This window comes from Xenopus laevis, chromosome 9_10S (assembly GCF_017654675.1).
Source record: "Xenopus laevis strain J_2021 chromosome 9_10S, Xenopus_laevis_v10.1, whole genome shotgun sequence".
Lineage (NCBI taxonomy): Eukaryota > Metazoa > Chordata > Amphibia > Anura > Pipidae > Xenopus > Xenopus laevis.
In genome coordinates, this window is record NC_054388.1 from 82,403,107 (window position 1) to 82,517,107 (window position 114,001).

Genomic DNA, 114,001 nt, shown 5'->3' on the forward strand with positions numbered 1-114,001 from the left:
CTAACTGACAGGTTAAAGGAAAACTATACCCCTCAAACATTGAAAGATTTTGCATAAAACAGCTCATATGTAAAATCCTGCTTCATGCAAATAAACCATTTTCATAGTGATATACTTTTTTAGCAGTATGTGCCATTGGGTAATCATAAATAGAAAATTGCCATTTTCAATAATATGGGCTGCCTCCTAGGATCGTATGATTCATTGTGCACATAAACATACCAACAAACTATACTTGTTAGGTCACATGAGCCAATTAACAGACAGAGTTGTGTCATTTGCTTCCACACTTCTTCCTGTTACAGTTAGAGCTGCAGTATTTCTGGTCAGGTGATCTCTGAGGCAGCACACAGACCATCACGAAATGGTGGCTCAAGGCAATAGATGTAAAAGGGCAAGATTTACTTAAATATATATTCCAGTTTGATAAGATTCATGAACATGCCACTTAATTTGATATAAACTGTTGCTCAAGTATTCATTTTGGGGGTATAGTTTTCCTTTAAGTAGGGACAGTCAGGTTGGCAAAACAGTCAGGTTTAGGAACTTCAGATGACAATTACTTACAAAAGCAGAGCTATCAGTGAAAAATGATCAACATGACCTATAGGTAACTTTTAATGTAGATTCATATTTTCAAAAGAAAATTTTTAAATGATACAAGGCTAGGGGCTTCCTCCCAGTCCTCGTCATCTAAGAATTAGCTTCTAATTTAGTTTATTTTCCAAAAAAACCTATGATTGCGTGTTTGGAGAAGAGATAGGGACCTTAAATTGTAAGCTCTACTGGAGATACTAATATTCGTTATGGAGAAAGATGTGTTTTGCTGTTACAGGAGTAATGTTTGATGCAAGGATCATGTTATTCTCTAGCAAATCATTATTTGGTGTATTGTTAACACTAATCCAGTTGCAATTCTGTGAATATTAGAATAGTTTATAGGTAGAAATGTTTGCACTTATTTACGTAAGAACAAAGGGTTAGATCTTCTGCTACATGTTTTTTTTGTGGGGGGGACGGCATAAGAAATACTACATATTGCTCTATTCTTCTGTATACTCAAAGCCAGTGGGTGTTTTTGAGGGTATTAGCATTAATAATGCACAAAACAAATGACTGATAATGCTGTTGTGGTCAGATTCATTGTGTACTTTATAATGTGCTGGGATCAGCAAGAATGATTTCACATCAACATGTGTCTCGTGCTGGAGCAAGTTGCTTAATGAAGAGCTAGTAGATAATATTTCATTGTTGCTCTGTGCACTCAAAATCATTCCTGTTCTGAATAAACCTTTTATTCACCATTTTACAATGTAATGAAATGTGAAATGGTTTCCATGGAGATCCAAAGTAAGAAGGATTGAATGATTAGTGGAGTTACTGGGCCCTACAGCAGAAACATTTTAGGGCACCTTAACATTTTGGTAAAAATGATCCCAAATAAAATGATATTATATATGTTTTCATTCCCGTGTTGTTATTCCTCTCTGATCAGTTCTAATACCCTTTCTTTGACTGTTTACGCATAAGTACAGGTCAGGAATTGCATGTTTATTGCTATAAAATTCTAAGACACCATCATAGTCTTGCCCGATCCCTTTTAGTTGTCTTTGATTTGTGTTATAGTTTTAGCCTTCCACAGAGCTTTGGCTTTATAAAAGGTAGAAGTTTTCAGAGGCTAACTATATTGTTCTTTGTATAAAAAGTGATGTCAACCTACACACCTTAGAAATCGGGCCGTGGGTGTGGCCTAATAAAGTGGTGATTGCCTAGTAACATCACTAATGATGTCACTGTACATGTGCATATCTTGAAATCTACCCTTTCCCTTATGTAATTGGTTCACTTCTAATTATGGATGCACCGAATCCACTACTTTGGATATGGCCGAACCCTTGCGAAAGATTCGGCTGAATACTGAATCCGGATGGGAAGGGGAAAATATTTTTTACTTCCTTGTTTTGTGACAAAAAGTCAGACGATTTGCATATGCAAATTCGGATTCAGTTCAGCTGAATCCTGCTGAAAAAGGCCGAATCCCGAACTGAATCCTGGATTCGGTGCATCCCTAATGTGCATTGCAGACATAGCGAGGAAATTGTAGAATACTGGGGGACTGGCCTGTAATGATGGTAGCATGGGAGGGCTCTAATAGCAGTGTTTTTTGAGGCAGAAGCCCACTTCTGGGAGCAATTGGTCAACCTGAACCTGCCTGGAAGTATCACAGGTGTTGGGCTAAACCCACGCACCACAATTTAAATTTTCCTGGCCAGCCTTCCATTACCTGGGTTAGTCTTATAAAGGAAAGGATCCTCAGTAGTACAGGCACATGGCATAAGATGTTTTCTGGATTATAAAATTTCAAATTGTGCTCTTTAATTCTGGACAAATTATTCTGGAAATACATTTACTATGAATTTTGTACTTTGCAACTATAATACATAATATATATGATTTCTTCTTGCAGGTCAAATTGATATGAGAGGAGGCCACAATTTCTGTGTTAAAAACAAAGTTTACTTAAAGAGTGACCGTCAAGGAGCAACCTGTGATAGGTGCAGTAAAAATTATCTCATATTATTATGGGATGCATCAAATCCAAGCAAAATTGCACTGGGCACAAAACTATTCAGTTGAAGAGAAACCAGGAGCCGGATGAGATGCACAATAAAGAGAAGGTTGGTTTGGTCCAAGCTAACCAGGAAGACAGTAAACTCTGTTCTTGTTCTGCTAGTCCGCTGCTATTGGAGTATGCACACCGGCTATCCGAGGATATTGTAGACAAGGCTGTGAGACAGTGGGCAGAAGTGGACAGCAAGTACAGTGATATCCCTTATATAGAGACTGATGCAATATGAAAGGTCCCATAAATGAAACACTAACTTTTTTCTTTCCTGTGAAGCCATCAATAGTTTAATTTGCTTAGTAGGAGAATTCAAATGGATTTTATAATATACTACCCAAAATGCTTTAAATGTAAAAAAAAAAAAACCCAATCCTGCAATGAGGCATGAAGATCTGTCTACCAGAGTTAACTAAATAAGTCCTCTTGCTGTCCTCCTGAACTATGCAAAACAGTTCATAGCAGGTTGTCTCAATTAACCACAAGCAAGAATACAATATTAAATTGTAAGCAAATGGGAATTATATTTGGGTATATTACACTGAAGCATCTAGCTGAATCATTTACTTTTATACAACCATGAAGTTATAATGCAAGGAGATTGTGCGTTCTCCCTGGGTTTCCTCTAAGTACACAAAAACCTGCTAGAAAGTTAATTTTTTGTGATACAACTGATCCTTGTCTGTTGTGTAAATGGAATAGGACCTTAAAGGACCAGTAACATAAAAAAAATTCTTTGTACTTAACGAAAAAAAACTCCAGGACACTTTAAACTTTAAATTCACAAAGTCTTTATTAAGAAATAACTTACAGATTCTCTTCAGAAACGGCGACAGGGCGACGTTCCATTGTTTGGCGCCCGATTTCTCCTCCTCTCCTTGAGCGGCGCACAATGGATCGTCGCCCTGTCGCCGTTTCTGAAAAGTAGCGCAAGCGGAGAATCGGTAAGTTATTTCTTAATAAAGACTTTGTGAATTTAAAGTTAAATGTGTCTTGGTGGTTTTTTTTTGTTATGTAGAAACAGTATTTTTAAAACTTTTTTTTATGTTACTGATCTTTTAAACTGTAAGCTGGTGTGAATGATGAACAATCTATGTAAAGCGCTGTGTAAGAGGAAAATAAATGAAAGTGCACTTATCTGAAATAAATTCATGTGGCTACTAAAGTAGTCCATTGTGAGTACTTTTCCCCCAAGATATAAAGATACATTACTGCCATAAGCTGGCCATAGACGCAAAGATCAGATCGTACGAATCCTCGGTTCGTAAGATTTTCGGACCATGTGTGGAGACTCCCAACATTTTTGTCCCCACGGAGATCGGTCGTTCAGTCGATCGGACAAGTTAAAAGATTTCTGTCGGCTGCCGATAATATCTCTGCGTGTATTGCCAATCGTACGATTTTCAGTGGGAGACTGTCATTAGCTTTGTTGGACATAAATTCTACGATTGCTGTCAGGGGCAGAACATCCGCTGATCTGTTCTTTTACTACTTTATTTAAACTGAAGGTTAGTGGCAGGTCTGGAGATGGGGAAGTCCGATCGTTCAAGGATTCGAACAATCTGATCTTTGCATCAATGGCCAACTATATAATCTGGCATTAAAAAAGATAGAATTCACATTTCTTATGCTAATGGAAGAAAGGTTATTTGGCAGCCAGTGGATTAACTAGATCTTTAAATTTGACTTAATATTTCTTGAAAGTATCCATTTCTCTGCAGAGAAAGCGTTGAGATATATTCTGTCTCTTCCCGATTATATTTAAATATAGATCTAAAATCCGGAAAACAGGATATTGTCAGAAACATATATAGAACAGCAACTTTGAAGGACACAATTGTAATCCCCCTTCCTTAGCAGATGGCGTCTACATAATCATGTCTGTTGCACGGTACAAACAAAAAGAAGCGAAACAGATGGATACAGATTAAGTATGTTTTAGGGGCACATAAACAGCATTTCTTATAGAGGCGTTTTTTTTTTTTTTTTAAATATTCTCCCCTATAATCTTATGAAATGCTCCTGACTGCTCTGGTGGCTGCAATTGTTTTTTTTTAACTCTTTCACTGACAAGCAATTTTTATTCATTTTGTACTCATTACAGTTGTTGAGATATTTGCACAGTAGACAAATTATATATGAACGGGGCTACATAACATATTCAGTTTTGTAATTTGAGCTTTAACCCAAATATGCAATATGAGAGATTAAAAAAAATAATATATATATATATATATACATATATATATATATATCTTCCCCCCCTCCCTCAACAGAAAAATGTTCTCCTTAATACATTGATACCAATATGTGTTTTTCTTTTTCCAAAAATAAAACAGTTTTTTTATGCTGAAACAATATGGATAAAGCACATTTCTTGATACATGTGGAAAACGAACTGCGTTGTTCTAAAATGAAATTCCCCCACTAGTTACTGGTATTTTTTTAGAAACAACGTACCTCCAGGTTTTAGAGGTGAAATAGTTCTTGCGGAAATGTAGCTGCTGTCATACATCCGTGGTCATCAAATTCAACATTTTTTGAATGTTACGCTTGAATTTAAATATACTTGAATAGAATTTAATCTAAGACAAATATGAAATAGCAAATTGTTTTTCATTGTGTGTATGTACTAAGGCAACACGTTTTTTTTACATTTTCCTGTAACAAATAAAAAAAGCTGCACCACAAAAATGAAGGTATTTGCCACCAAATATTTATATGGTAAAAAAAGTAATAAAATAAATAAATGTAGCACAGATATACAGCTAGTCTGTGTAAATACACTCAAGGGTGCCAACAATAAAGCTTGTGGCATCAACAAGAGATATTAAATCATCTCATGGATTCACCACAAAAGACTGATCATGTGCCTTTTAGTGACCAGCACAAGACTAAGGGCTCTTACACACGGCCTGTTTTACCTGCGCTCCCCTGCGTTGCGCTTTCTTCCATTCAGCCGCAGGGGAGCGCAGGATTTGACACACTCAATTATTATTACGGGGGCTGTACTCACACAGACGCATTAAGTGACAAATGCAGGTTGGAATACAGAATGTTGCATTTCACCTGCGGCACATACATACATGCATCTGTGTGAGTACAGCCCCCTTGATAACAATTGAGTGGGTCTACTCCTGCGCTCCCCTGCGGCTGAACTGAAGAAAGCGCAATGCAGGGAAGTGCAGGTAAAACTGCCTGTGTGTAAGAGCCCTTATGGGCTTATTTATTAAAATACCAAATGTATGAGGTTTGTGAAGTTTTATCTACTTAGAATAAACTCACAATTTAAAAAAACTTGAATGTTTGCTTACTTGTGAAAAAATGTGCATGTAAAAAAACTCAAAAAAATACAATCTTGAAAAAAAGTTGAATACCTCAAATCTTTCACGTTTATAGGCTTAGGGGCAGATTAATCAATGGTCGAGGTGAATTTTCGAATGGAAAAAAAATTCTAATTTCGGGCTATTTTTTGTGTACTTCGATTAGGGAATAGTCCAAATTCGATTCGAATTTGAAAAAAATTCCAATATTGAAATGTATCGAATGCGATATCCCTTTAATTCGTATGAATCTAATTTGGCCGAATACGAACCTATTCGATCAAAAACTGACCTATTCTACCAAAAAAAAAACCTTCAACTTAAATTTCGATTGGTCTTTTTGAATTCGAATTTCGACGTTTTTTCGATTTGAAATTCAACCCTTGATAAATATGCCCCTTAAACTTAAATTTGTGAGTTTACAAAGTCAACAACTCGAATTATAACTCATAAATAAAAAAATAGCTTGCATTTTGCCTGGGACAACTCCCATTGACTTCTACATAAACTCTCCAGCTTCTAGATGCTGATTTTATTACATTTGATTTTTTTCTTCTTACTTAATAAAGACATTCGAGTTTGAGAAAATATAATTCAAATTTCTGAGCTTTTATTTGAATTATGGCAAAAACTCAAATTCCAACCTTGATATAAGTGCAATCAATAATCATGGAAATATTCCATCTGGCCTAAACTTACCTAAACTGCCCTGATCTGCTAGAAAGTCCTGAAAGGGCCATAGGAATCATGTATATTCCATCTTTTTTGTAGCAGCATTTATTTTCCATATTCCTTCTGTACTCCTTGATATAAAGCGATGTGTTTTTAGAAAGCCTACCTGCAGTGTTCTGCAGTGACTTATCGTGATTATTATCAGCATAAATACATCTGTATCAAGAATTTATGACCAGGAGTGAGTGCCATATATGTCTTCAAGATTATTTTTTTTGTTAAACAGATCCCAGGGCAAGACTTTTCACATACAAGTTATAGTGGCACAGGCTGGATTAGGAAAGCATATAGGGGCAAATTCACTAACGGGCGAAAATTCGCCATCGATAGCTTTGCGCACATTGCAACACTTCGCCAGGCGTAAATTCACCTGGACAACGCTAATTCACAAAGATCCGAAGTTACTCACAGGGTACCGAACGAAATTACGCTCAGCAGTTCGAAGTTACGCTAGCGTTGGCTAATTAGCATACGGCGTGCAGTTAAAGTACAATGGCCGTATATACTGTAGCAAATACATTACACTACACAAGGCCAGGGAACCTTAATAAAATTATATAAAATTGTTATAATGCCCTACACATGTGTCCACAGTATAGTTTAGGTGCCATATATTAGCAAATGTAGGTGGGAAGGAGGGTACCCCAAAAAAAAATGTATGACCTTTTTCAGTCTATCACCCTTAAAATAGGAAAAAAAGCCAGCGTTTTTTGGGACTTAGAAAAATGTTCAACTATTTTTTTGAGGAACTCCTATCTACTCTATTGCACTTCGCCTGGTCTGAGGTGGCGAAGGCAAGTCTGGCAATAGAGGTAACGGTCAGTAAAATCAAAAACGTTGTGAATTTGTGTAGTGACGCTCTTTCGCCAGACCAAAAATGTGCCTGGCGTTAGAGTGCGAAGTTGCCCCAGTCTATCTCCTTGGCGAAATTACACCAGCTACCGTTAGTAAATCGGCAAAATGACAAAATTACGTCACTTCACCACTTCGCCCTTTAGTAAATTTCCCCCATAGAATTCTAAACAGGGGGATACTTGAGTAAAAGAAATCCACATATATGTGGTAACCTCAGCCATTAAGTAATGAGTGAAGAGAGATGAGCTCCTATTCAATCATTTATATTTGTGGAATGCCATGTCTGAGATCAAGCAGTTGTAGGCAGGTGATGTTGGACAGAAATTTGCTTTACATACAGATTAATATAGTGGACTATATCCTGTAAAATGGCCTCAGTTATAAATAAGTCAAAACAATGGGTTTAACATTTCTGGTGTCTACCTTAACACTAATGACTGCAATAATTGGCTGCTCTTATGGAAAAAATACAAGGAGACTTAAGATAGTAACTTGCAGATCAGATCTGTGAGATCCATCCATTACCCAATTGCTGAGTTTTATCCGTTGTTAGGTTGTGTGTTTAAATACTTGAAATTCAAAGTAATTTTTTTGGATCCTTCGACCATCAAATAGGCTACTACGACTTCGACTTTGAATTCGATTAGAAGTAAAACAGTTTGAATATTCGACCATTCGATAATCGAAGTACTGTCTCTTTAAAAAAAACTTCGACTTCAATACTTCGCCAAATTAAGCTTGCCGAAGTGCTATGTTAGCCTATGGGGACCTTCTAGAGCAGTTTTTTGAAGTCGAAGATAAATCGTTCAATCGATCGCTGAAATCCTTTGAATCGTTCCATTCGAAGGATTTAATCGTTCGATCTACGATTTTACTTCGACTGCAAATGGCCAAATTTGATGAAAAAAAAGCCGGCTTTTTTCAACTTCGAAATTCGACCCTTGATAAATCTGCCCCTTAGTATGATTTAGAGAGAGATATTCTGAGACAGTTTGCAATTGGTTTTTGAGTTAATTCACTTTTTCTTTCAGCAATCTGTTTGCTAGGGTGCAAATTACTCTAGCAACCATGCACTGATTTGAATAAGAGACTGAAATATGAATAGGAGAGGGATTGAATAGATGGGTGAGTAATAAAAAGTAGTAATAACAATAACTGTGTAGTCTTACAGAGCATTTGTTTTTAGATGGGGTCAGCGACCCCCATTTGAAAGGTGGAAAGAGTCAGAAGAAGAAGGCAAATAATTCAAAAACTATTAAAAATAAAATAATAAAGGTCAATTGAAAAGTGGCTAAGAAACAGCCATTCTATAACATTCGAAAAATTAATTTGAACCACCCCTTTAAGTGCTGTATACATGAAATATGTAAGGCTTTGGAATGTTCTACATTTATTTAAAACAAAATTGACTTTTATTTTACCACAGCAGTCTGTGGGATCTGTCAGTACCTGCACTTTGTTGGTTGGATTACTGAAGATATATGTCTGGCCCCCAATAATTCATTTAAAAGTGTTTGTACGCATGTTGTGATTAAACCTGGAGGCCTATCACTTTCCCTGCTTTGCAAGGGCCCAGCTGAGAGAGTCTCATGCACAGGCATGGGATCAATTATCTGGAATGCTTGGAACTGGAATACATTTTTTAACCTCAGTTTCTTAAAGCAACTAGAAAAGATTTAAACATTAAACAAGCCCAAATATGTACCAGTGTTCTGCCTGGAGGACAATAGGAGGAGTCATTGTTTGCTTTCTGCCATACTGACATAAAGGGGCCTATTTATTAAACCTCAAATATTTCTGACTCATAAACAGAAAACTCCTCAAATTGAGTCAACTGAATCAAATTTTTCAAGATTTACTATACTCCGAATAGTAAATGCTAAAAATTAGAATCCGAAGATACTCCAGCTAAAACTTGTCGATATCAAGTAGAAGCCAACGGCACAGGGTCTCTTTAACAATTGGAACATGTTTTCTACCTTCAGGATTCTCAATAGTTTCAAGCTGTTTGTGCTGGATTTCGTTCGATAATGCAATAATTTAGAGTCGTCGAAAGCAACAATGCAAAAAAGTGTACTTACACTATACATGAATCCCTTAGGGGCAGATTTATCAAGGGTCGAATTTCGAAGTCGAAAATACCTTGAAATTCGACCATCGACTTTAAATACTTAGGGGCAAATTCACTAAGCGCCGAACGCTAGCGTTAATTCGCTAGCGTTTGGCATTTCCGTTACTGCGCAAATTCACTAACGAACGCTGGCGTAGTTTCGCTAGTGTTACTTCGCATCCTTACGCCAGGCGAATTTTCGCTAGCGACGTAACTACGCAAATTCACTAACTTGCGCAGTGTACTGAATGCTACATTTTATGCTAGACTTCCTTCGCCACCTCAGACCTGGCGAAGCGCAATAGAGTAGATAGGGATTGTTTCAAAAAAAGTCAAAATTTTTTATAAGTCCCAAAAAACACTGGCGTGTTTTCTACATTATGGGTGATAGGCTGAAAAAGATCGAAAAAATTTTTGGGGCTCCCCTCCTTCCCCCCTACATTTCCTGACTCATGGCAACTTACCTAGACAGTGGGCACATGTGTAGGGCAAAATAAAATTTTTATTTGATGATTTGAAGGTTTTCTTGGCATTTGTAGTGCAGATACGTATTCCTCCATTGAATTTGGCGCCGTATGAAAATTAGCCTTCGCTAGCGTAACTTCGCTTTACATAGCGAATCAACGCTAGCGCAACTTCGCAACCTTACGCTACCCCTGAGCGCAACTTCGGATTTTAGTGAATTTGCGGAGCGCTGGTGAAACTACGCCTGGCGAAGTGCGGCGAAGTTGCGCCTGGCGCAACTTCGAATCTTAGTGAATTTGCCCCTTAGAATTTGACGTTTTTTCAACAAATTTGGCAATCGATACTTTGACCATCAAATAGGATACTACGACTTTGAATTTACTTCGAATTCGATTCGAAGTTAAATAGTTTGAATATTCGATAATCGAAGTACTGTCTCTTTAAAAAAACTTCGACTTCAATACTTCGCCAAATTAAACCTGCCGAAGTGCTATGTTAGCAAATGGGGACCTTCCACAAACTTTTTCCAAGTCTTTACACATCGAATTAAAATCCTTCGATCGATCGCTGAAATTGAAAATTCGACCATCGACTTTAAATACTTCTAATTTGACATTTTTTCAACAAATTTGGCAATCGATCGATCGAAATAAAATACTTCGATTCAAGGATTTAATCGTTCGATCGAACGTTTTTAATTCGATCGATTGCCAAATTTGTTGAAAAAACTTTGAATTCGAAGTATTTAAATTCGATGGTCAAATTTTCGATTTCAGCGATCGATCGAAGGATTTTAATTCGATGTGTAAAGACTTGGAAAAAGTTCGTAGAAGGTCCCCATTTGCTAACATAGCACTTCGGCAGGTTTAATTTGGCAAAAGTATTGAAGTCGAAGTTTTTTTTAAAGAGACAGTACTTCGATTATCGAATATTCAAACTATTTTACTTCGAATCGAATTCGAAGTAAATTCGAAGTCGTAGTATCCTATTCGATGGTCAAAGTATACAAAAAATTACTTCGAATTTCAACATTTTTTAATTTGAAAATTCCCTCTAATTCACTTCGACCCTTGATAAATCTGCCCCTTGGTGTGTACACTTTGCAGGGATGAATTTGATAATGATATAACCAAAGCAGTATTCAAAGATAGTATCATTTTAAAAAAGGTTCTAAATATACAAAATACTTTTGTATGTAACATGCAGGAGTGTTATTGTAAATTCTCATTTCATAATCCAATCTTAAGTTTTATAGCAGTGTCGTAAACTATTCGATATTGATTAACTTGTTGCTGGCTATAAATATATCTGATAAATTCCAGTGTGCCAGTCACAAGTAATAGAGTAGTTTGCTATATTTCAGTGTTATCACTAAAAGGAGAAATGCAAAATAATAAGGGAACAAACGTTATATATTAACTAGAATAAAGTAAACACTAAAACCACATGAAACCCTTTGCTCTGTTCTGTTAGCATTTACTCTCCAGGGTATGGGGAAACTGCATTTATTAAAGAGTACATAGTAAAAGCTGTTGTTACCATTGTGTTGACATTAGAAGTATGCATTTAATATCGTTTTTTTAACAATTAGATAGAATAAAAATATGTTATTTTACTGGAAAGTGATTTTTTTCTCAGCCTACAGGATTGAAACAATTGTTACATTGACTGATGATAGGAAAGAGGTTTATAGAGAACACAATTCAAGGTAAATAACATCTACAAATCATTTAAATATCTAAATTGCATGCTATTAAATAATAAATGGGTTTTCCTCAATTTTCTGTTAATGCTCAATGTCACTAGCACAGTCATTGCAGGAAATGGAGAAAGAGATGCATGAAATATAATTGTTTCCAAGCACGGTAAGTCTAATCAGTTTTTAAAGATTGCCCCTGTAGGCACATTGTCTGGTGTTTCTTTTTATAGTGATTACATGGTCTCAGAGTTATAAAAAGAAATATAATGGAGAAATTGTATAGACAAGCAAATGATGGGTTCCAGAGGATTTACATTAAACTGGTGTGTTTTATTGATAGAAAAGCCTGGACAGTTGTGACCCTGTGCAAATGTAAATGGTAAGATTCTCTTTATAATCCCATGGGTGTTAACTGTGGGATGTTAGGGCAGGAGCTTTCTCCGAATTTTTCCCCACTCCCTCCATTCATAGACACAAAGGGCTGGCATTGAGGGTTTCTTGGTAGTATTTGTTTATCACTTCTAGTATTTGCAGATCAACAATAAATCAATCTCACATCTGGCCTAAGCCTTCCTGCTCCCGTGGCCAACCCATGCCCGACCTGACCTGGTGGGTCACCTCTGTTTATCGACCTATTCTTGACCAGCCCATCTCTGATGTCATGAAGGGGGTAGAACAGCTGCATGGCTATAAATATAGACTGCCAGGACGCTAGAGTTCAGCATATGGTGGAGTTTGGAGTGGCTGGGCCAATGACAAATTAGAGAAAGGTGTGTAGCCCTCTTAAAAGTTGACTTTAGAAAACTGAGCGGCAAAATGCTGAACGGGAAGACTTCCTGGCTACTTAACAGATTTCCTGTGCCACATGCAACATTAAGAAGGAAGCAGATGCTTAAGCTGGCCATTGATGTAAAGATTTTAAAAAGATCCGATCGTCATCATGAGACCGTGATTATCTCAAAACGATCGTACGAATTGTCCATCAACTAAAAAGACCACTTCAGGCAATATTGCCAGGAAAACAAAGTGTAGCTGCCTGCTTGTCCCTGCAAACATAGATAGATTGCACTGGGACCGATAAAGATTTTTTATTCTGGGCGTTCAATTTTCTGACAGATGTCGGACGAAAAAATCGTAAGATGTACAATCGTTCGAATCGCACTAACTGCGCAATAATTTCGAAGGATTGGTCGGACTTCACTAAAATCGGTCGCTCGGCAAGAGAATTCTTTGCGTCTATGGGGACCTTTAGGAAGATTGGTGTAGGGAGACAGTATTTGTTTGTTTTTTAACACTGGCCTGATTTTTCTATTGGCTACAGGCTTTTTGCCAGGGATGGACTGCACCTTAAATGGGGTAGAGGATGACTCTTTTGAATGTAATAAATCCTGGGCATCAGTGGGTCTTTAGGATAACTATAGCCTTGGATATTATGCTTGTATAATAAGTCATCCAAGCCACTCTCACAGTCTATGTTTCATTGAATGAAGGTTCATCTCCTCATGTCTAAGGGGGGGACCTCTCATGCTTTGATCTTTTCTTAGGTAGAAAACATCCCCTGCTATCTGTCTATAGTGTCAATGTCCTCTAATGTACTTGTACAGAGTAACCATGTCCCCATGCATGTGCCTTTTCTTCAGAGAAAACAACCCGAAACTTGATAATGTTTCCTCAAATTATAATTTTTCTTTATCTTTTACTAGTCCAGTTGAACTTCTCTGCTCTCTCTCCAGTTCATAAATATCTCTCTTAAGGACTGGAGCCCAAAACTGCACTGCATACTCAATGTGAAGCCTTACCAGGGACCTATAAAGAGGCAAGAAATATGTTTCATCCCTTAAAGGAGAATTCAACCCCTTTGGCACTAAAATCCCCCCCCCTTTATTTCTGGTGAACAATCTGAAACCAACTGAACTGAAAAAAGTTTTTGAAGGTGAAGAACCCCTTTACTTAATACCAAACATTCAAGTTTTTAAAAATATAATTTGAATTTGTTTTTGTGCAAAAAAATTTTGAATTGTGGCAAAAATGTATATTTAAGTGCAGAACCTTGCACTTAACAACATTATACTTCTTTTGCTGCCCATTTCTCCAATTTAGTCAAAGCGCTCTACAAAGTGGCAGCATCCTGCATGGAACTTGTAGATTTGCACAAAGTATCATCAGAAAAAAATAGAGACAGTGCTTACAATGTCAAATCATTATTAATAGATTAAAAAGCAAAGGACCAAGACAGACCCTTGCTGTATCCCACTAACAACTCTAGTCAAATTAGAAAATTATCAGTTTACCACCACTCTTTGTAATCTATTCTTCAGACAGTTCTCTGTGCACAAATCCAGGTTGATGTTCCTTAATTTAGTCAGCAACCTTCAGTGTACAGTATAGCACATCCAGTGCCATCCCGGACAACATGTTTCTGCTCTCCTCTTCATCATAAGACAATTAGCGTAGTCTGGCATGATAAATTATACATATAACCATGCTGGTATAAATAGTACAGGTATGAGATTGGTTATCCAGAATGCTCGGGACCTGGGGCTTTCTTGTTAACAGATTTTCAACAATTTGGATCTTCATAGCAATAGGCTGATTTTGCTTCCAATAAGTATTCATTATATCTTTTGGATCAAGTACAAGATACTGTACAAGATACTGTCTTGACAAAGCCGCAGGTAGCGGCGAAACAGCTGTCGAGGCACAGCGCTGCAAGGGGATTTGCGGTTTCCTGTTTCCCTTTCTTGAGGATGATGCGTATCAGAGGCTCAAGTGATTGCGGGAGTCGGATGTGAGTATGGAGCGATGAGCAGCCGGTGTGAGAGGTGATCCATCACGGTCAGTATTTTCTCTATTCCGAACAGCGGTCTGCTGCGGAGCGGTGGGATAAACACTATCATATAGCGATTGCCATACCACCATAGTACTGGGATCTGAATGTCCATTGGATGTGCATAGAGGATATCTCCTCTTCTAGTGCCTACGTCTACACCATTTAAGACTGAATCATTCTGGGCACTAAAGAATTAACCCCACACCGGCTCCGCCCTCACATGCCGTTTTACATTCTGATATCTCATTCATAATTGAATTCGACTAAGTACTTTCTCTACCATCAAATTGAGCACCCTATTGGTGATTTATACTACAGCCGCGAGGATTTATCGCTCTCCTCATTTTATGAACACTAAATTACGGATCTACCCAGTTGGTTGCAATCTACATATATTGGAGGCCTTGATCTATAGCGTGCACGCAGTCTCTTATATTGTATTGTATTGTATAACATATACAAAATAGGATAAATGGGATCCCCACCCCCTAAGCAGCGCTGCTTATTTTAAATGGTTTTAGTTATTTGGCATGGTGACAATAAATATTGCTTTTTAATATAATCTGCATGGTCCTGGATATTTAATATCGTCTATTCGCATTTAGAGGTTAAGTCCCATATGGTTGTGGGGAAATTTGTCAATATAAAGTAAATGTGGACACCTCTTTTAATGCGGGCCACAATTGGCTGCTATTAATTGTATGCACCTTGCTTGGGTTATATGGATATTTGATACTGTTTTATTATTACAAAGGAAAAGAAAATAATTTTTAAAAATTTATATTATTTTGATAAAATTGAGTCTATGGGAGACAGTCTTTCTGTAATTTTGAGCTTTCTTGATAATGGGTTTCCGGATAATGGATCCCATACCTGTACTGTGATTTGCAATGTTTTTATGTATATTATTCATAGTATCCCGTCCAAAAGTTTTCCTGCTTCTGATGTTAAACAAACAGGTCTTCAGGCTTTCAGGATCCCCTTAGCAATTGCTACGTTTGACATTACCCTGAGATCAGAAGCAACCATTAGACAAACACAGAGCTAAACTCATTTATTACTCTGGGATGAATACCATCCAGGACCTTTGTTCACCGTCACATGTTTTAGTCACCTTTCAGTTTCCTCCCGAGTCACCCAAACATCAATAGTTATCTCTACTTTGATAGCAATAATAACTAATTTTTTTATAGGAGAAAAGAAGAAAAGTATCCCCGTCTTCTTAATCAGAAAAAATATACAAAAAGTTATATATTAATCACTGTGTGATTTGTTTTCAGTTAAACCATTAGGTCTCGTGATCCAGTATCTATAAGTTCCCCCCTTAATAATTTATCCCACAAAGTGCTAGTGCTTAACCTCAATAAATTAGCATTAAATAGGGTAAAACTAAGACACAATTAATTTTCCTTTTAAATATTGTGTATATTTGGTAATTTCTAACTCATGAACAATTCATTTAACATCAATTAATGAATTACTAACAACCAGCTAAAACACCAATAAGGATGGTAAAGTGCCACCAATTGTGATCAATTCACATATAATTTAATTAAAGTGCAATTATAAATATCTCTGATTCCAAGAAAAGGTAGGAAAAGGAAATTGGTAGAAGGGTGGAGAAGTCCCGTATTGTCTAGCTGATTGTTTTACTAACTGCGGGACCCCACAAAGGAGGAGAAGTCAGTGCTTCTGGAACTGTGGTCTCAATTCTATTTTAACTAGCTAGATTGAGGAGCTATCTTTTCTAAAAAACACACAAATTCCAGAGCACTTATAGTGAAAACAGTAAACCAAGGATGTAGATGAGGAATCTCCTATAATCTGGGCAGAGAGAAGCGCCCAGATCACTATAAAAAAGTTTTTTGTAAAAAGAACCCCCCAAGGTTTTATCTAAAAATGGTATAAACCAGTGAAAATGGCAAGCCAGCAATAATAACTATTAAGCACAACATTACTGATGTAAGCCCAGCAATTAGTAAAATATATTGTTTTAAAAACCCAGTCCACTTCCTCATATGGAGAAGGATACTACGTCCTGTAGGGGGCAAGTACTAATGGTTTCAGCCTCTCTTATATCACACCCACTCCTGCAAAAAAACAAAGCCTCCTCTTTCTGAAAATCTCCTCTCCCACACTGCTCAGGTTTTGGGGTTTTTTTTTCTGGTGGTGCTTTTAACTCATTCCCTCTTACTAGGTTATATATACATGTCCCTTTCCTACCTGCTTGATTTTCCTGCACTAAAGATCTGCTTTGGAGGTTAATCTTGCAAGCAGTCCATTTTGCTGCACTAAGCGTGGCCTTTGTGGCCTTGTCACAAATCCAGGGCCTGATTTTCCAACCAGCTGAGAAAATGTTGTTCATGACATTAACGGGTAGATTTATTAAGAGTCGAATTGAAAATTCTAAATTTTTTATGGTTAAAACTCTCAAATTCAACTAGTGAATAATCAAAACTTGATTCGAATTTTAATTGAAATTTTGAGATATTTCAAACCATGGCCCTTTAAAAATGCAAATTTGACTATTCACCACCTAAATCCCGCCAAGTTCTTGTATAAGTCAATGGGTGAGGTCCAGTGACCATTTTTAAGTTGTTAGTAGCCTTCCTGACATTCGAGTTGGAGTTTAGTCTAACTTGATTTGAATTCAATTCGAGTTTTCGGGTAGGTAATATTCGTTTGAGTTTTAGATATTTGATTTTTTTTTATTAAATAACCCTCCAATCGAATTTTGAATTTGAAATTCAACCTTTAATAAATGTGCCTCTAAAAGTCAGGGCGCGTAGGATGATGATTCGGAGCCTAGATACTACCCTGCAACACGAAGATGAACCCAGGTGTATGGGGAGTTAGGGAAAATGAATATACTCCAGTATGGTCAAATTATGAGCCAGATTGTTCTGCCGACACAGATCTGCCGGAGCTGTGAAAATTATATTGCTTCTCATCACCATTCACATGAGATTAAGTGTAAAAAAAGGATGTATAAATAATGGAAGCCAAGACTGAGATGACACAGAGAAATAGCCTAAATATACATAGTTACAATGAAATACAAGGCATTATGCAGTTGACAAACAGCAATTATTCAGAGACAGACACTTAATTGAAAAAGGTTTGTAAAAGGTTTTATATTTAGTGTATATCTCCTTCCACATGATGTCTTTGTACAAAATAATCAGATTTTTTTTTTTATTTATGAAAATTTGAGGTCTCTACTTCCAAGGGATGTGAAACAGCCATCTATATACTCATCTGTCACTTCTTCTAATAACTCAGGCTTCCACTTGGCTTTCAGGTCTTTGTCAATCAAAACTGCATTAAAAAAAAAAAAACATTTGAATATTACTGCACATTTTTATCATTGACAAAACAAAAATCTTTAAGCAATGCTCATTTGCCCTGTATTTTGTTAGAGAATAAGAACACAGTACAGGTATGGAATCCGTTATCCGGAAACCCATTATCCAAGTAATGAAAAGTCCTTCTCCCATAGATTCCATTTTATCCAAATAATCAAATTTTTTTTGAAAAAATGATTACCCTTTTTCATGTTATAATAAACAGTAGCTTGTATGATCAAAGTAAGGTATAAATAATCCTTATTGGAAGCAAAAACAGCCTATTGGGGTTATTTAATGTTTAAATGATTCTTTAGTAGACTTAAGGTATGGCGATCCAAATTACAGAGAAATCCCCCAGCTACCGAGAATTCTGGATAATAAGTCCCATACTTGTATATAATATAATATATCTTAGACCACACATCCCCCAACTTGACTACATGAAACATTTCTATTCTGGTGTTACTCTGACTCAGAATGTGATTACACATACAGTACAAAGTTCTCCTCGCTTTTAAAGGTCATTTACTTGTTGCCATGGATACTTTATCCTATCATCAGACCATCATCTCCTGTTCACTTTAATTCGTCACAAACTTTGCTTCATCTTAACACAGACATTTTTTGATTATTTCTTTCTCATATACAGTTATGTTCAGAATAATAGCAGTCCCACATCACTAACCTGATCAGTCACTGATTTTGGTAGAAATTATATTTCTACATGGCAAGTAATTTACTAGTAGGTGTAATAGAGTTATAGAAACCCAACAGACCCAACAGTCATTACATGCTGATGATTCTGTCTAATTGAATCATTGAGGCTTGTTCCAAATAATAACAGTATGGAGTTCAATTAGTGAGATCAATCATTCTGTGAAAAAAACAGGAGTCAATTACAGCCCTTGTATAAGGAAGGAAGGCAGCAAATGTTGTGCATGCTGGTTATAATGCATTTCTCTCTGAAAATCTGAGTAAAATGGCTTGTTCCAGACATTGTTCAGAAGAACAGCGTACTTTGATTAATTGATTGGAGAGGGGAAAACATATAAGGAAGTGCAGAACATGATAAGACTGCTCAGCTAAAATGATCTCAAATGCTTTAAAATGGCAACCAAAATCTGAAAGACCTGGAAGAAAACGGAAAAACTACCATTCGATTGGATATAAGAATAGCCAAAATGGCAAAGACTGAGCCAATGATCAAGTCCAGGATGATCAAAGAAGGTCTAAAGTTACGTGCGATATTGTTACAACTATTTGAAGCCAAGCTATTGACAAGAAGCCCCCGCTGTTTAAAAAAAGACGTGCTGAAGAGGTTACATGAGGAAATGGCCTTGAAATGGCAACGACCCCAAACACACCAGTAAATGAGCAACATCTTGGTTCCAGACCAACAAGATTGACATTATGGAGTGACCAGCCCAATCCCCAGACCTTAAACTTGTGGGGTGACATCAAAAATGCTGTTTTTGAGGCAAAACCAAGAAATGCAGAAGAATTGTGGAATGTAACAGGTGCCAGAAGTTGGTCGACTCCGTGCAACACAGATGTGCAGCAGTTCTCAGAAACACTGATTATACAACTAATTATTAGTTCAGTGATTCAAAGGAAAGCAACATCTTGAAACATGTTTCAGTTTATACAGTAAGGTCGAATATCGAGGGTTAATTAACCCTCGATATTCGACTGGGAACTAAAATCGTTCGACTTCGAATATCGAAGTCGAACGATTTTGCGCAAATCCTGCGATCGATCGAAGGATTTTTCGTTCGATCGAACGATTAAATCCTTCGAATCGAACGATTCGAAGGATTTTAATCCAACGATAGAAGGAAAATCCTTCGATCAAAAAATCACAGGCAAGCCTATGGGGACCTTCCCCATAGGCTAACATTGACTTCGGTAGGTTTTATCTACCGAAGTAGGTGGTCGAAGTATTTTTTAAAGAGACAGTACTTCGATTATCGAATGGTCGAATAGTCGAACGATTTTTACTTCGAATCGTTCGAATTCGATCGAATTCGATCGAATTTAACCAATTCGATGGTCGAAGTACCCAAAAAATACTTCGAAATTCGAAGTTTTTTACATTCGAATTCTTCACTCGAATTTTGTAAATCTGCCCCTAAATGTTTGAGTTATACAACTAAATATTAGTTCAGTAATTCAAAGGAAAGCAAAATCTTGAAACATGTTTCAGTTTATACAGTAAATGTTTGAGTTATACAACTAAATATTAGTTCAGTAATTCAAAGGAAAGCAAAATCTTGAAACATGTTTCAGTTTATACAGTGAATGTTTGAGTTTGTAAAGAAGAATGCAGACACTGCTATTTTTTGGAACAAACAAATTTGATAAATATTTCTTCATGTTTTGATTAGGAATAGAATGTGCAGTGTTCCTAATGCATTTGCGTGTATGGGAATAAAAGCTATTTTTAAACACATTGTTATTATTCTGAACAAAACTATATACTCACATTATTGGAATAATTTTATATTTCAGAGTTTTAGTTCCTTGTTATTGTATCCCATTTTCATCTCTGCATTTGGTGACATTTTCATTGCTCTTACATTGGATTTCTTTGGTTTTTGTGGGGTTATGTAGCTAAGAAGTGCTATGAAGAGCACATTTATAGACGTGTGGTTACACGAGACAATGAAAAAAATTGTCACAAAAATGATTCAGGGAAACAAAGACAGTTTACTGATATACTCATTGGAAGCATTACTGCTTAACTGGCTATATAATATGATAAGTAGGAAACTAGTGGCCCACAGTAAGGACTACCACACAATTAGGAGCAATTTAATAATTATCTTTAATGTCCCACCCTAGAGATGTTCCATAATCTCTGGGTTACACAGTAAAATATAAATTTGGGGGAAAACTGTATGGGGGCGGCACTGCAAATAAACAGCAAATAATATGGGAAAACATAAATTTGGTGTACCTAACATTCATCTGCATTCCATTACTTCACATCTTTTCTACATCTTCTAACATATTTTAGAACTATGGTGCTACTTAAGGGGGTAGTTCACTGTTGTATATTCTAGATGGGACCTTACCAGCGCTTTGTAAAAGAAAATAATTTTTACTCCTCTCGCAAATCTTTACGTCATTTAATACAGCTCAAGTGCTTGTTTGCCCTTGCAGCTGCTGATTGGCATTGCTTGTTACTGCCAGGTTTATTTAAAAGTACCGTATATACTCGAGTATAAGCCGACCCGAGTATAAGCCGAGGTACCTTATTTTACCTACGAAAACTGGGAAAACTTATTGACTCTAGTATAAGCCTAGACACAACTACAGCCCTGTCTCCCAGCAGCGCACACTCTGCCAAAGCGACCCCCCCAGCGATCAACCGGACTTCTTTGCAAAGCTGATGGTGACAGAGAATTGCCAAACAGATTACTGTGTGCATTGTCCCACTGTCCCACTACCATGTGCAGAGGGTGCTGTGTGATATTGCCATCACTGTTAATCTTTCATATAACCAACAGAGGGCGCTGTGTGATATTGCAGTCACTGTTATACTTTCATATAACCAACAGAGGGCGCTGTGTGATATTGCAGTCACTGTTATTCTTTCATATAACCAACAGATGGCGCTGTGTGATATTGCAGTCACTGTTATTCTTTCATATAACCAACAGATGGTGCTGTGTGATATTGCAGTCACTGTTATTCTTTCATATAACCAACAGAGGGTGCACTGTTATTCTTTCATACAACCAACAGATGGCGCTGTGTGATATTGCAGTCACTGTTATTCTTTCATATAACCAACAGATGGCGCTGTGTGATATTGCAGTCACTGTTATTCTTTCATATAACCAACAGAGGGCGCACTGTTATTCTTTCATATAACCAACAGAGGGCATTGTGGGATATTGCAGTCTCTCCCCAAGTGTACTGTTGGTATAGGAATGATTAAAAGTGACTGCAATCTTAGCTTCTCGGGTCGGTACCGCTGACCCGAATATAAGCCAAGGTAGACTTTTTCAGCACATTTTGGATGCTGAAAAACTCGGCTTATACTCGGGTATATACGGTACCTTGATTGATTGATATAAGTTTCAAAGGCAACAAAATCCTGTTCAATTTTACACAAGATACCTCAATCAGCAGTACAAATGCTTTCTGAAAAGAAATATTCTCTGGATTTACTTACCAGCCCTTACACCTTTATAAAAATCATGTCCTCTCTGTAAACACAAACATTAAATATGCTGTCAGTATTAATCACTAATTCCTTGCATAGTGCAGCATAAATAAGTGTTTCACTTACCAAGCTACTGTATACGTGCTAATTCTGTCTCTCATAGAAATATGCTTCCTTTGATCAGCAGAAATGTAGTGAATAGTGATGGGCAAATTTCTCCCATTTCACTGGAAAATTTGCAAATTTCCTGCGATATTTGCGAAACGTCAAAAAATTTGCAAAACCGCATATTGATACCTGCGTCAATTTTGATGCAGGCATTAAAGTCAATGGGCGTCTGAATAGTGTTGATGTGCAGCAGTTTTGACGCAAGTGACTTTTCGGACGCGCGTCCAAAATTTTTTGATGCCAGCCAATTTTTCGCAGGAGTTTCGTGAATTTATTCGCCAGCGGCAAAACATGGAAATTCATTGTGAATTTGTGCCAGGCAAATTTATTCGCCCATCACTAGCAGTGAATATGGATAAATGATATTTATTTCTCCAATCACATGGGGGGAGTACTTAAATGTGGAGTAAGAAATATTCTGTTAAATTGGGATTAAAATAAAGTCATGAATATGGCGGTTAAGTAGGCTTGCCATAAACTTATGCCAATTTATTGAATTTGGACCAGCAAATGACTCTGGGCAACCCATGAAAATCTAAAACAAACATACCGTGTCCTGGACTAGCGCCGAATGTGATGAGAATATCGAGTGTCTTACATTGATTACCGGCGGGAAGTGGCTGGCGTCTCACACAGGCTGCGGCCAGGAGGATACAGCAAGACGGGGTGAGCTCCGATGCTAATCGCATCATTTTTTGTACTGTTACTAACAATATTCTAAGCCAATTTACCATTAGTCAATTCTTTTCATTGTTTGGCATTTCTCAGAATTGGAATTTTAACTGCTATCTGGTTGTGGGGTTAAAGCTGTTAAAGTGGTAATTCACCTTAAAATTTAGATTTTTTTTCTGCAACTCCCAGGCTTAAAATATTAGTGGCTATGTTGTTGCTAAGGGTAAATTACCCTAGCATCCAGGAAGTTGTGTCAATAGGAACCAACTAGAGCCTATATGTAGGGTAACACCTGTAAAATGAAGGCAACAGATACAAAGGTACAAACTAGCAGAATTATTACCAAGGCTGAGCTTCCGGTGGTTCTGCACTAAATATCTATAGAGTTTTAGACAAAAGATAAAGTATGAAATATTAACAAACAATATGACCTGAACTACACAATTACAATTTTAGAGGATACAACATTTTAATATAACGGACTATACTAAAAATTATATATATTATTTATTTATGTAGAAACCTGACATTTTTATCACCATCTGTGTCCTTTCTCAAGGGAAAAAAAAGCAAATATTGTGTGAAATGGTCTGTACAAGCATTTTCACACAATGCCCTGACAACAACAGGGGCCTTTCGAGATCATTTTGTCGTCAGTAAGGTTTCATGTTATCTGGCACGAAAAATGCAGCAGCCAAAACCCATGAAAAGATGTATTTTTGTGTTGTACATCTTGAAAGCTATTTTACCTGGAGCTGTTTCAATGCAAAAGAAGAGCCGTCACATTTCAGATTTTCAATTATTTCTTCTACACTGTTGCCAGAGAATAAGCTAAAAAAGAAATCTTAATTAATTATATAAAAGAGTATAGCTGTCTAAGGTAGGGTGCAATGTTATTGTTCTTTCTATTCAGTCCCTTTTCTACCCTCTCAAACGTTTGCACTGCCTGGTTGCTAGGTTGAATTAGACCCAAGCAACCAGAGACTGTAGCTGATGAAACAAAAAGCTAAATATAAAAAAAACACAAACTATAAACAATAAAGGCCAATTGCAAATTGTCTCATATCATCACCTACACACATAGGGGCACATTTACTAAGGGTCGAATATCGAGGGTTAATTAACCCTTGGTATTAAACTGTCGAAGTTAAATCCTTTGACTTCGAATATCGAAGTCGAAGGATTTACCGCAATTTGTTCGATCGAACGATTAAATCCTTCGAATCGAACGATTCGAAGGATTTTAATCCATCAATCGAACGGAATTCCTTTGATCAAAAAAAGCTTAGAAAGAATATGGGGACCTTCCCCATAGGCTAACATTGAGGTTCGATAGGTTTTACTTGGCGAAGTAGGGGGTCGAAGTTTTTTTTAAAGAGACAGTACTTTGACTATCGAATGGTCGAATAGTCTAACGATTTTTAGTTCGTGTCGAAGTCGTAGTCCAGTGCTGTCCAAGTTCTGTGGTACCGAGGTACAAAAATTTTACTGGCCTATGTAGTGGAGGGCCGATAATGCAAATCAGTGTTGGCCACGCCCCTTTTTAAACCAAACCCACTGTAAACCACACCCATATTACCACAAGAACTTTTAAGATCATATCCACATTAACAGTGGTAACACACCAAAAAACCAAATGGTTGGTGCTCACTGAAGGGAAATCCCTCATCACTCATATGTGAAAAATTTCAGTCATGTTAAAAACATACCCTTAAATCCATATGCCTCATCCTCCCCTGTGGATAATACAACAACCCCCCAACACATGATTAAACACCTTAGGGGCCCTTAACAACAATTTCCAAATGCTAATAACTCCAAGAACAAACCCCTAACAGGCTTACATCCCAAAGGTAGCGTAGGGCAAGCAGAGAATGGCACACACAGGGAGGCCGGACCAAGGTATTTTTGCACCCTAGGCAAAGGCTTCAATCAGTGCCTCCCCCCACTCAGTCCTGCATTACCATTTCCCACCTTACCAGTCATATAGCCCCCAGTACCTGTGCCAGCACCCATCATATTGCCTCCATTTGTACCTATACCAATGGCAGTCAATCCCTCAGATCTGTACCTGTGCCAGCATAAGCCAAAACATCCATCATATTTTTACCCCCAATCTGTACCTATGCCAGTGGCAACCAAAAGAAACCATCATATTGCCCCAATTTGCATCTGTTCCAGCAGTAGCCAAAAATCCATCATATTGCCCCTAATTTGTATCTGTTCCTGCAGTAGCCAAAAATCCATCATATTGCCCTCAAACATCTGTGTACCTGTGCCAGCAGCCACCATATTGCCCCATGTACCTGAGCCAGCAGCAGACAATCCCTTATATTGCCCCAATCTGTACCTGTGCCAGCATCAGCCAAAAAATACACACTATTGCCTCCATATATGTACTTGTGCCAGCAGCAGCCAAATATCCATCATATCATCTGTTTACCTGTGCACGTAACAGCCAAAATATTGCCCACAAATATGTACCTGTGCCAGCAGCTGCCAAAAGGGAGCCGAGAGTGATTCTGTCTGGAACAGGGGGTTTATAAAATTGAAAAACTATTAAAGGCCAAGCAAATCAGGGTTTAAAAAAGAAAGGAAATTCCCCTTAAAAGTGTGCCCCGCCCATGATTGCGCCCTAGGTGGGTGCCTACTCTGCCTACCCCTAGTTCCAGCCCTGCAGGAAGGGAAGGCAGAACAGAGCAGAAGACAAGTAAAGCTCTCAGTCTAATATGTACTACATACAGTGACACAGTGCTGGTGCCCATTAGCATTTTGTATAAGGTGTGAACAGGTGAACAATGTGGCAGTTTCAGTCTGGGTCTCAGGTAGAACAGTACAGGGCTTTAGGATATAAACAATAGAGGTGTCACAAATGTGAACAATACAGGGGGATCACAGGTGTGATACAAGGGATCAGAGTCTGAATGTGAGGTTTAAACAATGCAGGGTGCAGTTTATCTATACATTGATACCTTTTAAATCTTACATATGGTAAACAGACACAGCATCTGGGGGGCCAAATGAGGGGTGGGCATGTCTGAATGGTCTCTGCCAGAAGCACAGTAGGAGGGGGACAGCCAATCACAGCCCTGCAGTCACACAAGCACAGACAGGCTTCAGTTCCCTATTAGGTCCTGCTAGCTGCTGATGTGAGCAGTGAGCTGAGAGCCGCCGGCTCCCCCGCACAGCCTGGGAATTCAGGGAGCAGGAAGTGGAAGAGAAGGGAGGGATAAGTTGGGTTTTTGCAGAAATATTCAATAAATCAGCCTGAAACTACCTTTTTTAAGCACAATTCTATAGCTAAATGAGTATAATGCACTGGTACATTCTTATTTTTTTCACAATATGTCTACTTTAAGGTTTAAAGTTTACAAGTAGATTTTATTGCAACACCAAACTCTTCATTTTGAGGTTTTTATTATTTGTCACCCCATTTCAAACACACAGCAACTGTAAATTACAGGTAGCAACACCCAAGGTTACTTCAAACAGGTATACTAGGTTTAATTCATAAATGTGTTCCCACCACACAATACATTTTAATTGTACATACAGTAATAGCAACAGACTAATCAAAATTCATTTCTCTGAGACCAACAGCCAATGGGAGCATAGCTCCTGTGGCTGCTGCACCAAGTGCCAGTCTCAGCTTCTCTGTATTTATTCTGTTAGGAGAAAGTAGTTGTTATTGTTCATATATCATTTCCCATAAAGTCTATGACGTTTTGGCTCAGTCTCTCCATTGACTGGCAGCTTGGGTACTGTTTGTCAATTTTGCTTTAAAAGTATCCCAACAAGTCTCTCCATAGAAATCATCATCAACCATCGAATGTATATATAAAATAGGGTCTGGCTTGCCCTCTGTATACACCAATATAGTGGACTTCATATTAGTTCAAATTAGGATAACCACATAAGACATTTCTTATGAAATATAAGAGATTTATATGAGATGCTGTAATGTACCTACTTAATTATGTGATATTTTAAAAAGCACACTCTTCTCGAGTGTTAGTATAACAGTAGCCTAAGGAATGTGAGACCTTAGCTCACAGAAAACATTTTTTGGACCAATTTATTCAATTTGATTTGGGGGTCCTCTGGCTGTGTAAAAAGTACACATATATCAAATAAGGTTGTCATCAGCAGGGTTGGATTTCACAATGCTTGTACCCCTGGGCCCTCCACCACAACCGCTCACATCCCAACTCGTACCTGACTTCCCTGCGCTCACACCCTCCCCAACCTCCCTCTCTGCCACTGAAACCTCCTCCTGCTGCACTTCTCTCACTCTAACATGCTTTCCCCAATGGAACTACTACTTTGCAAAATGTTTACCCGCTCGCACACCCCTCCTACCTGACTATACCCTCTCACAACCCTCTCCCACCAGACTCCTTACTCTCACCCCTGAACTTGGGCCCCAATGAATAACAAGACTATAGCATAAGGATGGACCATTTCTGCCCAAATAACATCACACACACACATATATACCAATATTGGGGAAAATGGCCCAGGTGCATTCAAAAGAAATGAATATCCACTTGAAAAACTGGAGCACTCACTGGACTTATGAATGAGTAAAAAAAAGTTTATTTTTGTCAACGTTTCGGTCCTGCCAAGAGGACCTTTCTCAATGTCTTAAGAAAGGTCCTCTTAGTAGGACCGAAACGTTGACAAAATATCAAAAGTTACATTCCTACTGCCATTTTTGTAAATTGCAGATGGTCAAACATATTCATCACTTAGGCGTTGCATAGTGGCCTTCTAGGCACTGCATATATTTTACCAGACTGGAGAAGATTAAGTACAAGCAACAACATGACCTGTCTGTTGGGTCCCTAGCTAAGGTTTGACATCCAAATCCTTTATTAAAATGCACCTATACCAATAGCAGGGAACCCCATTACAAAAACTTTGTAAAAATAAATAATGCAGTTTACCTTAAATGTAAATTTTACTATAATGAATGGGGTCTATTAGCCCATATTTGCAGGTAAGACAAAGTTTTTCTGGTACGGGCGTATTAATTCCAAAATTCTTCCAGCTGTAGATTCCAGGAGTTTGTGTCACACTCCCAAAGTAATCAAGGAAAATATAAAGATGGAATAAACAGCTTCAAAGGCAGTAATGTCAAACTGCAAGTGCTTCCTTTATTTAGCAGTGTAAACACTACGGGGCAAATTCACTAAGATTTGTAGTTGCGGCAGGCGCAACTTCGCCGCACTTCGCCACACTTCGCCAGGCGTAGTTTCGCCAGCACTCCGCAAATTCACTAAAATCCGAAGTTGTGCACAGGGGTAGAGTAAGGTTGCGAAGTTGCGCTAGCATTGATTCGCTAAGTGAAGCGAAGTTACGCTAGCGAAGGTTAATTTGCATACGGCGCCAAATTCAAATTTCAATGGAGGAATACGTAGAATCACTACAAATGCCTGGGAAACCTTCAAAACATCAAATAAAATTTTTATTTTGCCCTACACATGTGCCCACTGTATAGTTAAGTTGCCATGAGTTAGGAAATGTAGGGGGGAAGGAGGGGAGCACCAAAGATTTTTTCGATCTTTTTCAGCCTATCACCCATAATATAGAAAACACGCCAGCGTTTTTTGGGACTTAGAAAAAATTTGAACTTTTTTGGAAGCAATCCCTATCTACTCTATTGCGCTTCGCCTGGTCTGAGGTGGCGAAGGAAGTCCAGCGTAAAAGGTAGCGTTCAGTACACTGCGCGCGTTAGTGAATTTGCGTAGTTACGTCCGTAGCGAAAATTCGCGTAAGGGTGCGAAGTAACACTAGCGAATCTACGCTAGCGTTCGAAACGAAACGAAAATGCCCAACGCTAGCCAATTGACGCTAGCGTTCGGTGCTTAGTGAATTTGCCCCTACATGTTTCGGGTCAGAGACTTTTTTAGCCCATATTTTAAGTGGACTTGAGCATGTTCAAGACTTTCATGTATATACATATTATACGGTACGGTATATGGTTGGTAGGATGGTTTGAATTGAAAACTTCAACATAAATAGGAAAGTGTCTAAATAGATACATCTATAATAAAAAAAAGGATTAAATACTGTATACAGCCTAAATCAGGCATGTCCAAAGTCAGGCCCGGGGCCAATTGCGGCCCTTTTTCAAATTTACACCGGCCCTCGGGCTCCATCATGAAATTAATAATAATGCGGCCCGCCAGCAGAGTGTGATCAGGAATCACGTAGCAATAATATTTGGGCACATTAGTGAAATGATCTGCCACTTGGTCTATACAGCTGCCTGTGTGCTGAAGGTGTTAGTAATAGACACGTTACTGCACGTTACTGCACCTTCAGCACACAGGCAGCAGTATAGACCAAGTGGCAGATCATTTCACTAATGTGCCCAAATATTACTGCTACAGCTATGTGATTCCTTGTTTAAATGAGTTAAATGATGTTAATGGTTCAAGGAATGCCAGGCTCGTTTGCCAGGAAAGAGGAATAGGCAGAGTTGGCCAAAGCTGGCAGTGCACCAGGCAAGTACCTGGTCTGTCACCTACGCCCCCTCTCTCCCTAACTATGTGTGGTACTTTACCGTCATTCTGTGCTTTCGCCCATGCGCGTACGCCAATTCACGCATGAGTGCAAGAGCACCAATTCGCGCATTCATGGCCAGCCAGGTTGCCTGCGGCTCTGGGTCGGGCCCCTACATATTTTCACCTCACCAAATCTGGCCCTCGTTGCAAAAAGTTTGGATACCTCTAGCCTAAATTATCTCATACTATAGCTCTTTTATTTCCCCATAAATAGACAGGGGACAGGGGACAATATGCAAAGAACATTCCTTGTTTGCAAGTTTGTTTATAAATGCATAGAAGCTCCTATGCTGCTCATTGCTGCTATGTTACGTATCTGCAGAACAAGCCTTGTCTCTAGATGATAATACCAATTGCCTCATTTGGCCTTTTTAAATTAGATGTAAACCCAAACAAATCCAAAATGTATATATTCCCAGTATACATTGATTAACATTTTTCACTGGTTTTTAAGTTATTCCTTAATGTTATTAAAATTTAAAATATTATTCTCCTGTCCCTTTCTGGAGACTTTTGAAACAGTGTATCTTAAATTCTATTGCAGAAAAGACATTTTGTTGCCCGTTTAATCTCCTTCAGAATAGGAGACAAAACTTCAGAGGTTACCTTAATACCAGGATAAATGTAAATTTCTAATGGTAAAAATATGCATTGCTTAGTAGTCCATAGTGTCTTGTAAGGCAGCTTTAGGCTAGTATACAATGCATACAAAATGCATATTGCCTGTGGTAAGAGATATAGTTTTAATCATAGCTTATAATTAGATGCCTGTTTTGGCACAAAACCTGTGTGATGCTTTTTCTTTAAACAATTTTTAATTGCACCCCCTATTTTTGGTCCGGTTTGTGTAATCCTTTGCAATTTTGGCATAATAGCCTTTTACACCAGTTTTGACTGGATCATAGTCTGTAAATATAAATGTTGCTGGCTTCTACCTGTTTATCTTGTCCAAGTTTTCTGTAAGTACAAATGGCTTGTCCCGAGCAGCATAACTCTGTAAAAGAAATGGTGTAAGATTAATACTGGTTATGATGAAATTGTGTATTTTTGTGAATAAGGGCACAGTTGCTTATTAGTGATGGGCAAATCTGACCCGTTTTGCTTTGCCAAACATTCGCGAAACAGTGAAAATTCATGGGATTACCAGAGTAAATGATCAATTTGAAAAGTATTCAAGTACAATGCAGAATGCAATAAAATAATGAAGATGCAATAAATACAAATCACAGCAATAAAATAAACTATAATTATTCACAATTTATATCCTAAGGACAGACATTTGAAAGCATTAAGGGACAGTGTGAGGCAGTTAATAGAAATGCAGAAAAGTTTATATCAAAAACGATATAAGTCCCAAGGCCTCTTCAAGTAGAAAATATTAATTTATTGTTATTCAAATTAAAACAGTAACTAGTACATACTACCCCACATACCCCACCTTACGCGTTTCGCACCCTCCGGCGCTTCGTCATAGGTGTATCGCCTATGACTAAGCGCCGGAGGGTGCGAAACGCGTAAGGTGGGGTAGTATGTACTAGTTACTGTTTTAATGTGAATAACAATAAATTAATATTTTCTACTTGAAGAGGCCTTGGGACTTATATCGTTTTTGATATAAACTTTTCTGCAGTTGATTGCCTTTTTGAACTGGGGCGAGTCCCTTGGGCCTGGCTGAATAACTATATGGACTCCCGATTTTGAATTGAAGTTAATAGAAATGATTATGTTTCCAAGACAACAGAGACACTAAATTTTAAAAGTGCAAACTTTGGCAGTATAAGGGCATCTCTGCACTATATTTACTGGGACTTTAAACAGCATTTAACACAGAAGGAAAATGGAATGTCTTTAAAATGCTGCTTAATAAATATACATGTCAGCATACCCTACTAAGTAAGGAAAGCTGTAGCTAAACCTTTTTGGCATGATAGAAGTGGTAGCCTTGAGGTTGGTAATAAAACGTGCCTTTGAGGAAGTCAGATTAGCCTGGAGACTTTTATGTACAAAGAGGCCAATAAAGCATGCAAAAAACAACCAGACAGGCTTAAATACAGAATAAAAATGGCATTGCAGCGAGGCACAAAATAAATATATAAACAGATGCTGTGGGACCCTTAGCATCAAAGGAAGATAAATTGGTTGATGAGAGTGGAGAAAAATTATTATAGCTTACTTGTTGGCTCATTTGTTTTTGTTGTTTTTTTTCTCTGTTTGCACATCTGGGGAGGCAGTTAAGGAAGGTTGCCTTTTCAATGATATCACTATTGATGCATGGGTGATTCAGGAGGAAATTCAAAAGGGACTTGAACATGTGAAAGTAAACAAAGGTCTAGGACTAGACGGTATTCACCCAAGGCTATTAAAAGAGCTTAGCTCTGTGATTGCCATACCTCTTTACTTAACTTTTTAGGATTCTTGGAGGTCTGGCATGGTGCCGACAGACCGGAGAATTGCTAATGCAGTGCCTTTATTCAAAAAGAGATTTTGTTTTCAACCTGAAAACCATAGGCATGTTAGTTTGAGATCAGTGGTGGAAAAGCTTTTGGAGGGGTTAATAAGAGATAAGATACTTAAATATAATGAAAATGACAATACTATGGGGCAGATTTATCAAAGTCTAAAACTTGAGTACACCACAGAAAAACGCAATCACTTTCTATTTATATCTATGAAGTGTATCTAACAGGCCAGGGTCAATACTGTGAGAGCAGCGCAGTACCAAATCAGAATCTGAAAATGGGCAAAGTTTATAACCAGAAAATTCCCGGCTGACCCAGAATCTAAAAAGGCCGAAACGTTAATGCTTCCTCTTTCTTAACTCAGAAGAATGGGGATTATAATCTTAGAATTAGATTGTTGGGGTGTACAATCTGCATTGCCCAAACAAGACTCCCTAGCCTTGTTTAGGCTTTGAAGTTTCCAGGATTTTTAGGGCAGATGATGCAGAAAATACCCTTAGTCCCACAATACAAACATAGGCCATTGGCGTGCATATGCACTTTTTCATCAAGGGATAATCGGGTGGGGTCTGTCTGCATTGGCTCCTCAGCTTGATTTTTTTTTTTGAAACTTGTATGTTTATTATGTAAGAAACGAGTACAAAACAAACACTTGACTCGATGGTACATAATGAAAGCACATATAAATATAAACAATATGCAAACTGTTTGGTACATGAAAGAAGAAAGAAAAGTAAAAAGAAAAGAAAGTAAAATAAAGCAATATAAAGGCATCATGGAATAAAAGAAAAATCTTAGGTAGTACATGGCATATTCGGCATATTAGGCAAGGTAGCAGGGTGTGTAACCTATTCCCCATAATCCAGCTGCCACCAAAAGTAGCAATGGCAGAGGGCATAACCTCACAAGAGTCATAGAGGGTGCCACGGATCCCAAATTTGGCTACATTTGAGTTTGGACTCCAATGAGCTTGGAATCATTCTCTCCATATGTTCCCTGGATTCCAATTGTTGGAGTAAGTTCCTCAGCTTGATTTTGAGCCATTATTTTAGACATGGAATCAGAACCCAGAGGAAGACTATGGGACATAGCAGGAGTGACTCTCTCCTGACTTCTCTCTGTCTCTCCTATTTATCTTAATAGCGAGATGCATTAATTAAGTCATCTACAGAGGTCAGAGAAGGATAATTAATTAGATACTCTTTGACAGCATCAGAGAGTCCCACTCTAAATTGACTGCCAAGGGCTTGATCATTCCAACTGGTCTCTACTGCCCAGCGGCGGAACCTTGACCTCCCTTCTACCCTGCTTAATGCTACAGGACCTGGACAACCAGGGACCACTAGACCACCAGGTACCTTTACACCATCCTTTTCCAACACAAAGACATGTGGATAACTATTATTGGAAGTTAATATCATTAAAAGTGTAGTGTGTGAGTACCCGCACAAACTGCATTTTCACTTCAAACTGTTACACCCTCAACTATTCTAGATTATCTTTAATCGTGTAGGGAGTTGTTCCATTGATTTGATGATGGTACAACATTTGCTTTAATATATATTTGGTGCATCATGTTTCACTGTACACTAGACTTTAAAGTTGACTTAATCCATTGTAAATTACAAAAATGCACTAAAAGTGCTTCCTTTGATTTTATACCACTATATGAGGGACATGGTGAAGAACCTACATGAGGAAGCAGCAATAATTGTTTAAGTATCCAGGTGCATGTCTTGTTTATGAAAAATTCATGCAATATAAAAGTGGCAAGCACACTGATATTTCTTAACAGTTTGGACTAATTATTCTTTTCTTTTTTATTCTTTTAGCATTAAAAAGTTCAACTATAAACAAATACCTTTTTATGATAAGAATCCAGCACATTGGCAACACTCTCCTTTGAAGGGCACTTCATAGCAACAAGATCTTGTTCTAGGGATGGAAGCTTTTGAAAATAAAAGAAAGGATTTCAAAGTACCGTATATAATTAATGTATGATTAAAAAACACCTAACATACTTTAAGGGCAGAGACACACATGGAGATTTAGGGAGATTTAGTCGCCCGGCGACAAATCGCCTCTTCTTCGGGCCACTAATCTCCCCGAACTCCCGGCAAATTTGGAAAATGAAGCGATCCAAGTGCCATCCCGCCGGCGATTTAGATTGAAGCCTGCGGGAAAGCTGTTTGGGGATATTAGTTGCCCGAAGAAGAGGTGATTTGTTGCCGGGCGACTAATCTCCCTGAATCTCCACGTGTGTCTCTGCCAAAGGCATATGTCTGAATATACTATACTGCTTTGTGAAAATCTTCAGTGGCCAACTGTGGATAGAAAGTGGTTTTGAAGGTGAACAACCCCTTTAAAAATGTTTTAATCAAAATATGCTGATACTGTATGTATTATGGTTTTGAAGTTTTCCATTTTATTGCTAACAATATGGAGCTTTTACTAATGTTATTACAGTAGTACTGTTCATCTCTTATTGTCAAGGACAATAATTGTGAAGCCCACAAGGTATCAACATTTATTTAAAATTGATAGAAACCATTTGACTAATCAGCCAGTAGAAAAAATTGTCTTTTTTAAAATTTCAACCATTGGAAAAGGAATCATGCAGCAAAAGACCATACAAACTTGCAGGTCTTGAAAAAAGTTCTATGTGCTGTTATCATGTAAGAATCTAATAAACAACGTTACTTTACAAATTGCAAATTTTTAGAAATAATTGTATTACTTATGACTTTTATGATAGTTCTCCCATAATATAGATAATGTAAAACCACAAACTATTTTTCAGTCTTGTAAAAATGTATGTTGTGGGCATGAAAGCTGAACCATTATACTTTTTCTGATTCAACAAAGTGGGTTGCGATTCCAGCCTTCTGTACATCGCTTCCCTTTAATCGGAATCCAGTAAGTGCAAGATACAAGCCGAGCCTCCCAGGAAGCCGAGGCAAAAAGTATCCTCCACCAACATCAGGAAACAGCCCTGTGAAACAAAATGAATTACTGTGATATCAGATAGCAAAGGTACATTATGAAATATATATGTATATAGAATAAAACCGTATATAGAGCCAATAGACAACATTATGTACAAATGTATACAATCTATGTGTACTAAACCCTCAGTTCTTCATTGTAAGGATGTAAGAAAATAATATGTGAACTAAATACAGCAGGGAAAATAAGTAAAATAAGGAAAACCCATCAACATATTTCTCAGTAATTACTGGGGCTGTTGAAATTAAACTTACACCAGATGTCGGTAACAACCCAAGTGATCTATAGAAAGAATTTAAGATCAGAGTTCATAGAAGAGGCCTCCGGAACCTTCAAGATTGGAAGACAGTTTGTGTGGAAGAATGGGCCAAAATCACACCTGAGCAATGCATGCGACTAGTTTCTCCATGAAGGATGTGTCTTAAAGCTGTCATTACCAACAAAGGCTTTTCTATTAAGTGTTAAATACATTTCAGTAATTATTCCCTGTGTCATTCCACTTTACTACAAATAATTTATAGATTTATTTGTTTTGAGTTCTTTTTATGTATGGATTACTTGGGTTGTTACAGACATCTGGTGTAAATTTCATGTCAATAACTCCATTAGGAATATATTTACTGAGCATAAAGTTGATGTGTCCTATACTTATTTTCCCTGCTGTATACAAGGGTGTAGCACTAGGGAGCAGGGGCCTCCTTCCTCTTGTCTCTTAGCACTTGACTCTTACCCCCATATGCAATAAAAGGTACTAAGTTGGTCCAGGTGCAGTAACCCATAGCAACCAATAAGATGTTTGCTTTTAGACATGTGACCAGTAAATGCTACCTGCTGCTTGGTTGCTATTGGTTACTGCTCCTGGGCAAACTTAGTGCCTTTTATTACATAATCCCCATGATCTTGAAATGCTTTAGGGAACATGTAATAAGACACATAGGTGCATATTTAATATGCTGTGTAAAGAAAAATTTGCTGAAAAAGAAAAACGGTGTAAAAAGCTGTGTAAAATAAATGGCAAGTTTATCAAGGTGTGTGTAATGTTACATCATGCAAACGCCAAATTTGCTGCCGTTGTTTACACGGCGAAGTGTGTGTATTATTCCAATGTTTTTTACACAGCATAATAAATATGCCCATAGCATTGCCCAGGAGCTGTAACCAATAGCAACTAATCAGCAGGTAGCATTTACTGTTCACTTGTTTAAAAGCAAATTGGTTGCTATGGGTTATTGCTCCTGGGCAAACATAGTGCCTTTTATTACTTATGGTGGGTTGAGTATTCATTTATATTTTATTACTGTATTTATACATACTGTATTTATATTTTCCATTATGTACAGCACTTTGCTGAAGGTGGAGGTAGCTCCATGGTTCCCACAGCAACACAAGTTGATTGATGCAGCGAACTTGTGCCTGAAGAATTGGACGTACTGGAAATTTTGATGCCTGGGTGTCTGATGTGATGCATTTTAGATGCAAAATTATGGGAAAACCTACTGCATTATGGATTAAAAAGTATGCCGATTGTATCTATAATTACACTTTGAATACAGCAGATCAGTGAGATGACCCCTTAAGCGTTTAGGCTGAAAATTTACCCATACGTTTCTCAGACAAGGAAAGTTTATTGTATCCTATGCATCAATACAACAGGAATCTAAACAAATTATTAACAAGTCCTGCCCGAGGTGGCTTTTACTAGGCATGTGGCATTTTTCCGGAGTAGATTTAAGTTAGAAGAGGGCTTTGTTTTCCTTCTGAACATATTCCCTTACTTTGTACAGTCTGAAGAATTGACCAGCAGGTGGTGCTGTCTTTATGAATTTTTTTTTATTATATTCACAGTATATAAAGTGCCAGAATAGGGGCATCGTCTAAGGGTCATCACCAATTTATTGGCCATATTATTTGCCAGGGTGACCATACCTTGTTAAATTTCTAGTATATGGCAAAAATATTGCTTACCTATCGCTGTCTCTGGCATTGCAAAGAGTGTCTTCTCAGATGCTACTCTGAAATGTCCACGGACTGACAGCCCCACCCCCTATAAATAGAAAAAGTTGCATATAATAGAAGTAATATAGAACTTAATAGAAGTAATATATAAATATCAATAATATTAATAAAAACTAAAGTGATTACACCTTTTTAAGAATGCCATATCTTCACCAAAAAGTGTTTATAGTAATATAACTCATATCGGTGACGATATGACATTCTTAAAAAGGTGGAATCACTCTAGTTTTTATTGTTAATATTATTGCTATTTATGCTAATATTTATGTTAATTTATAATGATATAAATATGTATTATTTATATATATATATATATATATATATATATATATATATATATATATATATATTTCATTATTCATATAATCTAATTTTTCATTTTCAGATAATATTTGAGTAAAGTGACTGAACATTTTGGTAAAGAGCTCTGCTTGAAATGGATAAAACTTTAATTTCTGAGTTTGATGTATCCAAAAAGGCAATCTGTTCTTCAATGATGGTAAAATTAACTAATATGAGCTCTTCATTTATATCATTATACAAAATGTTTCAGTCCCATAATGAAATAATGGCAAGAACAGCAATATTTTAGGCATTACATATTCTAATATATCAAAATTTCCTCAAAACTTTTCATAAATATGCATAATACAGTTTGTGTATATATTTGTGTGTGTGTGTCTTTGTAAATCTAAGGGACACATTTACTAAGTACTAAGTTCGATTCGAAGGATTTAATCCTTCGATCGAATGATTTTTCCTTCAATCGTTCGAATGAAGGAAATGCAGTAAATCCTTCGACTTCGATATTCGAAAGTCGAAGGATTTTACTTCGACGGTCGAATATCGAGGGTTAATATATTCGATATTCGACCAATAGTAAATGTGCCCCTAAGTATCCATCTTTTTCCAGTCTTTGAAGCATAAAACAGTGCTACCCAAAATAAGATATATAAGTCCAACACAAGGAGCCCTCTTGGGAATTTAATTGTATTTTGGTTCTACTAAGGAGACCAAAACTATACTTAAAATACCCTTTCAGGCACTGATTATAGTGAATGGATATGGGATAACTAAAATGTAGAAATAGCATTTTTCTATTAACATAGACTTTTGCTAATAAGCTATCATTAAAGGAGCAGTAACATCAAAAAAAAAGTCTACTGACAGCAGGAAGACGGTGCTGGAAAGCGGACAGCTGGATGAAGAGCTGAAGTGCCCGGTGTGTTCCCGGAACATCCTTGTGCAGAGCAGCGTGCCTCTGGGGAGATCTTGCAGGGACTCAGCCTCCTACTAACCCAGCCCTGCAGCAGCAGGCGATTCTTAGCGAGAGTGCCCCAGGCGGGTGGCAGGGCACACAGACATCGCAGATTGTCTCTTCATCCCCTCTGGGGCGCATCTATCAGCGCAGGAGAGTTACATCGCTTTTTTGGTGTAACTCTTGTAATAAGAAACAGTAGGATTTCGGTACCTGACAGCAGGACCGCCATCAGAAATCGCAGGGCCCCATACGACAAAATTTCCTGGGCCCCCTGGGCTGCGACTACTGCAAGCCCCACCTACAGGTCCGCCCACCAGACAGTAAAAAAACAAAAAAAATATTGGTGGCTAGGGTTCCCACATGTTAATAAAAAATAAAAAGATATTGGTGTTCAGGGCACCGGCCCCCCATAAAAAAATATTTGTGGCCAGGGCCCCCCCATTAAAAAATATTGGCGGCTAGGACCCCACATTGGTGCCCCCCCCATGGCTGCCCTGCCTGACAGCAATGTGGAGAAGCTCTGGGTAGCGTCTGGACCTCCACAGACGACTTCCTGCTCCAGGTGACAGATTTCCTGCCAATCAAACGTCAAACAAGACAGATAACCCCGCCCTCGGCAGCCCAGTGTCGCGGTGCTCTGGGTGTACGGAACCTGTGACTGCGCGACGCCAGTAGGAGAGCTGCTGCGAAATGACTCCACCCACAGACACCAGAGAATGGGCTGGGAAAGTACGAGAGACACGCTGACGTCAGACACGAGGGGCGGTTCTACCTGCAGCCCAGCCCAAGCCTGTGACGGAGGGGTGGAGGGCAGTGAGACTGGTCCAACCGGTAGTTCACCTTATCATGTGCAACTTTGTTGCTGTCTGTAGATGAGTGTATGGTGGCGGCGTACAACGGACTGACAACTGAAAATGAAGCAGCGGTGGCACGTTAACCTACGGCAATAACAACTTTATCATTTGCACTTGTACATGTGAGTAGTACCCTGACTGAGTCATCGTAACTTCATGGTCCCTATGTGTTGGCGTGTGTGTGTGTCCTGCAGGCAGCTGGAATGGTTTGCGGACTGGTGGATGAGAGCATGAAGTAGGGGTGTCCAGCGACAACTGGAGACTGCCCGTGTGCTGCAGATAGAATTTAGCAACAGGCGTTGGACACTTTTCCTACATATGCCTCAATGATAATAATAATATCGAGTCACAGTATTTCATTGCTCAAATCGATTTTGGGAACCTGCTTTACACGGCGCCTGTGCTGATCAGAAAGGATAGAAGTAATGGACGCGGCCAATGGTGCGGCACTACCTGTTGCGCATCACCGCTGCTGACGCTTCCGCAAACGTACATTGGGCCGATTCACTGACAGACCCGATTCATAGCGGCTATTTATCCTCGTACAAAGCTACGCTCTGAGCCCAACAACAAGGAACAGTGTGGGGGAAACCCGAGAACAGTGGCAGCCATAGAAGTGAGGGAGCAAAGACAGAGAAGCGCCTTGTGTTCTGAGTTCTGGAAAGAGTAGCGCAGTGTGACAGGACTGTACTGTCTATTCCATGAATAATATATTCCTAGTGATGAGGGAAAGCAGAGTTCATGTGCTGTGCTACTACATGCTACACTGTTACTCGCAGTCTGCTCAAAATAGAAGCACATTGTCGCTGTATGTACTGTAGTAAAGTGTCAGAAGAACTTGGGAATCAATGTTACTGAAACACAAGTGTATGGGACAGTGCTCTATTACATTAACTCACCTTTAACTTTTACTTTGTTAACTATATAGCCAATTCTACACAACATTTCCATTGGTCTTCCTTTTGTATTATTTGCTGCCTTCTTCTCACTCCGAATTTTGTAACCCCAGCAGCCAAAAAACTATTCCTTTATGAGGCCACAGTGTTATTCTTAGTTTTTATTGCTTATTTTTCCCAGTCTGGCCCTCTTCTGATCATAAACAAGTCTCTCATTCAAACCACTCCTTGGTTGCTAAGGTCATTTGAGCCCTTGCAACCAGATAATGGCTAAAAATCCATACCGGAGAAGGAAAGGTAATTTTTTATACCTATCTTTAATTGTTGCTTGGGTGCACTTCTCCTGAACCGCATTACTTTCGCAGCCCAATTCGGTCTCCCGCACTGACACTGTGCCGTTGAAGTTTTTGGCCTTTACCAATTTTGGTGCTGCCATGTTGGCCGAGTGCACGTCATGTCCTGTGTCTCCCTGTGTGAAGTGCGCATGCGCTAAATTTAGTCCTCCCCCATGAACCGCTCACATGGGGGAAGTAAAGGATATGGTACGCATGTGCAGGGCTTACAGAAATTCAACTGCGCATGTGTAAGCCCTATTAGAGCCGATTTGGATATCGAGAGGGATGGATTTTCTATTATATGCACCGTGCAAAAAAATTTACTACAATCTTGGATTACAGAAACAGGGAAAAACATATAGAGCAACGCTTTCTGTAAGTATCTCTCCATTTCGTGGGCAATGTATACAACTTTATTTGTAATTTACCTTTCCTTCTCCTTTAAGAAAACACAAAAAAAATTAAGACCAATTGCAAATTGGCTCAAAATATTTGCATTACAATAAGGGAGCTATTTATCAAAGTCCGAATTTATCTCAATATTTTCTGCTATAAACTCCGATCAAATCCGCTCTGTTTTTGTACGCTTATTTATTATTACATTTTCCTGAAAATTTGCTTTGCGGGAGGAAAAAAATCAGATTTTCACGATTTTTTTCATCCGGTTTTCAAGTTTTTTTCTGAATTTTCACACGAAAACTTTGGGGTATTGCACAAAACCCAGCACACATCAAAAAATCATTGGGTCTTATTCCATTGACTTATATGCAACCTCGACAGGTCTGAGATGCCGGATTTTCAGATTTGAACTTTTTCATCCTCAGGGGTTTAATCAATTCTGAAAAATTTGTGATTTTTTTTAAAAGTCTGATTTTATAAAAATGAAGACCAATTGCAAATTGGCTCAGAATATTTGCATTACAATAAGGGGGTTATTTATCAAATTCTGAATTTATCTCAATATTTTCTGCTACAAACTCTGATCAAATCCGCTCTGTTTTTTTACACTTATTTATTAGTACATTTTCTGAAATTTTGCTGAATTTTTACATTCAGAGTTTAGTAAATAACCCCCTAAAAGTTGACTCAAAGGTGAGCAACCCATTTAATTATACTGAAGTTTCTGTACATTTTAAGTAAATTCACATTACCAGCACATTCGCTGTATATAACATGTATCCATTGACGACCAGCATTTTTTTTATTAGTCAGCCAGCAGCTGAACATGATGAGACACTGATAACATTATGAAAAGTTTATCTTCACTATCCCTCTTTCAGCATCTGTTTCTCTTCATTCTGTTTTCATGCAGTAGTTGGATGTCAAATAGTCCTTATCAGTTGGATCAAATATATCTTATAGGAAGGGCTTCCTTTCCTAGCAGGTGTATTAGAGTTCACTCGAATAACTGATTCCAGTACAAACAAAATCTAACAAAATAACTGCCTTTTGCACAAATTCTGCATGTAGAGAGAGCTCTAATACATCTTCTAGGCATAAGGAGCCCCCCTGTAAGATATATTGTATAGTGAAGATAAACTTGATTATTTCAGAAACAGTACAGATTTTCAATTGATTGTATTTCTGTATGACGTAGCTCAGTGCTGTCCAACTTCTGTGGTACAGAGGGCCAAAATTTTACTGGCCTATGTAGTGGAGGGCCGATAATGGAAGTCAGTGTTAGCCACTCCCCCTTTTAAACCACACCCACTGTAAACCACACCAATATTACCACAAGAACTTTTAAGATTATATCCACATTAACGGTGGTAGCACACCAAAAAAACAAATGGTTGGTGCTCACTGAAGGGAAATCCCTCATCACTCATATGTGAAAGATTTAAATTATGCTAAAAACATACCCTTAAATCCATATGCCTTATCCTCCCCTGAGGTTAATTCAACAACCCCCCCAACACATGATTAAACACCTTAGGGGCCCTTAACAACAATTTCCAAATGCTAATAATCCCAAATGGGCAGTTTCAATCTGGGTCTCAGGTGTGAACAGTACCGTTTTTAGGATATAAACAATTGAGGTGTCACAAGTGTGAACAATACAGGGGGATCACAGATGTGAACAAGGGGTTTAGAGTCTGAGGTTTAAAGAGGTTTAAACAATGCAGGGGCCAGTTAATCTCTGTAGTGATACTTTACATATTAAAGGGATACTGTCATGGGGAAATTTTTTTTTTTCAAAATGAATCGGTTAATAGTGCTGATCCAGCAGAATTCTGCACTGAAATCCATTTCTCAAAAGAGCAAACAGATTTTTTCATATTCAATTTTGAAATCTGACATGGGGCTAGACATATTGTCAATTTCCCAGCTGCCCCAAGTCATGTGACTTGTGCTCTGATAAACTTCAATCACTCTTTACGGCTGTACTTCAAGTTGGAGTGATATCACCCCCCTCCCTTTTCCCCCCCAGCAGCCAAACAAAAGAACAATGGGAAGGTAACCAGATAGCTCCCTAACACAAGATAACAGCTGCCTGGGAGATCTAAGAACAACACTCAATAGTAAAAACCCATGTCTCACTGAGACACATTCAGTTACATTGAGAAGAACAGCAGCCTGCCAGAAAGCATTTCTCTCCTAAAGTGCAGGCACAAGTCACATGACCTGGGGCAGCTAGGAAATTGACAAAATGTCTAGCCCCATGTCAGATTTCAAAATTGAATATAAAAAAAGTCAGTTTGCTCTTTTGAGAAATGGATTTCAGTGCAGAATTCTGCTGGAGCAGCACTATTAACTGATGCGTTTTGAAAAAAACATGTTTTCCGATGACAGTATCCCTTTAAGCAGACACAGCATGTGGGGGGCCACAGAAGGGGGGGTCGCGGGCCGCCAGTTGGACAGCCCTGATGTAGCTTATATTAAATTTTCATGATAGTTCCCCTCTAACAAAGTTGTTATATTAGTTTTTCTTATGGCATTGTGGTGTTATGGCTCTACCCCTGCTATGTTATTTTAGTCAGAGGTCCCTGAACAGCTTATCTTGCTTTTGGGTTTATCTGATATAGCCCTTCACATTAATATATACAGTATATTTCCTGTATTGTACTTAGACCCTATGTACTCAACTCCTCATAGCAGTCTTGTTTGCAAAATCATGGGAAAGATCGATTACAGTGAAGACACCCAATATGTTAAGCTGCTGGTGCAGTTTTGTTGAATTGTTTAGGGTTTCTGGGAAGGTATTATTTACCAATTTGAATCCTATAGGTAGTGACATGTTGATGATGCAAATAGTAGGGATGCACCAAATCCACTATTTTGGATTCTACTGAATCCTTTGCGAAAGATTCAGCCGAATACTGAACCAAATCCGAATCCTAACTTGCAAATTAGGGGTGGGAAGAGGAAAAAATTTTTTTTACTTCCTTGTTTTGTGACAAAAAGTCACGCGATTTCCCTCCATGCCCCTAATTTGCATATGCAAATTAGGATTCGGTTCGGCTGAGCAGAAGGATTCAGCCAAATCCTGCCCAACTCCCGAACCAAATCCTGGATTCAGTGCATCCCTGGTAAATAGAGCTCCTTAAAACATTTAATCATAACATTACTGTTACTTTTTATTTTGGAAACGTAAAACAATAATAGTATTTTTCTCCAAGAAAAGCCCTTTATAAGTACTTTGGCCCCTGCACAGGACAGAAGCTCCCAGTGCAGTGGTCATGTTGGGTCACAGGCATGCACATAATAGTCAAGTGCCTTTTTATGAAATAATAAAGTTACCCTTCACCATCACCTTTGCAGCAATCTGTCCCTACATGGATCTTTTGTGTTGGAAACAGTTAGGTAAGATGCATTGGTATTTAGTGCCTTTTGCCAAGAGCTAACGACCTGACTTGCATGAGAGACAGATTTATGAATATGGAATACTGAACAGCAGGGGATTGTTAAGTAAACATTGGGCCCTGAGCTGGTCTTAAAACATTGGCCCTATGGTTACAGAGCAATTTAGTGTGTTACTTTTTCATGTTTTCTTCATGCAGATGTTCATCAGATTTGGTAATGCAGAAATTCCTTAAATTAAATAAAAATACAACACATTATCAGTATGGTAAAGCTAACACCAACACATTAGTACTGGCATTGTCACAATATAACCCAATGAACCCAAGGTATATTATATACACCTTAGATTAAGGGTCCCCAACCTTTTTTTACCCGTGAGCCACATTCAAATGTAAAAAAGAAGTTGTAGAGCAACATAACCATGCAAAAAGTTTCCAGGGGTGCCAAATATGGGCTGTGATTGGCTATTTCATAGTCACTATTTGGACTGTCAGCCTACACGAGAGACTGTTTAGCAGTACATCTGGTTTTTATTCAATTAAAACTTGCCTCCAAGCCCCAGAATTGAAAAATAATCACCTGCTTTGAGGCCACTGGGAGAAACATCCAAGGTATTGGAGAGCAACATGTTGCTCACAAACCACTGGTTGGGGGTCACTGCCTTAGATCATATAAAATGAGAGGCAACGGGTTCTCGCAAACCCAGACACCTCATCCAAAATTCAGCAGGAGAGGGTACTATATTATAAAAAAACAAGAGCCAATTCATACTTTTCATTTCCTTTAGCTGCTCTGTACATATCCCCTTGTACACACCAAGCAGATGTTTTAAATATGGAGTGCGATCTGGTTGGACAAATATATATATATATATATATATATATATATATATATATATAGAAAAATACAAGATTCCTCTGCACTCAACCCATTATCAATATATTTAAGACAGAGACATTTTGTGCATACTGCTACTGAGAAATTCCTTACCCTTTAAACAAAACAGGGATTGTTTGTCCATATATTGCAATATATTTAAGCTGGCCAACTACGTCAAAGTCATCCCATATCTGGCCAGTCCTATGCTCAATTTTCATCTGATTCATTAAGAATTCTATGGTTTAATTATACATTTTATAAAAGGGACGAATACGTTTTACCTGCAACTTACTAGCTGCTTTCAAAGTAAAACTCCCAAACTTGGCTGCCCTTTTATTAGACACCAGTGGGATCACCTGACTATAGTTGGAGAGGGTGGGAGCTACAACATGGAGCTGGTCACTGCTCCTGTAGAACTATAACAAACAAGGGAAAGTTGTGCTCACCACTAGTTTTTAAAATCATTAGGCGGGGGTGCAATGAGGGTGTGACCACAAAATACATATTTCTCAGTAGCAGTATGCACAAAATGTCTCTGTCTTAAATATATTGATAATGGGTTGAGTGCAGAGGAATCTTGTATTTTTCTATATGTATTTTGTGGTCACACCCTCATTGCACCCCCGCCTAATGATTTTAAAAACTAGTGGTGAGCACAACTTTCCCTTGTTTGTTATAGTTCTACAGGAGCAGTGACCAGCTCCATGTTGTAGCTCCCACCCTCTCCAACTATAGTCAGGTGATCCCACTGGTGTCTAATAAAAGGGCAGCCAAGTTTGGGAGTTTTACTTTGAAAGCAGCTAGTAAGTTGCAGGTAAAACGTATTCGTCCCTTTTATAAAATGTATAATTAAACCATAGAATTCTTAATGAATCAGATTAAAATTGAGTGTAGGACTGGCCAGATATGGGATGACTTTGACGTAGTTGGCCAGCTTAAATATATTGCAATATATGGACAAACAATCCCTGTTTTGTTTAAAGGGTAAGGCATTTCTCAGTAGCAGTATGCACAAAATGTCTCTGTCTTAAATATATTGATAATGGGTTGAGTGCAGAGGAATCTTGTATTTTGTGGTCACACCCTCATTGCACCCCCGCCTAATGATTTTAAAAACTAGTGGTGAGCACAACTTTCCCTTGTTTGTTATATATATATATATATATATATATATATATATATATATATATATATATATATATTTGTCCAACCAGATCGCACTCCATATTTAAAACATAGCCTTTATTTAGCTTGTTAAAATGTAGCAAATAGTAACATTCTTAGTGTCAAAGTAATAGCGTCATTTGTAGCAAGACACTTATCTGATGGAAGTCCAGCATAAACGCTCAATTAACCCACACTCACGCGACGTTTCGGGAAGCATCAGTTCCCTTTCTCAAGCGTATTTCTCGTGTAGTGGCGTGTAGGACTCCATTGCACAAACCATTTGCTTCTTTGTCAGGAGGAGCTTACGTGGTAAGTAACTGTGATGACGCGTCCTCACAATAGGGACGGATCTGCACGTCAGTAACCACATATCTCCACCCTCCCGTTGCTATCCAGAATCCATAGTTACAGCTAAGAAAAAATATACTAATATACTATTAACAGCAAATTGTGGACATTTTTCACTATACCAAATAGTCATAATCACTTGGGCACATTAGAATATTGATATAAATAAGGAGTTACAAAATTATTTGCAAAAATACTCCACTGTGTATCAGTAAAGAACCTTGGGATTAGTGCATCACGATTGTTGGAATTGTGTGTGTATATATATAGATATAGATATATATATATATATATATATATATATATATATATATATATATATATAGTGATGGACAGCACTGCTTTCCAAGTTTCGACTTGGGTGCATGGTAAAAAAAGTTACATATGCATAAGAAAGGCCATCAAAACCAGGATTTTTAGTAAATGAAAACGTGTGTTATTGCATGTACAACCGACGTGACATTTCAGTCCCCACTGGGACCTTTCTCAAGGACTCCAACTTTCAAATTGGGTCACTGATCCCATATAAAAAGAAAAACAAATGCTCTGTAAGGCTACAAATGTATTGTTATTGTCACTCAATAACTCAACTTTCTATTTAGGCCCTCTTCTATTCATTTGAATTTGTAGTTGAAGAAAAAGTTGCTTTAATGCATTTCCCATATTTTATACTATTTATATCCTGGTCCCCTGAAAAAAATAAAATGGAGTTCTACTGTACTTTTATATTTTTTATTTCACTAGATTAAATATAGCATCATTTCTGTGACTTAAATTCATTACCAACAACTGTCGTGGTTTTCAATATCTTAATTATGACTTTCCCCATACTAACGACCTTATATTATCTAGCTGAGGCGCTTCACACGTGGGAGGGGGGGGGGGTCTGTAGCATACACCTACATGTAACTTAACATATTATAATATGTGAACATTTTATACCACAACTTCTTCCTTTAAACTGAATTTCAAATCATGCATAAATACAGATAAACCCCTCTGCCTTTTCTGTTTCTGCTGTCCCTGTAAATAGGGTGTATCCATCGATATTTATGGCTCATGTGTGTGACTCATTTAGCTGTTTCAGAAATGTCATTTACATCATATTTATCATCCAGTGCCATTAAAGAGGTTGCTCACCTTCAAAAAAAATTTCAGTTGATTACAGATAGTTCAGAAATGAAGACTTTTTAATTACTTCCTATTTGTGACCATTTTTCTAATATTGAAGTGGAAAGTTTAATTTATAACCTTCTTATGTCTTCGGATTCGAATTAAAAAAAATTTTTATGGTCAAAACTGTCAAATTCGACTAGGGAATTATCCAAACTCGATTTGTTTTTTTTAAAAAAAAATGTAATTTGATTTTCGAGATTTATCATACTATGGCCCTTTAAGAATTCAAATTTGACTATTGATCGCCTAAAACCTGCCGAATTACTGTATAAGTTAATGGGAGAGGTGCAGTGACTAATTTGGAGTTGTTTGTAGCCTGACATTCCAGTTTGGTTGAATTCGATTAGATTTTTCAAGTCGGTAAAATTAGTCCGAGTTTTACATATTTGATTTTAATAAATATAAATATTAATAAATATTCGGATTTCGAGTAAAATCTAATTCATGTGAGTTAAGAAAGCTCATATGAATTTGAAATTCAACTCTTGATAAATGTACTTCTAATTGAAACATTTGTTATCTTTGTCCTTGCTGAGCTGCTGAGAAATGTATCAACTAAATGTAGAACATTTTTGTCCACTTACTTATGATTCCGCTTCACATCTCCACCTTGGTTTCACCCACAATGTCCCCTGTTGTGCCCAGATCCTCATTCAGCCTATATTTCATTGAATTTTTCACTGCTCCTTCCCTCCCCAACCTTCTAGCCATCCTTTCCCCCATAATAGCTGTATAATAAAAGTCCTTTTCAAATTAAACATGAAAACGTAATTATTTTGGTTATTTAAACATCCAAGCCTGTTGTAAAGTTGTTTAAAAGTCTCAGCTGTCAATCATATATTGCATGCCAATGCCTTAGGTATAGAGGGGGTCAGGCAATTTATTTCAATTTCCATTCTACATTTCCAATATATCAATATTTGCCTGGTGACAAATCTCCACTTCTTCGGGTCGACTTATCTCCCTAACTGCCTCCCCTGCCTTCCCGCCGGCTAAAATGCAAATCACCGGCAGAATGGCACAAGGATCGATTCGTTTTCCGAAGTTGCCTGACGAGGAAACTTCGGGCGACTTCGGAAAACGAATTGCTCCGAGTGTCACCCATCGGTGATTTACATTTTAGGTGGGAAGGCAGGGGAGGCAGTTCGGGGAGATTAGTAGCCCCGAAGAAGAGGAGATTTGTCACTGGGCGACTAATCTCCCCGAATCTGCCTGTGTGCCCTGACCATTAGAGTCATGGGTGTTCCTCTGGTCTAATACAGTAATCTGAAATATATGGTAAAGTATTTATATTTCAGTTCTTGCCTGGGCTCCCTTTTAATATCATTGGCACTCAGTATTTTGATCTTCTTTGCCTACAACTTGTTTTTATCTTGCTCAATACATGACCTCAAGATAGCAGTTATCACACCAACTGCTTGTATTATAAATCATGTGAAAAAGCCGCTTACTTGCGACTGACCACAGGGTTGCAGTGGGGAGGGTTGAACAGAGCAGGAAAGGGGGTATGGGGCTCTGGTAATGTATAGTCAACATCAGTGATAAGAAACACATTTTTCATCACCAAAATTGCCAAGGCTAACTACATGAAAGGGACATCACTTAACCCTATAAACCCCTTTAATATGTTTGCAATGCTTTGCCTGTAGCAACATTGTGAGAGAGCACATACATTTTGCAAAATGTAATAACCAGAATATGTTTTTAGCCATTTGTTGTATTTTAGGGTACCATAACCAGTTTATTATGTTATTTTGTTCAGATGTTTTATGTTGCATGTACTTGGGTGTTTTTTTAGATCTGAAAATAGTTTATACACATGAGACTTTACTCAAGGATTTGCCTATTTGTAATTCTCAAGGATATAATATCTGTTTTAGAATTTTGGTACACATAAAACAAACTTCAGAAAAAATACTTTACCAAAATATAATGTACAGGTATGGGATCCGGAAGCCCGTTATTTAGAGAGTTTCGAATTATGGAAAGGCTATCTCCCATAGACTCCATTTTATCCAAATAATCCAAATTTTTAAAAATTATTTCCTTTGTAATATTAAGCAGTATATTGTACTTGATCCAAACTAAAATATTATTAATCCTTGTTGGAGGCAAACTCGGCTCATTTGGTTTAATGTTTAAATGATTTTTTAGTGGACTTAAAGTATGAATGTATGGAAAATTCATTATCTGGAAAACTCCAGGTCCCAAGAATTCTGGATAACCGGTCCCATCCCTGTATATCATAATAAGTGGCCAATTAAAGAATCTTACAATATTGGGATATATGTCATTGAATATTGTCCTTCTACACCTTTTTCCTTGGACCACCATTTGGTGATGGTTTGTGTTCCCTCAGAGATCACCTGACAGGACAGAGCTCTGTCCATTTATCGGCTGATAATGTGTGTGTTAGCATGTGAGCAAAGTGAATCGTATGAGCTAGGAAGAAGCCCTTAGTACTTTAAAAACATTTATTTTTAGGATTAGTCAATGGCACATGCTTCTAAAACATTTGTTAGGGAAATGGATAAATCAGATGAAAATATGGGCTGTTTATGCAATATATTTTTATAGAGACCTGCACTGTTTGGAACAGTGTCTGACTGGGGTACCTGAGGCCCACCAGAGAACCTCACCCCAGGGGCCCACCAAATATATAAGCATGCCCACCAGCTGTCACTGGTGCCAGTGAGCACTCTTATTAACCACATACATGCCAGTAAGATCATTGCAAAAATGAATAGATAGAAAGCATTTCCTCACCCAAGTCAAATACCACAAATTTGACTTGGAATTTACCAGTGTTGCTTGTTTTTCTCTGCCTAGCTAAAACTCCTGTTAAAAAACCCCAAAGATGGCTGTAGATTCCACAGTGCAAAGCACAGCCTATTGCCCAAGCCCCTATAAAACCAAACACAAAATAAAACCTTTCAAATCTAAAAGGCTGTAAGTTCATTCAGGAATTGCAGCTCCTGCTTTTCCCCAGGCTCTCTCACTCAGTTTTTCTTGAGAAGCCAAGCCCTACACAGCTGAAGCCTAATCTTCAGGAAGATACCTCGCTAGGAACCCAGTATGCCTGGAGTGGTCTACTGTAATCGATCACTCACTCTTGTTTGTATTTTCATCAAAAATAGGAATGTATTTGAAAAAAAAAGCTGCAGACTTGACAAAATATGAATACCTAAATCATACTACCATATTAATATGTTAAAGGGGTCGTTCACCTTCAAACACTTTCTTCAGTTCAGTTGGTTTTAGATAGTTCACCAGAAATAAAGACTTTTCCTAATTACTTTCTATTTGTAACCATTTTTCTAATATTGAAGTGTAACATTGAAATTTTCACCTTCTAAAGAAGCTGGAAGTGGGGGTTGCCAACTCTTTAACTTAAATTGATACATTTAGTTGATAAATTTGTTGTCGTTGTCCCCAGAATCCCTGAGTTTCATTAAAGGCAGCTGTTAGAATTGATACAATAGTTGCTAATATTCCACAGATACTGCTGAGAAATGTATCAAAAAATAAAAAGATGGAAAGCAATTGAAAAAATCTGAAAACCACTGAACTGAAAAAAGTGTTTGGAAGGTGGACAATCCCTTTAAAGGAGAAGGAAAGCTCCAAGACAGTTCATTGCCAACATATTAGCCACAATAGTGCAAGCCAGAATGCTATATTTATTCTGCAGAATGCTTTACCATACCTGAGTAAACAGCTCTAGACACTGTCTCTATTTGTTTATTATAGCAGCTGCCATATAACCTTGGTGGGACATCACTTCCTGCCTGAGTCTCTCCCTGCTAACTTATAGCTCTGAGCTCAGATTACAGCAGGGATGGGAGGGGGAGAGGAGCAAACTGAGCATGCTCAAGCCCTGCCCTGGAGGTTTCAGCTGAAAACAGGAAGTCTGATACAGACTTCCTGTTTTCAGCTGAAAACAGGAAGTCTGATACAGAAGCCCATGTGTACACAATAGAAGGAAAGATATGTGGTGTTTCTTTTGACAGAGGACTCAGAGCAGCATTACTCTGAGGTTTACTGGTGTACTTATATAGACCTTTCTGATAAAGCTTACTTCATTTTAGCCTTTCCTTCTCCTTTAATGCAGTCCTTGCAGACCAGTGCAGAGCAACAGAACATTATATTTTAACTACTTTGATACACTTTAAGTTTTTGGTGTTACAGTTCATTCAGTGCATGGTTTTTGCGAACTACTATTTTTGAACATTTGCTATTTTAACTTTCAGGTTTGTTTCACGTTCCACTTTTGATCCTGTTAGTGGTCCTGTAGAACAATGGCGAAAGGTGATAAAGTCGCAATCTTATCTGAAGATGAGGAGGACCAAAAAAGGAAGTATGTACTTGCTGATCCTTTTAACGGCATCTCAAATGACACTGACCATAACCATGCTGGATCCACTGGACCCCCTCAAGCTGCTGAGACAATGTCTACTGCTGAACAAGATATCGACTGGCTAGAAAGACACTGTATCAAAATTAATAATGATCTACTTATTTCTAAAGTCTTCTACTTCTTTTTCTACTCTGCATATGGATCCCTCTATCCGCTATTACCTCTTTACTACAAACAACTGGGAATGACACCCACTCAGAGTGGGCTTCTTGTAGGAATTAGGTATTTTATTGAGTTCTGTAGTGCCCCTTTCTGGGGAGTGATTGCTGATCGCTTTAGGAAAGGCAAGATAGTCCTCCTGTTTTCAGTTCTCTGTTGGGTTTTATTTAATTTGGGAATTGGATTTGTGAAACCAGCAGCACTGACTTGTGTGGCCAATAACCTTGATCCTGTATATCCTACCAACTCCAGCTCAGTGTCCATTTCACCAATCACTGGAATTATTTCAAACTCTACAGGAAACAAGAAGAAAAGGGAAATATTGGAATACTCTAGTTTTAATGGCGATCACATACAACTATACCGTAGTGCTCGAGATATCAATAATGACAGTACTATTAATTTTACAACACAGAGTACAGCCTCGACTATTTCAATTACCACAACTACAGCAGTTGCATTGACTGAAGCGAAGACTCCTGCAGCTGATCAGTATATTTTGGAGTATAACAAAGAAAATGTAGAAACTATTTTCCTGTTACTCTTGCTAGTGGTCATTATAGGAGAGTTTTTTAGTGCCCCGGCTGTTACTATAGTGGACACAGTGACACTACAATATTTGGGCAAACATAGAGATCGATATGGACTGCAGAGAATGTGGGGGTCCCTGGGATGGGGCTTGGCTATGTTGTCTGTTGGTATAGGCATTGATAACACCCATATTGATGTGATCATCGAGGGTATTGGTTGCTTGGATCCATATTATAAAAATTATCGCATTGCATTTATTGTATTTGGTGTCCTGATGACAGTGGCTCTAATTGTCTCTACACAATTTCACTTTCACTATCATCACTTAAAACAAGAAAAAGACAGGAGGGAAGACGTAGAGAACTCAACAGTAGAACCAAGTTCCCAGACTGAATCCTCAGTAAATCAGAATGAAAGAGAGCAGAGGGAAACAAATCGAACCTTTCGATTCTGGGACTTGATCAAAATTATATGCACAGTGCAGTATGGCTCAGTTCTATTTGTGGCTTGGTTTATGGGTTTTGGTTATGGATATGTTTTCACTTTTCTTTATTGGCACCTGCAAGACCTTAATGGGACTACAACATTGTTTGGAATCTGCTCTGTCTTGAGTCACGTGTCTGAACTTACTGCTTATTTCTTCAGCCACAAGTTGATTGAACTTGTTGGTCATATAAGGTAAGAAACCACTGTATGTATCTACCTTTTTCTACTGACATTCATAAAGGGATTCTGGCAGTTGAAAACATGTTTTTTTCACATTCATTCATACAGTGCTTTTTAATATAGTTACATAGTTAAGATGGGTTGAAAAAAGACCTAAGTCCATCAAGTACAAACCTTCCAAATGAAACCCAGCGCACATACCTACACACACACACTGAAACTATGTTTACCAATATCTATATTGATTGTAGATTTTATTATCACAATAGCCTTGAATATTATGCTTGTCCAAGAAATAAGCCAAGCCCTTCTTAAAGGTGTTAGCAGACATCACAACATCAACTGGCAGTGCATTCCACAACCTTACTGTCTTCACTATGAAGAACCACCTACATTATTACAAATTAACATTATTTTCCTCTAGTCTAAAGGGGTGGCCTTTGGTCCAATGATCTATTTTATGGAAAAATAGATCTCCCGCTAGCATATTAATGCTATAATACCCTCTAATGTACTTATAAAGAGTAATCATGCCCCCTTACAGGCTTCTTTCCTCCAGAGAAAACAACCCCAAACTTCACAATCTACCCTCATTATTTAAATCTTCCATCCACTTAACCAGTTTTGTTACAAGTCTCTGCATTCCCAGCTCATTGATCTTTTTTAAGAATTGGAGTCCAAAACTGCACTGCATACTCCAGATGAGACCTTCCCTGGGACCTATCAAGTAGCACAATTATGTTTCTATTAATCTACAAAAAACCCTAGATCCTTCTCAATTAAGGAAACCCCCAACACACTGCCATTAGCCTTCTGTGTGGTACTGTATCAAAAGCTTTAGCAAAGTCCAAGTTTACAACCACCGCCATTGCAGAGCCGAGGTTCTTCCTCGCCACCTCATAAAAGGCAATTCAATTTGTTTGGCAAGATTGGTTGAGCATAAAACCATGTTGGCACAAACTCATAGTATTATGATTTGCAATGAAGTCAAGTTTTTTATCTTTTAGTACCTCTTTGAAAAGCTTTCCTATGCCAGACCTCAATGAATCCTGAAAAATTTAGTAAAGAGATTTGGCAATCACAGAGCTAAGCTAACATTTAGTACCGGATGAATACTATCCTGTCCCCAACCCTTGTTTATCTTTACATGTTCTAGTCTCTTTTGAATTTACCTTTGCATGAATCATGCATCATTTGTATTAATAGAATTGGGGCTATTTATAAGGAAATTTCATCACATTGTTCCTTAGTTGTGTAGACAGATGAAAACTAACAGTTAAGAATCTCTGCTTTATTTCTGTTCTCATCAACCAACTGACCCCCCTCTGACAACAAGGGTCCCACCCCATCCTGCTTCTTTTTAATATTTACATATTTAAAAAATTATTTTGGGTTCATTTTACTCCTTGCTGCAGTGCCCTTTTCCATATTGCTTTTATCTTGTCTTGTCTTTTATCTTGATTTTATTGCATGATTTATTGGCCTCCTTATAAGTAAACCTTTAAAGCATATATTTTCTTATCCACCTCAACTGCAACAGTTCTCTCAAACCACAAAGGTTTTGCTTTGCAACGACGTCCCTTGTGTACAAGGGAAGTATACTGACATGTATATTTATTAAAGGAAAACTTTACCCCCAAAATGAACACTTAAGTAACAGTTTATATCATATTAAGTAATCTTACCAAACTGGTATATATACTTAAGTAAATATTGTCATTTTACATCTCTTGCCTTGAACCACCACCATTTTGTGATGGTCTGTGTGCTGCCTCAGAGATCACCTGACCAGAAATACTACAACTCTAACTGTAACAGGAAGAAGTGTTGAAGCAAAAGACAGAACTCTGTCTGTTAATTGGCTCATGTGACCTAACAAGCATAGTTTGTTTGGCATGTTTGTGTGCACAGTGAATCGTACAATGCCAGGGGGTGGCCCTTATTTTTTAAAATGGCAATTTTCTATTTATGATTACCCAATGGCACATATTACTAGAAAAGTATATTATTATGAAAATGGTTTATTTACATGAAGCAGGGTTTTACACATGAGCTCTTTTATGCAATATCTTTTTATAGAGACCTACATTGTTTGGGGGGTATAGTTTTCCTTTAAGCAGCATTTTAAAGAAATCCCATTTTTCTACTGTGTTTGACCCTGTGAACAGCCTTTCCCAGTTATTATGTTGCAGACATACCCTTATACTGGCAAAGTTTGCTCATCTAAAGTTTAGCATTTTAGTTTTAACTTAGAGTTATTTCTGCAACATAATCTCAAAGGAAACCATGTTATGATCACTAGTCCCTAAATTCTCAACCTTGCAAATGGGTTTAGTATCATTAGTTATTACTAGGTCCAAATGAGTGTCATTCCTAGTAGGTTATTGACTATCTGAAACAAAAATTTTTCATTAAGCATATTTAAAAACCTGCTAGCTTTTTCTGACTTGGCAACCCCATTACCTCAGTCAATGTCTGGATAATTGAAGTCACCTGTAATAATAACTTGACCTAGTTGTGAAGCAGCCTCCATTTGTAATAGTAGTTGGGCCTCAAACTCATCATTTATTTGAGGTGGTTTGTAGCATACACCAATGATAATTTTCGTTGCAGCTTTTTGCCCAGTCAAAATCTCTACCCAAAGTTATTCCACACCCTCCCCAGAGCTATCCATGCTTAAAAATACAAAATAATATAAGCTTCTTCATACTGAAATAAGAAATTTTCTAAATATAATCAGTTACAAATGATGTAATGAAATGTTTCTGAAATAACCAAGCTAGTCTTGACAATCTGTCTCTCTAAATTATTTCTTCATGCAGGAGTCAGATTTTGATTGACAGTTAGCTCTAATACAGTACATCATTTGACTGTGGCAAAAATCCTGCACAAACAACTTGAGGATGGATCAGGCCAGGGGTTGAATTTAAGGGCATTACAAATGTATCTGCAGCACTAAGAGCAATAGCAAGCTCTAATACATCTTCTAGGTAAAAGGATCAGCCCAAAAGGCTATAGTGAACCCAAATGTCAATCAGATTCTGACTCCTGACACCTTCCTAAAGACAGAATGGGAGAGACAGGTTGCGGAGATGTAGATAGTAAAGAGTAACTTGATTATTCCAGAAATGGTACAACATTTTTAATTGATTATATTTAGAAAATTTCTTACATTCCAATGAAGCTCATTACATTTTCATTTATTGTGATAATTCCCTTTTAAGTTCTATTCCGCATCTCTCTAGTTTGGACTGTTTTCTGGGTGCTAGGGTCCTTCTTATCATGGCAGTCAGTCTTACAGGAAGATGATTTGAAGAGGGACACATTATCTTAGAATAACAATGCGTGCATCATGCTAAAAACATGTTAACATTTGTATCTCAGGAAGAGGGAAAGTGCAGAATATGCCACCCAACAAAGGCACCAACATTTTTATAAATGGGAATATATTGTATGTAAAGAAGAAAGTCTGATTTGAAAGTTCTTTATGTGTTTGAATTTGGTGTGACCAAATGCAACAAAACTTCAGGACATCAACAGGTACTTTTGTTTAAAAACATATGCCCCTCGTATGCATTGGCTTTGCATATCATTTGGTTACGCAATGCAACAGAGCTTTTTAGGGCCATGCTATCATTCAGTAGAAGGACAATGACTTCTTTTTGTTTGCAAAATGTCTCCCTCCTCCACAATCCGTGACCTGCCATTATATCTTACCAATCAGATTTTAGCATTCCATACCGTATGAACAAACAAAACAAAGCAGTAGTTAACATACCATTCCTTACTATCAGAGAAATAATCAGCAGTGCATTGTTGCTTGGTCGTGGCATTCCATAACAATGGAGAAATACTCGGCAGTGCAAATGTTTGGAATGCAGAAAGTTTTTTTTTTTTAGATGATTGTATTTATTTAAAGATTTAGTATTACATTTTATGGACAATATAAGTTACTTCAGCTAGAATATTTTTATTATTGTATCAAAAAACTACCAAGCAGCACATGTGCCAAAGGATAGGGATCTTCAAAGGTTGTGCTTTAATCTGCCAACTGTTTACTCCAAAGTCACATACTTTAATCCATCTGACCAATCAGATTGTGCCATTCCATAGCATTGGGTAAGGGCACACCTGGAGATTCGGGGAGATTTAGTCTCCCGTCGACTAATCGTCTCTTCTTTGGGGCGACTAATCTTCTCAAACTGCTTCCCAGAGGAACTGCTTGTGTGTTAGCTATTGTGTTCCTAAAATCTTTGTAAATTTAAATACCTTGTTGCTGTGTTGATACCCTGTTTAGGTATAACCTGGTCTGTTACATCTATTTTTATTACCCTGATACTTTGACTTGGTTAAATGACTTGGAATGTAAGTCTGCTCTAGCTCTTATCCTCCTCTTTGTACAAATGTTTCCACAAGGCCTGGTTTTTACTGCTTCAAATACTGAGGGATCTCAGTTTACTAAGATTCAAGTTTCTTTTTTCTGTATTTCTTTAAAACTCGAAATATTTAGATTTATTAAGTGTAAAAACCATGAAAAACTGTAATACAAAAATGTAAACGTTTTTGAGGTCCTATATATATTTTATGCTAGTAATTACCTGGAAAACTTGATTATCTCCAGTGCCCTTTGTTTGTTTTTTTAATTCTATTTTTATATTTGGATTTTTTAATAACTGTCATGATTTTAAAGAATTCAACCTTTGATAAATGGGCCTCTGAGGGGCAGATTTATCAAAATGTGAGAGAGCGTGCCACCGAAAAACTCACACACTTTCTATTCATTCCTATTGGATTTAAAAGCATATTTATTAATGGGTGAAAGAGTTTACCATTTGATAAATATACTAAACATCCCATAGGAAGCAATAGAAAGTGTGTGAGTTTTTTTTTGCGATGAGCTCTAATCTCACATTTTGATAAATCTGCCCCTTAACGTCCTCCTGTGCCTTGTATATGTCTTTTCAATCTCCTTGTCTAGCAGATGTATCAGAATTATAAACTGACTAAATTACTGCTTAGCAGTCCTTCGAATGAATGCATGCAAGTCATGCAAAAATAAAGGCCACAGACCTAAACTCAGGTTAGAAAGTACTACTGCAAAAAATGTATGATGGAACTAGATGCATAAAAAATATAACAATAACAAAATGCGGCACCCACCCAGAGAGTGAGAAACGGAACAAGAAATAAATCCAACAGCAAACAGTAATTCAATAATATTAATTCATTAATATAAGGCTTAGGATAAAAGGTGTACACATTCATACAAACTAAATAGGGGTTGTCCCCATAGGCAACAAGGACTAGCATGTTTGTGTGGACAGTAAAATATCAGGTAGCAGAGTAGGGGCAAGGTCCTACCTAGCCATTATGTATGTTCATTACATTAAATATAGGCTACTATATAATGAATCAAGCAATAATTTAATAAGTGCCTTCAACTAAACCCCATGCAAGAACACATGACTACATTGCATTCACACTCCCTGTACTCCCTTCACTACTATGTACCATGGCCACACAGTTACAGTAGTTAATGATCTGTAGCCTCCAAAAATAGTGATGAGGCATAAAGAAAAGCCATAGTTACTATCCATCAGCAGACAACTGCTTATTAAATTCATTCATTCAGACTTAATGGGGCCTTTTTCTAGTCTGTGCATCCATGTGAATTTCAGCTGGAATTGTCACCCTTGCTTTTCCAGCTTGTTTTGCCTTAGGACGTACAGACTTGCAATAGTTGGTCATTCTTTCCTTACTGTTTACTGCAGAAGGTCAAAACCTTACTTACATGGGCATCTTTCTTGTACAGACATCACACTAAAATATTTTATAATAATAACACTAACACACACAAGCTAAGGAAAGTTATAATCATTAGGGGTGCCAAATGTTAGGCACACCCCCATTAACTATAATAACTTACCTGATACCCGGGGCCAGTGCTTCCGTTAGCAAAAAAATTCACCAGTCCAGGATACTTCTGTAGAGCACCATGAAGCGTACTTCTTAATTCACACCTATTACACATGCGCGGTAGACTGGTAAGCCACACTTTAAGCAAAAATTAAACTTTTTAATGCTACACTATATGCATCTGGGGGGCATCGTACAATGCAAAAGAAGATGATCCACCGTGGTGGGTGCTAACATATGGCAGCCCCCAGTGATTTTAACTTTTGTTCTCCTTTAAGAGCAAATATATGCAAATATAGTGAGACCCCCCCACTCCTACTTAATATAGTTAAGAAAAAGTGTGAGAGACTAGAAAACAAGAATCTGACATCATTTAGTCCACCAGTGCTGTTCACTTCAACTTACTCTGCAAAATAAGGTATTCCCTTTAATCACCTCCAACTAGAGGAGGAACAGACAGAGGAAATGACTATTCATTTCACATTTTTTTACAGACAAGTGGTCTGTAGATCTTCTGTGATGTTCTGGTATTTTCTTGCTGCTGAAAGCTGTTTTATGTTTTTAAACTGTTTGAGCAAAAAAAGTTCTTTATTTTTCTGTACACTGCTCCCGGCTGAAATCACAATGCGGGAAACCACAATGGGGTACATTATTGCCTATGTTTAATTCTGAACACAACCCATTGAGTAAACCCTGTATTTTTAAGGGTGGCTGAAATGTTCTGCTATATTTAGTGTTAGGATTGGCTTAAACTGCCATATAAATATAAAACAACCCACAACCAGAATGTTTAAACCAGGTCTTCAGCTCAATCTCCAACAGCAGACAGAAATTATAGCCCAAAATTTAAAAAAACTAGTTACCAGTTCTTTATTAATTGCAGCCTGCTGGCAGCCACACGCACATTTATTTATATATATATATATATATATATATATATATATATATATATATATATATATATATATATATATATATATATATATTTTATATTTATATTAATTACAGGTATGGGATCTGTTATTCGGAAACCCGTTATCCAGAAAGCTATGAATTACGGAAAGACTGTCTCTCATAGACTTCAGAATAATCAAATAATTCATATTATATAAAGTTATTTCCTTTTTCTCTGTAATAATAAAACAGTACCTTGTACTTGATCACAACGAAGATATAATTTATCCTTACTGGAAGCAAAACCAGCTTTAGGTTTATTTAATCTTTAAATTATTTTCTAATAAACTTAACGTATGAAAATCCAAATTATGAAAAGATCCGTTATCCAGAAAACCCCAGGTCCCAAGCATTCTGGATAACAGGTCCCATACCTGTATACCTTTTTGTGTTATTTCTCCTTTATAAAGGGATGAGGCAGTAGGAGAAAATTTAATAATATTTTATTGATTGAATGAGTCAACGGTAGAAAAGCCAAGACTCTGTTTAAAGAAGGGTGAGGCAGTATTTGAAGAGCTAGCATTGGATGAATTGAGGTGACAGGGGGAGAAATGTGAGAGAATAAGAACATGAAAAGCTAAATATTTGATTGAAATGGATTATAATATTTTGCATATATGTAATTCTTTTACATCTAGCCAATTTACAAATATTAAATCACATAAGTGAGCTGACAGTGAGAGAACAAATGAGGTGACAGTAGGTGAAGGACTCAAGCTTTGTTTTATGGTAGAGATAGCGACAAATGTGAAGAGCTGGTTTTGTTTCATAGGGATGATGTAAGATTTTGCAAATGTGAGGTGGTTGTATCATTGGAGCTGCCATACTAACAGAGGGGAGCTGTAAGAATAGTAAACATTCAGTTTCATGTAGGGCAGGTGAAAGTGGGGAGGTGGCAGTTGGAGAAAAGCTGACCATGTTTTTTTAGGAGAGTGGAGTTGACAGTAGAAGAAAATTTGTTTTTACAGTGGGTGAGGTTGAGAATACTGGGAAATGTGTAATGGGTTCAGACAGAGAGAGAAGAACTGAACTCTATATGATAGAGATGAAGTCACATGTTTTGCAGAAGTGAGGTGACATTAGAATAAATCCATGACTATGGAGTGGAGTGAACCAGGGAAAAATCTATTTAAGGGAAAACTTTAGCTTTATTTTAAGGAAGGAGGCAGAGCATAGAGACGAGTATAACGGTATAGCAGAAAAGGTACAAAGAATATGTGTATATTTACTGTACTTTTCTTTCTTTCATTGAAGTTTGCTTTCTATTCTGTAAAGTTCTGTTAGATGTTTTAAAAATGAACAGTCCTGTGAGCTACAGTTGCCAATACATCATGTGGGTGTGGTGTTTGGGGCATAGCCATATGAATACAGCAAAGAGCCAGAAATTGCCAGCAAGGACAACCCCATAGGTTTGTTTATAAGAGTAACAGAGTTTTTGCAAAATCAGGGGCACATAATAAATCCAACTGTAGACCTGCACTGATTGCAACTTATTGTAACCTTAGTTGTTTTTAGACAGTACAGAGACATAGCTTTTAAACTGTCTTGTATTCTGCATTCATTGCCTTGTATTAGGCATAATTAAAAACCTAAAGGGGCGGTACACCCTTAAATTAACTTTTAGTATTTTATAGAATGGCCCATTTTAATCAACTTTTCAATTGGTCTTTTTTATTTGTTTATAGTATTTTAGTTGTTTGCCTTTTTCTTTGGATTCTTCTCAGCTTTCAAATGGGGGGGGGTCACTGAAAATTTCTAAAAACAAATGCTCTTTAAAGCTATACATGTATTGTTATTGCTACTTTTAATCCTCGTCTTTCTATTCAATCTCTCTCCTATTCATATTCCAGTCTCTTATTCAAATCAATGCATGGTTGTTAGGCGAAGTTGCACCGTAGCAACCAGACTGCTGAAACTGCAAACTGGAGAGCTGCTAAATAACTCAGAAACCATAAAAAAGTTACATTTAATTTAAAAGTGAACAACGCCTTTAAAGGAAAACTATAATGTTCTGAATAAAAGTCACCTATTAAAGAATATTTCAAAGAAGACCTGTTTTATACAGCCCTTTTACAGGGGTCATTTACTATACCCTGGGGTGACCAGATTCAGTGGTAAAGGATAGAATCTGGTTATAGTCACTGTTCCCAAACCATGCTGCTCACCAACCCCTTGACTGTTGCTCTCAGTGGCCTCAAAGCAGGTGCTTATTTTTGAATTCCTGGCTTGGAGGCAAGTTTTGGTTGCTTAAAACCAGATTTATTGCCTAACAGAGCCTCCTTTAGACTGACAGTCCACATAGGGGCTACCAAATAACCAATCACAGCACTTATTTGGCATTTTACGTCGACGGTCGAATATCGAGGGTTAATTAACCCTCGATATTCAACCCTAGGTAAATGTGCCCGTAGGTTTACACAAGGTAGGTAGGAAGACTATGACATATAAATCTTTGGGTCACTGTGCTCTAGGCTACTGTACCATTTAATGCAATTACTGAGCGCTAGACCTGGAAACATATTTATAAGCCAGGAAGCTGACCAGTAATTACATATTTAAATTATTCATTATAAAATATAAACTTTGATCTTTGTCTCTTATTTTAGGGTACTATACATTGGGCTTGCTTGCAATACTGCTCGTTACCTATATATTTCATATATAGAAAATGCCTGGACAGTTTTACCTATGGAGGTGCTACAAGGTAAGTCAAATACAGATGTTGCCAAGGATGTGACTTATGTATTTTTATTACAGAAGACTTATTATTGTTGGTCATATAATGCACAACTAAACGCAGCTGGCTGGGCAATATTCACATGTTCTAAGACCCAGTCTGCTTGTTGTGACCTTCAGTCTATGCACAGAGCAGTTAAAATAAATTGCTAGCAGGTCTTATGCTGGAAAGTATAAATAATTACAGTTGAACCCCCATTTTAAGTCCCCTGATTTTAGGTTTTCCCTCATTATACTTTGTTTATTTGTGGTCCCTTCTGTATATTATGCATAATACATTTCCCTGATTTTACTATTTCTGGTCCCCTGAAAAACATAAAATGGGGGCTCTACTGTAGTCAACGATGACACACCCAACAATATAATTTATTTGAATTACTGCATGTAAAATACATACCGTATATACTCGCGTATAAGCCGAGTTTTTCAGCACCCAAAATGTGCTGAAAAACTCAAACTTGGCTTATACGCGGGTCATACCTCTGCTCTTCCCTCTGTCCTTCCCTCTGTCACCTCTGCCCCAGCCGGACTGCCTGTGACTGCCTGTGTCGCCGCCCGGAGCAGGTCCAGGAGCTCCGGGCGGCGCGTCCTTCCCTGCCGGCGTTCGCTTTCAAAATGGCGGCGCCCATGGCCGCCACGTGGGTAGCGGCGCCGGCCGCTACCCACGTGGCGGCCATGGGCGCCGCCATTTTGAAAGCGAACGCCGGCAGGGAAGGACGCGCCGCCCGGAGCTCCTGGACCTGCTCCGGGCGGCGACACAGGCAGTCACAGGCAGTCCGGCTGGGGCAGAGGTGACAGAGGGAAGGACAGAGGGAAGAGCAGAGGTGACAGAGGGAAGGACAGAGGGAAGAGCAGAGGTGACAGAGGGAAGGACAGAGGGAAGAGCAGCCAGGGTGGGGAGAGCGACAGATGGGGGGGAAGTGGCAGAGGGAAGCAAACATGAAATAGGGGTGGCAGAGGGAAGCAAACATGAAATCCGGTCGGCGACACAGTCAGTCACAGACAGTAACAGGTACCTGCCCAGTGTCCCCCAATTGTTGCGGCTGGGTCACATTCACATTTTGAAATCTGACATGGGGCCCCTAGGCTTATACACGAGTCAATACATTTTTCCAGTTTTCTTAGGTAAATTAGGTACCTCGGCTTATACACGGGTCGGCTTATACACGAGTATATACGGTACATGCGTTGATCCTGGGTAATTGCCCAAAAATGCAGGAGTCATTTTTGTATGATGAATTGCCTTGTCAGGGCCCTTACAGAAAATTTGTAATATATAATGTAATGGACTGAATATCCGACTGCATTAAATTGTGGAGGAAGTGAAACAGTGAAACCAACAGTCACCTGCAATCTCTTCCCCAGCCCCCAGAACAACTGGGACTTCCCATTACATTATATATTATGGAGGCCGTTCATTAGTTTTCATACCTGTTACATTTGCTATTTGCACCCATTGTTACCAGAAGACTTTGAAGCTGTATTGTACTGCCTATTTTTGATGTCTTTGCCTTGTGATGTTAAAACGTTTATTAAAAATTCAATGTTTAAAAAGAGAAAAACCTAACAGTTTATACAACTAAAAAAAATTAGTTTTAGGTCCACTATGTGCATCTTTATCAATTTTGTAAATCCCGTGGGTTTCTTTCTGTAATTATAGTCAGGGTTGGGTACTACCACTTGGCACCCAGGCAGATATTTTTTTGTGTGCCATATATATATATATTTATATATATTTAACTTTTTTGTTTTCTTAATTACTGGAGTGCTGTCACCAGGAGATTTTTATTGTTAACAAAAACAAGACTGGCACCCAGGCTTTGATTGGACTTTTGTTTGTGCGTTCCACTGGGGAATATATATATATATATATATATATATATATATATATATATATATATATATATATATATATATATATATATATATATATATATATATATATATATATATATATATATTCGTGGCATCACTCTGGCTGTAACCTTTTTCCCACAGGTAACAGTCAGTGAACAGTGGAACAGTCAGTGAAACAAACAACTGGCAGTCCTACTAACATGAAAACAGGGAACTAATGGAGCATACTGTTAAAATTATTGAAAGGGTCTACACTTGCTTTAAGAGCAAAATAGATATTTCAAAAAACACACACGCTGTTGTTCCTTGCTCTCCAAACAGACCTAGCAACACAGCCCACTCCCAAGATAATACAGATAACTGCCAGACCATGCCCCTTTAATTACAGGTGAGACTAATCAGCACAAAAAACTGAAATAAGAACTTACTGTTAAAAAAATATGGTAAATGATTTTGTCCGCTCCCTAATCCTGGGGTACCCCATGTAGAACATTTATCTGCTGTTTAACTCTGATTATTATTATATTTATTTTTTATTATTAATACATATTTATAAAGTGTCAACATATTCCACAGCGCTGTACAATAAATGGGGTGTATACATTTAACATACAGAATCACATACAGAGCAACCAATAACTGATACAAGAAGTAAAGATGGCCCTGCCTAAAAGATTTTACAATCCAGTTAACATGGGATACCTTAATTAGACAAAACTATGCTGGTGCTGGAAGATTAGTAAGTGTGGTAGAGCCAGTTCAGGAATTTTGTCCTCTGGGCCTCCCACTAAAACTTCTAGGGATCACTCCTATGACCTTTATTTATGAAATAAATTCCAGCAATCAATGACAAAATGGAGTGGGGGAGGGGAATTATGAGGGGGAAACCTGGGCAACCAGTTATGCCACAGTTATGCAAGTTAAAAGCCTTCCCTCATCTGGACAAAGCAGGATCAAACGGTTTGGACTAAGGATTTGTTTTGCTATCATACTAAACAATCATACTTTTTGTCTAATGGAACTATTAAAGGAGAAGGAAAGGTTAAAATGAAGTAAGCTTTATCAGAAAGGTCTATATAAATACAGAAATGTTGCTCTGAGTTTTCTGTCAAAAGAAACACAGCGTATATTTCCCTTTATTGTGTACACCTGGGCTTCTGTATCAGACTTTCTGTTTTCAGCTTAACCTCCAGGGCTAGGACTTGAGCATGCTCAGTTTGCCTTCTCCCCCTCCCTCCTCCTCTCCTTGCTGTAATCTGAGCCCAGAGCTATCAGTGAGCAGCGAGAGACTCAGGCAGTGGTCACACCAAGCTAATATGGCAGCTGCTATCAAATAAACTGAGTGAGCTTCTAGAGCTGTTTATTAAGGGTTGGTAAAGCATTCTGCAGAATAGATATAGTGTTAGCTTGCACTATTGTGGCTAATCTGTTGGCAATAAACCACTTTGATAGCTTTTCTTCCCCTTTAAGAGCTGCAATTTGATGTCTTTGCCTTTTCGCAGGTGTGACTCATGCAGCAATATGGGCAGCTTGCATTTCATATCTAAGTGCTGCTGTCCCACCTGAACTTCGAACCTCTGCACAGGGAATCCTCCAGGGCCTCCATTTAGGACTTGGCAGGGGTTGTGGTGCCATGATAGGAGGTGTTATGGTAAATTTCTTTGGTAAGTCATACAAATGTTTCTTTTAGAAAGCTGTAATACAAAACAATGTTGTTTTAACTAAGTGGTTACTACTAGAGGCAATTAAATATGTGCCCAATTTTTATTCACTTATTGCCCTATTTACATTTTTCATTATTGGCATCAAGAGGTAACAGTGTTGTATTATTGCCCACCGCTGCCCTAAACAAAGGCCTTTTACCTATCGGCTATATACTCATATCAACAAAGCATTAGTCAAAAACAATAAAAAAAATTACCTGGTTCTAACCAGAGTGGGATAGCCAATACAATTATAATAAGAACTCCTGGGCACTAATCATTTTTTTAATAAAAGTAAAACATCTCTTATGACATTGAGGATGTTTTGGAAAAATGCTCCCCTTCTTCAAAGCAAACAACTTCAATTAGGGGCAGATTTATCAAAATGTGAGTTTAGAGCTTAATAAATAAAAACTCGCTCATGTTCTATTCATTCCTGTGGGATTTTTAGAATTGGATTTATCAAATGGTGATTTCTAACGTTCACCCGTTCAATTCTAAAAATCCCATAGGAACAAACAGAACATGGGGGAGTTTTTATTTATTAAGCTCTAACCTCACATTTTGATAAATCTTCCCCTTAGTTGTAGTTTGCATTGTCTGCCCCACATTAGGACATTAGATTATAGGTCTTTACCTCACTATTATAGGGCAGATTCTATATGTCACCTTCCCATTTTACACATAAATGTATATTTCTGCAGTTGGATAAAGAACATTGGGGTGAAGCAAACATTAATCTATATCATTTTCTTGTCTCAATACATGACAGGTTGATTCAGTTTAAGATTATTCATCAAGTCTATATTACATAAATTAGGCTAAAAGTATGGTGAAAACTAGGAAGCCGAAATACCCCATGTGCCACAGCATTAATACAGGTTTCATTCCTGGTCTTGGAATGTGCCAATATTGATAGGTATTGAACTGATATCATCCACTACTTAGCTGATCAGCTAGACCTCCCTGGAATTAAGTCCCCAGAAGTGTGTTTTATAGAATTGGTGGAGGAACTAGTCCCTGGAAGCACACTAGGGGGCCTATTTATGATGCCATGGAAAATAGTGGAAAAAACCCATCAGCTGTGATGTTGTCCATAGCAACTAATCAGATCTTTGCATTTGTTTTATAACTTGCAGGTGACTGTTGAAATCTAATTGATGATTGGTTGTTATGGGCAACATCATCAGTTATGTTTTTCTCCAGCATGATAAATAGGCCTCTAGGAATTTTTTAAGATCAGTTCATTTTCTATGCAAAAATATATACAATATATATAGAACTGATGAGTCCTAACCCTTACATATTGTCAGAATGGATCACACTTATTAACAACCATCCCTGACATTCATAGCTGGCAATCTCTGCAGAAAGGCCTATTTGTTGCAGAGATTCTCCCTTTAGCATTTTATTATGTATCAGGAATTTTACATATACATACCCTTTCAGGCTTTGACTTCATAAACATACCTGCTAACACATCTATTTAAATGGTATAAATATAACACTTTGACTGCCAGGAGGAGTGGGAATAAATGTTTTACATTTAAATGAACGAATGAATGAATGCATGAATGCTGGCACTCTTTAAATATTTTGCCACCAGATGCATGGAATATGACTATAAATATTATTTTATCCCCTAATTAGCTTAGAAAATAAGCATTTAGACTGAAACAGTCACAATATATAGGGTTTGATAGCTTGTAGCATTCTTCCAGATCACACACACGCATTTATGTTTTTATATATGTATCTCTTTGTTTACTTTTATTCCACAGGTGCTGCTGAAACATTCCGAGGGATAGGAATGGCATGTCTTGTTATTCTTCTGCTCTTTGCTTTGATACAGTGGATAGCTGTATCTCAAAAGGAAGAAGGTACTTAATATGGTTTGTGTTATAAGAACTTATATACAGTAGCAAAAATACAAATATACCTTAATTTGAAGTTCTCTATTTATAAATGGATGTAATTGCATATTTTGTATTACTTTATATAAACTTGAAACCATCTTTGAAGGTTCAGGTTTCCATAGTTTAGCCTCCATGAATATAACTGCATGACCAGGGTAAATGAAAAAAAAAAATGTGAAAAGCATGCCACTGTTGCATGTACTTCTGAATATTTGGATAATTGTAATTGTATAGGCCAATGATGAAAATCTTCTAAAGCAGGCCAGTTTACCAAAATACTCTAAGAATACTCATAATTTAATTTTTATGAGAGGATTTGTTCCGCATGTAGGTTAGTAAATTATTTCCCATCCAGTGCATTAGGACAGTCTTTTAGCACAGAGCAAAAGCAAAAGCATTCTAGCTTAACTTTTATTAATATGTGGGAGGGACCATATAATATAATAAGAAAATGGCCCCTACTATGGTGTAACATTTTATGGTGGATGAGACAATTTCTAGGGGACTCTGTAGCAGTTGTCTTCCCTGAGTGAGGTCTACAGGAGAGATATACACAAAATATATGTAAACAAAGCATTACAATTGCTTGTCTTTGCTAAGATACCCTTTTCTACCTTTGCTTTTTTTGCTCTAGATGCATCAATGCTGGCTGAAAGAATTCCTGTTCCTTCCAGCCCAGTTCCGATAGCAACCATCGACCTGGTCCAACAGCAGAGTGATCATATAATGCCTGTTATACATCCCAAACTTCCTCCCAAGAAAACAAAGCACCAAGAGGAGCAAGAGGATGTCAGTAGGCCTGCATGGGCCATAAGTTCCTCTCCTTGGGTTGTCCTTGTATTTGTCTTCTATCAAATCAAAGAAATGGTGGCACTTAGCAAAGACAGTTCGTTTTCTGAAAACCAACATCTACAGGTACTAAATGTTCTATATAAATCTATGCAACGTGTTTTTAATGGTGTTAGCCAGTAGATTAGAACAAAACATAGTTTTGCAGATAGCATGAAGAAGGATGAGTGTTTGCCTTGTAATATTTCAAAATATTAACCTTTAAAATCACATTTACACAACTTACTATCTTACTAATACAGGTATTGGATCCATTATCCAGAAACCCATTATCCAGAAAGCTCCGAATTACGGGAAGGTGGTCTCCCATAGACTCTATTATAATCAAATAATCCAAATTTTTCAAAAAGATTTCCTTTTTTCTTCTAATAATAAAACCGTACCTTGTACTTGATCACAACTAAGATATAATTAATCCTTATTGGAAGCAGAACCAGCCTATTATTTTTATTTAGGGGCCCATTTACTTAGCTCGAGTGAAGGAATAGAGGAAAAAAAGCTTAGAATTTCGAATGTTTTTTTTTTTGGCTACTTCGACCATCGAATGGGCTACTTCGACCTTCGACTACGAGATAAGAGATCTATTGATCTATGCAAGATTAAAGAATAAAACATTTCATCCTAATAATAATAAGAGGGTTCTCATGAACAGTTTAAGGGTCTGGCCACACCAGCAGAATCGGGGAGATTAGTCACCAGGCGACAAATCTCCTCTTCTTCGCGGCGACTAATCTCCCCGATCTGCCTTCCGCCGGCTAAAATGAAAATCGCCTGGGGGCAGGCACTCGGAGCACTTGATTTTCCGAAGTTTCCTCGTGAGGCAATTACGGGCGACTTCGGAAAATGAAGTGCTCCGAGTATATATATATATATATATATATATATATATATATAATGCCATGGACCTTTGTAATTTGATATTAAGCAAGCTCACATGATATTTTCTATTGTGGTGACAATATATTTAGTCTGGTTGTGTGTTTGTTGTGTTGTTGGTACACAATTTCTCACATGTACCCATGCATAAACATAATGTTACACAGTTTTGACATTTTGTTGGCAAAATTAAAATGTTTAATATTTTCCTTGTTCTGTTCAGGAAGATAACACGAATCCTAATTATCTTCAAATAACACAATCTTCACAACTGGCCAGAAATGAAGAGTCTGCTGCCCAGCCATATGTTACAGGTCCACCTGATATTCAAGAGCACATTAAACCACCTTGCCCAGAAAAGAATGAAAATCCAACCCAAACGGATGCAAGCCTTCCGCACAACAATACTCCTCTGTCTCCAGCAGAAGAGACAGGGCATTAAAAAAAACATATATTTTATTATTATAATATATATATATTGTGGGCCTTGCAGGAAAAATGGAACTTAATATATTGTCTCAATTGTTTACAAGAACCATATTTAAGTTAAAGTTTTGTGGAAAAAATATATCACATTATTGTTTATTTGCTAAGCATCCAAGCAATAACTGGACTAAAATATAGCATTGCTGGATATGGCAGGTGGGAAAGGCCTCATAAATTGTTCTTATCTGTTTTTGTTTTATTCCAGGTATGTCAAGATTTTGCCCCTAATTTTAGCCAAACGGTTGGATATTTAACTTGATAAAGTAGAACCCCAATTTTACTTCCTTACCTGCAGATTTTAAGTTTCTTTTCTGGATTTACGATGTTTTTATCCAGTACCACAAAAGCATACTGCATTTTTCATTCCATGATTTTAAATTTTCCCCTAAAAAATGCAACATCAGGGTTCTACCGTAATTGCAAAACTGTTTTCTATTGCATTTTCTTTATATTTGTGCGTGACTGTGCAATTAGTTGAAATTAGAAGAAAATGCACTGTTCTTTTAAAAATATATTTGTTCCTTTGTATAAATTAACTCTGTGCTATAGTGTAGAGCACTCATCCGCAGTACAGCACTCATCTGCAGGGAACACTTGAGGGCTGAGAATGACATGCAACTGTGCATTTCTCGCTAACCCACACGTGGATCTTTTTGCCTAGGTGTTCTCTTTAATGAGCATCTGTTCCTGTGTTGGGCACGGGTATACTGCCTGCTATTTAAAGGTATTCCTCCATTTAATTTGCAATATGAGGCTTGATAAATGCAAAATAAATGTCAGTGCTATGTGTCTTATTTGTTATGAAGGTATACACGTAAATGTCTGTGTTCTGTTTTATTTGCATTTTTTATTTAAATGTGATTTTTCTTTGTTGGGTTTGGAATGCATCCTTACCATTTCTTTATGCATTAAAGGAGAAGTAAAGCTTAACTAATGAAGTAGGGCAGAAATGTTGCACAAAATCCAAGATGAGGAGCTCATGTGACAACTTGGAAAGCCTGGTTCATTACTACTATAGAGATACTAAACCTTTGGCTTGATTCAATATATTCAGCATATAATATATACCATTTCTAGCTATATTATATTTATATTTTTAGGGTTCAGTTCTCCTTTATAGTCATTTTTGATAGAGATGCCAAAAAAGACAATAAAGCCCCAAGACAAAATATTTTATATTGTGTTCTCAATAAATATTTATTGTGCTATTTCAAAAGTGCAAAACACACAACCCCCCGCCCTCCCACACACAAACAAAGTTCATAAAATTCATATTGAGTTAAAACTGAACTTTGAAACAATTTGAAACAATATTGGTGCATAAGAAGAGGTCTACGTTCTGAGTGTGTGTGTGTGTGTGGGGGGGGTGCTTGTTATTGTGAGAAGAAGAAAAATGCTTGAGTGTATTTAGCCAAAGGGAGGCAGCTGCAAACAAGTTTGAATGTCTCTTTCCTAACTTGAGTTAGCAGTGATACTAATTGAATAGAATATCTTGATTCAGCACATAAAGACAGACCATCCTGGAACATACTAGCATTTTATGTCAAATATCAATCCTTACATTTCAAAGTGGACTTTAGGAATATGTACTGTATATGTAAGTTATGAAATGTTTTTGACTTTTAGTTTAATCAATGTAAATGTAATAAGAAATGTACTTTATTTTGATATGGGAAACTAGGCACATACAACAGGCAACATGTTTTTGTCCTTACTTTGATGCTAGCTTTTCTTTTGTATCTATATTGACCTAAATGGTTGACCTTTTCTGTGGCCCTTCCTTTACACTATCAAACAGCATCAAGAACAGAAAAGAACTAGCTCAACGATAAGAGGAGACTACAAGTATATAAGGGTCGCTTGCCCGTGTAACAGAAGGCTGACTGCACAAGATATATCCATGTATTTATGGATATATTGACTGCACAAGCTATGCACAGCTGAATGAGTTCACACATAAGAATGTCTTATTTCATTAGAGCAGAGAAAACCGGGCCAAGGAGTGTAATGTAAAAGCTCAAAAATATCTAATAACACAACAAAAACAGGGTTTTTAAGAAGCACACGAACTTAGCTGCTGCAGCATTGAAAAGGGTATTATCACCTGATGATTCCAAGTTTAAATGTATGAAACTTTTTGTATGTGGCCAGCTGAGCAAGATAATTCATTCACAATGCTAGAAAGCAACAGTTAAGCAACAGTTAAGCATGGAGGGTGGTACCATAATGGTTTTGGGTTTCTAAAGTTGAGGGCTTGTGCATAGACACTGGAATTATGAATCAAAGGAGCTAGCTCTGGTATCAGATTTTTTCATACATTAGGATAATGATTCTAAGTACCTATAGGTAACTTTTTATATTCTCTATACTATTTTTTAGTGTCAGTATGACTTTAAGTAGACTTACGAACACAGTTTCTTATTGAGCTCCAGTTGTCACCATAATAATGTTAAGAAATGTCTTCCCTACAGTCATTTGGTACAAGTGAGGAGGATTGTTTCTGATGACAACACAAGCAGGAAAAAAATGTGTGAGAATGATAGAACGTTTGAAAAATGGGGTTGTGATTGTTACGACCGGCACCCGATACCAGAACAAATGCCAAGCACCCTGGTCTCGGCTCGGCTTCACCAGTAGTGTGACCACCGTTGGGCTTCGGGAGGAGCCCTCAGCTTACTTGGGTGCCATCTGGACTTTACGAGGGGTCTAAGGCGAGGTGTTCTGGCTGGCAAAGGGGCACAGCTGTTAGCAGAGTCTTTTGGGCCGAAGGTCACGGTACAAATGGAGCAGGCAAGAGAATCGTCAGACAGGCAGAGTCGAGGCAGGCGGATATCAGAATCGTTAGGCAGGCAAAAGTCAAACCGGGTTGTCAATCAAGGGGTTAAACAGGAAGAGTTGTAGGCAGGCAAGGGTCAGGATACAGAGTTCAGAATAGTCAGGATACAGGCAGGGTCAAACACGGATAAACAGGATATAGAATAACAGGAACAGATGCACTAGGCTCAGAAACCACTTAGAAACAAAGTTCTATCACGGGCACCGGCTGGGAAACAGAATGGGCCTTAAATAGGTACAAATTTCGCGCCAAACGGGCGTCAAAAACGTGCTGGCGCAAATGCGCCAGCGTGCCTGCGCCTTTAAGAGGCGCGCCGCGCGCGCCCTAGATTCCAAGATGGCGCCAGCGCCGGCTCCAGAACCATGCGGCGGGCGTCCCCGCCGATGGTGCGGTGGGCGACCCCGCCGCATAGGTAAGTTTCTTACAGTGATCTTAGATCTTCGGGCACACAAATGCAGAAGGCAATGGGCTTGGAGAGAGTTTACTGTCAGACTCCAAACAAAAATATGTGGTGAAAAATAACTATACAAAGTACATTCTAATTAAAGCTACAGTTCATTTAAAATGCCCCTTTTTCGCTCTTGTATCGGTTATTGGTTGGTTTTGAATGGAAATGTTTATGTTTAATGTATGTACCCAATGACTGCACAGTTCTAAGGTTGGTGCTTCATAAATACATGATAATAATAATCCATTAGACAGAGATTCAATCTTTACATGGCTATACTTTTTACATGCCATGGTTTTAATTGTTTTTTCTGCATGCTTTCATGAGTGCCAAACTTTTACTGAACCCTTCTCAACATTCTTCTTTGAACCCAAGAGTTCCTCTCTTTCCATTAAAGTCTCCTGAAGGAAAATGGTTTAAACTAGATATATAAGGGCAAACTCACTAACAGGCGAAAATTCGCCAGCAATGGCATCGCGCACATCGCAACACTTCGCCAGGCGTAAATTCGCCTGGACAACGCTAAGTCATAAAGATCCGAAGTTGCGCACAGGATACCGAATGCTGGCGAAATTACGCTCAGCAGTTCGAAGTTACGCTAGCGTTGGCTAATTATCATACGCCGTGCAGTTAAAGTACAATGGCCGTATATGCTGCAGAAAATACATTACACTACACAAGGCCAGGAAACCTTAATACAATTATATAAAATTTGTTATAATTCCCTACACATGTGCCCACAGTATAGTTTAGGTGCCATATATTAGCAAATGTAGGGGGGAAGGAAGATACCCGAAAAAAAATTTACGATCTTTTTCAGTCTATCACCCTTTAAATAGGAAAAAACCCCAGCGTTTTTTGGGACTTCGAAAAATGTTAAACTTTTTTTTGAGGAACTCCTATCTACTCTATTCCACTTCACCTGGTCTGAGGTGGCGAAGGCAAGTCTGGCGATAGAGGTAAGGGTCAGTAAAATCAAAAACGTAGTGAATTTGTGTAGTAACGCTCTTTCGCAAGACCGTAAATTCGCCTGGTGTTAGAGTACGAAGTTGTGCCAGAATCTATCTCCTTGGCGAAATTACTCCAGCGAATTTACGCCAGCTACCGTTAGTAAATTGGCGAAGTGCCGAAATGAAGTCACGCTGGCGAATTTTTGCCAGCGTTAGTCACTTCGCCCTTTAGTGAATCTGCCCCCTTGTCTTATCCTACGATTAAAAATGTTTTATTTGAAGTGGAGAGATTCTTAACCCACAGGCTGAAATTAAAGATAACATTTTTATCTTATTACATTTAGGGGCAGATTTATCAAGGGTGGAATTTAGAGTTTATGGGAGTTTATAAAAACTCCTATAAACTCCATTTTCAATTTAAAATAACTAATCAGAATATTTTTTTTAAATTCGGCTGAATGGGATCGACCCACAAACAAATTAAATTTGAAATTCAAAAAAAAGCTAGATTTTCAGGATGCCACCAAACAACTCCAAATTGATTCCCGGACGTCCCCCCCCATAGGCTAAAACAGCAATTCTGCAGGTTCAAAGTGGCGAATAGTCGAATTTGAATTCTTAAAGGGCCAATACATGATACATTTTGAAAAACAAATTAGAATTTTTTTTAAAAAAACTCAAATTGAATTTTTTTTTTTTTAAAGATTTTCTTTATTGAGTTTTAACATTGATAGAATAGAAAGAGAGAGAAGAAGAAACTAGAAGACATTGAAGAGCATTCCCCTGGTACCAGTACATGAATATGACTGAGCTATACAATTTATAGTTTCTTTAGACCTTTTCATCCTGCCATGTCTGTTTGTGGGTCAGCCAGCCACCTGCCCCATATTTTCCCAAATTTGCTAGGGCATCCCCGGGCCTCATAAACCAGCTTTTGCCTTGGAAGGACGTCATCAATCAACTTTATCCAGAAACTTAACGTTGGAGGCTCAGGTGCTTTCCAGGTCAGTAAGATGGCTTTCCTGGCGTAGTGTAGGAGCTGTTGTAGGCATAGTCTGTCACCCTGGGATAATGATAAGTCCTCAAAATGACCTAACAAACAGAATGCAGGCGTTCGCACTGCTGGCAGTCCAAGCGAACCATTTATATATCCAAGAATGGTGACCCAGTATCGCTGTAGTTTTTGACACTCCCAGAATACATGCAGGTAAGTACCACTTTCGACATTACATTTAAGACAAACATCAGGATAACCGATATAAATTCGTGCAAGTCTGTGTGGAGTCAAGTACACTCTGTTTACAAATGTGACATGAATAAAACGATCTTTAATACATATATTTGTTTCTGGAATTTGTTTAAGTATATCCACCCAGACCTCCTTATCCAGCGATGAGACGTCTTGTGCCCATTTTTGACATATATTATTAATAGGGTCAAATTGGCCTTGCAACAAAATGGTGTAAAACCAGCTCAGGGGCTTTGAGAGCTCTTGTCTACGTAGATACCGCTCCAGAGTCTGTTCATCTAATTGTGGGGTTCCCTCTGGGAATTGGGCATGGAATGCATGTCGCATCTGCAAGAATCTAAACAGCATGTGATTGTTTAGATCAAATTCCATCTTAAGTTGGGCAAATTGTTTGAGCTCTCCTTGTCCTACAATATCCCGTAGGTGTTAATTTGGGCATTAGCCCAAGAACTAGCGTCTGGTAGAGCTTGGAATTGTTCCAAACTCTTATTTCCCCACAGCGGAGTCCATTGAGACCATGTATTTACTTTCTTGTGGGCCAGAACTACTGTTTTCTGGAATATTTGGACTACTGTTTTCATGGGAGGAGTGAGTGAATACACAGACGGTAGCCCCCTGTGTAGCTGGTTTGTTAAAGCTTCAAAGGAGGAGACCCCTGCAGCCTCTGCCACTGTGGCTGGATTGTTAGGGTCTGGATTAAGCCACCACCGGGCATAAACCAGTTGGCTTTCGTAAAAGTACTGTAAAAGATTAGGAAGGGCTAGACCACCTTTGTTTACTGGGGCTTGGAGCATCTGCATGCTTATTCTTGGCCTTTCACCTGCCCAGATGAAATCTCTAATGTAACCGTCCACCATTTTAAACCACGTTTTAGTGAGAAGCACTGGGGCATTGTGGAAGATGTACAAAAATTTAGGAAGAAATTTCATTTTAATTACACTTATACGGCCTGGGAGAGACAGAGGGAGGTTCGACCAGTGTTGGAGTTTGGTTCTTAAGGACCTGACTATTGGATCCACATTCAGCTCCGGGTATTTTTTGGGGTCCCTGTGGATTACTATACCAAGATATGTAAATGTGGAGACCCACTGAAGTTGTGAGCCATGCTGCGGGTCCCTAATGACCCCTGGGTCCACTGGGAATATCACAGATTTTGACCAATTGACCCTGAGTCCTGAAAACCCCCCGAATACTGTTACCTCCCGGAGGAGTTCTGAGAGTGAATCTTTGGCATTAGCTGAGTATACCAGCATTTCGTCCGCATACAGAGAAATTTTTTCTTCCAGCCTCTGTAGTTTAAGACCCTCTATGTTGGAGTTGTTTCGAATTCTGATGGCTAGAGGCTCTATAGCTAAGGCAAAAAGCAATGGCGACAACGGGCACCCCTGCCTCGTCCCTCTAGCTAGTGGAAAAATTGGAGACAGCTCTGCATTCACCAGAATTCTGGCTTTAGGGGAGTCGTACATTGCTTTAACCCATTCAGAGTATTTCTGCCCTAACCCATATCTCCTCAGAAGGGTCCACAGGTAGGACCACTCTACAGTGTCGAAGGCTTTTTCTGTGTCCAATGACACCACCACCCTTTCGCCAGTAACACTGTGTGTGGCCCATAAGTTTGTGTAAAGGCGTCGAAGATTAATGTCTGTAGCCCTGTTAGGCATAAACCCTGTTTGATCCGGATGTATTAGATTCCCAATAACCTTTTTAAGCCTATTAGCTAGGACCTTGGCCAGCACCTTAATGTCAGCGTTTAAAAGTGAGATGGGCCTATATGATGCGCATTTATCTGGGGGTTTGCCATTCTTAGGTATGAGAGTAATCGTTGCTAGCTTCATGCTTTCAGGTAGTTGCGCCCCTTGTGAAATGTCATTAAAGAGGGAACATAACTTAGGGGTAATCAGTTCCTTGTGCGCCTTATACCATTCTATGGGTATGCCATCTGGGCCAGGGGATTTACCATTTGGTACTATAACTGAAATTCCGTTTTACCTAATTCAGTTGAGTTGACAAGAGGGCATTACAATGAAAACATTTAGGCTGAAATGTAGACATTCCTTTAAAGAGAAAAAGCAGTTCATTTTCACCTCGTACATTCAATTTGGCAATGTTCTAAACAATTGTCATATTATATTCTTTATGGTTTATTAAAAATGTAATAAAAAAATGTTTCAAGCTCACTTCAGGGTCAATCAGAAGTTCTATGGTAATTGATAAACATTCTTATAATTGTAATACAACAGAGATTCTTTAGCGTTCAATATGTTAAGGGAAAAAAAGGACAATGCATATACATATATATATATATATATATATATATATATATATATATATATATATATATATATATATATATATATATATATATATATATATATATATATAATGTATATATGTTCCATCGCCTTTAAAGAAACAAAACAAAACTCTTATTGAAACTCTCTATAAAAGTTTATTCAAAAGTTTCCTTCATTTCATTGCAGTACCCTATCATCACCCCTAGGTGGAATAGGAGTATTTTTAAAAATATCAAGTATCAGTTGCAATAGAGAAAGACCAATTTCTTGAAAATTTCTTGAAAATGTTTGGAAAGTGTTGCATAGACACATTTTTTAGTTGGTTTATGTTGTTTAATCCAATCCTTCACATGCTTAATCAATTTACCAGCCAAAGTAATTGTGTCATACCAGAATATTAAATTTTTGAAACTAATTAAAGTTTTACACTATAAGGATGATATACACATGAACTGCACTGCTTACAAGATATGCAAAGGTAAGTCCTGATTTCCTAAACCTCAAAACGATTATTTTTCATTTCCACAAATATTTAAAATTTAAAAAAGCAAACTTTAGCATCCTAAAAAATATTACTTCAGTGGGTGGATCGGGGCAGGAGCTTTCGAGTTAAAAACAAAGAATAGAATTGGTTGTGATTTAAAACTGTGTTAAATCATTACTGTTCACAAAGGGGCTGATTCATTAAGGGTCGAATATCGAGGGTTAATTAACCCTCGATATTCGACTAGGAATTGAAATCCTTCGACTTCGAATATCGAAGTCGAAGGATGTAGCGCGAATACTGCGATCGTACGATCAAAGGATTATTCCTTCGAATCGAACGATTCGAAGGATTTTAATCCAACGATCGAAGGAATATCCTTCGATCAAAAAAACTTAGGAAAGCCTATGGGGACCTTCCCCATAGGCTAACATTGACTTCGGTAGCTTTTAGCTTCCGAACTAGGGGGTCGAAGTTTTTTTTAAAGAGACAGTACTTCGACTATCGAATGGTCGAATAGTTGATTGATTTTTAGTTCGAATCCTTTGATTCGAAGGTCGAAGTAGCCCAAAAAATACTTCGAAATTCGAAGTTTTTTTACTTCAAATCCTTCATTCGAATTTAGTGAATCGGCCCCAAAGTATTATGAACGAGCCTACATGGCTTAACTCAGAGGAGTCAGACACTTCTTTTAGGACCTATAAATACTGTATTGGAAAGCAGCAATAAGGCATAATATAAAACAAGGATATATACCAGGCAAAAATTTATGGTGACTCCCATATCAAAAACTAACATATATTGCCAGAGGCTGCCTGAATAAATTTGAGGCATCCGGGATACTTGGTTAATGGTTATCACTGAGAACATGACTGCTAATTATTCTGCATAACTTAACGTAACACATATGATATTGCACAGTGCTGTGCTAATGATGCTCCCCTGGCTTGCTTCCTCTCTTTCTCTTCTCCCCTTTCTTTAAGTTCCTTTATATTGTTATGTAAAAGTTGGGGAAAACAGAATCATAAAGCATACTCTACAGTCATATGAAAAAGTTTGGGAACTCCTATTAATTCTTTGGAGTTTGGTTTATCATTGGTTGTGCAACGTCCTTTTAATATATAACATGACTTATAGAAACAGTAGTATTACAGTAGTGACATAAAGTTTATTGGATTAACAGAAAATATTCAATAATTAGACAGGTGCATAAATTTGGGCACCCCAACAGAGATATTACATCAATACTTAGTTGAGCCTCCTTTTGCAAATGTAACAGCCTCTAGACGCCTTCTATAGCCTTTGATTCTGGATGGTGGTATTTCTGACCATTCGTCCATACAAAATCTCTCCAGTTCAGTTAAATTTGATGGCTGCCGAGCATGGACAGCCCGCTTCAAATACTCCCATAGATTTTCAATGGTATTCAAGTTGGGGGACTGTGACGGCCATTCCAGAATATTGTACTTCTCCCTGTGCATAAATCCCTATTTGGGGTTCGGCCAAATCCTCGATTCCTTGGTGAAAGATTTGGCTGAATACAGACCCGAATACTAATTTCCATATGCAGATTAGAGGTAGGAAAGGAAAAAGTGCAAAATATTCTTTTGTGACAAAAGTCACGTCATTTCCCTACCCGCCCCTAATTTACATATGCAAATTCAGATTCGGTTTGGCCAGGCACAGGGATTTGGCCGAATTCTGAATCGAATGCTGGATTCGGTGCATCCCTAGTTTAGGGTCATTGTTTTGTTGGAATATCCAACTCCTGCATAACTTCAACTTTGTGACCGATGCTTGATCATTATCCTGAAGAATTGTTGATTTTGGGTTGAATTCATCTAACCTTCGACTTTAACAAGGGCTCCAGTCGCTGAACTAGCCACACAGCCCCACAGCATAATGGAACCTCCACCAAATTTGACAGTAGGTAGCAGGTGTTTTTCTTGGAATGCGGTGTTCTTCTTCTTCCATGCAAAGTGCTTTTTGTTATGACCAAATAACAAAGATTTTGTCTAATCAGTCCAAAGCACTTTGTTCCAAAATGACTGTGGCTTGTCTAAATGAGCTTTTGCATACAACAAGCGACTCTGTTTGTGGCGTGAGTGCAGAAAGGGCTTCTTTCTCATCACCCTGCCATACAGATGTTCTTTGTGCAAATTGCACTGGATTGTAGAACGATGTACAGATACACCATCTGCAGCAAGATGTTCTTGCAGGTCTTTGGAGGTGATCTTTGGGTTGTCTGTAACCATTCTCACAATCCTCCGCATATGCCACTCCTGTATTTTTCTTGGCCTGCCAGACCTGGGTTTTACAGCAACTGTGCCTGTGGCCTTCCATTTCCTGATTCCATTTCTTACAGTTTAAACCTCTGAGCTTTTTGTAGCCTTCCCCTAAACCATAATACTGAATAATCTTTGTTTTCAGATCTTTTGAGAGTTGCTTTGAGGATCCCATGCTGTCACTCTTCAGAGGAGAGTCAAACAGAAGCACAACTTGCAATTGGCCACCTTAAATACCTTTTCTCATGATTGGACACACCTGCCTATGAAGTTTAAGGCTTAACGAGCTAATCCAACCGATTTGGTGTTGCCAGTAATCAGTACTGAACAGTTACATGCATTCAAATTAGCAAAATTACAAGGGTACCCAGATTTCTGCACAGACAGTTTTTCACATTTAATTTCATACAAATGAAAACTGCTTCACTATCTTTGTTCAGAAAACACCCCAGTACTCAGATGTTCCTGGGAAATGAAAGACATACCACTGTTATCTTTTTTGTTGAATAATGAGTAAATTATTATGCAGGCTGAGAGGGGTTCCCAAACTTTTTCATATGACTGTATATCAAAAGTAAAAATGTGGGTTAAGCATGTGGTTCAAGAGACAATGAAAGAGCAAATGCACATAATCATTTATTTTCCTTGGTGTATACAACTTAAAGGGGTTGTTCACCTTCCAAAAACTTTTTCCACTTGAGTAGTTTTCAGATTGTTCACCATAAATAAAAACTTTTTTCAATTGCTTTCCATCTTTTATTGTTTTTCCAAAATTGAAGTTTAAAGGGGAACTCTGGGTTCCAAACCAAAATTTGATAAAGACGCCCACATAACACAGAAACCACTAATATACCCATCACAGTTATTTGTTTCTTCAAAAAGTATGAATAAATGTCATTTTCTATGCTGAAATCTAGCCGGTTAACAGTTCTTCTCTTTCTGCATCATTTGAAATCCTGGTAGGGAAGGGGGGACTAAACACTGATGTTACAAATTGTAACAACTTCTCCAAAACCTGCGCTTTGATGTTCCTTTCCTTATTGAAATCACATGTACAGGGAATTGTGGGGTTTGGAGGATGCAGGCTGAGGACAGATGGATATTGATAGAAAGCAACCATAGTCAGCCAGCTCAGCAAAGTAGTCAGACAGATCGGCAGGAAGGCAGGGAGCTAGGCTTAGGGAATTGTCCAAACCATTAAAAATCATGAAAAATCTGCATATTTTGTAATTGATGTATATTGCAAAGTTGCTTGAAATGATGTTTACTTAGCTAAAGTTAATTTTTTGTGGAGTTCTCCTTTAATGTTCCTATCTCTAGTGTTTCAGTCTGGCAGCTCAGTAATCCAGGAGCATCTGAACTGTTACAATTGGATACATTTAGTGGCTACATGAGTTGATACATTTATCAGCAGTATCTGTAGAATATTAGCAACTATTGTATCAATTCTAACAGCTGCCTTTAATGACACTAAGGAATTCTGCTCAGCGCGGACAAGATGTATCAACGAAATGTATCAATTTAGAACGGTTAAAGAGTCTGCAACCCCCCCCCCAAGCTGCTGTACAAGGTGAAATAATAAACTTTATAGTTAAATATTATAAAAACGGTAGTTGGAAAAAGTCTTTATTTCTGGTGATCTGAAACCAACTGAACTGGGAAAAGTGTGTGAAGGTGAACGACCCCTTTTAGGAGTCTGAATTACAGGGCCAATGCTGTAAAGGTGCTCGTGGCTCAGCTCAAACAATTTCTCAGTGGCTGAGAAAGGACATGGTTCTTAAATGTTTAAAGGGAGTTAATAGTGCTACTCCAGCAGAATTCTGCACTGAAATCCATTTCTCAAAAGAGCAAACAGATTTTTTTATATTCAATTTTGAAATCTGACATGGGGCTAGACATATTGTCAATTTCCAAGCTGCCCCAAGTCATGTGACTTGTGCTCTGATAAACTTCAATCACTCTTTACTGCTGTACTGCAAGTTGGAGTGATATCACCCCCTCCCTTTCCCCCCCAGCAGCCAAACAAAAGAACAATGGGAAGGTAACCAGATAGCAGCTCCCTAACACAAGATAACAGCTGCCTGGTAGATCTAAGAACAGCACTCAATAGTAAAAACCCATGTCTCACTGAGACACATTCAGTTACATTGAGAAGGAAAAACAGCAGCCTGCCAGAAAGCATTTCTCTCCTAAAGTGCAGGCACAAGTCACATGACCAGGGGCAGCTGGGAAATTGACAAAATGTCTAGCCCCATGTCAGATTTCAAAATTGAATATAAAAAAATCTGTTTGCTCTTTTGAGAAATGGATTTCACTGCAGAATCCTGCTGGAGTAGCACTATTAACTGATGTGTTTTGAAAAAACATGTTTTCTGATGACAGGATCCCTTTAAGCAAAATAATTGTGAACAAGAGTCTGAGTACTAATGGAACAGACCCTTGGGTTCATCTTTAGCTGTAGCCAGGCCACACTTTCTGATTTTCCTAGACTTACTTTTATTTTGTATGGTACCTATGGTAATTACAGGCAATTAAAGGAGAACTAAACCCACCATGGTGATAAGTCCCCACTGGCCCCCTCCCTGCCTCCCCCCTGCACAGTCTTACCGCTGAATTCTGTCCCCTCTAGAAATAGTGACCGCACATGCAGAGTGAGTACAGCGGAGCTCAAGGGCGCCATCTTTTTCTCTTCTATAATCTTCGTGAAGGGAGTGGCATATTGGCGCATGCTTGTAAGGGGGGGCCCTGGCACCAATGTTTTTTTAAAATATATTCTTTGGGGCCCCATTTTTTTAACTTGTAAGGGGGACCCTGGCACCAATGTTTTTTAAAAAAATATTCTTTGGGGCCCAATTTTTTTAAACTTGTTAGGGGGGCCCTGGTGCCAATGTTTTTTTTAAATATTCTTTGGGGTCCCAATTTTTTTTTTAACTTGTAAGGGGGGCCCTGGTCACCAATAGCTTTTTATAACTTGTGTGTGTAGGGGGGGTTACCTTTTTTAGTGCTGGTGTCTGTGTGGTCCTTTAACTGTGCTGTAGCATGGGCGGGATCTGTTGGCGGCCCTGGCGACAACTATGCATGTGCCGAAAGAGACGGAAATTACCAAAGGGGAGAAAACAGACACGAACATTACCGAAGAGAAGAAGATGGCGTCTGTGAGCTCTGCTGCACTCACTATGCATGTGTATATGTTTAAATTTTATGGGGTTTAAATGCCAGCAAATGGGAAAAGGATAGGGGAACCTACTTCCAATACCAGGACCAATATGGCTAACCATAGTTACCATAGTTACCCCAGACATTATAAAGAATGCTGAAATAGCAAAACAGAAACCCCCAGAGCACAGTGTTGCTTAGTTTGGAACACATATCTCCTAACCTAAACCTAGTCTTAGATGTATTAGAAGCCTCTTGGATTTTCAATTTGAATAGTTTGCTTTGCTGTCCTATAGATTGAATATTGATCTAGTAAAAGCACTGGGAATAGGCTGATCTGCTTTATTAACCTCATTTCTACATACAGTATATCCTCTAAGTAGCCCCCATTTTGATGGTGAATTAGTTTTTTGAACGAAAGACTGTATGACATTATATTTTGCTTCTTCCTTATGTATTGTTACAAGGCTGGTACAAGTGAAATAGTCAGTTTTTTATTTCCTGCAGTCACATTGGCAGCATTTGTTAAGTAAGCAAACTTACCAACAATGAATAAAGACAGAACTTGCTGTTTATTGAATAGAGGTGGTACTAGATGTCGGAAACTTACAACACTATATTATATTTAGCTTTCCAGATTTAACCATGTTTGTACAAGTGCCATTCGCTTGTCACTTTTGTAGAGTGCCCTCCCTCCGATCACTGGTCCATTCTGCTGGCATTTTGCAATGCCTTGTGGCACACCTCCTCCATGCCCCTGTGTCATTCTACTCCCTGCTCAGTCCAGCATCAGCAGTCAGGCCTCCTCCATCCCCTGTGTCAGTCTACTCACTGTTTAGTACAGCATCAGCAGTCAGGCCTCCTCCATCCCCTGTGTCAGTCTACTCACTGTTTAGTACAGCATCAGCAGTCAGGCCTCCTCCATGCCTTGTGGCACACCTCCTCCATGCCCCTGTGTCATTCTACTCCCTGCTCAGTCCAGCATCAGCAGTCAGGCCTCCCCAATCCCCTGTGTCAGTCTACTCACTGTTTAGTACAGCATCAGCAGTCAGGCCTCCTCCATCCCCTGTGTCATTCTACTCCCTGCTCAGTCCAGCATCAGCAGTCAGGCCTCCTCCATCCCCTGTGTCAGTCTACTTCTTGCTCAGTCCAGCATCATCAGTCAGACCTCCTCCATCCCATGTGTCAGTATACTCTCTGTTTAGTCCAGCATCAACAGTCAGGCCTCCTCCATCCCCTGTGTTAGTCTATTCCATGCTCAGTCCAGCATCAATAGTCAGGCCTCCTGTGTCAGTCTACTCCCTGTTTAGTTCACCATCAGCAGTCAGGCCTCCTCCATTCCCTGTGTCAGTCTACTCCTTGCTCAGTCCAGAATCAAGTCAGGCCTCCTCCATCTGCCGAGGCCCCAGACCCCTCAGAATTCTTCTCCCTGCTCCCTGCTCCATCACCAGCCTCCTTCCTGGTTTAGCCCCATGAGATTTGACACCAGCAGCAGCTCCAGCTCTGACAAAGAGAACCTCCCAGCTAGTGTTGCCACCCGGCCGGTATTTTACCGGCCTAGCCGGTAAAACACCTGCCGGGGCCGGTATTACAGATTTACCGGCAATGTAATACCCTTAAAAAGACCCCTCGGCCCGCCCCCATTCCCCTGTAAAAACTTAGCTTTTGTGACTTTGTCCCCGTCTTGAAATGTCAGTGTCATGGCCACGCCCCTTTTATTACATGGCACCGCCCACTATGACATCACGTCCACCCCTTTTTGTTCCCGCTCCCCACCAGGCCGGTAAAACATTTTGGAAAAGGTGGCAACCCTACTCCCAGCTGTATCATCTCCTTCATCCCTCCTGCTCATACAACTGGCAAACAGCACTCTCTATAGAAATAACTGCTAGAGTTGAACCCCACACAAGGAAGGATGGAGCAAGCAGATCAGTGTTATCGACAGTGACTGACTGGTCATTAAGTAAAATGCACAAATATGTTGCGGTATAATTGCAATTAAATTACTTTCCAACCAAAATAGGTAGAGAGTTCTTAAAGGAGACATGCAGGATAAATGAAAACCCCCTAATTTTGTAGGTAATATAAGTAATATATGGTGTTGCTTTTACATGGTGCTAAAAATTATTATTATCTTTAAAAATAGCCCCTATATTGGAGCTGCCTATAGTTGTTCTCTGGTTCCTGTCTGTGTTTCAAATGAGGGGTGGGCGTGTCCTAATGGTCCCTGCCAGTAGGAGGGGGACAGCCAATCACAGCCCTGCAGTCACACAAGCACAGACAGGCTTCAGTTCCCTATCAGGTCCTGCTAGCTGCTGATTGGTTCCTGTCCTACAGGGATTATTAGGGTTTTTGCAGAAATATTCAATGAATCATCCTGAAACACTACTTCTTTAAGCACAATTCTTCTATATCTAAATGAGTATAATGCACTGATACATTCTTGTTTTTTACACAACATGTCTCCTTTAAAGAGAGAGACTTCCCGGGGGAATTGTTTTTTTCTTCACGTTATAGTTTAATTGTTCCCTTTCTCTCCTCCTCTGTGACAGTTTGTTACTTTTCGCTTAGTGTGAGAAGAAGTGATATTTGGTATTCCAGTCAGCAGGCAAGCAGCAGCCACCCACGCCCCGGCCGCCTCCCACGCCAGGATCTGCGTCACGGGGCTCGTGTGGGAGGCAGACAGAGAGACCGAGAAAACGGAGCAGTTCACAAGAGCGGAATATCCCAGTCACATAGAGGGGGTGTCTGTGGGGTGACTGCACGGCCTCCCCCGCATTTCCTGCCAAAGAAAGTACAAGCGTCCCCCGTATAGGGATTTTGCCAGAAACTGGGGCTGCGCGGTAAGTATCGTCTTATTATCGAGACGAGGCAGGTTCCGTCTGAATGGAGCAGGAATATGTGTTGGAAGGAAGGCTGCCATTATAGCTGAAACAAATCGCTGCTGCTGCCGGTAAAAGTTAAGGTATAATATATTGCTGTGTGTGTGTCCTTGTCGATACGATGAATAAGTTCCGCGCTACTGTTAAATTGCAACGAAAAAAGTTTCGACAGACGCAGGAATATGGACGTGTGTGTAAATGTGTGTGTAATAATAAGGAAATGTGTGTGTAATAATAAGGAAAGGTGTGTGTAATAAGAAGGAAAGGTGTGTGTAATAAGAAGGAAAGGTGTGTGTAATAAGAAGGAAAGGTGTGTGTAATAAGAAGGAAAGGTGTGTGTAATAATAAGGAAAGGTGTGTGTAATAATAAGGAAAGGTGTGTGTAATAATAAGGAAAGGTGTGTGTAATAATAAGGAAAGGTGTGTGTAATAATAAGGAAATCTGTGTGTAATAAGAAGGAAAGGTGTGTGTGTGTAATAATAAGGATAGGTGTGTGTAGTAATAAGGAAAGGTGTGTGTAATAATAAGGAAATCTGTGTGTGATAATAAGGAAAGGTGTGTGTAATAATAAGGAAAGGTGTGTGTAATAATAAGGAAAGGTGTGTGTGTGTGTAATAAGGAAAGGTGTGTGTAATAATAAGGAAATCTGTGTGTAATAAGAAGGAAAGGTGTGTGTGTGTAATAATAAGGATAGATGTGTGTAGTAATAAGGAAAGGTGTGTGTAATAAGGAAATGGGTGTGTGTGTAATTATTAGGAAATTTGTGTGTAATAATAAGGAAAGGTGTGTGTGTGTGTAATATGGAAATGGGTGTAATAATAAGGAAATGGGTGTGTGTAATAAGGAAAGGTGTGTAATAAGGAAATGGGTGTAATAATATGGAAGTGTGTGTGTGTGTGTGTAATAATAAGGAAGTGTGTGTGTGTAATAATAAGGAAGTGTGTGTGTGTAATAATAAGGAAGTGTGTGTGTGTGTAATAATAAGGAAGTGTGTGTGTGTGTGTAATAATAAGGAAACGTGTGTGTAATAATAAGGAAGTGTGTGTGTGTAATAATAAGGAAGTGTGTGTGTGTAATAATAAGGAAGTGTGTGTGTGTAATAATAAGGAAGTGTGTGTGTGTAATAATAAGGAAGTGTGTGTGTGTAATAATAAGGAAGTGTGTGTGTGTAATAATAAGGAAGTGTGTGTAATAATAAGGAAACGTGTGTGTTATAATAAGGAAATGTGTGTGTAATAAGGAAATGTGTGTGTGTGTAATAAGGAAATGGGTGTGTGTAATATGGAAATGGGTGTAATAATAATGAAAGGTGTGTGTAATAAGGAAATGTGTGTAATAATAAGGAAATGTGTGTGTAATAAGGATAGGGGTGTATAATAATAAGGAAAGGGGTGTGTAATAAGGAAAGGTGTGTGTAATAATAAGGAAATGTGTTGCTGTTAGTGTGTTTGGCTACAGAAGAAGTGCCAAGACTAGCACAACGTTCGCCAGGTGATTGCCAGTAACGCTAGTGTGCCAGTGGGTGTGTCGCCATACAATATTTACTGAACAATAGGGAACAATAGGCTTATTTGAATTATGTATGAAATGCACATGTTGAGTTTATTCAGAGATTCCTGCTCTGTAGCCAGTGTGTCCTACACCTAGGGTTGCCACCTGTTCGGTTTTGTAAGGTGAAGCTTGAAGGAAACTGGAGTCTTCAAAATGTGAATAATGTAGTTTTTATTGATGCACTACATGTTTCAGACCCCTAAGGTAAGGCAACTTGCACCAGAGGAAGGACCTTAGGTGTCGGAAACATGTAGCGCGTCAATAAAAACGACATTATTCACATTTTGAAGTCTCGCCTGTTTCCTTCATGTTACCGCTGTGGAGATGGCTACTCCACTAACCTGTTGAAGAGTCTGACTATCAAGTCATTTGGAGGATCGTTTGGGATCGGTTTTTGTAAGGCCTGTTCGGGCTCAACTTTCTGTTCGGTTTTCAACCTTATGAAACCCGAACAATAATCTGGCCAATACATGAAAATCATTTAAATACAAATATACCTCTTACTCTCAAGTGTAGTTCATTTCTTATTATGACAGATACAAAAAAAAATACAATTTTTTTTTTTATAAATTAGCATTTCTGTATTTCAGATCTTTCTGGATAACTGGTTTCTGTATAATCAAACTCATGCCTCTAATTAAAGGATTAGGGTTACTCATCAAGCAAAATATAGCTAGAGATAGGGTTGCCACCTGTGTGGTTTTAAACTTTGGGCATCAACACTTTAAAACATTGCAAAAACTGGATATAAATCAAACCAGTTGCATCTAAGTGATGCAATAGCCTTGCCCTGGTGTCATAACTCCACCAACATCATTGTGCCCACCTCTGATGTCATCATGCCTGTTATTACATCACTGCCCCACCCCCCCTGTTCGGGTTTAGCCATCAGGAAAGGTGGCAACCCTACCTACACCTCTGTGTTGCTTGGGAGGACAGGGAAATATAACTAAATTTTTGTAGCCCAAGAGCTTTAGGTCGATTGGAGGAATGTTTTGCTTTTATAGGGTGCTTGTTTGGAAAGAATATAAATATATATATATATATATATATATATATATATATATATATATATATATATATATATATATATATATATATTAATATACATGACCTATCCAATGCAAGCCATGTATCGGATGATATCCATTTCAGAGCACTTCATAGCCCTCTGCTGTTTTACAACAGTGGAAAATAGGTTGTAGATAAGTACGATTTCTGATTTTGCTGTATGGCTCATGCGCTGAGCAGCTGCAAAGTACCTATTGAATGTGCCACAAGATGCCAGCACCGTGCTCATAGTCACAGATATTGTAGCCTAGGCTGCTGAAGTCCAAGGGATTCGTTTTGGGTGGGTTCATGTAGGCACTCCCCACTGTATTCTACTTTCCTTTCCCTTAATTTTCATAGCTTAGGGAAATGGAACATAACTTAGCCAGCAAGATAAATTGAACCTACAGAACGCCGTACAATGACTGATGCTTGGGTTGGAATTTCCCAGCTCCCTCCACCCAAACCTGCAGCCACACATACTTGAATCCAACGTTTAATCCTCCTCTATACCCACCTGTCCCCTCTAGTGATATCAGCTGTAGGTAGGGTTGCCAACTTTTCTGGAAACAAATACCGGCCTTCCTATATATTTAGCTTTTTCCCCTATTAATAACATTGGGGTCAACCATCATGTGGCAAACCTAGATGTAGGTGTGGCACTGAGAGAGACATCTAGAGTGGGTGGGATATACTGTACCTGGTGACTTTACCACAGTGGCAAAATACAAAAAACAACTGTCCAGTCACCTGCTAACACCTGCTAAAGTGCTGTCTGACCATCCATGTGGCCAAGTTTAAACAATATATGACAGTTTGGCACATTGGTAGGATAGCACCAAAATCCCTATTTTATACCTGCATTTTTTCCCTTTAATTGTCCAGTTCCAAATGTAATGGATGCCACTGTGGCCAGTATGTTATGTTGCAATGGGGTTAACACACTATATGTGGCCATTATACCTTAAGATTTGCTATTGAGCTCAGTACAGACTGGCCACAGTGCCAGCATTTATTGTATCTTGGTGCAGGCTGTGAAAAAACCACAAGCACTGTCTTTACTGGATGATTCCATATATGACCCACTTTGGCTGGATGGAATGGAGTCATTTAAAGTCCTATTTGTCTTTAGTGAATTAATGCCTTGGATTACAACTGCATAAATTGTTAATTGCAAAAGGATAATTATGGTATTTATATAGTGATGTATGAAAATTTAGGAAGAGAAGCATTTTGAGACACATTTTAAACCATCATTTTACATGTCGAAAGTACCATTTTATTTTTTGCTCTTTGCAGGCCTCTGCACTGATTGATGCAGACTATGCCTTGAATAAAGTGCTACCGGCATTAGCAGTACTTTGTCCAAAAGGCGTGCCACAAGGGGTGCCATGTAGGTCCCTTTCCCAACCCCAAACTTGTGTATTTGAAAAATTATACTCAAGGAGCAGATTTCTCCCAGGGCACAAGTGTTTTGTGCTCTTTAGCGCTCCAGCACTTGCTCCTTGGGGAATAGAAAATGACCCCCTATGTTCTCCAGATGCATATTAATCCACCTACAGTCTTTGATAATTTGTAATGCTTTTCATAATATAGTACAAGACCATTGTTTTCTCAATGCTAAGAGTTTTTATTATTTTCTGATTCCAGCTGCTGATTTGTCATGGCATCCTCTCTGCCAAGAACCGTCGGTGAGCTTCAGCTGTACAGAATACTACAGCGTGCTAACCTCCTGTCTTACTTTGATGCCTTTATCCAGCAGGGAGGAGACGATGTTCAGCAGCTCTGTGAAGCAGGGGAAGAAGAATTTCTTGAGATTATGGCTCTGGTTGGAATGGCCAGTAAACCACTCCATGTTAGAAGACTACAGAAGGCACTTAGAGACTGGGTCACAAACCCAGGAATTTTTAATCAACCTCTCACATCGCTGCCAGTTAGCAGCATTCCAATTTACAAGCTACCTGAATCTTCCCCTTCTATACTAGGTTTAAACTCCAGTAGTTATGAAAGGAACAGCAATGCAAGAGAGCCACACCTAAAGATCCCAAAATGTGCAGCTACAACTTGTGTACAAAGTTTGGGTCCAGGTAAATCAGATGGAGTAGGAAATTCTCCTCTTCAGAACAACAGCGAAGGAAGACACTGGCAAAGTCACCATACTACAGAGAGTGAACACAGTTTGTCCCCAGCTGATCTTGGCTCTCCTGCATCCCCTAGAGATACAACTGAAACCTTGGACGCTTCAGCTGCTCTCTCAGTTTCTGAATGTGTGGAACGGATGTTTCCTTCCTTACCTAAAAGTGATATAAATGAGGTCAGAGAAATGCTGAAGACAAACAAAAAGCTGTCAAAGATGATTGGGCACATTTTTGAGATGGGAGATGAAGAACCCCACAGGGAAGAGGAAATTCGCAAGTACAGTGCAATCTATGGCAGATTTGACTCTAAAAGAAAGGATGGGAAACACCTGACACTTCATGAGGTAGCTACATGCCAAAACTAAAATCTTCCTTGGAATATTTATTTTATACATTTTAAATGTTATTGCTTGATTGTATATTTGCATTTGTTTTCTTATTCCACATCTCTTCCATAAGAAGATTGTCATCAAAATCTTAGACTTATGACAGAGAGGTTATTTTTTTGTTTTCTACATGCCAGCAAAAGCCAATCCGCTGCTTTCCACCTCCCGCATATGTGTGCTGTCTCTCCTTTAGCCCATTAGCGCATGAACAGACCAGATTTTGGGGTGGTATCTCTACTGTATATAAATGTAATGTTCTTGCCAAACTCCATATCTATGTCTATTTGTCGGCTAATCCTATGTGCATACACTCAGGGAATGCTAGGCAGCAGATCGACTCTTTTCCTCTTTTTTCGCTCCATAAGTGTGTGTATTGGCAGTACTGTAATTGGGCCTATACATGCCTACTTTTAGTGATGGTGCATGACTTTTTTCTTCAGCTGGTGTATTTTATGGTAGACCACTAAATGTGTCATCATATTATCAGTTCTAATATCAAACAACAAAGGCAGATCAGACATAAGGGTAATGCCACATGGGGCTGATGCTCTGCATACAGATAAACACAGGCTGAGAATCAGCCCCTCCGCTGACCTCAGCTTTCTCCTGTGACTGCACCCAGAGTTGGCCCAGGTGTAGGCCAAACACGCAAGTATGCATTTTGGATCTGTATGCCTGGGCCAGATGCAGTGGCTCTGGGTGCACAGTGGAGAGGGCTGATTCTCTGCTGATGTTATCGCTGAGGTTGGTTACAAAGAAACGCTCATTTAACACTTTCAAGTTAGCCAGGATATCTAAGACTTTTATTAGTTACAGAGAGGCCAATAAAGCATGCAAGAAAGCAGGCTAAAATAAAGTATGAAAAAAGCATTGCAATAAGAAGCAAAATGAATCCAAAATTATTTTTTAAAATATGTAAATGATAAAATGAAGCAAAAAGGGGTAGGACCATTAGTATCAGAGAAAGGTACCGTATATACTCGAGTATAGGCCGTCCCGAGTATAAGCCGAGGTACCTAATTTTACCTCCAAAAACTGGGAAAGCTTATTGACTCGTGTATAAGCCTAGGGTGAGAAATGCAGCAGCTTCTGGTAAGTTTCAATCAAAAAATTGAGGGTTACTGCTCCCATTGGAGGTGCTGGCGTCTCGTTTTGGGATGCCGGCGACCATTCTTGGACGTCGGCGAATATTCTTGGACGCCGGCGACTATTCTTGGCGACCGTTTTTGCGCTTGACCCGAGTATAAGCCGAGGTAGAGTTTTTCAGCATATTTTGGGGGCTGAAAAACTTGGCTTATACTCGAGTATATACGGTAAATTGGTTCATGAGAGTTGAGAAATACAGAGGTTTGGAACTGTTAATATTCACCTTTTTACACAACTGAGGAACCAATTAATGAAGGTTTCCTTTTTAATAGACCAAATTGTAATAATATAACTATCGATGTACCACACTACTGCAGTGAAAACCTGGGTTTGGCCCTTGAAGACACAGTCCATCTCACCCTGCACAATGCGATGCCCACAGTGAAACGGTAAATCCAAGCGCTAGTGGTTGAAACTGAAGACCAGGGTATGGAGGAGCAATGTTCCTATCATGAGAGAGAGTGGAAGGCCAACACACAGAGACCTTTATTAGCATATGGCTACAGGAAGTATTGGGAGCTGATACATTCTCTCCGTTGTTCATAGTGGAGAGAGCCCACCGTGCACCTCCCAAACCACCCCCACGGGAGCACCCCCAAGGCCATTTCTACTCAAAATACTCCACTTCAGAGCCGAGATGCGGCTCTGAGGGCTGCTAGGCTTAAAGAAACAATAACACCAAAAAATGAAAGTGTTTTAAAGTAATGAAAATATCATGTACTGTTGCCCTGCAGTGGTGAAACTGGTGTGTTTGCTTCAGAAAGACTTCTATAGTTCATATAAACAAGCTGCTGGGTAGCAATGGCGGAAATTGAAAAAAGGCTATATGGCACAGGTTAACTAATGGATAACAGATAACATTATGTTCTACAGAGCTTATCTGACTCACTGTATGTCTAGCTTCTGCAAAGCGTGCTGGAATTGGAAGATGTACATAACCACAGCGAATATTCGATTTATGTTGCTTAATGCGGTCCATGGCCTTTTGTGTAGTTTCTCCCACATATGCTAAGCCACAAGGACATTTGATTAAATAAAATACAAAGGTTGAATTACATATAAAAAAATTTTTTTATATTGATCTTTCGTCCTGTCTGTGGGTGTGTAATTCGGGAACCCTTAGTAATGTTATTGCAGCTGGCGCAGTTCAAACAGGGGTATGTACCCATTTTGGGTGTCCCCAAGAATCTTTGTACTAGTTTTGTTGGAGTCCCCACATCTGCTTTTATAAGGGTGTCCCGAAAATGTTTCCCTCTTTTGTATGTCATTAGCGGGGGTTCAGAAAATGCCTATACATGTGATGCAAAAGTTTGTAAGATGTGACAATGTTTATTAATAATTCTCTTTACATTGTTGCTTGCAGTAGTATATTTACTGACAAATGCCAGTCTTGAGGACTACTTTTTTTTTTTTCCCTTTGTACTATTAGCTCTTCTTGAGGGATATTTTCTACCTCGTTTCTTATACAGGTATAGGACCTGTTATCCAGAATGCTCAGGACCTGGGGTTTTCCGGATAAGGGGTCTTTCTGTAATTAGGATCTCCAAACCTTAAGTCTACTAAAACATATTTTAAACATTAAATAAACCCAATAGGCTGGCTTTGCTTCCAATAAGGATTAATTATGTCTTAGTTGAGATCATGTACAAGGTGTTGTTTCATTACTACAGAGAAAAAGGAAATCAATTTTAAAAATTGTCAATTATTTGATTATAATGGAGTCAATGAGAGAAGGCCATTCCGTAATTTGGAGCTTTCTGGATATCGGGTTTCTGGATAACGGATCCTATACCTGTAGTTGTTAGGTCTTTCGGGTATCCTCTAACAGCAAACCTCTGTTGCATTTAATTTAATCTCTCACATTCTCTTTGTTGCTCTTTGACTATACGTCTCACTCACATAAATTGTGATTTGGGCAAATTATTTTTAAGTGATGGGGAATGAAAACTGGTAAAGTGCAATAAATTATTGCATTCTGTTTCTTTCTTATATAAATCCGGAGTACCCTCCTTTTGAATGGTTTGGTTGAACTGTTACCAAATCTTGTACCATAGTAAAATGCAGTGTGGGGACCACAGAATTTAAATGTGAAACAAAAATTAGCAGATTATCCAACGATCCTGTCCATAATACCTAATGATGAGTTTTGAGGCCTCCTTAATTGTAAAGGATTTTGGGAATTTTGTGGATAAAAAGCTGTACACTAGGCAGACTCACTTGGCATCTACTATGTTGATAAAGTGCTGTCTTGCAAATATTATAATATTATATTATAATTAGTCAAAAGTAATTAGACAAATTAAAAAACTGAAAATAAAATGTTCATTTCTAATACTTGGTTGAAAAACCCTTTGCTGGCAATGACAGCCTGAAGTCTTGGACATCACCAGATTCTGGGTTTCCTCCTTTTTAATGCTCTGACTGACTAACTGTAGCTTTTTTTTTTGTTTGCCTGATCTGAGGTGGCGAGGTAAACTGCTCCGTGCCCCTGCTCCATTGATTTTAATCCAATCAGCCTGTGTGCAGTCACATCTTAAAGCTGTAGAAGTCAATGGGAGTTCTCCTAGGCAAAATTCAAGCCATTTTTTAAATAAGAGTTTTAATTTGAGTTTATAAAATCACAAATTTGTGTTTAAAGGAGAAGTCAACCTGTACGGGGAAGAAACCCTCCTCCCCTGTGTAGGCCCCCTCCCCCCCGGCAAATGCCCCTAAAGCTGGCCATAGACACACAGATCCTATCATACGATTCAAGGATTCGTACATTTTTCGGATCGTGTGTGGAGTGTGCCGACAGCTTTCGTCCGGCGGAGATCGGTCGTTTGGTTGATCGGTCAGGTTTGATTTTGACAATCAGATTACCCCCGATATAGCCATGCTCGTTAATGGCATATCGGGGAAAGATCCGCTCGTTTTGCGATGTCGCCAAACGAGCGGATCTTTGCGTCTATGGCCACCTTAACTTGTTACTTACCCCTCCTTCCAGGTCCTCTGCTGCGGAGTTCATGGGCGCCATCACAAAGTCACGGAGAAAAAAAAGATTGGAAACTTTGTGACTTTCGGGGGCATGCACATTAGCTCCGTACAAGCAAATGCCTCCAACTGCGCATGCGCCCGAAAGTCACAAAGTTTCCGATCTTTTTTTCTGAAACTGCGTGACTTTCCGCGCATGCGCAGAAAATCCTTACCGGTAAATGCCTCGTACTGCGCATGTGCCAAAAAAGTTTTTTTTACATTTGGATTTTTTCAGAAATAAGCACACAAATGAGTCACAAATGCAGAGTTAGCCATTCATTATAGTAAATTCTAGCTAGTTTTTTAGTTGCATGTTCATATAAGGCATCTGCAGTCTATGAATATATAAAGCCTGTGTTATCTTTTGTATATTTTGTAGCTCACCGTGAATGAAGCTGCTGCTCAACTTTGCATGAAGGATATTGCTCTGCTTACCAGAAGAGATGAGTTGTTTACACTTGCACGACAGATATCCCGAGAAGTCACATATAAATACACTTACAGAACCACCAAGTGAGTTATAAATTGCAGGTTACATTGCAGATGATTGCTTACAGAGCAGGGTGGATTAATGTAAAGGCTATAGCCAAGGGGTCCAGTGTGATCTGGGCCCATCTAGCATTTTTCAATTCTTCCGAAACTTTTTTTATTTGCATTGGGTCTAAGGTGCACCTGGGACTGGCAGAAGGCACAATAGAAGGAAAGAAATGCGGTGTTTCTTTTTACAGAGGACTAAGAGCAGCATTACTTTGAGGGTTTACTGGTATATTTAGGTGGACCTTTCTGATGTAATTAGTTTTAATCTTTCCTTCTCCTTTAAGGAGTAAATTGTATAACTTCACAAATATAATCTAATTTCCAAATATTCAAATCTGAATGGATGCCCTTGTGTTTGCTGGAAGGACATGCCGGTAAAGAAAGTAGCTTTATATAGTCCCATTATGTATTTATACATAGTTATTGTATGTATACCTAAGTAACTCTTCTACAGCCCCAACCTGGCCAGTCTTCATAACTGAGACCTTCCATACACCTTACTGGCTAAAGGTGGCCATACACGGGCCGATAAAATCTGCCGACAGACCGAGTCGGCAGTTTATTGGCCCGTGTATGGGGCCCTCCGACGGGCTTCCCTGATCGAGATCTGGCCCGAAAGTCAGCCAGATCTCGATCGGATGGGATCGCAGCTGCATCTGTTCGTTGATGCGGTCCTGCGATCCGACCGCCCATTCCTGTTTGTTAGGATCCAATCTTGGGCCCTAGGGCCTACGATCGGATCAGCCCGATATTGCCCACCTCAATATGGGCATATCGGAGAGAGATCCACTCGTTTGGCGACATCGCCAAACGAGCGGGTATCTCTGTGTATGGCCACCTTTAGTTACTCTTGAATATTTTTACATCCCAGGCGCATAATCTTAAATTTAGCAACAATGAATCTCATCTGCCATTTAGTCATCCAGATTGCCAATTTGTCAGAATTCTGCTGCAATGCTGCCACATCCTGGATGGAATAAATTGGTCTGCAAAGTTTTGTGTCATTTGAGAAAATCTAAATTCCCTCCCCTCATTATATAAAAGTGGACCCAATATCAGATGTCAAAAAGTGTGAGCATCACGGAATTCATGTCATATTTGTAGACTTCTGCTTGAACCATAACAGAGATGTGCAGGTACTTGGGTTTTCAGCACCTGTTGTACATCAGCAGATTTTATTTTGACAACAACAGTAATATATGGTTATAGATTTCTGTGGATCCCCCATAGGAAAACAACCTCTACCCAGTATATGGTTAGTGCTGGTACAGAAGATCATGTTGGTGAAGAAGGGAGAGGCACCTTAGACACATGTCGCCCAGGACAACAAGAAATTAGCACCCCTGTTGACTCTGAACTGAACTACAAAAGAGGTTAAGTAATTAGGCTGAATCTAACACCTAAGTAAATACAGAGGCAGTAAATTAACTGAGTATAAGACATGCTGAAAGATCCTAGATGATAAGCACACGCTTAAGGGCCAAAAAGGGAGGATGACTGATAAATGTTGGTATATGTGAAATTGATAAATCTTGGTATATGTGGTCACCTTTAATGACAAAAAAGCAGCAGGAACAATTTCTTAACTTTTCTTGTAGCTTGTATTACCATAGACTTTACCTCTTATATCAGTTATTGGTTGCTTTGTATGTACAGTACATTTATAGTTTCCAACCATTTATTGTACAACACTGTGAAATATTTTGGCGCTTTATAAATACGTGTTAATAATCTTGTCAGCAAAGTTTTTTTTCCAGCGTTCCCAGGTAAAATTCAGCAAGAAAATGTTATAATGTTTTAGATTATAACTCTAATATTTTAAAATGTAATTCATGTGTGTTTAATATGATGTAATATAGTATCGAATAACTTGGATATTTCTTTAAATCCTAGGTCTAAATGTGAAGACCAAGAAGAACTGTCCCCGAAAAGGATCAAAACAGAGGTACTGTGACAGTTACTCATTTAGTAGAATGTGAATAGACATTAATTCAATGCAAATAGTTCACAAAGCATTCTGACCTGTATCTATATAGAAAATGACTGGAAACCATGCTCACTATTGCTAACAACTTCTCCAACAAAAATCTGCACAATGTATTAATATTAAAAGGGAAAATGAAAATTTAATATAAGCTTCGGCATACTGAAATAAGAAACTTTCTAAATACAATCAATACCTGCTGATTGGTTTCTGTGAGTCACTGCTCCTGGGCAAACATAGTGTCATTTATTACATTTGGGGGATAGGCAGCCTTCTGGTGCATTAGCTAAAGTACTGTGTACTGCAGGCTACTTCTATTTGCCAGTCAGAACAGTACCACGTGATAAATGTAAGTGCCTGACTTTCTCCAGGTAAATAAGTCTGCATATGTTGCATCCTTGTACAGGTATGGGATCTGTTATCCAGAAACCCATTATCCATTAAGCTCAGAATTACAGAAAGGCTGCCTCCCATAGACTCCTTTATAATCAAATAATCCAAATTTTTAAAAATGATTTCCTTTTTCTCTGTAATAATAAAACAGTAGCTTGTACTTGATCCAAACCAAGAGATAATTAATCTTTTTTTGGGTTTATTTAGTGTTTACATGATTTTCTAGTAGACTTAAGGTATGAAGATCCAAATTACAGAAAGATCTGTTATCTGGAAAACCCCAGGTCCGGAGCATTCTGGATAACAGGTCCCTTACCTGTATTACAATGTTTAATAGGCAACTCTTTATTTATTGATAGGTAATAGGGATGGGGTGACAAAAGGAGAGGGAAGTACAGAGCTAGAAGCTGGGTGATAATTATTGCTGGTGATTCAAGCTAAGGGTTCCATAGGTTTTTAAACTTTTTTGCAGACAACCTCTAGTTAAATAGGTTACTTTGCAGAGTTCCAGCTGGGAGTTTCAGTTTTAAGGTTACATATGTTTACATGTGGTATATGGTTAATATATGTTTTTTGATTACCTTTGTTAAACTTTCAGAAATACATCAGCAATAGTCTGTTCCTTTTCTTGAAATATTACTGTAGATTATATGTAAAATATAATTAACCTTTCATTTTTTGCCACAGGAAAACTTCTATGACTATCAGGAAACACTAATCGCACTTCACCAGCAAATGGAATCTTTAAAGGAGCAGATGACTGTTGCAAAAGCTAAGGGAGAAGAAACAGCAGCACACAGTTTACAGGTTGGTTGACCGTATCGAGTGTGCAAGCAATATCTACCAGATATAGTATAGAGACCCTAGGAACTGTCACAGCTTCAATGCACTGGAATCATTGGAAATTGAATTCTTGAAATTGTTGTTGTGTTTCTGGTGTCTTTTTGTTTTTTTTTAAAGAAAGACTGGCTATTCAAGGTTCCAAACAATACTCTTGAGCATATTTGTGTACGTGAATCTTCTGAGTTCTGGAAACAAAAAATCTCAGATAGGTATCCCAGAAATATTTACAGATTTGAATCCTTTTATAAGGGAAACTTTCCAGAATTGATAGGACACACAGAACCCACAATGATATGCGCGTCATCATAAATATAATAAAAAGGCCACAATAACAGAGGCAGCAAAACAAAGGTAGTGGTTCAGGTAGACAGCTACCTGATATGGCCCTGTCCACAGCGGCTAAAACAAGAGCTCTGAGCAGCTTAGTTGCTTTCCTGCATCAACACAATATTAAATATAAATGGTCTTTTACTTCCTGGCTCCTCAATTTTCTTAACTTCCCCTTTCACAACATAGTTGGGAACAAAGGACCGTTAATCAAATGAGATATGGTGAAAAGGCTCAGATGGGCACCATATTGCATACATATAACAAAGTCTAACCTGTAAGCTCTTACTAGTTCCAAAAAATGCAGAGGTTCTTAACCACTTACTGATATTAGTGTTTTTCTCTTTTCTAAATGTGGACATTGAAAGCTGGACACTGATATATTAGAGTTTGGAACTCTGAATGCTGATTCAAATGCTAAAACCCAGACAGGCAGTTTTAGTCTGAACATACTGAAAACCAGTCTGGTTAAAAAATTAACAGGTGGTAACCCTACGTGCTGTTGGTGCCTGTTCTGCCAGGCAAGGTGAAGGCAATTCATTTAGAAGCCTAATTCATTCATTTTAAGGATGGTTTATCCATGCATATGCAGAGCATATGATGCTGGAGAATAAAAGCATTAAAACAATTTTCAGATATTTCACACAAACTGCTGTTTGCTTGTTTAGCTTAGCTTTGCAGTTTGATAGTGTGGAGTAGTTGGACATAATTTACTAATTTTTTATTGAGAAAAATATGTAATTTTAAAATATATATGGTTTTCTGTGTTTTTTTTTACTCCACATAAAATGACACTTTTTGCCACAGCTGGATATCAAAGTGTTCAGTGGACCCCTGGTATTCATATTTACAATGCTTTTTATTGTAGCTACTTGGAGTTTGAGGGGATATTCGGAAATTTCCAAATTTCCTCTGAAATTTGGTATTTTGAAATAGAAACATACTTAACCAATATGGAATTGTCAGAATGTGTGCGTGTTGTGTTCAGGGTTACTACGGCTTATTTTGCAGGTGCTAGTGGTAGTCATGAAAATTTGTATGTGTCATTTTAATTTTGGAGTCTATACATGTCACACACACTAATCCTATGCATACTGGCCATCAAACTGTTTGGTAGACCTGTAATTCATAATAAGGATGTTTTATCTTGGTACGTAATGACATGTGAGCGATACAATGCTGTAAAATGTAAGCTGTTTTGGTAGTTTGAAATAGACAGACATATTTACCCATTTTAGATTGGGAGAACAAGTACTTTCCAAAAACAGGACAACCATAGCTTTTAAAATCTGCAGTTTTGTGTAATGCCACTTCTGTAACTAATATACAGGCTCTAAATACTGAAAATAAACTAATTTAATATTTTTCATTATAGAGGAATACATTAGAAAACCAGCAAGAAAATGCAATTGATTTGAAAAGTATCCTATCATGCAATGCACCAATACCAACTATGTATAGTTTTATGGAGATTTCTGTCTTGCATAGAGCAAAAATTCCCAGCATTGTACTACCAAATATTCAAAGCACCACTTCAAAAAAATCATCATACTTTAAATTTTAATGCCTAAAAAAACAACAGTAGGATCATCACAGAAAACCATATTTTAGTTTTTTAATTTTACATTCTAATAATGAATCTAATGGTAAATATGTCTTTTTCTACTCTTCTAGCAGTTTTTAGAATAATTTTATGAAAAGGAAAATAACTGCAAAGCTTTTATTTTGCAGCACTGCATTTCCCAAATATCATTAGGTACCAAAATAAAACACAATAACTATGAATGCCAGGGATCCATTGCACAGTTTGATGCCTAGTATGCATAGGATTACCAAAGTATCTGGAATGTAGAGTGGCCAAAATCAAAATAGCTCATACAAATTGTTATGGAGGTCACTTCAGCTACTCCAAAATCAACACCTTAACTGCACTATATGTGTGCTTAATCCACAAATATGTTTACCCCAGAACACCATATTGGAAAGTACTGTACATATTCTCTCGAATCCAAAATAGGTAACCTTATTAGTAGGACAAACTGTAAAGGTGCAAAGCTTTGCCACATATGACAGCTTGGATAAATATATGAAATCACCACAAATCATGCATTCTACAGCATTGTATCCCCCACATGGCATTAGTTACCAAAATAACATGTCATAAATATGAATCTGGTATGTAGGCCAAGTCACCATTTATTTACTCCACCAGCCAAAATTGCAATATATGATATAGTTTTTATTTTATTTTTCATTGATTTCCATGCCCTGTTTTGTAGGCTAAACTTGAAAAAATTTTGTCAAAGCAGATGGATCTATTACGCAACTCAGAGTATGACAGACTGCCCGAGAGGTGTCATTCTACTGGATATTACCTGAAAAACTCAGAAGACAGTAGTCCAAACACCATTGCTTCCGATAGCTCAGAGAGTCAAGGTAAGTTTTAAAAAAATTAATAGACTTTAAAGAATACAGTTATCACATACTTTCCTGTCCTTTTATAATCTCATTTGTTTTTTTACACAAACATTACTAAGAATTCATTTTCATCATTACATAGTTTTTAAAATGAAGTTGGGTTTATTTGCTACAGTCTGTGAGTGCAATTGTGCTCTCTGCACTAAAAGAGGTGAATTTCTGGTTTAATGACCTCCCCTGATAACTTGGGGGCTGCTGCCCAGCGCCCCTGCCAGAATGAAGAAGATTATGGTAGTGTGGTGCTTTTACAAGGCCAGGCCAGTGCAGTTTTCAGTGAACTGGATCACTGACCTGGGGTCTCAGGTAATTGATAACAGTGATTATAATCAACATAACATTTTGGAACCCCCACAGTATATATAACTTTATTCAGAGCTTCAGGAAATTAAATTTCCTGATAAGAAATCCCATACCTTTATGTAGCTTTATATAGAGGTACCATAAAGCAGTTTGCTGTTTTTATTGGAACTGCCAGTTGATTATTTGAATGCAAACATTTCAGTGCTTTAATACAGATATTGTTTAACAAAACAGGCACTTACATTTCGATGAAGATGATGCCTAAAATACTGTTTTTTTAAAGGAAAACTATATCCCCCAAACAATGTAGGTCTCTATTAAAAGATACTGAGTAAAACAGTTCATGTGTAAAACCCTGCTTCATGTAAATGAACCATTATCATAATAATATACTTTTTTAGTAGTATGTGCCATTGGGTAATCATAAATAGAAAATTGCCATTTTAAAAAATAAGGGCCGCCCCCTGAGATCGTACGATTCACTGTGCACACATACAAACCACATGTAAGGTCACATGAGCCAATTAACAGACAGAGTTCTGCCTTTTGCTTCCTCACTTCTTCCTGTTACAGTTAGTGTTGTAGTATTTCTGGTCAGGTGATCTCTGAGGCAGCATAGATAGAGTCACGAAATGGTGGTTCAAGGCAAGAGATGTAAAAGGGCAATATTTATGTAAATATATATTCCAGTTTGGTAAGATTCTTTAATATGTCATTCAATTTGATATAAACTATCTTTTGCTTAAAGGAAAACTATACCCCCCAAACAATGTAGGTCTCTATTAAAAGATACTGAGTAAAACAGCTCATGTGTAAAACCCTGCTTCATGTAAATGAACCATTATCATAATAATATACTTTTTTAGTAGTATGTGCCATTGGGTAATCATAAATAGAAAATTGCCATTTTAAAAAATAAGGGCCGCCTCCTGAGATCGTAAGATTCACTGTGCACACATACAAACCACATGTAAGGTCACATGAGCCAATTAACAGACAGAGTTGTGCCTTTTGCTTCCTCACTTCTTCCTGTTACAGTTAGTGTTGTAGTATTTCTGGTCAGGTGATCTCTGAGGCAGCACAGATAGAGTCACGAAATGGTGGTTCAAGGCAAGAGATGTAAAAGGCCAATATTTATGTAAATGTATATTCCAGTTTGGTAAGATTCTTTAATATGTCATTCAATTTGATATAAACTATCTGTTGCTTAAGTATTCATTTTGGGGGTATAGTTTTCCTTTAAGTATTCATTTTGGGGGTATAGTTTTCCTTTAAAGAATCTTTAAAGGAGTGTTTTTCTTGAATAGTGGCATTTAACTCTCAATTCTAGTTGAACAGCCACTGAACCTTCGAACATCAAACCATCACAGTCAACAGCTGCAGCAACATATGTCGGATGTAGAACAGCATTTAGGGAAGCAGCTGTGCAATGAACTTAGTGGACATTATTCCAGTTCTGAGACCAATGCCCAATATTCAGGTGAGTGTAAGAATGCAGAATTGTATTGCAGAACTGAATGAAGTTAATGCTGACAAATAAATTATAAATAAGCTTGTGGCTGCTTAAAGTGTATGTGCATCCGATGTATGGCTTAAGGTGGCCATAGACACACAGATCGGATCGTACGAATCGAGGATTCGTACGATTTTCGGATCGTGTGTGGCGTGTGCCGACATCTTTCGCCCGGCGGAGATCGGTCGTTTGGTCGATCGGTCAGGTTTGATTTTGACCCGACCGATCCCGCCGGAGCTCATGGCACATCGTAATCTGATCGTTCGGCCATACGGCCGAACCATCAGATTACCCCCGATATAGCCATGCCTGTTAATGGCATATCGGGGAAAGATCCGCTCGTTTGGCAACATCGCCAAACGTGCGGATCTTTGCATCTATGGCCACCTTTATAGGAATGACTCCCAAAAATGATAAAGGACTCAGTGTGGAGTGTCCTCTAAGAATTATGGCGCTTCCAGCCATTGGCTGTGTTGCAACTGCATGCTCTGTAAATAAGATGACCATTTGGGGGTTGTGAAACAAGGCACAAGATGTAAAAGTTATATGGCAAGGATACTTGTGACAGCACTAAAGTACTGTATGGTGTAATAGGCTGTTGGAGATGATAGAGAAGCAGAGTCCTAGATGTGTTAGTCATGTCATAATGGGTTGATGGTGGAAAAATTGTTCAGTATAAGGTGGTGCAGTAGGGGGAGAGGCAGGATAGCAATGCTGAAGCATGCTTCTAAACCTTTCCATATAGTGATAGTGCTAAGCATTCTCCTTATACCGTGGTGATAAGAAATGTAGTAGACAACGCTGGAGAATGCCCCATAAAAATTCCCTAAGAGAAAATGTAAACTAAATAAAGTGGAAGCATAGCAGAGCTCCCAAGCATCCTACCTCCTGGAAATACGATGGAAAAGAGCTGGTGGGGAAGAGGAGGATCCCAGGTGGAGAGATTTTCTTTTTACTTCCATATTGCCTTCTAGTTGGAAGAGTGTATTAACCCATGGGTGCCAAACCAAGAAAAACTGGGAGCACCCGCTGACAGACTGCTACACTCTGTGCTACATATTAGCATGCCCCCCTCAACGTTACCATCCAAATAGCAAGAAACAGAGCATCAGAGTCCAAGCTATAGTATTAAAAATTATCACTTTTGTTGCATCCCATTAAAACATATCAGGGCATAAATGCACAATAAAACGGCATTTATGCTTTTGGTGGCATCTCGCTACTTCCTCAGAGAGAGTACCTCTCCAGCACTCTGTTCGCTCACTTTCTATGTTGTTTGCAGGGAGAGAATTAATGGCCGCTTTAAAAAAAGAGGTGCCAACTGTTCTCACATTTTTGTTTCTAATATATATGAGATAAAATATCACTAATTATAGATATGTATATCAACTAAAACAATTTTTTTTCTGTATGCAGATAGCGTTGGAATCCTAAAAGATTATTCACAATCAGCCTTAAACAATACAGAGAGGAAGGTCATCAAGCTGGAACCAGAAGATACAAGATAGCTGGAAAGACAATCTTCTAATTTGAATGAATAATACCACCACCACCACCACAAGCAAGCCTTAAACTGCTACCAGTGTTGCCTCATAAATACATATACAAAGCCAAAGCCTATAGACTGATACCATTGGTAATAAGAGAGACAGGACTGCTGATACAGTCTTTATGATGGACACATTCCTCTAATGCCTTTTACAAAAATGGCAAAGCTCACAAATTAATACAAGTGGGCTTTCAGTGTTTAAGAATAAAAAACGTGTTTGTATAAGGTATGAAACACATAGGTGTTAGAACATGTATTCCATTTAATATATGTGAATACGGTTAATTTTACTTGAATTTTTTTATGTCTGTTTTTAGACAACTATATTGCTTATCATAGGATAAACACATTCTTGGGATTACAGGAAAAGAGTCTGGCACGATAATTAGCTCGCAATAACGTTAATTAAAATATGTATTTTATTATTAAAAGACTTAAAGAGGCAAGTAATGCTTAAAAACTTCAAAAGACATATTTAAAACTTCAATTACTACAATCTGAATTGTCTTACATTTTTTCCTATGCAGCAATATAAGGCCCTTTTTCTCCTTGTATTAATGTGCAGTGATATATATATTAGCTCTTTTAGTTTACTTATAAATTACCTACATAAGAAGAAAATCACACCAGCATATAGTTGAGTTAAACACAAATGCAGTACAACTGATTTTAAAAACTGCAACTGCAAGTAGAACAATGAAATCAAACACCTGCTTGTTTGCCAGTGGTAACTTCCCAGGTGTAAATTTGCCCAGAGTTTATAAACAAGTCCCCACATTAGCAACCTTTGCAGTGCGTGGATACTTTTGAAATGCCCGCACACTACATGTTGCCAATAAACATGGGACATTGAATCGATCAAAAGGTAGACCATAACTGTAGGGCAGCAGGGTGGGGAGACGGTTAGCACTGCTGTTTTTGCAGCACTGGGAGTCTGAAGTCTGAATCCAGCCAGGACACTATCTGCAAGGAATTTTTATGTTTTCTCTAAGTCTGTGTTACTATTGTATCCTCTTCAAAACAGTGGCGTAACTACCAGGGATGCATGGGGTGCACCCACCCACAATAAGTGCTTTTGCGGGTGGCAGGGCAGAAGGATTTTTTTTTTCTAGGCATGCGTGCTTAGAGAAATATTCGCTCACGCAAACTCCCGGCGGGCCCAAGGGGGTGCAGGCCCTGGTGCAGTCACACCCCCCGGGTAGTCCCTCCACTGGCAGGGGCCCCTGATGTGGCAGACCCCCCAGTCCGACGTTGAACACTATCTGAGCTTCCAGATATACACGTATTATCTACCTCATTCCAAAGATTGAAAGAAAAACATAAGTAATTTTCCAAAAACCCTTAGACACACAACGTAATGCAACCCACAATTACCTTGTCCTTGCAGTTATAGAATCTGGGACTTTGAGTCTATGCACCATCTACTGTGCAAAGCAGAGAGACTACAAGTCCCACAATCCATCACTTCACAGTGGAACAAGGGTTTGCATTACTGTGCAAGCTCAAGGAGGAATGGGACAGAGAGATGTTATCATGGTTTCATTTCAGTCTGAGGAATCTGGTATGTTTGTGTAAAAACAAACTACATTTATATTTATGTCCTGGAAGTTCAGATAGTGTTAGTCGTAAGCTCAACTGAACAATCTCATCAAAAAGAGGGGTATATTTTCTATGAAAGAATTTGTTAAACATTGAACTGAATGTCATGGACAGATCCCATGATTGTTATAAACATATTTGCTAATGCTTTAAATTGCTATTGTAAGTTCAGAGATTTACAAACACTGTACAAGTATAAAGGTGACTGCACATTGACCGATTTCAATACATTCTGTGTTCCAAGCTACAAAATTTTCCACAGGTAAATGCTCAGATAGAACTAATGTGATCTCTAGAGCCAAAAGCCAACCTATTGTACTACACGGTTAGTGAGAGGCAGATGGACAGCACTTATTTTCTTAATGAAAATTGCCATCTATGTCAATAAGGGTCACATTCCCGCAAACAATTCCTTGTAGGAACACAGAATGTATGGCAAAACTGATCTCCAGAATTGTGCACACAAAAATTAATGGTTAGGTACTTTGAATAAAAATGTCCAAATAGCCCAACTATTGCCTTTTCCTTTTCCTGAAACCTTTTCCTGAAACCTTTCATGGTTTATTTCTTAAAAAAACAAACAAAGAAGCTAAACAGGAATATTGACTGCCCTGAAGGTAGTGGTGTACCAACAAAGTGATGCAGCTGGGTTTGCCTCCTTAGCTATTGTAGTAGCAATAATCACTTTGATAAAATGTGATGCCCATATCGAGTGATTGTAGAATTAATCTTTGTTTTATTTTGGGTAGCTTCCTAGCCATATTATCTTAAGGGCGCATCATTTTTGCTGGCATTATTATCATCCATTTCACTTGAACACAGCATAAATATCTATATATGTATAATATTTCTATTCTGGCTTGGCTAGTAGAGCATACATAACTGTAACCTAGCAGCTAGGTCACATCTTATCTGCATTATACCAACAACTCTGTTTGCTTTGTTGCACACCTTAGATAACCAAGAAGGCAGTCTGCCCCAATGCATTGCAGTTCATCTAGTGGTTACATGGATTGTCAGCAGTTCATGACGGTTGAAAATCACCCAAGCTATTAGTGATAACTGCTTCTGAAACTGTGGAAGTAGCTTCACTGTTCTTTAGAAAGTGACTCCATTGTCCATGCCTTAAAGGGAACCTGTCGCCCAGACATAAAAATCTGTAAAATAAAAGTCAATTTTAAATTAAACATGATACCCAAATTCTTTTTTTTTAATTGAAACATCCATACCTGTTATAAATGTATTTCAAAATCGCAGCTGTCAATCACAGATTGCATTCCCCACTTTACTTTTATTTATGGACTTCCTAGATGTCACTGCACAGTTCAAATTTCCCCTCACTCCTCAATGTCTATAATTGTGTAGCCAGTGTATGGGCATGAGGCCTGCCATTCTGGTCCATTAATAAGATTTTGGGATGCACAGCTTGCCTTAATAACAGTGTTTACTAAGGGCTCTTACACACGGGCGTTTGTTTGTGTGCTCCCCTGTGTTGCGCTTTCCTCCGTTCAGGTTTAAAGGGGTGATTTACCTTTAAGTTAATTTTTAGTATGTTATAGAATGAATAACTCTAAGCACCTTTTCAATTGGTCTTTTTTTTTTTTTTTTTTTTTTACAATTTTTGAAATATTTGCTTTTTTCTTCTGACCATTTCCAGTTGTAATATAATGTCACTGACCCCATCTAAAAATACAAATGCCATGTAATGCTACACATTTAGGGGCATATTTATCAAGAATCAAATTTGTGAGTTGTGTGAGGGTTTTTCTACCTCGAATTTTCGAATGTTTGCGTGTACATGGAAAAATCCAAATGTCAAACACTTGAACGAAAAACGACTGGGAAAAAACTCTAATGATCAAGTTCATGTCCCGAAAAATCTCGAAAGCTGAAAGCTTGAATTGATCAAGTTTTTGGGTAAAATCTGAATTTTAATTTTTTTTCCCCTCTTATTAACATTAAAATTTTTGAAAATATAACTCAAATGTAGGAGTTTGGGTGCAAAAAAATTTAATTGTTGAAAAAAATCTAATTTTTATAAATCTGCCCCTTATTGTTACTGTTACTTTTTGTTACTTTGCTTTCAATTCAAGGCCTCTCCTATTTAAATTCCAGTCTCTCAAATCAATGTATGGTTGCAAATTACCCTAGCAACCAGATTGCTGACACTGCAAACTGGAGAGCCGCTAAATAAAAAGCAAAATCAAAAACCATAAGCGTTAAAAAAAAAAAAAAGAAAACCAATTGCAAATTGTCTCAGAATATCACACTCTATCATCATACTAAAAGTTAACTTAACGGTGAACAACTCCTTTTAGGGATAATTGAATAGATATTTTAAGTGGAAAACAAAATAATACTGATAGGGCCACACAGTTAAAAGCACACCGGTACCAATGTGGGGTTTGGATGTGAATATACCCCAAACCTACAGTTTGAGAACGTAATCCACACCCAAAAGTACAGCAGGCTATAGTCAGACATTGAAAATGATTATAAATATGTAGGAGGTACAAATAAAATTGTTTAACATCATAAATTTATAATAAAGCTAACTTTTACGTTATTGTGCCTGCTGTATCTTCTGGTATTGATGAAGGAGTAGCTAGGCTAAAAATGGATATTTAGGTCATCTTTAGTCTTCTTTAATACTGTGAAGTTCTTCCCTACAGTAAAAATAGTTTGTATTTAATCAGGTACATATCTGGTTCTAAACCATTTTATGAATGGTTATGAGTTATGAAATGTGTTTAAATGAAACGTATCTAGCCACATACCAACCGTGCTCTAATTTTGTCTGTTCTCTTTCCTCTGACCGTAGTAAGTGTTGCTTTTAGTGCAAATGTGAGCTGTGTTGTCTGCACTGTAGTCTTAAATCACTGTAAGTAATCAAGTGTCCCATATGTGTTGTAAAGTCATAGTAAGATATTTGACATCATTTAAATTAGATTAGATAACAAGGTTGTTTGAGACAAGAAGCATCCTAAGGGTAGAGACACACGCTCAGATTCAGGGAGATTTAGTTGCCTGGTGATAAATTGCCTCTTCTTTGGGGCGACTAATCTGCCTCCCACTAGCTAGAATGTAAATCGCCGGCGGGAGGCAGTTCGGGGAGTTTAGTCCCACGAAGAAGAGGAGATTTGTCACTGGGCGACTAATCTCCCCGAATCGGAGCGTATGTCTCTGTCCTAAATTATTAAGCTGTATAAATTGTTCATTACTTTTGGTGTAACATTTTGTCTGTGGTACTGCATTCAAGTTCTCAATAGCAGAATCACTTGGTTCTCTGCAAAGCAGGCTGGACTTTTCAGGCAGAGTACACATTAATGTTGTGATTTTGTGCAAATAAGCGTAAATTTCATGGGAAAAAAATGATGGTAAAACTAGCCAGTTCTGTGTGGAACTGGAATTCAGCCTTTTCAAATAGAAAACTAAACCCTATGGTATAAGTTACCTATATATTTCATGTATTTCTCCTTTGGCAGTGAAATAAAGGTATTCCTAAGCAGATCTACATTCTGTCTAATTTCTGTTTTCTACACAAAGTAGAATGCTGATCTTATGAGTAATGCTGCTAATATTTCTGGGATACGTATGCCTGGTAGAGTCAAGTATTTCAAGTATTCCAGTATTTGCAATTGGCAGGCATTCCTGTATCATATGGATAAACTTTGTGCTGTTGCTGCCACATTTTTGGGAACTAGAATGTGAAAACAGGCCCATTTCAGTTTTTTTACAGGTGGCTATAATATATATAGTAAATAAATTCCCCCTTATTGTAAAATATGAGGATATTAAGGGGCCGATTCACCAAGGGTCGAATATCGAGGGTTAATTAACCCTCGATATTCGACTGGGAATTAAAATCCTTCGACTTCGAATATCGAAGTCGAAGGATTTTAGAGCAAAAACTGCGATCGAACGATCAAAGGAATAATCCTTCGATCGAACGATTAAATCCTTAGAATCAAACGATTCGAAGGATTTTAATCCAACGATCGAAGGCTTATCCTTCGACCAAAAAAACGTAGGAAAGCCTATGGGGACCTTCCCCATAGGCTAACATTGACTTCGGTAGCTTTTAGGTGGCGAACTAGGGGGATGAAGTTTTTTCTTAAAGAGACAGTACTTCGATTATCGAATGGTCGAATAGTCGAACGATTTTTAGCTCCAATCCTTCGATTCGAAGTCGCAGTCGAAGGTCGAAGTAGCCCATTCGATGGTCGAAGTAGCCCAAAAAACACTTCGAAATTCAAAGTTTTTTTACTTCGAATCCTTCACTCGAAGTTAGTGAATCGGCCCCTATAAGTCACCGAGGAGTTCCATGACCATATAAAAGTAGAAGGCAGTGTAAGGCCTTACACTTAGGGGCAGATGTATTAAGGGTCGAATATCGAGGGTTAATTAACCCTCGATATTCGACTTTCGAATTAAAATCCTTCAACTTCGAATATCGAAGTCGAAGGATTTTGCGCAATTCGTTCGATCGAACGATCGAAGGAATAATTGTTCAATCGAACGATTAAATCCTTTGAATCGAACGATTCTAAGGATTTTAATCCATCGAACGAAGGATTATCCTTCGATCAGAAAAAACTTGGAAAGCCTATGGGGACCTTCCCCATAGGCTAACATGGACTTCGGTAGCTTTTAGGTGGCGAACTAGGGGGTCGAAGTTTTTTCTTAGAGACAGTACTTCGACTATCGAATGGTCGAATAGTCGTAGTCGAAGGTCGAAGTAGCCATTTGATGGTCGAAGTAGCCAAAAAAACACTTCGAAATTCTAAGTTTTTTTCCCTCTATTCCTTCACTCGAACTTAGTGAATGGGCCCCTTAGGGTTGCCACCTGGCCGGTATTTTACTGGCCTGGCTGGTAAAAATGATGGTTGATCCCAATGTTATTAATTGGAAAAAAACATAAATATATAGGAAGGCCGGTATTATTTTCCAGAAAAGGTGGCAACCCTACTTACGCTGCCGGCTTCCGACTTCTGGTTTTATTGAGACTCGCCCAGCCCCTTTTGTGACATCATCAGTGGGCGGGTCTATAAAAATTGAGTGTGGGCGGACGCGGATTGAGGGAGGTTGAGTGCGGGTCATGGAAAACTCAACCCGCACATCACTACTACACAGGTCCGGCCCAGAGTTTTAGCCCATCGGCTGATGGACTTTTGCACCAGGTGGATCCAGCCTGCAGGAAAGACTGCAGATCATGAAATAGAGACTGGAGCAGTTTCTGCTTGTCCTGCCTGTTGAGGGACGCCAGTGTCCCCCCTTCATGTGAAGGGTCCGAGGTGGACTGCGCATTTTGCCACAACTACAGCCACAGCAGCCCTCAATGAAAGTCAGTGTGTCCCTGTGGTAATGGTGGGGGTATATGGTTCCGGGACCACTCTCATTCTGAAATTTAATTTTCTCTTTCTGACTTTAGAAAGAAACAGAAAGAGGACACTGTGTTGGCTAAACTGTATGACAAAATTGTAAAAATTGGGGACAAAGTAATAATACCCTGAAAGTTAATTTTTTCCCCTCATTTTGAATTGCATAAAGGTTTGTTATACAGGGTGTACAAGGGTATACAAACAGGGGAGGTTCTGAAACAAATATGGGACTAACCCATTGCTGCCCACGTATTGTATATACCTCCCAACTGCCCCGTTTTCTGTGGAACAGTACCGATTTTGACAGCTCAACCCACAGTCCTCGATTTTTATTAAAGAAACAGTAACATGAAATTTTTTCTATAAAAAAATTGGTTGCCCTTAACGAAAAAAAAACTAAA

The 114,001-nt window shown here is 38.4% G+C and overlaps 3 protein-coding genes across 7 annotated transcripts; 2 read left to right on the forward strand and 1 right to left on the reverse strand.

The window, feature by feature from the left end:
* Positions 1–17,752: 17,752 nt before the first annotated feature.
* On the reverse strand, positions 17,753–38,247 carry hibch.S (3-hydroxyisobutyryl-CoA hydrolase S homeolog). The gene is made up of 8 exons (XM_041578703.1): positions 38,214–38,247; positions 36,995–37,073; positions 34,870–35,015; positions 33,885–33,971; positions 30,500–30,558; positions 23,745–23,826; positions 22,165–22,198; positions 17,753–17,955 (listed from the first exon to the last, which is right to left on the reverse strand). Exons 2-8 carry the CDS (start codon positions 37,011–37,013, stop codon positions 17,837–17,839), a joined length of 546 nt encoding a protein of 181 aa, XP_041434637.1. The 5' UTR covers positions 37,014–37,073; positions 38,214–38,247; the 3' UTR covers positions 17,753–17,836.
* A 527-nt stretch (positions 38,248–38,774) lies between these two features.
* On the forward strand, positions 38,775–72,525 carry mfsd6.S (major facilitator superfamily domain containing 6 S homeolog). Its single transcript, XM_018239035.2, has 7 exons — positions 38,775–39,282; positions 52,013–53,547; positions 63,012–63,109; positions 66,501–66,662; positions 68,483–68,581; positions 69,252–69,532; positions 70,566–72,525. Exons 2-7 carry the CDS (start codon positions 52,061–52,063, stop codon positions 70,782–70,784), a joined length of 2,346 nt encoding a protein of 781 aa, XP_018094524.1. The 5' UTR covers positions 38,775–39,282; positions 52,013–52,060; the 3' UTR covers positions 70,785–72,525.
* A 14,533-nt stretch (positions 72,526–87,058) lies between these two features.
* On the forward strand, positions 87,059–109,406 carry nab1.S (NGFI-A binding protein 1 S homeolog). Of its 5 annotated transcripts, none has more exons than XM_018237094.2 (8): positions 87,059–87,483; positions 91,665–92,496; positions 97,076–97,209; positions 99,127–99,178; positions 100,298–100,417; positions 103,060–103,216; positions 104,889–105,038; positions 106,488–109,406. In XM_018237094.2, the coding sequence occupies exons 2-8, from the start codon at positions 91,678–91,680 to the stop codon at positions 106,577–106,579; spliced, it is 1,524 nt and encodes a 507-aa protein (XP_018092583.1). In that variant the 5' UTR covers positions 87,059–87,483; positions 91,665–91,677; the 3' UTR covers positions 106,580–109,406.
* Positions 109,407–114,001: the final 4,595 nt, after the last annotated feature.

Excerpts from the sequence above, each read along its gene's own strand:
- hibch.S (XM_041578703.1), bottom strand. Across the intron at positions 33,972-34,869 it reads ACTTTGTTGAATCAGAAAAA|CTTCCATCCCTAGAACAAGA; the intron begins GTATAATGGTTC and ends TATTTTCAAAAG. Across the intron at positions 22,199-23,744 it reads TTGCATTGAAACAGCTCCAG|AGAGGACATGATTTTTATAA; the intron begins GTAAAATAGCTT and ends TTGTGTTTACAG.
- mfsd6.S (XM_018239035.2), top strand. The coding sequence starts at position 52,061 with ATGGCGAAAGGTGATAAAGTCGCAATCTTATCTGAAGATGAGGAGGAC. Across the intron at positions 53,548-63,011 it reads GAACTTGTTGGTCATATAAG|GGTACTATACATTGGGCTTG; the intron begins GTAAGAAACCAC and ends CTCTTATTTTAG. Across the intron at positions 63,110-66,500 it reads ACCTATGGAGGTGCTACAAG|GTGTGACTCATGCAGCAATA; the intron begins GTAAGTCAAATA and ends GCCTTTTCGCAG.
- nab1.S (XM_018237094.2), top strand. The coding sequence starts at position 91,678 with ATGGCATCCTCTCTGCCAAGAACCGTCGGTGAGCTTCAGCTGTACAGA. Across the intron at positions 92,497-97,075 it reads AACACCTGACACTTCATGAG|CTCACCGTGAATGAAGCTGC; the intron begins GTAGCTACATGC and ends TATATTTTGTAG. Across the intron at positions 100,418-103,059 it reads CAGCAGCACACAGTTTACAG|GCTAAACTTGAAAAAATTTT; the intron begins GTTGGTTGACCG and ends CCTGTTTTGTAG.